This window comes from Nyctereutes procyonoides, unplaced genomic scaffold (assembly GCF_905146905.1).
Source record: "Nyctereutes procyonoides isolate TBG_1078 unplaced genomic scaffold, NYPRO_anot_genome, whole genome shotgun sequence".
Classification (NCBI taxonomy): domain Eukaryota; kingdom Metazoa; phylum Chordata; class Mammalia; order Carnivora; family Canidae; genus Nyctereutes; species Nyctereutes procyonoides.
The window spans coordinates 582808-726986 of NW_026575148.1; the positions used below are offsets into that span (position 1 = coordinate 582808).

Genomic DNA, 144179 nt, shown 5'->3' on the forward strand with positions numbered 1-144179 from the left:
TTGAAGAGAAAGTGATATGTACTCTAATATGGGCTATCAAAGGAGGAAACAAAACAAAGTGGCTACATTTATAGGTTTTGGGATCAGGCATCTCTGTCTGAAAATTTACTACGCAAGTGATATTGGACAAGTTACCTAAAGCCTCTGAATCGCATTCTCTTCATCAATAATAATAATTGCAGGACTTAAGCATTCAGTAGATCTTTATAAATATATTAGTGGAGTGATATATTAATTCTATCTATAGGATCACAAAAAGCTTCATCAAGAAATACATTTGAACTCCATCCCGCAGGATAAGTGCAATTCGCCAGATAAAAAGTGGGGGAACAGCATTCTAGGCAGAAAGGACAATATGGATTAAGTCATGAAGAAGCTTAGAACAAATCTCCCCAAATTCTGCCACTTTGGCATGTGAAATATTTTGAGCTGAAGGTAATCAAGACCAAGCGGGCAAAAGAGAAAATTTGCCCTCCCCTAATTGGGAGTCTTTTTCAGAATGAGAGTTTCTACCAGAGATAAATTTTATCTGAGTGACCCATCTGTATGGCAAGGCAAACATCTAATTACCAGTCACCAGCTCCTCTTACTGCCCTGTGAGCTGTCCTCCTCTCCTTTGAATGTATGTGGGCTTCCTGTATATACAAAATTAGATTTGATTTTCTCCTGTTAATCTGTCTCATGTCAATCGAATTCTTAGACCAGCCAAAGAACCTCTGAAAGGTAAAGAAAAATTCTCCCTTCCCAACAAGCCACAGGAGAATTAAAGTACATGGTCCATGCAGGGATTAAGAAGGGTTTAAATACAATCATAATAAAAGGGCTGGGAAAAGGAGGCTGAAATGATGTTGAAAATGTAAAACAGGGCTGTGATGTGGCTGGCCACATAACCTCTTAGCAATGAGAAATCAGTAAATGTTTTAATACAAAGAGCAGAATCAGATACATATTTTAGAAAGATAGGTGTGGTGCTTTGCAGAGATTAGAGGAGGAAAAGTCAGTAGTGTAGAGCATCTAGGATAGAAAATATCTGATGAAAATCAAATAGATAGGGGCACCTGGGTTCTTCGGTTAGTTGAGTGGTTGCTTCTTGGTTTCAGCTCAGATCTTGATCTCCAGTCGTGAGATCCAGCTCCGCACTCAGTGAAGAGTCTCCTTAAGATTCTCTCCTTCTGCCCTTCTCCCTACTTGCGTGTGCACGCTCTCTCTCTCTCTCTCTCTCTCTCTAAAAATAAATAAATAAAATCTTTAAAAAAAGAAAAAAGAAAGTCAAATGAGTATACCACGAAACCCTTGGGAATTGTTATGTGGGAGATAGGGAGATGGGCAACAATGTACATGACTTTCTCTCTCCTTCTACACAAGTACACACCCAGAAACATGTATATTTATATGTTGGTCATATAACCTCTGTGCCTCATTTTCCCCTTTTATTAAAGGAGGATATAATAAAATGTCATAAGGATCATTTAGGTTGATATGTAAAAAATGTCTGGCACATAGTAAGGATTATATAAACATGGTTATCGCACTTTTTCCTATCACATCAATTCTTTCCCTTTTTCCCTGGTTTAATCACTGCCCCTTTCCCACTGTCAACCACTTTCTTTTTTTTTTTTTTTTTAAGATTTTCTTTATTTGAGAGAGAGAGAACACAAGCAGGGGGGAGAAAGAGGCAAACTCTACACGGAGCAGAGAGCCCAATGTGGGACTCAATCCCAGGACTCTGGGATCACGCCCCCAGCTGCAGGCAGATGCTTAACTGACTGAGCCACCCAGGTGCCCCTGTCAACCATTTTTATGTCACCAAAGATCCAGCTGCAAATTCTCAGGCCTAAAATGTTCAAGGAGTTCCACAACTTCGATTCAATTCAATATATTTTAAGCGACTCCTTCTATCTTGGAACAATTTCCAGACATGGTAAAGGAGAGTCCATGTAGAAAAGGAATCATTCTCTCTTCTCTGCACTAAGGAAGCTCACATTCCATTAGGGGGAATATGCGATGTCCATAAGGTAGTAAAACGTGGGACACAATAAAGCAAAGACAATGAGAGAAGTTAGAACCAAATGCACAATGGAAAGGCACTTGACTGGGTATCAGAAAACCCATGTTGTAAGTTAATGATTCTACACTTAGTGGCCAGATTGCCTGGGCAAATTGCTGAACTCTGACTAGGTAGGGAGTGTACCGGTTAATCACTGGGGTCTGGAACCAGGTCGGTGGATTCTCAGGGGACTCCACTACCTACTCATTCTGTAGCTTGGGACAAGTTACTTTCTCTCTCTGTACCTCTGCAGTTCAGTCAATAGAAGGAAAAGGAGAATAAGAGTATGTGCTTCCTACAGCTGCTATCTAGACCTCATGAATTAAAACATGGAAAGTTCTTAGAACACTGCCTGGCACAAAGAAAAACCTCTACAAAAAAGCGAGCTGTTTTCAATATTTCTGAACCTCCATACCATTTACCATAAAATAAGAAGAACTAACTTATCCTTTCCACAGTCTCTCATAGAAGGTTATCCTGAGATAATTTACATGAAATGAGATAATCTATGTGAGAGTGTCTTGTCAGTAGTGGGTATATAATATACAAAAGCATAATGTTATTTATAACATGAAATGCATAAGTAATACATCAGATAATAAATTATATCTTCTCAGAGTGTCCTTGGGCCATCTTGTAGATAGGAATGCTATTTGAAGCCCTTCCTAAATGTATCAGAACTAGAATGAAGCCTTTAGATCTATCTTGCTAAAATTCTAATCAGTGAAAATTGGGGACAATGTGGAAAATAACAAAAAGTGCTGTCAGATGTTTCTAAATAATCATCTGAGTGGGTTGTTCTAACCAATGAACCTGTAGGCACTAATGACCATATTTTTGAAATGATATTAGAATACAAGAAATTCAATCTTTTAAAAATGTTATCCACTTGGGATGCCTGTTGACATTTTGCAAAGCAAACCATAAATGTACTTAAACCGATGATTAAAACATCAAAATTAAAATCAGCCTATCTTTTCTCTGAGTACCTTTTGCAAATGGCACAGGGAACCTTACACAAGCTCCAGGCACCTCTATATTTAATTCCTAGGAGCAAAGGTATTCATCACTGCATTAAGCATCCTGGTCAGGTACTGCTGAGTCAACCCTCTTCTGGGACTTTCCTTGATTGTGAATGCAGCATACAAGCCTTGAGATGTCATTATTCCTACATTATGATAAGGCACTCACTTATGCCTCAAAGGGGAGCAGATCTGCCACCCCAAAATATGTCTCTGTGGCATAAGGATTATTTTGAGCTAAAGGCAATCAAAACCCAGCAGATTCAGGAAAAGCTCTTTACCTCCTCCTCAGCTGCCTAAATTTACATTGGAAAGGGGCTATTATCAGAGATACCTTTTTACCCAAGAACGTTATCTGCATAACAGGCTAACCTTTGTTTTCCAAACAACTTCTCTGCCTTCCAGTAAATGGCCTTCTGTCCCTCTGTGTCGAACATCTCTATCCCTTTCCCTTGCTCAGGATGTTATGTAAGCCTCAATTACCTGGCTGCCTTTGGGTCTCATATTTTTACGGGGCTCCTGTAGGCATGAATTCTGTTTTTCTCCTGTTCATCTGTCTTAGATCAATTCAATTATTAGACCAGCCAAACCACCTGGAAGAGAAGAGGAGCTCATAAAGTGCTTCTTGCTGGGGGAATCTTAAAACAAAAAATAGCAACATGTTTGCTCCTTTGCCCTTTTGTAAGCAAGAAAATTGTGTACACATAAGATAGGGTTGTTCTCAAGGTCTCACAAGCCTTTTTTTTTTTTTTTTGGACTCACAAGCCTTAACAAAGCTCAAATGTGGCCTCTCTAGCTCTTGATGTGTCACCTCTATAACCTCTCCTTACATGTATCCAAAGTAAATTACAAGTGGCTATTTTACCAACTGGTCCTTTAGTTGACTAGTTAAATGAAACTTTTGTCTCTAGAGTCATTTACCAAAGGGTGGTGCTAATTATTAGAACTAAGACTAAGGATGACCTGCAAAGTCTCAGTGTAGCCACTGGATACAATTTAAACTGAAATTCCGGTCTGTTAGGATGCCTGGGTGGCTCAGCCATTGAGCTGCAGCCTTCAGCTCAGGGCGTGATCCTGGAGTCCCGGGATCCAGTCCCACATCAGGGTCCCTGCAGGGAGCCTCCTTCTCCGTCTGCCTGTGTCTGCCTCTCTCTGTGTGTCTCTCATGAATAAATAAATAAAATAAAATCTTTTAAAAAAAAAAGAAGAAAGAAATTCCGGGCTGTTTTAGCAATGGAACAAGGATGAGAAACAGTACCTTTGATCACAACACCATAATCACTCTTTACAGCTGGGAGTGTCCTCTTCTCTACTCAAACCCACATCCAGAAAGTAGTCAAATTACAATGTTTGGTTCTCTCATTCCCACCTTGAACCTTAAAACAGGACCAGTTGCCTTTGACCAAAACAGCTTTCAAATAACCATTACAGGGCTACAGGTTTTAAAAGTAAATAAATCCAATAAGGCATCTGATATTTGGCTTTGGGACTCTGAGGCATATGTGTTTATAACCCCACAGGTGTACTCCATTTCTGAATCAGCACCTACTCTATAGAGCCCAGGTGTCAGTCTCTCAGGGTCCCAGTGAGAAACAACCAGAAGACCAAACAAGAAGAAACCAAACCGTTGAGGACTGACACTATAGACTAGGATCTGGAACTACACAGAATCCTTATAAGTGTTTGGAACCCCTGGAATAGTGATATAAATCACCATCTTGAATCAGATACGTGGAAACTTCAGCCTGCCACTAAAGCTCAAGCTGGATCTCAAAAGGCAAAGGTCCATCTTTCGATAGGATTTAAGGAAATATTTAGAAACAAGCCATAGTTGCACACTTGGAAATACACAGATACTCAGAGTTAGAACTGTTAGGTCATCAGCCATACATGCAAATTCACACAAGCTGACCATCAGAGTCTCTAGTTAGTACGTCCTACTGCACTCACAACTAAATTAGTTATAGGGCAATTCCAAATGACTGTGGACATGTATGTTTTCCTATACATCTGGCTGAGTAGGCCATACCTAGCTCACAACACACGGTCCTTAAATCAGATTACAGATTTCACCTCTGGAGGAAATAAGTGAAGACATTTAACAATATAATACAATGACCAGTCATAAAAGACCCACATTATACATGACAACACCCTAGACAACAATGAGTCCACTCTCTGGAATCAACTAACCGCACACCAGGGGTGCCTGGCTGACTTAGTGGAGCGTGCAACTCTCAATCTCAGGGTCATGGGTTCAAGCCCCACGTTGGGCACAGAGCTTACTTAGAAAAGAAAAAAGACTGTACGCCAGAAACAACTCAAATGGCCTTCAACTGGTAAAAAAAAAAAAAGAGAGAGAAACTATCTGTGGTATGTCCATGCCATGAAATACTGCTCAGCAGTCAAAAGGGACAAATTATATGGGAACTAACTACATCTAACAACCCAGCACAGATGAAGACAAATTCATTATTCTAAGTGAAGGAAATTAGACGCAAAGAAAAAGCTACATACTGTATGATTCCATTTATATGACATTCTGAAAAAGGCAAAACTATAGGGATGGAGTGGTTTTCAGCATTTAAAGTTATAGGGGAGGTGACTACAAATGGTAAAGGTTGATTATAAAGGCTAGCACTAAGTAAATAATAAATAAATAAATAAATAAATAAATAAATAAATAAATAAATAAATAAATAAGGCTAGCACAAAGGCATTTGGGGAGCGAGTAATGGAACTCTTGTTTCCTGCTTGTGGGGATGGTTATGTGACTCCTTGCACTAGTAAAACTCATAGAATGCTATACCCCCCAAAAGTGAATTTTCCAGTATGGATATTAAAAATTAAATAAAAAGTGTAAAAGCTTCTAGTATTTCTTTCTCATGTTTTCAGAAAGAGAGAATTGTCTTTTGAATATTCCCATTTAGCTCTTGCTTGTCACTTCAAGTGGTTAACTTCAGTGTCTCCACTTCAACACAGTCTTCCCATACTTCTCCATGTTCTCTTATCTTTCTAATTCTCTCTTCCTCCCCTCACCCCACCTTTCTGCTTTAAGGAAATAAACCTTATTCATACAGCTCAAGCCCATATGGTGCAAGGATCCTTCTCTCCCAGGGATATCCTCCGTCCTGAAGGTGGCAGGACATGTCTGTATACTTCTATTTTGTATACATAATTACGTAACAACTTTTATATTTGGAAAGGTTTTAAAAATCTTTTTACAATAATCATTGTTAATATTAACATCAATATCCCACGTTTGTTTTTTTGTTTGTTTTGGGGGTTTTGTTTTTTGTTTTTTTTTTTGTTTTTGTTCTTTGCAATTTGCTTTTTTCATCCAGCACTGCTTTGAAGACAAACTATTCATTGTTAACTGCTGCGGAGTATTTCACTGCAGGAATATGCCAATATACAAATTCACCGTATTCCGGACAGAGATTTAAGACGTTTCCATGCTCCATGTTACACATTTATCTGTCCTTCCTGTCACCTCTTTCGGCAAGACAATGGGCAACTCTAGGGCCAAAACCATCCCCAAATCCCTGTTCCTCTCCCTAATTTCCATCACACCTGAGAATCCAGGCGCATACACTGGTGCTTCGCGTCGAAGGGGGATGCTGCGTGCCTGGCATGCGATGCGCACTCCGTGGTCATGTGCTGAATGAGTAAATGATGACGAAATATTTCAAATCTTGCACCCTCTACTCACTTCTCCATGGCATAAAATTTGAGGGGCAACGGACTCAATTCTCACCACAAAGTCCTTTAGACAGTCCTACGTCCAAGTGGGCATCTATGAAACAAGACCACTTGACCATTTTCCCACTTTCTCACTAGAAGATCTCAAAGCACTATGGAAAGCGCGATTTTCTCCAGCGACACCTGTCCCCTGCGTGCGCCTCAAGGTCAGCTCTGAGCAGTGTCCAAAGCTCGCATACCCTTTCCCGGTGGCTCTGAAAGGCCGGAAACCAGGGTCTGGATGGAAGTACAATAGCAACCTACTACTCCCAGGTCTTTTTTTCTTCCGGGATTTGGTTTTTCTTTCATGGGTCCGCGCTTGTGCCCCAGGTGGGCTCACCTGCGCGGCTTAAGCCCCCGGCACTGCGCGGGCGCTGCGGCAGGTCTGTAACCGCCCCGCCCCCCACTCTCTCCAGCACTAGGGAGCTCTAACGCCGTGTGATCTCATCTCCAATCCTTTGCAGTTTGGGAAGCTGTGTAGCCCGAGGTCCAGGACAAATACACGCTGTAGCTCTGGGCTCTCGAAACCGTCTACCAGCATCCTGCCTTTGGACGTGACCAAGCACACTGTGTTTCAGAGCAACGGACCCGGTGTGTGGGAGGAGAGAGACATTTCACAACCGTCCCGCGTGCAGAGCCTCCCTTGCAGACCCGCAGAGGCACGCTCGCCGCCTTTCGCCCGCTCCGCAAGCCTCCAACTTGACCTTCGAGGGGATTTCAAGGAGAGTACCTTCCTCCCTCTGCCTGTCGCGTTCCAGGAGCGCGCGCAGGCCTCCTTCGGGGAAACAGCTGCCCGGGACCGGAGCTCGGAGCAGCGCCCGGCGGGCCGCGCGGACGCGGCGGGGGCGCGGGGGGCGCGGGGGGCGCGGGGGGCGCGGGGCGGGGGCAGCTCGTCTGCATATGCATGAGGCAGGCGCCCGGCACGGCCCCCTCGGCCGGCAGCTGCTCGGGCGGGAGCGCGGGAGGGTGGGGAGGACGCGGATCGGCCGCGGGTCCCCCGGACGGAAGCGGCGATTTGCATGGCGCCCGCTGATTGGATGGCGGCCGGAGGCCGGGTCTGAGACGCGGCTGCTGATTGGCTTAACGGAGGAAATGATAGGATTCCTGTGGCTGAAGCCGGCCCGGGAGGCGCAACCCGAAGCCTGGCCGCGAGGGGGCGCGATGGCCCATCTTTGTTCCCGTTAGAGGCGCCTGCGCTCCCCTCCCCCGCTCCGGCCCTGCCCCCACCCCCCGCACCCAGACACACGCAGAAAGTGCGGAGAGACCCTGTGATCCAGGCAACTGGCTCTGCCCCGTCTATTAAGAAAGATGAACACTCCTTTCTCTTCCATCTCCTTCATGGGAGACCACTTTTCATTTCAGATGATCACATCAATAAATATTCTTCCGGGAATAAAAAAGGCACTTTGCCAAAAGATAAGAGAATATATGTGAAACGTGCGGATTACGGAGAAAGACAATGCGCGTAGGCAGGGGGATAGGCGCACGTATGTGGATGGGCGCAGGGTCACCCCGAGAACCCCAGGGCGGTGGGGGCGGGGCCCGGCCACGCGGGACACCCGGGGGGAGCGCGCATCGCTCGCAAGGTGCCCGCGGGCCCTACACGCTCGGCCACACGCTGGGGCACACGCCCACTGCCCGCACACCACCACCACCACCACCGCCACCACCCTGCACGCATGCACCCCCCCCCCCCCCGAAAAGCCATCGAAGTAAATGCACACGCTTGGGAAAGACTGCCGAGAAAAGATGGGAGAAGAATTTAAAAGGCTCATCCCCTCCCCCTCCAAAAAATATTCAAGCAGGATGATTCTATTTGCATAACACTAATACACGCAGGACGGCGACAGGGGCAAAAAAAAAAAGGCTCCATTTGAGGCACACACCAGATAATGCGTGTATACACACACACACGGACACGCACGCGCGACTGGGGGCGGGACACACCCGCAGCCTGTGTCCTCCGCCCACGGGCACAGGCAGAGGACAGATGCCATCAGCTGCCATCAGTACAGTTTTCCAGAAAACACTATCGTGAGAAAAACGTAAACTCCCCCCCCCCAGCTAAACCACAGAAGAACCGCTAGTGAACCCAGGTTCTCTACACACACACACATACACACACACACACACACACGTGCACGCGCGCGCGCACACGCCTGCCAGACAGGTTCAAAGAAATAATGGATGCACAATAGATAACTGAGAGCTAGAGTATGTCATCAGCTTAAACAATACTTGGAAATTACTTCAGCCTGGAGATGGCTTTCTGGGATGCTCCTGGGGGAAAAAAAATCGTACCTAAGAAAAAAATAAACATTTTCATTTATTCTGCTTTTCTTTTTTCTTTTTTCTTTTCCTTCGTATTTTTTTTTTTTTAAGACAGGAAGGAGGGCGAATTCCCCTTCCCCAAAGGAGGGTAGTAGCCCTGTTGTTGTTTGGGGAGTTCCAGAGCTTTCCAGTTGACTTCCCTGGGAGGAAGGTGCTGGGAGAGGTCTCTCCCCGCAGCCTCCCAGCCAGACGGCACCACAAAAGGCATTATTACACATTCCAAATAACAAGGGCTGTCTATATATTTACAAATCTGTTCAAATATTTAACCTCTTAACTTGCTAAATATCCCCCTCTTCTCCCTTCCTTTCTCCCCTGCGCTCTCCCCTGTCCCCTTCTCTGCCCTCTCTCCTCCTTTTCCCTTCTCCTCCTGGAAGGGGCGGGGGCGAGAAGCGCCCTTCTGGCCTCCAGAACCGGGCCAGGGGCGCTGGGCTTTCCCTGACCCTATTCGAACCTCAATTTCGTTTCAGCCAATTGCTTCCTTGGCAGCCAAAAAAATCGGTTTGGGACCCCCAGGGCTACCTTTTTGAAAGGAGAAACTTTGATGTTGCCTCTTAGTTTTCAAACTGCCGTCCCGAAAGGCACCTCCTGGGTGGGAGGGATTTTCCTGACCCTTTGGAGGGGCCCGTGCCCCCCACACCGTGATGTTTTCCCCTGCGTTGCACCTTCAGGACTAGGAGAGGGGCAGCTGCACAAGTGAGGCAGCCGGGGAGTGTCCGCAGCATTGGGGGGGACCCAGCCAAGGCCGGAGGTGAGGCGCACGCCTCCTGCAGCAACCAGTTTGGCCACCGTTGAATACTGCTCAGTGCCCAAACCTTTCTTCCTCGGGCTACTCCAGTCATCCTGAGGGCCAGCGGAAACCGTGCAGCTGGCTAGCAGTGGGCCTTTGATGCAGCAGAAGTGCCGCATTCGTCCAAAAGTGACGTGCACTCCCTTTGACGCCTAACGGGACAAGACAGGCGGTGGGTGGGTGCTGCGGGGCCCAGCAGGTGAGCCTCCGCGGGGACCGGCGCCGCCCACCCCGTACTCCCCGGCGGGGCCCCCGCCTGCACCTCACCTCCAAGGACCCACAAGCACCCTGACCCTGGGCCGGCCCGGCCTCACCCGGGACTGGGCTGAGACACAACCCAAGGTGCCCTGAAGGCGCTTCCCGAGCCATCCTGGGCTCTTCCTTTTTCGGGAAGAATTGCAAGGCGACTCCGAACAGGACCCTTCCCCTTGTCACGTCTCCTCCGGCCTTAAATAAGAACTTTAGTGGCGCCTGGGTGGCTCAGCGGTTTGGCGCCTGCCTCCGGCCCAGGGCGTGATCCTGGAGACCCGGGATCGAGTCCCATGTAGGCTTCCCTGCATGGAGCCTGCTTCTCTCTCTCTCTCTCTGCCTCTCTCTCTCTTTCATGAATAAATGAATAAAATCTTTTTTAAAAAAATGAGAACTTTAGTCCCCTATGTGTCTGTCTGGGGGTCGTGCCAACCCAACAGTGAGGCCGCAGGGTGGCACAATGATGCGCGGCGTGTCTGCGTGTCTCATTTGTTCAGTTGACCATAATCATCTCAACTTCCACCCCCTTCAGATGTCTGCTCTTCTCGGGGGCGATCTACCCACCGCCCCCCACCCTCAGAGCACTTTAGAGAAGCCCAGCCCTCACCTCCCACCGCGGCCCTCGACGCACCCCACTTGGGGCTCCACCTGTCAGCGTCGGGGGGCTCGTCGCCTCCGGGGGCCCGGCGGGCCCAACCCTCCCGGGGCGGCCTTGCTGCAGCTGTCGGGGCTGGCGCGGCGCGCGGGGGGCGCCCAGGGCCACCCAGGCCCCCGGCAGGCCGCGCACGGGGCGCAGCAGCTGGCTTACGTCGCCAAAGGGGCTTCCTAAAAACTTTTACATGCATCAAAGAAGGGAAGGAAGACTAAGTGAGTTAAAAAGAAAGAAAGAAAGAAAGAAAGAAAGAAAGAAAGAAAGAAAGAAAGAAAGAAAGAAAGAAAGAAAGAAAGAAAGAAAGAAAGAAGAAAGAAAGAAAAGAAGAAAGAAAGAAAGAAAAGAAAAAAGAAAAGAAAGAAAGAAAAGAAAAGAAAAGAAAAGAAAGAAAGGAAAGAAAGGGAAAAAAAGAAGAAAAAGTATGTTTACTCTCCGCGCCCCGCCAGCCCCGGAGGGCAGCGCTGGCCCTGGAGGGTGGCGCGCGCGCTCGGCAAAACGCCGTCTATTTATTTGCAGACCGTGCGGTGGTCAGGACCTTTCTCTTCTATTGCACAAAACCCCTCAGGAAAACTGCGGGGCAGTTTAAGAGTTTTCTAGCTCTTCCAGATCGGAAAAGATACTCATCCGGAGACATTATCTAAATTTGCGAAAGAATGAAGGCTGCTTGTCATGCGTCCTTCGTCTCCAGTAATATGTGCCACCCAATTAGAAGCAATTTAAGCAATCAAGGCCGTTATGAGAGAAGGGGGGTGTTAAAAATAGGTTTTCTATAGCCTCAGAACTCTAATTCGGAAGAAAATCTAAAATTACTTATGTATCATTTCTTTATATAAAATAAATATATGATCCAAGTGTCTCCTGTTCGCTCTTCTTCTTTTTTTTTTTTTTTTTCTTTTTTTCCCCTCCATGGTCCCTCCCCCATCGCCTGCTTTCCTTTTGGGAATTTAGAACAGAAGTGAGATGTAAAGCTCCGGCAAAGCAAAGACGTGAGAGGGTCCCTAAAAAGTCTTTGAGACCAACGCGAGGACCCGGGTGGGGCTTGGCCCAGCTCTTCCCGGGCTTCTCGGCTCGAGCGTGCAGCCCGCGCCCCTGGCGGGGGGCGCAGTTTGGTTCTATCCGTGGAGCGCGGGAAAATCTCAAAAGTGACGCCCAGGTGTGGAAGGACCCGGCTCCTGGAGTCGAGCTGGAGCTGTTGACCTCTCCGGCTCCCGGGAAGGGGGAGCGGTCAAGGAAGGCGGACTAAGGCGGGAGGCTGTGGTCAGTGCGGGGGAAGCTGGGGGGGGGGGCGGTGGCTGCCAACACAGACGTTCACCTTGGAGCTTAGGGACGCAGCAAAAGGGCGGAGAGTGTGCTTGGGGGGACAGAGGTCAACCAAAGCAGGTGCGTGCTTCCAACCAGAACGGGGGAAAGTAGAAACAAACAAACAAACAAAAAACCCTAAAGCAAAACAAAGAAATAGACCCCAAGCAATGTCCTCTGGCAGAAGCTAGAATGCAAAAATTGGAGGGTGTCACTTCTCCCCCATTTCTTGCGTCCCCGCTGGGCAAGCGCCAGCGGAGGGTGGGGGCTGGACTAGGCTCCCGAGCATCTTCTCCCCGCACCCCACCCCCCACCCACTAACGGAGCTTGCCCTTGCAGCACTGCAATTTGAGAAACAATTTTATCCTCTCCAGCTCCCCTCAGAGAGCCAAAGAGAGCCGGCCCGGAAATAGACACAAGTAAAGTTGGCAGAACTTTCAGGAAGCGAAAGGCCAGTGCCTCTGCTTCCTACAGACGCCGGGTCCAGAGCCTTTGATCCCTTTGGCCAGGAAGGCCACGGTTCTCTGGAAGGTGAGTTGGGCTCAAAGCCAGCTTGAACCCTGAAACCCCTGGCCGGCCCGGGAGAGCGGGGAGGGGTCTGCCCTGAAGCAGCTCTGGGCTCAGAGTGGCAGGGGCACACCAGGCCGCAGGAAGCCGCCTCTGCCTCCCCGGACAAACAGCAGCTGGCTCCGGGGGGCTGACAGCCTCCAGAGTGGGAATTAATCACCTGGCAGTAACCCCCTTCAGAACCCAGTCTTCTGGAAGGAGCTTACGGTCAAAACAATATCCCTTCTCCAAAGCCTCCAAGGCTGGAGGATGAGTACAGAAGTGGGGACAGTGCTTTCAGACCTCCGGTTGTTCACAGACAATAGCTGTTCCAGAGGAGGCAGCAATGCCTCAACAGGACAAGCTGAGGGTCAACGTCTGGGTGTCTCAGAATGTGAGCCCCAATCCAACTCATGCAAGGAAGGCGGATGCCAGGGCCCCTCTCCATCCTCCCACTGATTCTTTGCAGAAGGTTCTCACACACAGCCCGGATAAGATTGCAAGGTTAAAATCCTTCCTAATAGCACTTAATTTATTGCCTATTTGTTCTGCTTGTTTATATCTGATTCATGAACTGAAACCATTTGAGTTTTTAACAAATTGATCCATTTCACAATTCCAAAAGTATTTATTTTCAAATAATCTTCCCTGGAAAATAGTGTTGAAATTTCTTGAATTTAAAGCTTCATGAAAGCTTTCGTGAAAACTTCATGAAAATTAATTGCCTCCAAAATTCTTTGAAGAAAAAATACTGTATTTTTACACACCTGAGTTAGAAATAGGTGACATTTTAAAAATGGATAAATAATAAAAATATTTATCCTAATGAGGTTTTGATTTAATAAATACAGATGTAAGCATTTCTGAATTTAATTCCTCCTTTTGCTACATAATGCCCTAATATACTGGGGTAGAAATCAGAATAGGTATTATTCACAAACAACAGTGCCTTCTTAAAAGTTAAATTTGTCCTTTAAATCTACTCTTTTCATATAGGAGTTTGAAAGTTTAGCACACACATGTATACCCACAGAACATAAAATAGCCTTTTTCTCCGTCACAAGCTAGTGGGTGAACATGAAGTCTTTTCTCCTTATTGGGTCTCAGCTTTGTTCATTTTGGAGACTGAATAATCTACAGTTCAAAAATTATAGTTTAAAAAAATTATAGTTTTTAAAAATATTTTACTTCAATGTACTGTGCAATTACATAAAGACAATGTTAATAAACATTTTCCTGGCTATTTTATACAATCAGTTTGTATTTTAACTGTCTGTATAATACTCTGTTTTAACTGTCTGGTAGGACTGACTAACCTGATCCATTGCCCCATAACAGTCTAAGGGAATACAGGAGGGATTATAAAGAATTGTGTACCTTGATGCATATACCCACTTTTCTATAAATGAGGTCCTATCTCACTAGATTCCCGAAGAGACTCCTGATTCAGGAAAGTTTAAGAACCAGTGATCTATACTGGAAGCATTTGTAGGCAAAAACACAATAAATCCAGCAATCATTTCATTTGCATTCCTTTGCATGGATGAGAGGATTAATTCTTAAAGTAATTTACAGGAACCAAATGTTTTGTGACCCTCTACTGTAGCACTCCATCTAGTTGGAGAAAATGAAGATCTCAGGAATAGTGTTATCAGTAAGATTTTTATAGACCCTAAAAAAGAGCTTAAATTTTTCCCTCCACCTATAACTGAAGGTTGTGAATTAATACCTTTGACAATTTTATGACTTTCTCTGGAAGCCAGCTAGCTTATTTCAGTGATTATAAGAATCAAGAACTACGTGGAGGAGCACCTAGCTGGCTCAGTTGGAGGAGCATGAGATTCTTGATCTCAGGGTCATGAGTTTGAGCCTCACATTGGGTGTGGAGATAACTAAAAATAAATAAATAAACTTCAAGAAAAAGAAATATGTGGAGAATATGCTCTCTGACATGGTCCCTGAAGTTGTCTTTTTCTCCAGTAATAATCTTTTCTCAGTTCTCTTCCTCTTCTCCTCGCAGTCCCTGTTCTATTCCCAATACCCAGTCTTCCACCTTGGCCCATTCTTCCAGGCTGACCTGAGCTTATTTAGTCTGAACAACATTTTCAGGAATCAGCAGCAGCAGATTACAATGAACAATTTTTTTTCAATTTGGCCCAAGTCTATGAAATTAATTTCCATTTTGACAATCACGAGACTTCCCTTGGAAATATCAGTGACTGCACAAGCCATAGACAGATCAAGTGTAGGTGCTCAATCATCTGAATGGGGTTGGGTTATGTTTTCAATTGGAACAAGGTATTAAGTGATTAAACTGTGCCAGCAGACATAACACTTTTATCAAGCCCTTTTCTATCCAAGCAGGCACAAGGATAGTCAATCCCTGGTTCTGAAAGTCTCTAAGGAAAACTTGGAATGCTTTAAGAAACCATGTTTGCAATTAAAGCACTGGCATTTTTCTTTCCATCACAGAATAAAGGCTGAATACCATTTTAGAAACTTTACCTTTCTTTTTATTTCAATAAGCTGCTTAAGATCCTCTTGCATTCATTGACAGGATTTTTGGCCCCATTCTGCTGCACTAGTTCACAACCATTTAATTATTAAATGTTAACAGATTACAAGTGACTTAACAGAGGCACATTCAGAATTCCAGATACCATTATCTTAATTCCTACCACAGTTAGCATTCATACAATACAGAAGATCAAATACCAATTTGGGCACCATATTTTGCCTGCCTTTTTGTAGATAGAGTTAGAACACTGGTATGTCTTTACTTTATTTCTCTCAGCATACCTGGCGCATCTGTGGGAGAAGGAGTTAATTAATAAATGAATGAATGGATATGCAGAGTGCTCAGTGTCTATTTGACTATTTGAATCATGGGAAAAATGGCAGCTTTTTAGTAATTCCTAGAATACTTCCTATAAGTGCTCCTAAATGAAAAATCTGAAATGAACACAATAAAAAATACTAAATACATATCATAAATCGGAAAGAAAATTAAGCAGTCCGTTATCACAAACTTATTTTTTAAAAGTCTTCCAACTGATGAAAATGGAAGAAGTAAAAATGAAACTTCCTTGGGAAGGCCAAGAGATTATTGGGTCAGGCATTGTTCTTAGTGTTTTACGTGGATTATCCCATTCAGTATCCCAGGAAAACCCACTGAGACATGGACTATTATGACCAGCTTACAGGTGAAGAGATCAAGGCAAGAGATGACTCACTGCTCAGCATCATATGATATGGTTGACCCAAGTTTCAAATGGAGGCAGTCAAGTTCTAGACAGAGTTCTTAGCCATTTGGGTGATACTTCAAACAAAACAGTGTTAAATTGGTGGTCACATAATTTGTTGAGAGAAGATAAGAATGTGGGAATTAAAATAATATTCAGAAAATAGCAGGTTCTTCAAAGAATCCAAAGATTATATTCATATTGCTAATGATGAATAAATAAATAGGCAGCATAGTGTGAACTGTAGAGTCAGTTGAGTTGGGTTCAGATCTCTAAATCCTCACTTTTTGGCTGTGAGACCTTGGACCAATTACCTAACCTCTCCGAGCCTCAATTCTTCAACTGTAAATTAGCAATAAAAATACTAACCTTATGGAATTGTGATGATTAAATATAATGGAAACAAAGTACTTTCTATAAAGTAAGTATATAGTAAATATCAGTTATTGTGGGTGACATCGATTATAAGATTGAATTATAGCCTAATCGCAGCATTGACTCTATTTTGAAAATTGAAATGTCGATTTTCAGTTGTTAGGCTCCTCTAGCTACTTCCACAACATCCCCACTGTTTTTCCCAATATGTTATCTACAGAGAGTGTTTCTGTCACACTTAATATAAAACCAAAGTTATGTTCTTTATATTTCAGAGATAAACTCACAGTCTCCCTGCCCCCATCAGAAATACTGTCTTGGAAATGTTAAAAAGATCTAATTTGGAGAAGGCCTAGAATATGAGGAAGATGTGTGCAAGGGCATGAGGAAACTTAAAATGAAGGGACAGACTTTTTAATCTGGTCACTCATCTCCCTAAAAGAAGAGCTTTTCCTGCTCATAATATATATTTTTAAATTATATGTCAATTATATCTATTTAATTGTATACTCTTAAAAAAGATTTTATTTATTTATTTGAAAGAGACAGAGATAGCAACAGAGAGCACAACTGGGGAGGAGAGGGAGAAACAGGCATCCTAGTGAGCAGGGAGCCTGACATAGGGCTCAATCCCAGGACCCTGAGATCATGACATGAGCCTAAGGCAGATGCTTAGCTGACTGAGTCACCCTGGTGCCCCTATACACTTATTTTTTTTTAAAGATTTTATTTATTTATTCATGATAGTCACAGAGAGAGAGAGAGAGGCAGAGACACAGGCAGAGGGAGAAGCAGGCTCCATGCAGGGAGCCCGACGTGGGATTCGATCCCGGGTCTCCAGGATCGTGCCCCGGGCCAAAGGCAGGCACTAAACCGCTGCGCCACCCAGGGATCCCTATACACTTATTTTTAAAATTTTTTTATTGAGGTAAAAGATATATATGTTGTAAAAAAATAACAGGTTGACTTATGATGAAAAGGACACTGTCCTGCCCTTTCTTCATTTTCATTATAGTCCTTCATAATCATTTTAAATGTTTTCAATTGTTTCTGATTTTTTCTTTTTTTAAAAGATTTTATTTATTTATTCGTGAGAGGTACAGAGAGAGAGGCAGAGGCATAGGCAGAGGGAGAGAAGGGTCCCTGGGGGGAGCCTGATGCAGAACTCAATCCCAGGACCCCAGGATCACAACCTGAGACAAAGGCAGACACTCAAACACTGAGGCACCCCCAGGTGCCCCTGATTTCCTTTTTTTTCTGGTGATTACTATCATATTGCTAAATATTATGTTTATACATTTTTGTTGTTGTTGTTAATTTGGGACATTGTCGTAAACTTCCTGCCATGGGAAATGCAGATATGGGTTACCTGTACCACTTCCCATACATTTTCCCAATTATAGTTTCCTCACCACTTTCTACTTTACACTGTTTATCTTTTCAACTTTTTTTTTATTTCTTTATTTGACAAAGAGAGGGAGAGAACACAAGCAGGGGAAGAGGCAGTTGGAGGCAGAGGGAAAAGCAGTCTCTCTGCTGAGCAAGGAGCCTGATGCAGGACTGGATCCCAGGTCTCTGGGGTCATGACAGTAGCTGAAAGCAGCTTAACAGACTGGACCACCCAGGTGCCCCCTTTTTAATTTTAAATAATACATTTTACATGTATTTCTTTTTTCTTTTCTTTTTTTTTATTTATGATAGGCACACAGAGACAGAGAGAGAGAGAGGCAGAGACACAGGCAGAGGGAGAAGCAGGCTCCATGCACCGGGAGCCCGACGTGGGATTCAATCCCGGGTCTCCAGTATCGCGCCCTGGGCCAAAGGCAGGCGCCAAACCGCTGCGCCACCCAGGGATCCCTACATGTATTTCTTGATGCAACAATCTCAGGTAATATCCTTTGATGTCTTTAGCTCTCTTCCCAGCTCTCACCACCCAAATAGTATTTTTTGTATTTTAGCTCATCCTTTGATGTCTTTAGCTCTCTTCCCATCTCTCACCACCCAAATAGTATTTTTTGTATTTTATTATCTTAGCTAATTTGATGACATTACATTCTACTTTTTAAATTCATAAAATTAAGTTTATGTATGCTTTTATAAGTTAAATATAAAGTTGAAAATCAATTTTACAACTGTGACAGTGTAATTATTATTTATTGTCCAACTGTAATATTTTCTCTTGTACGCTCTTTTTGTTTTTCCTGGAGTTTCCTTTTGCCTTTTTTTCTTAGATATTCTTTGTTGCCTCCATAAGTTTTGATAGGATCAAACCTCTGAAATCTATCTCAAACCTCCCTGTATGAGGTTTCTTTTCTTCTCCTCCAATCTTGACATATTTCTCTCTAAGCTGTCTCTACAACTGTTAGGCTGAGACATCCCTTCATTACTTTCTTGGGTCATAGCCAATATTTTCTACATTGGATCTCTCTCTCTCTCTCTCTCTCTCTCTCTCTCTGTCTTTTACGATTTATTTATTTGAGAGAGAAAGAGAATGAGAGAAAGTGCAAGCCTACACAAGGTGTGGGGGGAGACAGAATGTTAAGCAGACACCCCACTGAGTAAGGATCACAATACAGGGCTCCATCTCACAACCCTGAGATCATGACCTGAGCCAAAATCAAGAGCTGGATGCTTGACTGACTGAGCCACCCAGGTGCCCCTCAAGTCTTTTTCTTGGGGGAGAGGGGGTAAAGAATTCTAGGTTTAAAATATTTTCCTTCAGAAAATTTAAGATACTGATCCATTCTCTTTTGCTATGGCTGATGTGAAGATCAACTGAATCAGATTCCTTTTCTGTTGTAAATGTTTAGGCACTCCTACTCCCAGGAAACTTCGTCTTCTCTTTATCCTTAGTGTTCTGTACAATTTAAATAATGTATTGAATATAGTCTGCATTTATTCACTGTTCTGAGCACTGAATGGATACCTTCAATCTAATTACTCACGGTCTTCAACTCTAGTTTCTTTCTTTAGTTGTCTTTTTCTGTTTTTAGAATTCCTATTAGCTTTTAAGACTAATTCTTTCTTGTATGTCCATTATATTTTCCATTTACTTTTCTACTTGTTTCACTGGTTTTGAAATTTAATTTTATTCATTCAATTATATTTTTTAGTTTGATAATCATTTTTATTATTTTTTAAAAAGATTTTATTTATTCATGAGAGACACACAGAGGGAGGTGGAGACATAGACAGAGGGAGAAGCAGGCTCCCTGTGGGGAGCCTGATGCAACACTCGATCCCTGGACCCTGGGATCATGCCCTGAGCCTAAGGCAGACACTCAACTGCTGAGCCACTCAGGTGTCCCTATAATCACATTTTTAGATTCAAGGAGCACTTACTTCATCTATAATCTTTTTTCATAGCATCTCATTGTTATTTTACAGATGTATCATGCTTTCTACTTTTTCCATGGTATACATTAGAATTTTTAAGGATTTTTTCTGTTGTTGTTGTTCCTGAACTACCTATTTTCTTCAGGGTACTGTCATCTCTGTGTCTGTTTCTTTTTATGACTTTTTCTGGACCTTCCTCATTCATATTGCTGGCTCTCCTCGAATGTTTAGAGATGCTTAGTATCTGTTTATAAATAGGAAATAGTAAAATGGCCGAGTGCTCTCTGAACATGGGTAGGGTCTTATTTATAGGCAGTTCTATTAATAAAATATAATTAGAAAGCTAGCCATTTTATTGAAGAACACGTAATTGCCATAACTTGTTCTGCAGTATCAATACCAGCACAAGTTCCCGGATCCACTTTGACAATTTCCATAGAGAAGGCCTTTTATTATATTGCAAAGTGATACAATTGCCTATACTCTACACATTGCAGTGGGGGGATTTATCATTTCAATATAATCTTTTTACAAATGTTTTTATTTTTTTGACAAAGAGAGAGCAGGCACAAGTTGGGGAGTGGCAGATAGAGGCAGAGGGAGAAGCAGACTTCCCACTGAGCAGAGATACTGATGTGGGACTTGATCCCTAGGATCATGACCTGAGCCAGAGGCAGACCCTTAACTGACTAAGCCATTCAGGTGGCCCTCAATATAAACAGTAAAATGCCTGTGGTCACACATTTCACTTCCATCCTCCCTCACACCTGAGTTCTGAGCCTTTCAGGGTTTCACAAGGAGTCTAGACCCTTATTTGCCTGTAGTCATCTCTGCATATATTCTAGGTAGTGGCTGCTCCTTCCCTGGTTCATTAGTTACCACTTCATCTTTTTTTTTTTTTTTTTTTTTTTTTTAGATTTTACTTATTTATTCATGAGAGGCACAGAGAAAGAGGCAGAAACACAGGCAGAGAGAGAAGCAAGCTCCCTGCAGGGAGCCTGATGTGGGACTTAATCCCAGGACCCTGGGATCATGACCTGAGCTGAAGGCAGACACTCAGCCACTGAGTCATCTGGTGCCCCACCACTTCTCCATCTATTTTTCAATTTCTAGAACTTTTACAAAATCTCTTTTTTGTAGTTAGATTCTTCTTATATTCTTTTATACTCTTAAAGATGGTTTTCTATAATTTATTGTTTTAAGGACGGTCAGACTGCCCTGTCAAGTCAGAAACTTATGTTTAAAAGTTTTTATATTGTTTACACTTTACTGATTTCATACATCTGATTTATTGCTTTTTATTGGCAGTTTGTAATCAATCATGAACCTGAGTTCAATATACATTATAAGTTGGTTCTAAGGCATAGTCTTTGATGATTTGAATGACCAAACATAACTCTTTCTTTTGCAAACTATGCTTCAAAATGTAAAATGGATATAAAATATTTCTAGGAAGTCCTATGTTAGTGTTAAGAGCCTAGAAAAGACAGTGCTTGCTTTGGCAGCCCGTATACTAAAATTGGAATGATACAGAGAGGATTAGCATGGAGAGTCTCTTAACTACAGAGAACAAATTGAGGGTTGACGGAGGGAGGTGAGTAGGGGATGGGCTAAATGGGTGATGGGTATTAAGGAGGGCATTTGTGTTGAGCACTGGGTGTTATGTGTAGGTGATGAATCACTAAATTCTTTTTTTTTATTTTTTTATTTTTTATTTTTATTTATTTATGATAGTCACAGAGAGAGAAAGAGAGAGAGGCAGAGACACAGGCAGAGGGAGAAGCAGGCTCCATGCACCGGGAGCCCGACGTGGGATTCGATCCTCGGTCTCCAGGACCGCGCCCTGGGCCAAAGGCAGGCGCCAAACCGCTGCGCCACCCAGGGATCCCCTGAATCACTAAATTCTATTCCTGAAACCAATGTTACACTATATGTTAACTAAATAGAATCTAAATAAAAATCTGAAACAAAAAAGAGCCTAGAAAAGACAATCTTGGATTTTTTTATATTTATTTATACCACATTTTTTTAAAGATTTCATTTATTTATTTATTCATGAGAGACACACACAGAGAGAGGCAGAGACACAGGCAGAGAGAAAAGCAGGCTCCACGCCGGGAGCCCGATGTGGGACTCGATCGCAGGACTCCAGGACCACGCCCTGGGTGGAAGGCAGGCACTAAACCGCTGAGTCATCCAGGGATCCCTATACCACATCTTTTCAAAAGCTACTTGAATAAACTAGAAAATCCTATCTGTAGCAAAAGTATACACACCAACAGTTGACATTCCACTAGTAGTTCTAAGTTTGCTTACCAACAAATACAGAATATTAGATCCTTTCTTAAAAGTACCTCAGTCCCAGGGCAGCCTGGGTGGCTCAGTCAGTTAAGCATCTGCCTTCGGATTAGGTCATGATTAGAGTCCTGGGATCCATCCCCACCTTGGGCTCCTCGCTCAGGAGGGAATCTGCTTCTTCATCTCCCTCTGCCCCCACCCCCCCTTGCTTACTCTCTCAAATACATACATAAAATCTTTTTTAAAAAGTACCCTTAAAAAAAAAAGTACCTTCAGTACCATCATTATGGTCACAGCATTGTATTTAATACTGCAAATGATACACATTATTTGGTGTTTTTTTAAAAAAGATTTATTTATTTATTTGTTTATTTATTTATTCATGAGAGACACATAGAGAGGCACAAACACAAGCAGAGGGAGAAGCAGGCTCCATGCAGGGAGCCCAATGCGGGACTCGATCCCAGGACCCGGGGATCACACCCTGACCCAAAGGCAGATGCTCAACTGCTGAGCCACAGAGGCATCCCAATACACATTATTTGACCCTCATTCATCTATTCACCTTATAGATCAGCTCCAAAATTGCTGTGGCCATAATTTTCTCCATTGTATCTCCAGTGCCTAGCACAGCTCTTGCACAATGTGGTTAATTGATAAACATGTGTTGAGTACATGCTGAAGGAACTGTATGTCCAAACAAGGTTCCGAAACTGACAATCAGGTTTGGGGAATTAGATGTAGTAAGATGTATCAGGAATAAGGGTCTGAAGTGTGTGATACATGTCACAGGGGTCACCTGCGCAAGTGCAATACTAGACATTTAGCAGAGGGATGCCCGGGTGGCTCAGCAGTTGAGCATCTGCCTTCTGCTCAGGGCATGATCCCGGGATCCAGGATCGAGTCTTGCATCAGGCTCCTTGAAGGAAGCCTGCTTTTCCTTCTGTCTGCATCTTTGCCTTTCTCTCTCTCTGTGAGTCTCATGAAAATATAAACGAAATCTTTAAAAAACAAAATAAAACAAAAAAACAATATCCAGCAGAGAACAAGGGATGGAATTTTGATAGGTAGAAATGAGAAGGGCCTTTACATGGCATAAAGGGCTTAAGTCAAAATAATATCCAGCTTATAAAGTGTTTGCACTCCTTCAATGTATTTAGCTTAAAAACAAGAGCCTGACTTACAGAATTCAAAAATAAGTTCCATAAGCCCTGAAGGCAAATCAGGTTTCCTTTCTTAGACCAACCCTATAAAGCCACTGAATGGACGTGAAGGCACTATGGCATTGGTATACGAAGCACACTGTTGAGGTGAGGTTAAAGGGTTTCACACCACATGTGCTTGGCTGGGGGCTGAGTTAGAATATAATATTAATGCAAACGTCCCTCACTTACAGCTGCTTGTCTGCTTGATAAAGACCAACATTGGGACACCCGGGTGGCGCAGCGGTTTAGCGCCGCCTTCAGCCCAGGGCCTGATCCTGGAGACCCTGGATCGAGTCCCATGTCGGGCTCCCTGCGTGGAGCCTGCTTCTCCCTCTGCCTGTGTCTCTGCCTCTCTCTGTGTGTCTCTCATGAATAAATAAATAACATCTTAAAAAAAAAAGACCAATATATTTCATTCTTGATTATGTTACCAAGTTCTAGCAATTTCCACTTGCAGTCCTTAGATTTTCTTGATGAGAACACAATGTCTGGATATTTAAATGTTCTGTTTACACGCATCCAGGTGCTCACACTTTAATCAAATAAACCACAAAGTACATCAGGCAAAACTAAATGCATCTGGTTGAAATTCTCCGACAGACACAACCAGGGGCAGAATGACACACACTCACCAGAGTTTTATCTGGGGCCCTTTGAAGCAGAATTGGGAGTCGCCGTCAATTCCAATTGTTCTAATAAGAAAAAGTAGTACCTCAAAAAAGATGAGGGACGCCTAGGTGGCTCAGCGCTTGAGCGTCTGCCTCTGGCTCAGCGTGTGATCCTGGGATCTGGGATCGAGTCTCACGTCAGGCTCCCTCCATGCAGCCTGCTTCTCCCTCTGCCTGTGTCTCTGCCTCTCTCTCTGTGTCTCTTATGAATAAATAAAATCTTAAAAAAAAATCGAGGAAAGGGTGCCTGGGTGGTTCAATCAGTTAAGCAGCTGCCTTCTGCTCAGGTCATGATCTCAAGGTCCTGGGATCAAGCACATCAGGCCCTCTGCTCAGTGGAGTCTGCTTCTCCCTCTGCCCTTCACCCTGCTTCCCCCGCCAAATAAATAAAATCTAAAAAAAAAAAAAAAAAAAAAAAAAAGACAAGGATACACAAGACTACTTGGAGAAAAAATGTAATCGAGTAAATAAAAGGAGGAAACATGATAACAAAACAAATGATAGGGACGCCTGGTTGAGTGTCTACCTTTGGCCCAGGGCGTGATCCTGGAGTCCCAGGATGGAGTCCCACATGGGGCTCCCCGCAGGAAGCCGGCTTCCCCCTCTGCCTATGTCTCTGGGTCTCTCATGAGTAAATAAAATCTTTAAAAAATGAAACAAATGATAAAACAGTAATAGGAGTCAAACAGACTTAAGTTCTTTACATGTATTAGTTCACTTAAAGAGAAAAAGACAAGGAAGCTGGAAGGATACTTTATTTTCCTACAAAGTTCTGATCTTAAAATGACATACAACTTTTCCACTGTTGTCTTTGGGAAGTATGATGAACGAGACTCTCTTCCTTACCAAACCATGGCTCCGAAGTCTTGAATCTCGTCAGAAATCAATTTTGCTTCATATTTTAGGTGACAAAACAGGCATTCACAGAATATTCACTGGAAACTCCACCAAGACAGCCAGATAGGGAGAAATGCTTAGTGCCTTTAAATTTGGGGGTGCTGGGCACTCAAATCATGCATAAAAACTGGAATATCGTGTTGGTTTTAGAGTTTATTTATATGCTATATTCTAACATGCTAAGTTCTCAGGATGCGGCATGTTTTTAAATAGAATCAATGATCAAAAGCACAGTGGTAAAAGCACATGGTGAGATGGGAGTCTTGGAAATGTGGATCTAACCTCATCTCTGGCAAGAATTACCTGGGTGAGGTAACAAAATAGATCAAGATTTTCCAGACACCTAATGTTGCCAGAAACTCACAAACCAGAGACTTGCTGAATGCTACCACCACCTACACCCCACCAATCCCAAACTGGTTACGTCTTTGAACTGATTTTTTGCATTTAGCTTTAAGATTACCTTCTCCTTTAATGAACTGGCTGGGCTCTACAACTCTAGTTCTAAAGAAATGAAATGTGCCACTGTCAGTCATCACATGGAGGAGCCGTGTACTTATTCAGGACACCTCGGGGGTGTAAATCAATTTTATTTATTTATTTATTTATTTATTTATTTATTTATTTTAAAAAAATTTTTTTTGAATTATTTATGATAGTCATACAGAGAGAGAGAGAGAGAGAGAGGCAGAGACAAGGCAGAGACATAGGCAGAGGGAGAAGCAGGCTCCATGCACCGGGAGCCCGACGTGGGATTCGATCCCGGGTCTCCAGGATCGCGCCCTGGGCCAAAGGCAGGCCCTAAACCGCTGCGCCACCCAGGGATCCCTGTAAATCAATTTTAAAAGGCAGAGTTATACACATGATTTGATGGAACCCCATATTACAAGTCAGTGTCTAAACCATGTGGTCATTTTAAATTTCAAAGATTATGTCTCATTTTTCCTATGTTACATAAGCAGGGCTTAACCGGTGCTCTAAAACATGCAAACCAGAGTCCAGCAAAATTATGCAAGCTAATGGCAAAGCAGACAGAAATCTTTAAAACCTGTTTTTACAAAGTTTTGACCTCTCTTAAAAGCACCAACTTTTTTAAACATTAGTCTCTGTCTCAAAGGGACTAAAAGGTCACTTTCTCGCTTGGCAGTGTCTAAGCCACCTTGCCCACACTTAATAAGTGTGGCACTTATTTTGCACTCCTCACATGCCTATGTCCATCCAGACACTAAGTTAAGTGACCAGTAGTCCAGCAGTTTTTTAGACGAATTTTTTAAATTCTGGTAAAGCCAAGTAACAACGACTGCTTTGGGGTTAGCAGCGTTGCCAAAATTACACCCTTGTGGGAGCACTACTTTTGTGGCATGCGGGTCTCCAGAACAGAAGCTCTGCTTCTGTTAGCAATGGAGTATCTCGAGGCAGGAACATTCAGAGACCCCACATGTAAAGCAGCAGCACCTGGAAAGATTATGAGAGCATTTGCAGGCTGTGCATAGTACTAAAAGCGCTGCCGAATCATTCCACTGCTGCTCTAGTCAGTAACAAATTGAAGCACTTTATAAAATTTGTAGCTCTTCAATAATTTTGAATCACTTTAAAGTGCTCATGCTCCAAACCATAAAGTCTTTCTTAACCACTGCAAACATATAAAAGGTACATCACCAAAATGACAGTAATCAACTCCTTCAATTTTAGGTGTGAAATTGTTCTGTTTTTTTTCTCCTTGTTTTTGTTGTTCACCAAGTGCCAAAAAAAAATGGTCATAAAGGATACAATGTGCAAAATCTCCATTTTTCAATGGCACCAAATAATCAAACTCCTAAAATTTTTTCAGATGAAGAAATATTTGATTTTAGATAAGATACCTAAAGGTAGGGGTGTAGGGGTATAGGGGTGTGTGTGTGTGTGTGTGTTACATCTATCCAGGATCCTAAATGAAGGTCATTCATAGGTACAAAACTGCTGATGCAAGTCTTTGGGAAGCCCTTGAAATAACATGTACCAGGATGCCAGGGAAAGTAAGGGAAGGGAAGGCAAAGTAAGTGAATTAAGGCACTCTATGGTATGTGTTTCTTTTTGAGTCAAATTTCTTATGGCCTAAATCACTAACTGAAGAGCACTAAAATACTGTCAGGTTGATACAATTTTCTGATTTGCCTTTTTCTTTAAGTTATTGATCCCATTCAGATTAGGTCCTTTCAGATAAAGAGTATCAACCCTGGTTCAGACTTGTTTAGAATGAAATAGAATAAAACTACACCATTAGTTTCTAAATGAAGGTGTTCAATAATGTAATGTCTTTCATTTCCTGGGATAGCTTGAAATTATCTTAGAAACATTCTATGTCCAGTTTTAGTATAACTCAAATTTAGTTCACTTGAAAGCATTCATAAAAAGTAACACATCCTTACCAATTTGAGGCTAGGTGACACACATCTCTTCTCATAGTTCTAGCTCACCCTAGTTGGTAGAACTAGTCACATGGCCCTGCCTAACTGCAAAAGAGCTGGGAAATACGAGGGAACATTCACATAACTTGGTAAGCAGTAAACGTCTCTGTCATGGGTTCTACCCAAAACAGAGCAGTGAGCCCCACTAATTTTTAAAATCATATCATGTATTCATACAAAGCTTACTCTCAAGTTTAATTTTTCTCAAAGCATGGATTCAACCTTTTTTCCTCTCCCTATACTTGTATAGTTGGTGGAACTAAGGGCAGATTTTTTTTTCTCCTTTAAACAAGAACTCAAATTCCTTTTTTAAATTTAATTATTATTTTTTAAAGATTTTGTTTTTTTTCGAGAGAGAGAGATAGGCAGAGACACAGGCAGAGGCAGAAGCAGGTTCCATGCAGGGAGCCTGCCGTGGGACTCGATCCCAGGTCTCCAGGATCAGGCCCTGGGCTGAAGGCGGCGCTAAGCCACTGAGCCACCCAGGCTGCCCTCTTTTTTTTTTTTTTTAAATAAAGATTTTATTTATTTATTTGAAAGAGAGAATGCACACACACATACAAGCCTGGAGAGGGGTTGGGAGAAAAGGAGAGAATCCCAAGCAGACTCCCCATGCTGAGCGCAGAGCCCAGGGCAGGGCTTGATCTCACAACCCTGAGAACATGATCTGGGCTGAAATCAAGAGTCAGACGCTTAACTGACTGAACTATTCAGGCACCCCAAGAACTCAAATTAAGGGCAGAACACAAGCGAGCTATTATTGAGTCCAAGGGTGCAATGGACTGAACCAAATTCATGTGTTGAAATCCCAGCCCCCAACATGATAGTTATTAAGAGGTGGGACCTTTAGGAGATTAGGTCATGAAATGGAGCCCACCTGGATCAATTTTTTTAAAAGAGATCCCAGAGACCTCTCTATCCAACCCTCTTCCATCACAGGAGGACACAGTGAGAAGTCAGCCATCTATAACCCAGAAGAGGGCCCTCATCAAAATGTAACTATGCTGACATTCTGATCTTGAACTTCTAGCCTCCAGAACCATGAGAAATCACTTTCTATTGTTTTATAGAAGCCACCTACTCTATGGTACTCTCTAGCTGAAGACTGTGCTATCTTCCCATCGCAAGTAGGCTATACTATACACACCAACAGTGAAGGAGGAGGACGAACTTGTTCCAATAGCCTGTTGCCCAGGAGAAACGATGGTCCCTCCTTGTCTAATCAGGGAAAAATAGTCTTCAGCACATAGCAGGAAGGACATCCAGTCACTCTCTATTTACGAGCCTGGTGTGTACAGCCTTGATTGTTAACTAGAACCTGACTTGACTAAACTGAATCTACCATTCCTATGAAAATATACAGCTCTAAAGCTAATAACATGCATTTTATATATATTTTGGGGGCTTAATTTAAAGATTTATTTATTTTATGATAGAGAGAAAGAGAGAGGCAGAGACACAGGCAGAGGGAGAAGCAGGCTCCATGCAGGGAGCCCGACAAGGGACTCAATCCAGGGACTCCAGGATCACGCCCTGGGCCAAAGGCAGGCGCTACACCGCTGAGCCGTCTAGGGATCCCCTGGGGCCTTAATTTAAAGGACATTTCAACGACAGAAGAAAGTCTCCCTACAAAGTAGTATTTGGTTTTGGAACTAGGTCCAAAATAGGATCAACAGGGGACAGTTACCAAGCCAAAAAGCACATAATTTTTTTTTTTTGGATCGAAAAAGAAAGCATTGATTTTTACAAGGCTAACCCACCTACCTGATGGAGAATAGACTGAGGTAAACTATTCTGTGAGTTTCCATGTCAATTAGTATGAACCTAAGAATGTATTAGGAAACAGCTATTATACAAATTGCAAAGAGCTCTGGGGGTTCTCAACTAGGGGAAGGTTGCCTTCCTACAAGTCAGCTGGAAACGTGTAAAAGTGCTGTTTTCACTTTTTAGGTTATCCCATTTTTAAGTGGGGGGCCTCAGGTGGCAATAGTGAATGTAGAGTCAGGGATACAAAATATCTTGCAGTGTATGCGACACTCCTACAATAACGCATTTCTTTCTATAAATACCAAGCAAGAAATACTGAGCTAAACACAAAAAAGCCTAAAGGTAGAAAAACAATGACTCTTTGTATTCCTCTTTTGATGAGGCAAGAACTCTATCATGTACCCAGAGAAACACAGATTAGTTTGGAAAAGGAGATAAAATACATCAAGAGGATGGAGGAACTTGTCAGTAACAACTCAAGTTAGTTTTGTTTTTATTTTTAAGATTTTATTTATTCATGAGAGACACACAGAGAGAGACAGAGACATAGGCAGAGGGAGAAGCAGGCTCCCTGTGAAGAGCCTGACATGGGGCTCGACCCTAAGACCCCAGGATCACACCCTGAGCCAAAGGCAGATGCTCAACCACTGAGCCACCCAGGCATCCCCTTAAGTTGTTTTATTCAGACATTTAAAAAATCATAATGAGCATCTGCATGTCTGCACAAGCATGTGTGCACTTAAGATTCCTCTATTTCATACTCTGTCCACTGAGAAAGTCTGTGAACAAGGATGATCCAAAAGCAATCAACACACCTGAATGGTCATTTCTTGGTTTCTTATTATCATCCTCCACTAAAAGAAACCCAGGTTTCTTACAAAAATGATTGATTCCAGAGTAGAGAAAAAGCCAGATGAGTCTGGAATACCTTGCTGTGCCAGAAAATAAGGATTATCTCAAGAAAACAATGGAGACATGTCCAAAGGTCATGGAAGCCAGGTTGAAGGAACTTCCACTGGCATATCTAGGACAGTGAGAGCATGAAAATAAATAACAATAGTAACAGATAGTGACTCATTTAATAAACACGAGCCCATATGATTTATTAATTGTATGTTTGGTGAGGACCACAATATTTTCAAAGTATCTCTCCACAAAACACTTATTAAAAAGATTAAAAAAAAAACATCTTCAGAGTGGCAGACACCACCTTAATTAGGGATTAAAGTGAATATTAATAATTGTGTGCCGGCTGATAGGATACAACGAAAAGTGCAAGATGTCACTTCTGTGATAATCCTCCCAAAGTTGAATAACCTGAATTTACCCATAAACATTAGAGAAATCCAAACTGAGGGTCATCCTATAAAATAACCAGCCTAAAATCTTCAAAATGGTTAAGGCTATGAAAGCCAAGAAAAGATTAAAAAGCTATTTTAGACTCAAGGGCATGACAACTAAATTCAGTGAGTGAAATGCTATAATGGATTACATAAAGGATATTATCAACAAAATTGGCGAATCCTGACTGTGGCTTAAGATTTAAATGGAAGTCATGTATCAATATCAAATTTCTGATTTTGATGGTTGTACTCTGATTATACAGGAGAATGTCTTTGGCAAGAAAACACTATAGGATTAGGAAGTGAAAGGGCGATTCTGTGAGCAATTTACTATCCAATAGTTCATCAAATTAAAAACAAAGTCCTTTGTACTGTACTTGAAACTTAGATGTAAATTTAAGATAGTTTTAGGGTGCCTGGGTGGCTCACCATCAATATGATAGGCCTGTAAAGTGCAGATACCAATAGTTTAAGCTCCTCAATAAATGATTAAAATGAATCAGGGTATCATTATTAAAATTTGTAAAGATTGAATTTTGAAAGAAAAAGATGCTATAACACCTTGATTTTAAGTACCTCCTTCCTCAAAGAAATTCAACATATGCTCACTAGCCAATTTTGAAACATAATTGTTAAAAAGGAAGTAGTTTACCACTACTGCTTTACACCTGAGGAAACTGAGGCAAATGACGTGCACAAAATTACCTAATTTTTAAGGTGGTAGGGCCAGGACCACAACATCAATTTTTAATCTCCCACACCAATGCTTTTTAAAATTACTTGCACTGAAAAAAGAAAAAAATTACCTGCATTGAAAATATATCAACCGTGTTCTTGTGGATGAAAAAGAGAAAAATATTGTATATTCTTTTCATTATATAAACAGAAATATACCTTACAAAGATTAGTACTGAGTACAAATACAGAACTGCTTTATTTAATCAGTGTCACTTGATCATTTCCCCACTATAACCTATTTCTCCTGTCCCAGATTTTACTTTTTGGTGACTATTCTACTTTCAAAGATTTCAGAACTTTCCTTTAGCAATTCATCTTCGAACATAAATGAGCTCTACTTCAATGACTCTTCACCTTTTTAGTCACAAACCTCTGAGAATGTGATGAAAATTATGAACCACTTTCTCTTCAAAATATTCACACACATGTATTTGAATGAAAATTCGAGTCTGCTGAGTTATTTTAAGGATGTTTACTTTCCTTTTTCCAGGTCATTTGTGTACCCCAGATTATGAACCCCTGATCTGTCAGTCACTGGTTTATTTTTATTTTCACAACAAACCTGAATACCCTGGAAGGTACTGGTATTCTCATAATACTGCAGAGGAAGCCATAAGCTAGGATCTGAATCCATGTGTCTTCCTTCCCAAGATCCTTCCACTTATTCTTACCTACAAAATAGCCCTCAAAAGTCACCCAACTACATCTAGAGTCCTATATTCAGCTTTCATCTGTCCAATCAGCCTCCTCTGCGTGCCAAATCTTTTGACCATTTTCCTACTCATCTGAGAAATATCAAGCCTATCAAAGCTGCCAAACTTCTCAGGAGGTTTCAAACATATTGTAACAGTTATCTTCTTGCTAAGTGGTCTCTGGAGGCACCTTCAGGGTCACTGCAAGCAATTTTTAAAAGTTCCCCAGTGAGGCATGGTTCCCTTGTCCAAAGCTTCTGTTTGTAACTACCAGATAATGATAAACAGGGATGTGGCAGGTCTTGGCTTTCTACATTCCCAGCCTCCTTCTTCCAGCCAGTTTGCCTCTTTGGTGACCATGTATCTTCAACTCTAGAACCAATCCTGTGCCTTTCATCTTCTCACAGTATTAAACAGAAAAGAACTATTTGGGTGTCAGAGTTTTGGGGTAACTGATTATGCATAACTGAAACTCGGGCAGGTGAAAACACTACCTCAACTAGACAGGTTCCTTTTTAAAGATTTGTATGTCTAAATGTGAAGGAGAATTTTACCTTCTCGTACTTATATGCATCAGTAGGCAGGCGGACAAATTATTGTTGTCACTTCTTTGTTTGATTGATTGGTTATTAGAGCAGAAGGGAGAAATGAGTTGAAGTCCCATTAGATGAATTAAACACGGGCAGATTCAGGTTTTGTGGGTTCTGAAGCATAAATAATTTGGGGGACTCTCTTAAAAAATATGTAATTATGTATACAGAATTAGGTTAAAAAGTGAATAGCTACTTACAGTGAAACAAAACCACATCACAATAAGAACATTAAAAATAACCACTATGTCACAAAATCCAGGAAAACAATGTATTTTTATTAAATGACATACCTCTGACCCAGCATCTCATGGCATGATGCTGGATGAGTCAGTACAGTGGGAGTTAGAAATATTCTAGAAGCCAACCAACCCTCTAGTTGGATGGGCAACAATAACTACACATGGACTTCACATGGACAGACGACCACATAAATGTACCCCTACTAAACTTGAATGACATATATCCCTTTAGCTGGATGCCCCACATACTTCAACACCATCCAATGTCAGGCGCCCCTCAACCAGGGGTTCAGGTGAGTCTGAGTCAGCCATCTTAAGCTGTACATTTTGCAGAGAATGCTAAAGTTGAGGAGATCCAGGAAAACAGCTGCTACAACTCTCGTTTTGCCTACTAGCAAATAATTATCTTCATCTGAGACTATCACATGGTCTTTGCCTTGGCACTGAATGTGCAAAGATATTCTGCTATAGGACCACCTCTCCCCTCTCTGCAGCACCCAACTCATCCATTCTTCACCATCCCTAATCTAAACTCCACCTCAAGGCTGCTCTAGCTTTGTCTTTGTCTCTGGATACATGTATGCTTTATACATGTCTGTACACTTTATACATAGTGTTTTCTGCTTTGCCTTCCATTAGCAGTTACAAAGAAATTATGGAAAGGGATTCTGAGGTAGACTTTTTTTCCCCTCTCATCTTAAATAAGGGATTCTATTAAAATCAAGTTTATTATTCAGATTTGCAGACCTCTGAAATAGTAGTTTTAGTAATGTTCATACTGTTGTCCCTGTATCTGTGATCGGTGAATATATCTTTTCTTTCAATATTATTCTAATTACTAAGTTTGAAATTTCTGCCTCGATAACTCTTACCATCTTGATTTTCTTAACATTCAGCCAATTCAACTGCACAAACTTCCAACTTTCAAGGAAGCTTTTGTCCTTCATAAAGTTTTCCCTAAAAATCAAATACACATTAATCTTTAACAGAGTACTTACATACTGTATGGCAATCATGTCTCTCAACTAGATGAGAAGCCACTTCAAGGCGAAGACGATCTTGTTCACGTTTATGTGCACAGCACACATTATAGCAGCAAAGAGTAGCCACTAGACGTTTGCTGGGCAAACTAATGCACATTTGAATGATAGATACACATCACTTAAACTTACACTTCATGTACAGAGGTATAGCTATCTATGAGAACACTTGAGACTTCACCTTGCTTTTTAAATATACTACTACACTGTGATAGCAGTTGCAGAAGCTGACAAAGGCTTAAATTATTTCCAGATAACTTGAAAAGGTCAGTGCAACTTACAAGTCCTGTAAATCTAGGAACAAAACACCCCAGCTCACCCCACCCTAAAACATTAAAACCCATGATTAACCTTCTTGGTTTCCATTATGGACAGATTCCTACTGCTTTTGGAATCTATTGCCCTGAGATGCCAAATGAAGGTGCCTTTGTTTTCCACCTTATTGGTAAGAAAGGTAAGAAAGAGTTCTTTTCTTGGATTCGGAACTTTGGAAGATCCTGGCACTTCTTTTCACCACTGGATGGATGTGAGATGAGACTGTGAGAACTCTCATTTTATCTGGTTCTTCTACTTTTATTTCCTTTGCTCAAGGGTGTTGGAAAGGATCAGACACCTATCTGGACTCTTAAAAGGTAGACATAAGAAAAGTACCATAGACAAATAGCATTTTAGCACTACCCAGAGGATGATAAATTTTCTTAAAGTTTTCAGGTAATGAACTGATAAAGGCTATGGCTCTCAGATTTTTTTTTACTTCAGGGACTAATAACCAACTTTTTATTTTATTTTATTTTTTAACTAACTTTTTAAATGATTGTAAAGTAGTAGACCAAATCTACTGATTAGTGTCATTTCAAAGCAAAAGTTATTTTAACATCACAAACTCTAAAACAATCTTAGAATAAAGAACCTTAAAATTGTATCAACTTAGCTTCATGAAGAACATATTACAATAAACACTCCACTGTATTCAGAAAATTATAAGCTCTGTTCTTAGCATTCTTGGAGTCTAATATTTATCTAACTTTAATAAACTGTAGATAAACTTCATTTATATTTTAAGATTTTATTTATTCATGAGAGACACAGAGAGGCAGACGCATAGGCAGAGGGAGAAGCAGGCTCCCCGCAGAGAGTCCAATGTGGGATTCGATCCCAGGACTCCAGGATCACAACCTGAGCCAAAGGCAGACGCTCAACCACTGAGCCACCCAGGTGCCCCCAATTTCATATATATTTTAAAATAAACTTTTAGAAGTTTCAGATTTACAGAAAAATTGGAAATATAGTATAAAAGATCTATATACCCCATATCCAGTTGCTCCTTTTATTAACATCCTATATTATGGTACATTTGTCACAACTAATGAACCAATACAGAAACATCATTATTATCTAAAGTCCATACTTTGTTCAGATTTCTTTAGTTTTTACCTAAAGCCCTTTTTTCTCCCAGGATCCCATCTAGGATACAACATTATATTTAGTCATTATGTCTCCTTAGTCTCATCTTGGCTCTAACAGTTTCTCAGAATTTCCTTCTTTTTGATATTCTTGAAAGTTCTGAGAACTATTGGTCAGATATTTTATAAAATGTCCTTCAATTGGGACCTCTTTTGATGTTTTCCTCATGATTATACATACTGGTGTTATGGGTTCTGGGGAAGAGGACCACAGCAGAAAAGTGCTATTCTCATTACATCATATTAAGGGTATATACTATTAACATAATTCACTGATGTTAACCATGAGCACTTTGTCGGGATACAGGCTACTAGGTTTCTCCACTGTCAAATTAGCATTTTCCCCCCATTCTCATCCTGTACCCTTTATGATGAAGTCACTGTGTGTATATTGCTATGCACCACTATGCTGAGTATTCCACTGAACCCATATTGTGTCTATTCTACTACTGATGTGTCTGTTCTACTGATGTGTCTATTCTACTACTGATGGACACCTGTGCTGTTTTCAGTCTGGGGCTATTATGAATAAAGCTGCTATGAATATTCTTAAGTCTTTTTGGTGAATATATTTTTTATTTCTCTTGAGTAAACACTTAAGGGTTGTTGGGCAGGTATATTCTTAGTTTCATAAAACAAAACTACTAACTTTTAACAAAGAGACTGTACCATTTCTAGTGTAGCTGTAGCACAAAGTCTGAGTATTCCAGTTGCTTCATATCCTTGTCACCATTTAGTGGTATCAGAGGTTTGTTTTTAAGTAGCCTCACAGGGCTTAAACTCTTGACCCTGAGATCAAGACCTGAGCAGAGATCAAGACCTGAGCAGAGATCAAGAGTTGGATGTTTAACCAACTGAGCCACCCAGATGCCCTCAGAGTTTTTTTTTTTTTTTAATTTTTTATTTGTTTATGATAGTTACAGAGAGAGAGAGAGAGAGAGAGGCAGAGACATAGGCAGAGGGAGAAGCAGGCTCCATGCACCGGGAGCCCGACGTGGGATTCGATCCCGGGTCTCCAGGATCGCGCCCCGGGCCAAAGGCAGGCGCCAAACCGCTGCGCCACCCAGGGATCCCTACCCTCAGAGTTTTTAATTTATCTTTATTTTTTCTAGTTTTAAAAAGATTTTATTATTTATTCATGAGAGGCAGAGACATAGGCAGAGGGAGAAGCAGGCTCTCCCTGGAGAGCCTGATGCAGGACTCAATCCCAGGACCCCAGGATCACAACCTGAGCCAAAGGCAGATGCTCAATCACTGAGCCATTTTAACCATTCCAGTGGATATACAGCAATACCTCATGTGGTTCAAATTTGCATTCCCCTGATGACAATGTTGAGTGATACATATTTTAAAATAGTATGTGAATAGAAGGCTGTCTCTGAACAGACTCTTCATGGAGAATAGAAATTCTCTAATAAAAAAATTAAAACTCAGAAGTTGGGGCCTTCTACTTCCAGCCACAATGAAATTAGTAGGGATCAGATGTATTCTATCCTATAGAACTACTGAAAGGACAGCACAGGACTGTAATCCCTGAAAGAAGGAAATTATGAAGTGAACTCTGTTCTAGTTTACTGACTGAAGCACTCTAGCCACAGCACAGAGAAAAAGAAACTAACCTGAACCCAGTGGTCTCCCTGAGTTGAGAATCTGGTGGAGGAAATGGCAACTAAAAATCAGAGAAGAGTGATCAGAAAGGAGAGTTGCAGAGGGGGAGCTCTAGAGATTGGCAGAGAGTTCTTTAATGTATGTCTTCAGCTGAGTTCTGATCAATGGATGCATTTGAGGAAATTACTCAATGTTGGGGAAAGAACCACCAGAAAGGAACAGGTAGACAATCCTTAGGACTCAAATGATTGGGGATAGTTCCTGTTCCCAGGACTCAAAATGGGGATTGGTAGAGTATTCAGAAGGGTATTTCCTTACTGGTAGGTAAAAATTAGCACCAACTTAAAAGCTGCTCTTTGCCCCTGTCTTAACAGCAAATCAAAAGAATCAAAAGTTTCTTCGAGGTTTCCTAGTAACTTAGCTGCATCCCAGAAAAAAGCTCAGGAATATTTAAAGAAATACAAAAATATTCAGTACCCACCAAGGCTTAAATTCAGTGTTTGCCATCCAAAGAGTTTCAAGAAGGCAAATAAAGTAGAAAATATGAACCACAATGAGAAGAAAAATTAATCAATACACACAAGGTCCGGGGATCCCTGTGTGGCTCAGCATTTTAGCGCCCGTCTTAGGCCCAGGGTGTGATTCTGGAGTCCTGGGATCGAGTCCCACGTCGGGCTCCCTGCATGGGGCCCGCTTCTCCCTCTGCCTGTGTCTCTGCCTCTCTCTCTATCATGAATAAATAAATAAAATTTAAAAACATACACACACACAAAGTTCCAAAGTGAGACAGAAAATGAAAGAAATTGGGGCACCTGGTGGCTCAGTTGGTTAAGCATCCAACTTTTGATCTCATCAGGGTCATGAGTTCAAGCCCCTTGTTGGGATTCATGCTAGGTGTGGAACCTACTTAAAAAAAAATTACCAGACCAATACATTGAATCAATTATTATAAATTATAATCTCTATTTTCAAGAAAGTATAAACCTGTTAAAGAGAGACATGTAAGAAATAACCAAATTGAACTTCTAGAGATTAAAAAAAGGATCCAAGATGAAAAATACAGTGGATGACTTAAGCACCAGATTAGAAACTATAAAAAAAAATTAGCTTCAAGACATAGCCATAAAAACTATCCAAAATAAACACAGGAAAAAATCACCTAAACAAAACAGTGCCAATGAGTTGTGAAATGAATTCACCTTTTAAAATATAACAAAAAGTTTTTTGGTGCTTTACAATCAGCAAATTAGATTAATAATTACAAACATGGTACTTCTAAAGTGGTACTCTAAGTGACAAAACCAGAAAGTGCTCTTCCACTTAAAATGTGAAAACTAAAATCCCCTCCATCTGCCAAGAACTCTCAAGCAGAATCAATACTTAAAAGAGGCAAAGAAAACTATTATCAAATTTATTGCATATGTCTGATCACATAATTGAAAAATCTTTATGCATGATCTAGATAGTGCTAGTACTTAACATTTTATTGAACCATCCTAACTTTTAAGAATTGAACACTCTTTTCAACACTTTTTTCTGCAAAAGAGCTGTCAAAAAAATTGTAAAATCCAACAATGCATTGCAACCGCATTTTGATTTCTTTTCTCAAAATGGAAAAACTAGTCAAGTCTTTAACTTGACCTGAGATGAAAACCTAGTGATCTAAGAACCTCAACAAATTCAGTACAAGAAATTTAAGAAAATTGTAACAACAAGGATCATCACATTAAAACTGCCAGAGATGAGTACTTTTTCATCTGCTTTATGGTCAACTGTGAAGTCTCTATTTAAATTTCTTGCTCAGTCCTTAATCTTTTCTTTTCGGTAACTGTTTATATATCATCCTGAACACCAGTCTCTGTCTCGTTTCACAAGTATTCTAATCTCAAGCTATGACGTGTCTATTTTCTTAACAGTTTTTTGATGAGAAATTTTTAATCTGTATGAAATCTATTTTATCACTAAAACAAATTTTATGATTATTGTTTACATACTAAGAAAACTTTGCCCATCCCTAAAATGACCAAACTATTCTTATGACTTCCTCTAAAAACTATATGGTTTTAGCTTTTAAAATGAGGTATGTGGTCTCTCTTGAATTCAATTTTGTGTGTAGTCTGAGGTACTATAGACTACAAATGAAAGATTGAGGTTCACTTTTTTAAATGTGGATATCTCATTATTCTAGTACCAAGAGTTGAAAAGACTGCTTTTTCCATTGTTGCAATGGTACTCCTTTAATATTTCACTAAATTAAAAAAGCTTTAAATGATTAAAGTTTGAAAAATAGGGATGCCTGGGCAGCTTGCTGGTTAAGCATCTGCCTTTGGCTCAGGGCGTGATCCTGGGGTCCTCGGATTGAGTCCCATATTGGTTCCCTGCATGGGCTCCCTGCTTCTACCTCTGCCTATGCTCTGCCTCTCCCTCTCTCTTTCTCTCTCTCTCATGAATAAATAAATGAAATCTTAAAAAAATAAATAAAATTTGAAAAATAAAAGTTTGGGTTTTTCCTACAATTCAGTTTTTTTCTCTGATGTTGATATTCAATTTCAACAGACCATTCAGTTGCCAGAGTATCAACTTTAGACATAAGCCACTTATCAAAACTGGTACATCGACCATTTACTATAATGATAGAAATTTAAATATGTGGAAAAAAGTTACATTTCATGCTCTGAGGAAATGTTAAAAATATAACAAGTAAATATACACATAAACACACAGTAATTCCTGTAACTTATCATTGCTCCTTATTTAAAGTAATTCTACTAATGAAACTAGTTTCATTTGTTTAGTCTTTTAGAATTTTCTATTCATAAATATAAATTGTTTCACTAGAAATACAGAAAGAAAAATGCATTCCAAATAAAATAGATGTTAAAGCTAATTTTTGTAAAGAACTATTTTAAAAAATACATCTCTTTCATTTTTAATACTTCAGCAGTGGGTACATTTGACTTACTCAAATTGTGTTATAACATTTAAAATTTTGCTAAGATGCTATTAATCAAATTCGTCCTCAGCCATGTTACCCTTTGTTAATTACCTCTGTGTTAACAGATTATCTGACAGATAAAAGAACTGGTGGGCAAAATTTGTCTGCCAAGTGGACATATCATATTGCTCCAGGGTCCTGTAACTCATTTAAAATCCTTGGAGTCTTTAAAAGTTCTACTAAAATAAAATGTAAACATGTCTGAATTAAGTTAAAAAGCACTTGACAGAAAAACTATAACAAGCGGACTCAGATTATATTTCTTACATGCTTTACTGTTCATTGGCAAACAAGCAGCATATAATGCCTATAATCCTTTCTGTACAGTACACCAAATCAGAAATATAATACTATCTTTTCAAGTATTTCGTTAGTGAGCACACAAATAGCAAAGTCCAAGCAATCGAGGTGTTTTGTCAACAAATAAACTACAGGGCTCATAAGAAAAAAAAAAAACAACACTATGAAGGGTCTTACTTCCTACAAGTCATTCATTACTCCAATTACTTTCTCAGTGAGGCTTTCTCTCAATGCTCTGCTTAAAATTTTACTTTATCCCTATCCTCCATCTTCATATTCTTTCTCCCTTCCCTGATTCCTCCCCAATCTCCACTTATTAGGTCACTATCTAACATATCCTACATTTGACTCATATTCATTTTGTTGCATTCCTGAACCAGACTCTAAGCTCCTTGAGGAAGAATTTTGATGTTTTGTTCACTGTTGTATGTAGGGCAGTTTCTGGAATATTATAGATACCAAATAAATTTTACTGAGTGAATAATTAAAAGAGTACAAAACAAAATGTTCCTGAAAAAAAACACTTGAAGTTATTTCCAAGGAAAAGTGAATGAATGCCCTCTAACCTGATCTGTGACTGCTCCTGAAGCCAAAAATTGCTATTCATTTTTCTCATGCTAACACACACAAAAAATTGATACCAGCTGTAAAAATATATAGCCATACATTTAATGTAAATTTTTTTATTTTATGATAATACTGAGGTCAAAAGTGATGATAATTCAATTCTATTTAATTACTAGAGGTTGAACACTTAGTGCAAAAAATAGCTAACTGAAGGCAGCAATGGGATGTTTCTTGATTATTAAACTAACATTCTTTCCATAAAATTATATTGTTTCTTCATTTAAGATGATGAATAGGTCTTCTGCCAAGTGGGAGAAAGGAGGGGAGTAACCATATACAGGGAATTATAAGGGGAAAAGAAACATTTCAACAATGAAATAGAAAATACACACTCTGAATCACTAAAGAGAGGCCCACCCAACATAATAGTTTGTAGCTAAAAAGAAAGGAGTTCAATTTTAACATAAAATAAGCATATGGACAAGCTATATCTGGTTTTTCTTTTTTCTTAGGAAGAAAAAAAAAAAGACTAAGTAAAAATTTTACCACTTTAAAGAAGAGAAAGGTTAACATTAGTTTTGTGATCATCCTTAGTGTCCATGTCAGAGTTATCATGGCACATAACCAGCTCAGTTATGAAGCCAGGGTACAGACATAATGAGACAAGTAGGAGTTAAAAGACAATATTGTAGAAATATCTGAGAACTGGGCTCATGGTCTCAGATCATAATTGTGTTTAAATCTGATTCTTTAGGCCACCTAAAGGTCTGTGAAGATGTGGGATGATCTACATTCAAAAATCACTTAGTTTTATTTTGCTGAATAGAGCCATATACCATGATAGACCATTTTCAATTATGAGATGGCTCAGAAAGTGTGTTTGAATTCAGAGAATGTTGAGACCCTATGCTTTTCAGTACTGAGAATTTAATCTTTCATTTGAAAGAATAAAATCTATCCAGTGAAGTTCCAATTATAGATTTCATAATGAATTCTACTTATTGCTTCCTGGACCTATCAATTCCATTAATGGATGAATATCTGTTCTGAATCATAACTCAAGAAGAAATGTCACTATTTTACCAATGATATTTATATCAGAAACAATAAGACAATGAACCCATTCTGCTTGGATGCGTTGGTCATTTAAGCATAGCAATTGGAATTCTGGGGAAAATGCCAAAGATAATCAAAATGCATACGGATATTAAGATAAAATTATATGCTTTTCATTTCAGACACATCAATGGGGGTAGGAGGGAGAATACAGCTTGGATTTTTATCATGTAATGGGCAGGGAATTGGGGGGGGGGCAGGAATCAACATATTGTCAAAAGCAATTCCACAAATCATATGAAACAAGATTATAAGGATTCCTAGTTAATTTAACAAAAATATAAAAAAACTGATCTATGAAGCACTTAGTTATATTGACTAGAGCCCAACATAAATAATAAAAGAATTCTACTGGCCTAAGAATATTAAAATATTATTTGGAATCATTTTGCTATATATATATATATATATATATATAAAATTATGTTGTACATCTAAAGCAAATACAATGTTATATGTCAATTATATCTCAATTAAAAAAATATTATTTGATTTACAGAAAGTATAAACCCTTTACACTCAGAAACAGAATTTGTATACATAGACAAGATGCTTAAATAAACCAGTTAGTAGTTACAACCATCATATTCTTCAAATTTGTTTGGAAAGGCTAAAAAAAACCTAAACCAAACCCATTACTTAAATTAATGTGCAGTTTGAACAAGTTCACAGTACACTTAGGGAGAATTCAAGTCTAAAAAGAGTGAATCAATAGTATTTTAGAAATGCAGGTTATTTCATCCAATAATAAATTCTATGCCTCCCCTGCCCCACCCTATATAATACCATGGTACAATCTTTGAAACTCAAAATAATAACTTAAATTATAGTTTTAAAAACGTAGCTCTTCAATAAAAATGGTTTTATAAATATCAGGTGAGGTTCTTTTCAAGTCCAACATGTGAGAACTTTCACATACAAAATAAATATCATGCTTTGCTATAATCTTATTAAAAGACACTTATTTTAGTGGATGCTGTTATCTCAAGATGTATTTGGAATGTTCCTTTTGGAAATACACATGAACTACCATTTGGCTATATTAACAATTCTTATCAATCAGAGTTTTAGCCAAATTAAGCACTTATTACTCACTCATATTTAGAAATGTCAGCTAATTCCACAATATTTAATCTATACCAAAAGACAGGAACTTGCTGCACTGTGATTATTCAAATGAATGTGAACCACAAACCTTGAAATTCCAAAAGAGATTCAAAATTTCTTTCAATAGTGACAATAGCACTGAAACCATAGCACTAACATATAGCCTCTGAAGAACATTCAATGGAAGAATGTTTATCTATAAATTCTGCTATTTGTTGAAAAAGGAAACAGACTTTATCTCTTATATTCATTCCCTTTATAACTGAAGCTCTTAATTTGGGGTTTTAGATAAACAAAGAAAGCATCAAAAACATTTTTAGATCTTTTTTCACTTCCTATGAATTTTTCATTCAAGTTACTTCAATTTCATTCTGTAAAGAAAATTATTAACATTTCTTATTCTAAACACCATAAACCTAAACGAATTCCTATTTACCATGGGTTTAAATGATTCCTGTAGATTTGGTTAGCGGGAAAAGTTCTGATTTTTGAAAATGACAGAAAAATAATTTTAATTTGGGAGAAATCATCCCAAGTACTTATAAAATTCTAAGCAGTCTCACACATAGGTAACACAAATAAATTGCTTGATCTAATGAACTTTCAAAACATATTTTAATCTCATTCCAAAAAGAAAGAAAATTTCTAGATACAAACACATCTCATTCAACCACATTTAATATACATTCAGCAACTTAAAATATAAGGATCCAATATTTTCACCTTTTATAATCTCAATATATTATATATTTAATATATAATATATACAATACATACAGGTAGTCAGCAGGATTAAAGTAAATTTTTAAAAGTCTGATCAATGTTGATAAATATCTTTAGACTAATAAAAGAACTATATTTAGGATCACAGAATAAAATATGGGAGTTCCAAGCCTATTAGCAAGATTGCAAATGTTCATATAGCCAATCATATTAAAAGATCCCTCAAACTGGATAGAATACATTTTAAAACAATATTCTTGCTACTCTCAGGCAGCAGTACTTGTAGATATTAAGCATGTACATCTCCATAAAATTTAAAATTACTATGCAGCTTTCTTTACTGTAATATACAGTAGCTATTTCGTCCTTTCTGTTGGATTTTGCTATTGTTGTTTGAAGACTGACTAACATACTACCAACAGAAGTGATTTTAGCTCCTTTCCCTCCCCCAAAGCATGGCTCAGTTTGAAGATTGTTCTATAGGCAGCCAATATGAATATTAACAGTACCTTTGTACCATTAAGAGCAATCAATCAATAAGTGGAGTCAAATGAGAAGTTTCAAAGACTGCTGGAGGTTTCTGTAAACCAAGGTAATCAAAAGTATTACCCCTGTAGATAGCCCTCTCACATTAGTTAATACAAGGAGTTAAAATTCCAATGCCACAGTATAGCAGTTAATAATCTACTCTGTAATTTTAAATATTATACCATTGATTCACCCTGAGAATACAGAGGAAGCATTTAAAACAAAATATTCTGATATGTTTTTTTTCCTTTGTATTTGCTTTCTTCTGGTTTCCGACAGCACAAATATTTCAATTTCGAGTGTGACTTGGATATCCGTTTTTGTTAATTAAGATTCATGCCACAGTCAGATACTGGTGATAGAAAAGCCCAAAAAGGCTTGTAGAAAAGAGACAAGCAGCAATCCACCAGGTCAGAAAAGACAGAAGTCCTCGAAAAAGCAGAGGAGTGAAAATATTTTTTAAGCTGCTCAGTGCCACTGTTATTTGTGTAACAGTTACCTTCACCTTCCCATCAGCAGATGGTAATTCAGAGGAAACAGAATTGGAGGGTAGAGTATTATCCACTGGCAAGGTAGAGCTAGATTCTGGATAAATCCCCCAGGAATGATTACCTAGAAAATTCAAGACACAAGTAAAACTTGAAGAGTAACAATTCCAAGGCTTCTAATTGAAACAAGAAAATCTTTAACATACACTTGAAATTAAAAACAAGAAATTTAGTGGCATAACAAACTATTTCCTATTGAAAATGAAGTAAAATAGCGTTTCTACATACCTGGTAAAAAAAAAAAGAAGTCATTTAATTTGATTAGACTACAAGCTGGTCTTATATCTGTAAAAGTAGAGATAAAAGTCTAATTTACCTTTAATTAGCTGCACTAAAACCTGGTAAAATAATAACAATTTTCTCCCTTGTAGAATACATTAATCAACTACCTCTACTGGAGTGACAGGGAAAGACTCAGTAACTTCTTAGAAATCTTTTCTACCTTTAGAATATCAGAATAAATTTCTTTCTCAGAAACTATCTATGATTTCAATGTGAGAGACTATTAATAGCTTCCAAAAGTTTTTCATCATATATTTTCCTATGTTGGATAGGATATGAGTCACATAATTTATAACTGAGCTACCTCTTTATGTTCCACAGATTCCTAAAGGCCATTTACATCTATCATCATCTCTATGGTATCTACAAAGCCCACCCAAATAATACATTTAGTTCCTTTGGTCTTCTTAAACCCCCACACTGGCTGACTGCCTGATCTCAGCAAAGGGAAATGATCAATACAGTAATAGATAGTTCTCGAATAACACAACACAGGAACTTGATAGTTTAGTGAACAGATTCATACGAGAACTTTGTTCTTCTGCTGAAAAATCTTTATCCTGTCAATATCTAAAGTAGAACTCACCAAAGGACCCTGCAATTCATATAAGTATACAATTACCTTATAATAACTGAAATGTTAGGCATTAGTAAAATCTTTTATAATCCTTTTTACAACACAAAATAAATAAGACTAAGAGTGCTCACTCAAGTTACTCAGTAAATTTGGGGATTAATCTTTAGCAGACAACTCCTATATGTAAAGCATAATATTATTAGAACTATATGGACCTGAGTTTTCAAAATCAATATTATGAATCAACTTTTAAAAGTTTGCCATATTTCTTCTTAAAACTTTTAAAGAAAACAATTTTAAGAAGCATACTGCTTTGTAGGTAACAAAAAGCATTATTCATTATAGGTAGAAAGTAAAACAACGTATTTCCCAGTTACCAGGCCTACCTAGTGTTTTCAAAAGCAGAGTTGTGTGAAGCAGCATTACCAGAGGTGCCACATACTGCAGGGCAATGACACAAAGGTAATAAAAGACTCGAGCCACCTGCAACCAAAAGCATTCTTAAGTGACATGTTAAGAGTGAATTAAACTTTCATATAATTGTCAAAATGAATTGCTTAAGAGATAGGTAATCCCATCATGTGAAGGAAGCTAAATGCTATTAAGTTTGCACTTCATTATAAATGACTCCAAACTGACTTCAGGAAGGCTTAGTTTGAAGACAAGTTTTTAAATGTGAAAATATTAAAATAAATTCTTTGAAAATAGTTAAGTGGTTAATATAAATTGGAGAAAATAACCACTTAAATTCAATTAGTATATTCACTTACATTTCAAATATAAAACAAAATGCTTGTATCTCTAGACAGACACCACAAACATCAAACTAAATAAAAATGACAGGCTGAGCCATAAACCCCTAGTAAATAAAAACATTAAATCTCTATTCTATATGAACATATTCAACTAAAATCTGAGGTAAAATTATACAGAATGAAAATACATAAGATAAAACAAAAAGTGTCTGAATCTTTTTTTTTAAGTGTCTGAATCTTAATGAACACCCCTGACTATGAAAGACAGTAAAGAACAAAGTACCCAAAACCAAATTTCAAAAAAAGACATGATCAGATTATACAGATCCAGTTAACTATAATGGTGGATGGATTCCTAGCCCTTTCCTTCTCTGAAATTCCCATTAAGTTAAATATTTACATTTTATGTTCAAATACTTCGAATAATGTCACATGGAATCAACTTAGTCACTAAAACTAATATTAAGTCTTGTAAATCTTAAAGGCTAGACAATATATTGTACTGTCTTCCAAATCAATGTGGGGGAGGAGGGGTGGTGTCTCATTTAGCAACAGTAGATATACCACAGCACTGCAACCCAAACTATATGATACTTTAAGTACTAAGGCAGGAAGAGGACCTGAGACTGTCTGTTCACTTAGCACCAAAATCAGATCAAGATCTCTTCAGTATCTTTCAATTTAGGATTATGCCATTTATTTAACATCAAGAGTACTATGGGATAAAATTACTATTAAGGGAAGTTAAGGAATGCCCGGGTGACTCAGTGGTTGAGAGTCGGCCTTCAGCTCAGGATATGATCCTGGAGTCCCGGGATCGGGTCCTGCATCGGGCTCCCTGCATGGAGCCTGCTTCTCCCTCTGCCTGTGTCTCTCATGAATAAATAAATAAATTCTTTTAAAAAAACAGTAAGGGAAGTTAAATGCTTTGTTTTCTTACAATACAGTGTTTGCTATTTTTCAGTGACTACAGTATGAAACTTACCATTTTCTGTAGCTCAACTGTACTTATTCGCCCTGCTTCTTTCTTCATTTGATCCACACATTTCTGGGCTAAGTTTAAGTAAGCTTGTAGGTGACTGCGCATCATGGCCAACCGCAAAGCACACAGCAGGATTATTAACCAGAGTCGCAGAGTATCGAATGTCGCTTCTGTCATTCTACAGATCAAAAAGTTGATATGGTGCTCTCAAAGACCAAAATACATTAACATCTAGTTATATGTGTCAGTGTTCACCATATAAAATATAAGATACCTATACTTAGTTACAGTTGGAGATATAAAACAAAAGTATCCCACACTATACTACACTTTCTATATAATACCTTTGACTTGTATAATAGAACTAGAAAGATAAACGTACCTACCACGAAAGAATACTAGTAACAGATATCTAGAAGAAACGTGTAGAAGATACATGGGGTCCTTTTCTCTACCCTCCTTCATGAAAAAAAAAAAACTGGTTGTAAAATGAAGAGAAGCTGAGAGCTCTTACACTGGAGAGCAGGAGAAAGAAGGAAACTATAGAAGACTGTCTTTGGAACTATCAAGTGAACAACACATGCCTAGTGTTTTGTCTGATTACAAAGATATTTGAATAAATCTCACTCTGCTGAGTTCCTGACTGGGATCCTAGGAAAGCCAGTAATTCTGATATATCAATGAAGAAATTGGTCTCAGATTTCTCTCCAACGAGTCACTTAACCTATGAGCTCAAGCTGCCTCAGTTATGAGCAATTCCTCAAGACTAAAATGAGGATTCCAGGTAGAAGATGTACCCTTATGACTTTTTTCCCAGTTGACTGGAGAGGGATCCTTAAAGGAATTTAGAAAGCAGAGGTAATTTCTGATGTCCTTTCGTGGCTTAATGTTTTTAAAAGACCATGGTTTCTCCTTTGATAAAAGCTAACACTACGAGTAATTTGAAAGCAACAGTTAGACCATGCTCCCCGTACCTATTCTAATCTCTAGCATACATCAGGCGCTTAATATGACGGTTGAAATGTGTGAAATTACTTTTAAAAACACTGGGAATCTGTCAAGTTAAAATTATCATTAAGACTTACTTGTGTGGGGGAAAAACATTACAGCTTCAATGAATACTTCCCTAGTTCAATAAGATTAACTTAAAAAAAAAAAGTCATGGTCATCACTGATTATATACTCCAAGACAAATCTGTACCAGGATCTAAAAGAAATACATAATATAAAATGTATACTGTGGAGTCAATGACTAGTCAAGGTTTTCTACTTTAATTTTGACGAGGCAAAGCAGTGAAAGAAACATTGATTAAGCATTTACTTCCAGCTGGTTGCATTACATGCATTCTTTCATTTAATTCCAATGGTAACTTTGTGAGGTAGATACTATTATCTTCATTTTCCAGATGGGGAAACAGAGGCTCAGTGAAGTTAAATCATCTCCCTCACGTGACAGTTTCAGTGAGATCAGAACTAGGGTTTGAACCAGCTTTGTCTGAATCTTTCTATTACTTTCTATTACTTATGGAACATAGTTTCATAAGGCTAATGAGTTAATATATCAAGTATAGTTATTAGCACCTTTTAATAAATTGTTTCTGTGTTTCCTTACTATCTTCTTCTGTTAAAAAGGAAAATATGACCTAATATTAGATAATAATGGTAAGGCATTATTTTTAATTTGATAGGGATGATGATAATACTATGCCAGAAAATGTCCTTATTTCTTAGAGGTGAATACTCATGTACTTAGGGGTGAATATGTTAGATCCCTAGTTCACTTGAAAAACTACTACATCAAACAAAAGTGAAGTAAATATGGAAAATACTAGCAACTCTTATAAGGACTGAATATGAGTATCCATTTATACTACTCATTTTATCTTCCGTAATTTTCACAATTAAGGAAGAAAAAAAAAAAAAGAACGGCAAAAAGAATATTAAAAATAGGCCCCCAAACACAATAATGTCAGATAGCAACTGGACGTTAAGAGAGAAGACAGAAAATCTTACAAGTATACAAGATAACATCAGTGTGGATTAATGATCATTCACATTCATTAAGGAAGATCATAAAAAGGTCAAATGATGATTTGTAGCTTCAGTTTTCGAACACATCTTTTAGCATTTCTATTAATGCTTAAAAACACAGTATCAAAAAAAAAACCCCAGTATCCTAATATTATCGTTAAAAAACTTAAATATAGTATATACCATTTTGGAAAGCAGTTTTGACTCTCTAAGGAAACAAAAATTAACCCTCAAATACCCATACTTACAAAGGGACACTTTCTTTACCCAATGGTGGGTTCATAATGTAGTCTTTGGTTATTGGTTTTACCCACAGCAGAACCATAAATAAAGGAGCCAAGAAGTTGATATGAAGTAATGTTCTGAAAGTATGTAAGAAATAAATATAAAAACCAAGGAACAAAATATATTAATACATTAAACTTGGAACTTACAAAATGAAGACAGAAACTTATTTTCAGTATTCTGTATTAAGGTACTACTGTCATCATTATTTTCTATTTATCATTATTACTCAACACTGATTTGAGCCCCTGCAAAACTACCTCATTATCTGAATTTTTCAAATGAGAACATTTAGATTCAGGAAAGTTAAATGACTTGCTCATGGCAGTATTACAGGTTAAAGGCAGATATAGCACTAAAATCTAACAGTGTTCAGTTCCATTCTAGTGTTAACAATCCCCTACTACATCCCTGATTTGGTAACACAGGTACCTAAATGACTAACTTAACACAGTCAATGAATCCAATGGATTGTCAGTACACAGGCATCATCTTTTGACACTTTTTCAGTGCAAGCTAAAACAAAGTGCCTCCTCATTAAATATAAGTAAGAGTCAGTGATTATTAGCAAGGTCCACTAGAAGGCATATGGCACATGGAACCTACTATAACAGCTTTTAACTGAGGAAACTTTCAATATGCAATGATCATGTATACTGTTTTAATAACACTGTTAAAATTATAAATGATTCATATATTTTTATTCCTTCATGAAGTATTATGAAGTTCATTTCCCTATCCTATACATACCAAGAAAATGTACATAATCCAGAAAGGCAATATACTGAATACACCAAAAGGTTTTAGGTTTGAGTTATAATTTCACTGTTAGTTATTGTGCCAAGTTTGTACCCTACAAAGATAGAAAACTGGTAAAGACTGTTCTTATTTTAGAAAAAAGAATCCTTCTATTTTACCATGTTCTGTTTTCATGATCAATCACAGTGAAGGGCTAAAGTGGAGGATTTTAAATACACACCCATACACATGCGCACACACATTTCAAAATCTTCACTACAGTGCAAATGACTGTGATCCATGTGAGGCAAACAGGGCTGCATCAGAAAACCATGAACACCTGACAGGGAATGGTGGAACTTTGGTTCTAAGCTCTGGCATTAAACAGGACTAATGCCTGGGCACGGGGCTGAGGGAAACATTGTTCTTTGTGCCAATCATGCTAGTTTCACAACAGAACAAGCTTGCCCACACTCCTGTATCACGGCAGAGTGCTACAACACAGTCAGGAGTTGCAACAAACTGAAAATAAAGCTCCAAACCCCAAAAGGAAAAAATCTTAAAAAGAAGCTATGTTTTACTGAAAAGAAAACTAAGATGTGCCCCCTCCCAATCCCAAACCACTACTAAATGCTTTAAATGTTTTTATAAAGTGATTCTTTCATCCCCCAGCCTGGGTAAACCACCGGGTGCGGGGGAAGAAAGCAGCAGTATTAGGTATGCAGTGTTGCTAGGGAACACTCTAGTATCAAGGAGCAGCCCACAGCGGTTTCAGTAGCTGGTGAAGGGCTCCCCTCCACCCACCCTTTCAGCTTATTTAAATCCTAACACTGGGGTTAGTGGACTGAAGTGTGTGTGTAGAGAGGAGGGGAAGAAACAGGTTTTGTTTTAAAAGAAGCCATTAGAGAGATGGATGGATGTTGGGAGAAAGACAGGATGCAGCCAAGAGCATGCTGAGTAAAAGGAGGGGAAAAAAAAGAGGGATGAAGAAGTGGGTACTGGGAGGTGAGAATAAGTAGGCACACATGCAAACACGTGTGCATGCACACACAAACACAACATGTAGAAAAATGGAGGGAAGGAAAAACAAAAAAGATTCAAAATTAAAGGAAAATGACATAGGTAAGAGATAAGTAAGAATATAAAGACCAGAGAATCAGCATCATTAAATACAGGGCTTTAAGGGCAGAAATGTTAAAAATGATCACTCAGAGAAACTCAAAGATAATATATACATAAATCAAAATGGAATATTCTCAACTTGAGCTTCTACTGCAAAACATAAAGACAAGATGGAAATTTGGGTCTGGATATGAATTGAAAGATATAAACCTGTCGTTCTGCTAAGGTGTCTAACCAACAAAAAATATCTATTGCAACCACAAAGAATGTAGTAAATGAGCTTTGAACTATATGCAAGGATTCAAATAGGAGTTCTCCATTTGATAATTAAAATAGAATTTGGCAGTTAAAAGTAATCTATGATATTCAATACTGTACAGTAGCAGCAATTCCCAAATAATGTATGAATTTAACAAAATCTCATAAACAGATCAATTTAGAAAAACATACATTTCTTATGCATAGAGTGAACTTTCAAACCATTTTTAAATAAAAAATTAAGATTTACATACAATTTAAATATTTTTTAAAAAACTGTTGATTTAAGAGAATTTCCATAGATCCTTTGTTCAGTTGTAGAGATTACAGTGTCATAAACCCTGACTTCTGAGTTAAAAAGAACATAAATACTGGTATTTCCATTTCTTAACAAGTAAAAAAAGAAATTTAGTAATTAATGTATGTTTTTAATCACAGGACTTAAAATTTAGAAGTGAATAAAAGACACCTGCTTATAGAAGAGGAAGTAGTGTGACATCAAATGGTTATTAATTTTCAATACAATAATTTATTATTTCATTACAATAATATACCTTCATTAAGATGGAAAACATATATTTATCTGCATGTGCTTATGTACATTTTCCGCTTACTGTGTAATTTTTTCTGTTGCCAAATTCAGGGCATCCAGATGCATTTGAGCCAGTCGTAATCCAGGAAATGTCAAAAAAGCCCCAATGAGTGAACAGAAAATAGCCAGGAAAAATTTGAAAGTAAGTTTTGAAACAGGACCCCTATAAATAAAAATTAAAAAAAAAAAAAAAAGACAGTAAGTTCTGTATGTCAACTTTTTGGGAATTTCCTTTCCTCTAATCAATTACTTTATAAACCACAATAATAATAATAACAAAAACTAAGTGAACTTTTACAAAAAGACTGCTTTTACTCAATTATTGATAACGGATATTGGTGAAGTGTAAACTAAATCAGGCATCTCTAGCCATACAGGTAACAACCCAACCTGCATATTCAACACAGAATTTGATATATGACTCAGGTATAAATTTATTTAATCTCTGGAATTAAATCAAATAAAAGCAAATCCAAATAGGAATTCTATGAAACATACTGTCTTTATATGTATGTAAAAATTACAAGTGAGGATACTTCTAAAAGTCCTACTTTAAAAAGGAGTTCTTTTCAAGGATTATAAACACAAAGCCACTTATAATAAATGCTGTTTTACGAAAAAAAAAATTTAAACTTAAGTGATAATATTTTTAAAAACTTACTGAGATTCTAAACCTTGCTTTTCAAGAAACTGCATCGCACTATCTGAAAAATTTGTAAAACCTGCAGGGAAAAAAAAATTCTTAATACAGAATCTTTCTTTGGAAATAAAATGTTAGGAAACAGAACATCTTAAATCTTGAAGTGACTAGCTTAGCTCTTTCATGTGCTAATTAGTATGCCATAATGCAATAAAATTTGGTTATTAGCAGGAACAGTCTTTGAAAACATCCCTTTGATATTTGTACATTCCATAAGTGTGCATAAAATTTGCATCAAAATTTGCATCTTTATGTGAGTAAACTTCAGCATTGCAGAAACTTATTTAACTGTAAGGAAAAAATGAGGGGGCAGCATTTTTGGAAAAAAGTAACAAAAAATTTAGCTGAAACAAAAAAGGGAAGATCTTAAGAATAATAAAAGTTCATTATTTACATTACAGAATATACATCTCAAACCTAATTTTAAAAACATATCAGATATAAAACTTAATGAAGTAAAAAATATTAACACTTGATAAAGCAAAACTGATTTTTAAACTTCTATGAAATGATTACCTGTTTCAAGTCCAAATTCCAGATAGTTTTCTGTCACAATCAAGACTGCCATTGCTTTCACAAAGAAAAAAAATCCAAAGGTAACACAGACTGATCTTTCACCACCATCTTCAACTTTAAAATAGTGTGTAGTTAATGAAAACAGAACTTTGCTGCAAAAGAAAAAGTTCAGGAAAAACCACACGTAACTTCATGAGAGTTAAATAGAACCATCTTTACGGGATTTGAACTTCAATAAAATCTGACTACCACATTTATTTTGATTCTACAGCATGCTTATCTACAAGGTGCCCTTTGGATAGAAGTGAAAAACTACTGAAAATCTGATTAGTCTTCCAGGAAATAAGACATAAAAACAAAGCAAATTTTAGCGAAGTTTATAACATTTTTAAATTATTGCAAAGTGCACATATACACGTGAAACTGTAACTAGGAAGAGAACGTATTTGTTTTATCGGACTCCAATTTTACTAGGAGGTTATTTTAGTAATTTTATGAAATAGATTCTCAGTGACATGAAAAACCAAGGTAGAGTTATTTTAGGGAAATACCTTTCCTTGGGCATGTTTTTCAAGTAACTTATATTTAGAATTAAACACACCCACACACAGAACAGAAATCATCTGTACATCATCCAATAATTCAAAATTTGAGAATTACTTATAGCCACTGGCAAGCTGTGGTACCTGGTATTAACATTTCACGGATCACCATTAAACAAAAAACTACAAAAATAAGTTCCAGTTGAGTACTCAAAACAGCCAAAGGTTCAACATGTTCACCTATTAAAAAAATTAAAATGCTTTTATCTTACATAAAAATTTTAGATTATTTTATCTGAACTCCTCCACTCCTCCAACTAAGTGATCAAATCAAGATCAAACCTGTGGATGATGCAAGGCTAGAACCCAGACTTCCATTATATGAAATTGTTCTTGAAAGCATAAACCTGCCAAACAAAATAATAAGGTGCTTGGCCAAAAACAAGTGAAAATCTAGAAAAGTTGACTTCTATATCAACTGTATGTCAAGCATGGAAAATAGTAACAGCTGTCACTTAGTACTTGCAAGTGCCAAGCATTACCAATTAACCAATTTCATACTCACACAGCCAACTATTATCATTACTTCACAGATTTTAAAACTGTGGCACAGAAAATTCAAGTAACTTGCCCAAGATCACACAGTTTAATTAGAGGAAGTAGGGTTTAAATCTAGGTGGTATGGATCCAGAGTGTTCACTTAACAACTTATTATACTGCCTCTTCTACTGTATACAGTACTTAAGTTATGTGGTAGTTCAGCAGTAACACATGAAACCTTCTAAAAATAGAGCTGCCATGACAGAGTGAATAGTTCAAACACTCTCATGATCAGAAGAATCCTTCTTCACGGAAAGCTGGGAAAGTATACGAACTCTCATCCTTACTTCTTAAAAAGAAGCTTTTTTTGCCCTATTTAAAAATGGTTAATAAACTTACTACCCCTTCTCTACTTTTTTTTTTTCCTCTGGATACTATCTAGGATACTGAATATCCTAAAGTAAGCCAACTTAAAGGTAATAAGGATAGATGACTTTTTGCCATTTTTCAAGCGAAACTTGAAATAAATCTCTCCTATAACGTGAAGTCCATTAAATCAAAGATTGTCTCTTGTTCAATGCTGTAGCTGGAGTGCCAAGAAAAATGCCTGGCACACAGGAGGTACTCAATCAGTGAAGGAATTTTGCCATAGAAATAATGTTTTTATGGCAGTTTAGGTAAGCTAAAATAGTATTAATTTCTATGCTTTAAGGGTAAATCGATCTTTTGAAGAATGGTATCAAATTCGACACTATTCCTCAGGGATAATATACTCAAAGAAAAAAAAAACCCACTCAATGTAGAAAATGTTTTAAAGATCTGGTTTTATTATTGGTAATAACAAAAATATAAATTATTTACCACCCATGGTCATAAATTTAAAGGACTGCCTGGGTTTTATAAAGGCAGTGACTTCCTTTTCTTAAGGGCTTTGTGGTGGATAGTTCCCCCCCTTAAAACATAAATAAATAAATGAAGGAAGGAAGGAAGTATAGGAATAGCTCATCTTACCCACCTATTCTAGAGTAACCAGGCCCCCAGAACAATGTGTGATGGAAAGTATTTTATTAACACCCTATACTATATTCAGCTCATTTTTCAGTATCATCCTTTTCCTGCCATTTACTGTTCTCATCTGTTATTTCCACTCCAGCTATTCTCTTTTCACATAAATCTCTCTTCTTTATCTTAAATACCATAATGCAAGATAAATACTTTTTGTTTCCCTTATTATTAGTAATGGTGCTATTTTCTTTTGAAAACCATGGTCCTACTTGACGGGATGAGCACTGGGTGTTATTCTGTATGTTGGTAAATTGAACACCAATAAAAATTAATTTATAAAAAAAAAAAAAAAAAAAAAGAAACCTGAAAAAAAAAAAAAAAAAAAAGAAAACCATGGTCCTGTAAGCCAAATTGTAGACAAAATGAACTCTCCAGGGCTAATATTGCCAGGGAAGAGGCCATTTATAGCATTACTTCTCTAAAAAAATATTTATTTCTAAGCATATTAGAATACAATCTACACGTTAGTTTGTGGAGATACTACCTACAAATCGCTATACTAGAAATTGATTTCAACTTTTTAATATACTTCTTCATAGGTTATAATATTTATGCTACATTCTATAAATAAAACACCTGATTTGCTTCAAAGCTACATCCGGATAATGAAAACCCAGATAATAACCCCTGAACTTTTTTATTAAAAAGACTTCTGCATGTTTTCACATTTACTATAGTGAATACCTGCTTTAGGATATATATATATACACACATATATAACCAGAATACACAGACAGAACTTCAGCAAACACCTTCTGAAGCCATTTGCGAGGTAGTCTAAGCATCTTCTTTATATCCTCCATAACTCAGGTTAAATACATGCTGGTTAAGTATTTGAATAAATTACTTTTTTTTATACAGATTTTATGTATTTATTTGAGAGAAAGTGAGAGAGCACAAACAGGAGGAGCTGCAGACAGAAGGAGAGGGAGAAGCAGGCTCCCTGCTCAGCAGGAAGCCTTGATTTAGGGCTCAATCCCAGGACCCTGAGATCATGACCTGAGCCAAAGGCAGACACTTAACCAATGGAGGTACTCTGGTGCCCCTGACCAAATTACTTCTTTAATGTTAAAAAAAAACAAACAAACTCATAAGCATATGCCATTAGTTTACAATTATGAACCTCCAGCAAATATTCAGCACCCTATCACAAAGTTACCTTGCTCAATTTATCTCTGCAGTACTCTGGTTTCAGAATAAGAAAGAAATCTGAAACTCTACTCAAATAAAAAACAACCTACACAATAATAGATGTCAGTTTCCATGATATTGAGCACTAAGGGGTGAGGGGTAACTAAATTATTTTTATAAATCTTCAAGTCTTATAAATCTGTAAAACCAACAACCTCTGCAATTTACAGTAAGAATTCCAGGAGTGATACTTACATTGCAGTTACTTTCCAATGTAATATTTTGTGATATTCCATCTGTTATTCATTCACAATTCTCCCTAAAATCAGCTAATATTATTGTACAAGTTTTCCCTAAACATATTTGTCAATCTTTTTCCTACTTTGGCTAATGGCTACTAACTTATTTACATGCAGTAGGAGTAGATCACTTCATTGCAGAAGTTGGCATGATTTTGTAATATTCAGCTTAAGGAGGACTGTCAAATTGATAGGATGTCAATTTCAATTAAAATGACTAATGAGGGTTTAACAAAGCACAGCTAGGTTCCACATCATTTTAAAACGTAATATGAATTGTTTTTAACTTTTCTACAACTAAATCATTACATATATCTTACCACTACTTTTTTCTTCACTTCTGTAATAATATATTCATTTCAGAGTTTTGCATTTATACTAGTATCAAAGACAAACACTGGTAATCTATAGTTGCTTAAAGTATAGAGACTTTCGCGGGGGGGTGGGGGGGGGACGGGACTATATACCCAAGATAGGGCCCTGACAGTAATCAAAAGTCTCCAGTGAGGGGAAATAAAGGCAAGAACTGCCCCGTCATCAGTGCAAACCTATTCCATTAACTTGGGTGAAATATATATTGTTTGTAATGAAAGATGCTTCTGAGAGGAAGCACACCTGTGTGTGCATGCAGGAAAAAAGCATTACAAGGCATTAACCTAAACTACTTTGCATAATCTAAGCTTGTGAGACAGTTTGCTAATTAACAAAAGTAACGAACACATTGTGTTTTAAATTTACATTATAATTTAGTAGTTCAAATTACTAAATACCACAGACTTCTCTGCTTAAAACATCCTTCAGAGAAAAAAACAAAGATTGCTTACTTAACTTACATTACACATGTAAGATTCTACTACACAATTTTTTAAATAGTGCAGTTATAAAAGCATAACCTCATTATATCTATGATTAAGTGACATTAATCACTTTACTAAGAGCTGAAACCAGGTTAAGTGTAAGCATTATGAAAGCAAATAATAATAAAAAAAAGACTTTTTCAATAAATAGGACTACTGAAGCTTTTCACCATGCAAATCATTGTTTTTCTTATAATGTAGTAGAGAATCTATCTCTGAGCACATATTCTAAGAAAGCAAATTAGGAACAATTTTACAAGTCTTTTAAACTTCATCCTAACTTTTAGCATTCAAGGAATGAAACACAAAACACTGTTTAAGACTGATGATGAAATTCTAGAATATAGATGCTCCAATTTTTCTCTAGTCTAGGATATTCTGATTCCTGTTCATTGAACTCTTCTCCAAAACTTAAGAAAAAAAAAAAGAAACGATGCTGGTGACTCACTTTATGAGTATCAAACACTATAGGTCTATCTCTTGACATTATAACGAAGAGCTTACACACTGGAAAAGAATAAGGAAAACCAGAGTAAGATTAAAAACCAAAATACAACCCACCTCCCTCACCACCAAATCACAATTGAACTGCTTTTGAGATCTAGCTATGATCTCTCTCATTGCCTGAGGGCCCTAAGCCCAGGCTGGAAAAACATGGCTTCATTTTTACTAAAAATGGATACAAGAATCTAGAGACAATTTCCAACTCCTTCACTTACAATAAAAAGCAAAACAACATCTTAGCCAAAAGTGGTATCAAATGACCAAAATGAAATTTCTCAAATATTACACCCACTGCAATACTTTGTTACCAAAAAATAATTGCAAAATATGTCAACCCTCAATGGAAAAAAAATAAAAAAACAAAATTAGATGCAATCTAATCCAGGCAGGAAGCCTAATATTCCTTATATCACTACTACTTTAATATATTAACCACAAACCACCTAAAGTGTTATATCTCTGAATCTACAATTCATATTGAATACAAGATGATTCTTACTATTCAGTCCCTATTAGAATAAAACCTTCCCATAACCCACAGTGTAAAAAACACATACGTTATTCTGAAATGTAATATTATGATCTGACTAGACAAACATTATGGTCAAGTTTTCATTCAACAATCCCCAAGCCTCCACTTAAATCAGAATGGTATATTTACCACCTCCTAAATGTAACAGCTATAGTGTCTTAGATCACAACCTATTACCTGAACTACCTTATTCCCTTCCTCCTACCTACTCAAGGACTCAAGCTCCACATCCTTTATGAAGCTTACCACTAACTCTCCAGCCCAGACATCCTGTCTTCTGAACTCCTAGCAATCACAACTATAATTCACCTATGTATGTCATATGCTTTTTTCCTTTTTTTAAAAGTAGGCTCCACATCCAGCGTGGAGCCCAACGTAGGGCTTGAACTCACAGTCCTCAGGATCAAGACCTGAGCTGAGATCAGGAATTGGATGCTAACATGACTGAGTCAGCCAGGCTCCCCCCTCTATCATATGCTATCATGAACTATAGTGTAACATAGATGGGAAGAAAGTATTCTCTAGATCTAGGCTGCCTGCCTGAATCTTGGTTCTACTCCTACAATGTGATCCTCCACATAAACTTAATTAACCTCTCTGTGTCTCCAATTTCTTCAGTTGTAAAATGCAATTAATACATCTACAACCTCAGAGGGCTCTTTTGAATATTAAAGATTTCTTTGTAATTTTTAGCAAAAACCATGTTTTCTATGTAACTGAATAAAATCCTGAACTTCCAATACCAAAAAAATAGTATGGGAATGTATATAAGGTCAAACAGATTATATAATGATAAAAGAACTTAGTTAATTTTACTTCATATACAATTCCCAGTTATGTTTAAACTTTTTAATCTTTTTCCATGAAAATCTAAGTTAGGAGGTACAGTAATCTACAAAACACAGCAGTGTTAGGTCAGGCTGGAAACAGGCATGAGTTGACTTCTACTTAAATAGAAATTGGATGCCCAACTCTCCACTCCCTGTGCAGCCAGGTAACAAACTTCACTGTGACTCCAGCAGAAGATGAAGATTTGGCCTCTGAAGGAACTGAATGTGAAGTAGAGAATTTAGATGAAGGTAACTGTATTGAAATCAGAATAAATGAAAGCCTGGATAATCAGAAGTGTTCTCGCCTTCCAAACATGTGCAGCAGATTCACACACTCAGGCAAGGAGATTAGATTCTCTTCTAGAGAAACCAAAAAGCCCCAAATAAAAAACCAATAAATAACAACATTATGGTGTACTCGTAACAAAACTAGCTTCAACATTACCAAGTTTTACTTTCCAGGAAAGCTAAGCAAGCCCTACTTACATACAGTTTCCAATTCACTTGTAGTGTCTCTGACTCTTAAACATGGAAGAAAAGCCTGGAATCCACAGACATTAAAGCAAAGATCAGAACACTTTGTTAAAAGATAGTAAATATTCTAGGCTTTGTGGACCATCAACTTCTCTGTAGCATATTCTTCTGTCTTTTTAATTTCTTTAAATAACCCTTTAAAACGTTAAAAACCATCCTCCGCTCGAGAGCTAAGACAGGATTCAACTCCGATGCAGCAGGCCAGTTTATCAATCCCTGTATTAGAGTGTAGCATCTTAAGCAAAAGAGAAAAAAAAAGCACTGGAGAAAAAGTAACTTGGAAGAAAGAAAGATGATACAAGCAGCAGAATAAAAAAATTTTACATGTAGGTTTTTATACACAGAATCTACATATAAGATATATCTGTATTTCATAAGGCTAACCAAAAACCAATAGAACACACAAAACAAATTTTAAAAGATTTGAAAGATAAAGTTGAGGAAAGTTCTATCAAGCTGAAAGCGTGACAAAAAGAGAGACCAATCTAAGAGGTACAGTATCTGACTAACAAAAGTAGAAGACAGAAAGAGAACAGGTGGTGGAGAGATTACAAAAGAGAGTAAGTTATCAAAGACATCATAAAAGATATTTCCAAATGCAAAGTTTCCAAATTAAAATAGCCTACCAAAAGCCCAGCACAAAAGAATGAAAAAAAGATTTCCAACAGAGTCCGTGATCATGAATCTTCAGAACTAAAGATTGTAAAAACTTCCTAAGAAAAATAAAATCATATGCAAAAGATTCCATATCATGACACTGTACTTCTGAAAAGTCAAGTTTGAGGTTGAGAACAATGAAGTACTGTCTTCAGAATTATGAAGAAAAATATCGACGACCTGGAATTCTGTATTCAGGTTAATGAGAGTACAGAATTAAGACACTTTCAAGACTGCAGTCTAAAACTAGTTACCGGGCATGCTCACTTTGGCAGAAAGCTCCACCAAAATATCTGAGCAAACCAAGAAAGTGAAAAATACTGAGTTCTGGAAATGGGAGATTAAACTTGGGAGAAAGGCAAAGAGAATTCCAAGATGATAACAAATATAAGTCCCAGGAAGATGGGTATCTTGAAGGCCTGAGGGCAATCCCTCCAGGTAAAAGCTAGAGAATGGAGGTTTCCGGGAAGGATATCCTTACATGGAAGGAAGAGGGCGGGAGAATGTATACAAGTTATAAGCAACCTTGTGGAAAACAATATGGAAAAGTGGAATTAATACAAAAATAATAATAATAAATGCAAAGAATAAGTGAATTTTTAAAAATTAATGAAAAAATTACAAAAGAAGCTATAGCACCTTATAATGTACACATATGAATAATATTTACATAGGTATAATAATCACTGAATATTGACACTTTTCAGTAAAACTGTAAAGTAATTAAATTAAGAACATAAAGAAGAGGAAGCACAGAGGATGCCATAATTTAAGAACGGAAAAATCCTCACCTATCAGAATTGTCGAAGTAACAGTAGTATAAGTATTATATTCAGAAATACAAAACATATTTTTAAAGGAAGATTTTTTTTTAAGATTTTATTTATTTATTCATGGGGGAGGGGGGCAGGCAGAGACACAGGCAGAGAAGCAGGGTCCATGCAGGGAGCCCAACATGGGACTTGATCCCGGGTCTCCAGGATCAGGCCTTGGGCCGAAGGCAGCGCTAAACCACTGAGCCACCCGGGCTGCCCCAGAAATACAAAAATTTTTAAAAGCCAAAATAACCAGCTAAAACAGAAGCAGAAGTGGCAAGGAGGTTCGGGAAGCAGACTCCGTTTTTAATACGTTAAGTACTTTTGTCTATATAACCTATGTGTATATATTATTTGACAGAAGTTAACATTTTAAGAAATTCAATCTAGGTTTTAATAAAGTCTTGATCTACTACATACCCTCAACTCCAGAAAAAAGTACATCACGTCCTGGAGTTTAACAGAACCTAATCAACTATGAACCCACAGCCTAAAGCACATATGTATATTTTACTACCTTTTCAATCTCATGCACTGAGATTATTTCCATATCCTATTAAAATATAGTGAAATGTTAACAGTAATTAATATTAATCAACTGTTAGAAATGTTTCGATGCTATGAAACACTAGCATCATAAAACTGTATGATTTCAATACACTCTAATCATCCACTGGCACAGACCTGCTGTATACACAACCCAGAAGAGAACAGAACAAATATTTAACCTATTTTTATAAAAAAGTAAACAGGCAGCTTTTCCAAGAGTTCTACTCTCCCTCCAAAAGAAAAAGACCTGAGTATTTTCCAGCAATACCAGGACTTAAAAGTTTGTTCCTGGCCAGAAGAATTTTGTAAAGATTTGCTGAACCAACTCAAGTCTAACCTGGGGTTTCATTTTGTAGAATCTTCATGTTTCTTTCTTTTTTTTTTTTTTTATAAAGACTTCATTTGGGGATCCCTGGGTGGCGCAGCGGTTTGGCGCCTGCCTTTGGCCCAGGGCGCGATCCTGGAGACCCGGGATCGAATCCCACATCGGGCTTCCGGTGCATGGAGCCTGCTTCTCCCTCTGCCTGTGTCTCTGCCTCTCTCTCTCTGTGACTATCATAAATAAATAAAAATTAAAAAAAAAATAATTAAAAAAAAAAAATAAAGACTTCATTTGTTTATTCATGAGAGACACAAAAGGAGAGAGACAGAGACACAGGCAGAGGGAGAAGCAGGCTTCATGCAGGGAGCCCGATGCGGGACTCGATCCCGGGTCTCCAGGATCATGCTACTGGCTGAAGGCGGTGTTAAACCGCTAAGCCACCGGGGCTGCCCAAATCTTCATGCTTCAACTCAAAACTTAACTGCTTGTTTTACCAAACTTTTAGAGCAATGTACATTTTATTCAACAAATATATAATGAGTCCAAACTTATTAAGTAGTATAGTAGTAGACTAAAGAAAAACTTCCTAAGAAGACAAAGACTTTTGTTAGCATTTGACATAACAGAATATAAAACCAGCTTATTTTTTTAAGACAGGAGAAACCTACATTGTGATAACCCATTTAGAGTTCCTCACTGACAAATGTGGTAACTTTATTTTGAGATCATTTACAGAGACTGTCTATACTAGCTAACACAGTAACAAAGTTTTTTGTTGAGCTACTTATCAAATTTCTCTAATACCTACATAAATTATTTTGAAATAAGAAAAATCCTTTTATGCTCTAATTCCATGAATATGCTTATTAACCATAAGTCATTTATATAGAAAAATAATAGACTATACCTGAAATACTACAGGAATGGCTTTCAAAATGCAATTTCTTTTAGTTTCTTTAAATCTGTTCTTGCTTCATAAATTGTCCACAATTTACAAGTAAGATATACTTACTTTTGTCCTTTCATCAATAAATATAACCTGATAATGTATACCAAAAAAATTAGGCTTCTATTTACTGACAAGTATAGCAAAAAACAGTAGGTAAAGACATAGCATTTCCTGATTTAGGATTTAATGGAAATAATAGTCAAGTACTTTATGAGTAAACTCTTCTGCTACCTTTATCTCGCTATTATTTTCACAGATCATTCTATAAGTTAGGCTTTCATAAAGACTATTGTATTAGTAAATATTCTAAACTGCATATGCAAAACTACCAATGCAAGTAGTCATTTTTTTTTCTCTTCCTTTTTATAATTCCTCAGTCCCAGATGAATGAGCCACATACTTTAAGGGCTTCTTTTATTTTAGATTACAAAACCTTAAGCCCTGAAATGAAAAGAACATTAGGGATGGAATAAATTTTTTTCTGTCACATGGCTGACATTTTTAAAGTTCTAATATCAACATTTTTCACAACTAGAATTAGACAACTGTAACATGCAAATACCAAAATTTCAACCAAAACTTCAACAGGTAAGAAAAGTCAAAGACAAGTGGTAAGATTTAACAAGTAGGAAATTTTAAATATATTTATCTTTGAGCTGGCGAAAAGAGCTTTTAAATGATGAATAGGCTTAATTTTTAGATCTAAAATGGCAAATTTCTCTCACATCTAGGATAACAACTTAAAGAATATCTACTTACCAAGACACTGTTTCAATTTAGTTTGTACTTATATTGTTTTAAAGACTCAATTCCCATATTAAGAAAAGGTTTTCTATATCCTAACATCTTGAAATTACCTGAAGATATTTATAATGCTTTTTTTGAGAAGGAAAATAGAGATCACATTATAAGTATTTTGTTCACAACACACAAATCTAATGGATACTAACCTAAGAATAAACACAGATTTTCAAAGAGGTTTCTCAAAACTTTTTCATAAAATTCACGATTACCTTAAAAAAAAAGATTTATTTACTTATTTATTTTATTTATTTATTTGAGAGAGAGAGAGAGAGAGAGAAACCACAAGCAGCAGGAGCTGCAGGCAGAGGAAGAGGGAAAAGCATGCTCCCCACAAAGCATGAAGCCCAATGTGGGGCTCAATCCCAGAACCCTGGAATCATGACCTGAGCCAAAGGAGACGCTTAACCAACTGAGCCACCTGGGCGCCCCTGATTATCCTTTTTAAAATAGATTGTGTTTCCACTCAACTAAGTTATTTTCATGTAAACTCAAAGTTTTCTACTCTGTGAAAGATTATAGTCTTGTTTTTGTGACCACTAACAATAAAACATTTTTTCCTATTCAAATAGCTAACCCTCCTACATCTATTTTTATATAAAAAGCAACCAAAATACTCAAAACACACTGTACTTTGCATTCTCACTGCAAAGAAACCTATAAACCATACCAAGAATCTGCTACAGTACATATACTATAATGAAAAGTACATTAATCCTTATGACCTCTCAAGTAAAATCTTTCTAAAAAGAATTGATCCTGTCTTCCAACTTAAAAAATACAATTAACTTGGACAACTTAAACTTAATTTTTTTTTTATTTTTTAGAGAAGGTTCAATTACTTTAAAGAGAAAAGAAACTGAACTTAAATTTCTCTCAGATTTTTTTCTCTTTTTTTTTTCTCTCAGATTTAAACAAAAACTATTATGTATGTTTAAAATTTGTCCCACAAAAGCTTACAGCCACCATCAACCTAACCAGATGGTGGAAGGGAACAACAGTCATAGATTTTTCAAAACACAAAACATAGGTTTTATTTAAAAATAAAAGCAAACAAACAAAAACTATTAACTAATCTTCTGGATTAAAATAAAGCAAAACAAGATTATCCTTAAATTTTTAGATGTTGGAAGAAAATTATCACTTCCTAGCTAAAAGGGAAAAAAAAGTCTTAATTATAAATTAATGAGCCATAAATACTGGTTTTATCTCCCAAAGTAAATTCTCTTCATAACTCTATAGGTTTCCGATCTGAAAGGCAAAAAATTTGGCAATATTGGTATCACAGAAGATCTCCAAAAGAAATAATCTTTGAAACATCATGCTATGTACAAATTTTTAACTGAGTACTTTGGCTTAGATTCAATAGCTTTTACTCTGTTCCTTTCTCACCAGGAGACTTGATAGCTTACGCAGTTCACCTCAGGGTTTTAGTGTTTCATTTTTCTTACTGATATGAAGCAGAACATTTTGTAAAGTAAGAATACAGTCATTTAGAATCCTTTAAGGTACAGAAAAGGTGACCATGTTGTGCTAAGTTTGCTATAGTTGTCTATTTCCTACAGCAAACAAATGCAGCATTTAAGGTGCACACTTTAATTTACAAATCTACATATAGAATTGAATATTTAATACAGAAAACCTTAGAATTTATTTCCATTTAAACCATTCCCAACTTTTCACATTGTATGAAATTTGCATGTCTGGCAACCAAGGCAAATTAAAAATTTAAAACATAGCCTTAAAAACATACATAATAGGGTTTTGTACCTTAAACTATCCACATTGTAAAATACAAGCAGTGTGGAAATGTGACTAATGATCCAGTCCTTTAACCAAATATAATAGGACTACTGAGAAGCTTTATCATTCTTTGTAGAATAGCTTTCTTCTCACTCAAATTCACGTAATTGACTCAATATTACTCTGTGATACAGCTTATTTGTAAGAAAAGGTTCTTTGAAAAAAAAATCCATAAATTGGTAGAAGTAAAACTTTTAAAAATTAAAATATAAAGGATTACTGAATTTTTTGTAAGCATCATTTTTACCTTTTGCTTTTCTTTTATTCATAAATGAAAATGATACGCTTTACATTATAAAATCAGTAAACATTTCTCCACTGACTCTAAGACTTCATAGGCCATCATGCAGGAGAGACAATTTACAACTGTTCCATCCTCACTTTAAGGCTTTCTTTACCCTTTATCTTCTCCATACCATGTAATTTGGCATAAATGGACCTGGAACACACACACTTGGTCAAATAAGGTGGTTAGAATTATAAATGGGCAAGGGAGTAAAGCTGAGAATTAATTAGGGTTTAGGAGTGAGACCAGAAGGTATGATAGCTGAGATGCATGTACAACTTTGTTGAAACAATACACAGCTACGACAAGAGGCAGGCCAGTTTTACATATAAGAGTTGAAGATTTCAGTGTCACACATTAAAAAAAAAAAAGAAAAAAAAACACCTCATTCCTGTGCTTTTTAGAACTTTCAAGATTCTGTAGAAGTTATAACTGTGGTTCTATGTAAGTATGTCAAATAAAACGGATGGGGAGGAAAAAAAAATGACCATGAAATAAAACAGTTTTCCTCCTTACTTTTAAGTGAACCAATTATTTAAGTTTATACATGTCTAAATTTGGGACCATTTTAACAAAGGACAATTTATCAGTAACAACTGCAGAGAATTTCTGAATCAACTGATGTATGTGTGACTCTGGAATTAAGTGGAGCTATTGTCCTATGTAATCAATGGAGACATGTGTTTGACTAATAAGTAGGCACATACAATAAGAAAATAAAGAGAAGCCAGGCAGAGGTCATTGCAGTTATACACTGTTCATATGGCGTGAAAAGCAAACCAGATATGTTATAACTAAGATAAAAGGCTATAAACAGACTCCTCCCTGGTGTTAAATCTGGATAGCTGGCATTGAATTCTGGTTTCCTGCATACCACAGAAGGCAGTAGGTCATTTTCTCACATGCCACAAGTTTGAAGGGGAATCACGTACCTAAACATACACACAATTCTACTTTCCTTCTTCTTCTCTATCCCTTTTGTGGAGGGTTAAAGTTGGCAGAAAATAGCTTTGATTCTAAAGCCCTTCAGCACTTTCTGTCTTCTCTAGGATGGCGAGACAGCCAGCTACCAGATTCCCGCAGAGATGCTATTGTTTGGTGCATTTCACGAGTGCACTACTTAAAACTAAGGAGAGGCAGTTCAGTAGTGAAGACTGTATGGGACCTTTGCTCTCACATTATTAGGCATTACTGAGTGAAATGAAAGATGAAATTTATTCACATAAACAATAATCTGAGTAGCTGGGAAGAGGTACATTTTTCTAATTCCTCTGGTAAATAGGAATTAAGAATTATATAACATTAAATAAAATTGGATATCAAATATGCATTTCTACATAAATACCACAAACACCATTTCAATATCAGACCATCAACCATGATGAAAATTAAGACAGGAACATTGCAAAATAAGCAATATTTCAGAAAACATGAGAACTCAAAGTATGAAATAAACAAGGCATGTAGTCAGCCAGTGCTAATTATCAAGTTAAGATATTTTTAGTGTGTTTATATAACTTGACATCTATGGTTGGGTCTTTATTCTGACTGCACAGTATTTTTACATATTTAATACTATAGAATTAAAAAGTAATATTCTAACTGCTTCAACTAAATCTCCTCTTAAAATCAGTATAGCATGAGATACCCAGGGATGTTCCTCAATTGACGCATATGATCAGTATTTCTATCCAGCAGAATACATACTTGGTGAAGATGTCAACTCTTAAAGACTTTGTTCTGGTTCTTCTGGTCTACATTATACCTCAATCAATCCAAAAGCATCAATAAGGAACACACTAGTGTTGAATGTCAAATCATATCATATTTAAAATAGTATCTACTTGTAGTTTTAAAAGTTCAGTAGTCTATAGTTAAATATAAAAGATACAGGATATACATTTATTCTGCTTAATCCCAAAATCTGACTAAACCATATAGCAAAGAAACGAAAGGCCATCAAAAACAAAGAATAGGAAAAGATGACAGTTTCTAGAAAAGCAATGTCAACAAAAGTTTGGAAGACAGTCTGAATAGATGGACAACCACTAACTGATTTAAGCTTCTGTTTACTCTGCTCTGCTGGGTGTACAAGGGAGAAACCCAGTAAAAAGAAAGCCAACTCATTCATTCATCAGCTCTGGAAAAGTAAGGAAATGAGAGATAGAGGGGACCTTTGAAGGAAAGGTTGCAGAACAAATGAAAATCGGATGACAGATTGAACGTCTATAATAGCAGTAATCAGACTTGGCAGATCTTGTCTCGCCTAATCATACAGATTAGGTCAGGGCCTTTCCCCAACTCTGGCAGAACCTAGAAGAAATACTATCTAAAGATGTTATATCAGAAAAGATTGGGCTTGGGGAGCACCATGCAAACCCCAGGGTGACAAAGACCTGAAAACAAGGGGCAGAGAGGGACCACAGACATGCATTTAATTAATGCCTGTACATGAAATGCTAAGTCTCTGAACCTTCTCCAATCAGTATCCGTAACACTGGCTGTCAGACTTATACCCCAAAAATGAAAAAATGGACAATTCTTGTTGGAGAAAATGAAAGACCCAAAAACCTGCACACAATGATATCCAAAAGTCCCCTCAAGGATAATGTAAGGTCCCTACTCAGTCACCTACAAAAAAGCCACCAATCAACAAGTTCCAGCTACTTGCACAAAACTTCTATTTTTTAAATGCCTCTTCCTTGAATATAATAAACAGATAATCAAAGGTCATGAGACATTTAAGAACAATCTCTAACAGGACAACGATTCAAGTAAAAAATGGAGGGGGATACTCAGAAAATAACACAAGGTACAAATTAAAAGATACTAATATACTTGAACTAAAACGTTATTAGACATCCATGACACAAGAATGCTGGGAAAACAGAACATCCAAAAGTCTTAAAAATTTTTTTAATTGATATAAAAAATTCAACAGAAGGGTTAAGAGAGTAAATTAAGAGAAAAATCAAGAAAACACAGTAAGATAAATGGAAAAAGGGAGAAATATTAAAAAACCATTCAAAGAACATGTCATTACTAAGAGCCCCTGAAAAAGATGACAGAAAACAGAATTTTATAAGAGAATCAATATAAAACTTCTGGATAAAAATAGCAGATTGAGGACATCCAGTGACTTCTGGTCTCTCCCTAATCCCCACCAAAATGACAGTATAAAGGAATTTAAGTACATAAATACAATGAACGAGAAGAAAAAAGCAGTAAAATTCCTCTAAAAAAATGACATTACTGTATTTATAAGACAAGGTGAATTGGAAATGATCAGTGATAGATGACAAGCCAGGAAGATGTGCCAAGTCCTCACTGACAGAGTGAAACGGCAACAGTTAAAGCCTAAAACTAACATCAAGCACGAGCTTTGTACCCACAAAGAAATAACAGCTGTAAACATCAAACAAAAAGGAGCTGTCTCTGGAAAGGCAGAAATGGAAGAGGAAATGTTTAATTTTAATAGAAGTAAGGGGGGAAACTGCCCAGTAATAAAGGATGAGTTCCCCAGATTTAAAAGCTAAACCTAGAATTTAACATAATTAATAATGAAAACTTCAGAACACCAAAAGAGAAAAGCATCTGGAGGGTGTATGGGAGGGGAAAGGGAGGCAAACGCCAAGAGCAAGAAGGCATCGACTTTCTCAAGAGCCTTCAAAAGTCCCAGGAAAAACGCTTTTTTCTTTCTTTTTTTTAAAGACTTTATTTATTCATGAGATACCGACGGGGGGGGGGAGAGAGAGAGAGAGAGAGAGAGAGAGAGAGAATGAGGCAGAAACACAGGCAGAGGAAGAAGCAGGCTCCATGCAGGGTGCCTGATACGGGACTCGATCCTGGGACTCCAGGATCACGTCCTGGGCCGAAGGTAGATGCTCAACCACTGAGACACCCAGGGATCCCCACCATTTCTTTCTGAGAATTTGTATTGAGCCAAACTATCAACTGAGTATTAGGGAAAAAAAAATAATTTCAGGCATGTAAGATTTCAAAAGTAAAAACCGTGGCATCCCTTTCCAGGACACTATAGGAGAATGCATTCTGACAAAGGGCTGTAAAGCAAGGAAGAACACATGATGTGATCCAAAAAAAGGCATAGAGAATTCTTAGGAAGACAGTGAAGAAAACCCCAGGTTAACAGCTATGCAGTAAGTTTACACAATTGAGAGCTCCAGAGGATACTCCCAAGGCAAAACAAACAGAAATGATGTACTTTAACTACTGAGGTTTAGATTTCTTCAAAAAAGTTTAGCATATTTAACAAGATTAAAAAATTGTTCCAGTAAGGTGATAAATAGCTATAATATTTTCATTGGTATCACTAAAACTGACTGATGATTTGGTAAAACATTTGTTTCCTTACTATTTTGGGAGAAAAGAAGGAAGAAAAAGGAAGGGGGAGAAAGGTGTAATAATCTAAAATTAAAGAAACATCATTATTACATAATATTTATACATAAAGAAGAAAATCTCGGAATACATAAAACAAGGTAAAGTGGTTCCTCTGTGACATGAAATTCACAAAAGAAAGCAAAGGCAAGGAACTGGCATCTTTTCTTGAATTTCATTTTTTAAACTATCTACCTCTACTTCGAAAGTCTTTTCTATTAAGTAAAGAGGATTTCAATAACAAAAAAAATATTCTCCAATGATCTAAAGTTTTTTCGAATCAGAGACAAGATCTAATTGTGTTAGCTATAAAAGGAGTACAAACTTATAAATTAATATCAATGATGTTTTGAAGGATACACTGCAAAAGATAAAACAAGCAGGCACCAGACTAAGCTGATATTCATTTCCTGTGTGGGCTTCATAAAATTGTAGTAGACTTCAGTTACTAGATACACAACTGTAGCAGCCACTGTGAAATCCACCAGCCACTGGTATTCTGGAAAATAATGCAACGCTGAAAAATAAAGGTTAAAAATAATAGTTTACTTAAACTTTCATAAATAAATAGCTAAGAAGGATTATCTGTAATTAACTTTAAACATGCTAGACTTTATCTACTTGTTGATATGCAATGTAAGGTTTACAAATATAAGAATCTAAAAATGCAGGAAACAGATTAAGAATGTTGATGCTTAAAATTTAATTTTAATACTTCCTAAATTTTTTTAAACCTGGAGTAATTACCAAAAATTATTTAAACTATTGTTAAAAATATATGATTGCAAAATGATCTGGTATCTTCTCAGCTGATTAGCTGTTTTTTACAGAAATTAAAAATCAAGTTATGGGATGCTTGGATGGCTCAGTAGATGAGCATCTGCCTTCAGCTCAGGGCGTGATCCTGGAGTCCTGGGATTTATAGATTTATAAATCTTTATAAATAAATAAATATCAAGTTTTGTTGTTTTTTTTTTAAGATTTTATTTATTTATTCATGAGAGAGAGAGAGAGAGGGAGGGAGGCAGAGACACAGGCAGAGGGAGAAGCAGGCTCCACGCAGGGAGCCCAACATGGGACTTGATCCTGGGTCTCCAGGATCATGCCATGGGCTGAAGGCAGCGCTAAACCACTGAGCCACCCAGGCTGCTCAAGTTTTTGTTGTTGTTTTTTTAAAGATTGTTTTTACTTATTTTACAGAGAGAGAAAGCATGAGCTGTGAGAGGAGCAGGAGAGGGAGACAACCTCCAGTAGACTCTGCATTGACTGCAGAGCCTGACTCAGGGTTCATTCAGTCCTACGACCCAGAGAGCATGATCTGCGCCAAAACTGAGAGTCAGATATTCAAATAATGGAGCCTCAAGATTTTTTTAAGAATCTAAAGTATGATACTTTAACTTGAGGACATAACTTGGTGTACAAAGAGAAGTTTACTTATACTTTTCATTTCTGTGAAGTAGGAGAGTTGAACTTTGCCAGTTATTAACTGCATGCACTAAAGGAGGATTAATAATTCTGTGATTTAATCAGATTAAAATAACAATAAATACACTTTTTATTCCCTCGTATGTTCCTGCAAGAAAAACTGATGAAATGCCTGTCAATTTTCCATAAAACCATACCCCTTCCAACAAAGGGTTTGCATTAAAATTAGCATTCTCTAATAGTAAGTATGATTCCATCTCCCTTTTCATCTCAGATATTCTGGTTTACTTTTACTTGAGTACAGTCCAAAGTAACAGCATCATTTTGTAGATGTTTTGAAATGTGGAAATAAATCACACACATAAACAGTAATTTCTATGTTCCCACTGGTACATAATAAAATGATCTACATTGTTATAAAAAAATTTATTTGTAAAATATAATATCTGAGAATATTTTAAAATCATGCATTCATAGAAAAACTATTTTGAAAATAAAATACCACTCAAAGTATAACTTATTTAAAATATCAAAACAAACCAATTAAACTTACATTTCTATAAGACAGCAAAAATTCCACATCCTTTTATGATTGGGTAAGTTTTTAATATGCTTCAAGTTATTTTAACTGTTAGGGTTTTTTTTTGTTTGTTTTTGGTGATAAATATAATAGCTTATGAACATCAAGTCTGAAGATTTACCCTCAAGTAGTTGAAAGATTCTCATGCTTTAGTCACCTCACTTCTCCTCTAATAATCACCCTTTTCAATGACTTTCCAGACAGGGAAATGGGTAGAATAGGTAAAAAAATATCCATTTGGGTATACAAATATCCATTTATATAAATGAGTAGACAATACCAATAATTTTAGGTTTTCAATTTTTATTAATAACTGAATTAAGTGTTCCAATTCTTCATGCCCACATTCACAGAGGCTTCCTCCAGGGAATTCACTCAGAGCAAACAGCCAAGTGACATATCAAATATTTTTGTGTTTTAAAAGGTTCTTATAATCAATAGCTAATACAAATTAAGACACACTTTAAAGATACTTAGTGGGATAACAATAATATATACACATTCAACAAAAGTACAAATTATACATATTCTTGGCTATATATTTAACACGAGTATTATATTCTTTTTCTATTCAATAATATAATTAACTATGTGCCTTTTATTAGGCTACTGGAATCAAAAGAAAACTCAGTTCATCAAGCCTCGTGGTTTGCCTTAAGCTCATGAGTGTACCTTAAATTTAGGGAGAAAACCCACTACTTTTACCTAAACACACATACTTAGCATCCATTCACAAATGATTACATAAACATAAATAAAACATCTCCCCATTATTCTATTCTTGAAATTAAATGGCCAGTTGTTAAACTAGTGCCATTTGCAATTAGTTTTAAAACTATACAAATGAAACAATATATTAAGTTGTGTGCTAAGGCCTTAATTTAAATCTTTTTTTTTAATTTTATTTATTTATTCATGAGAGATACAGAGAGAGAGAGAGAGAGAGAGAGAGAGAGAGAGGCAGAGACAAAGGCAGAGGGAGAAGCAGGCTCCATGCAGGGAGCCTGATGCAGGACTGGATCCTGGGACTCCAGGATCATGCCCTGGGCTGAAGACAGCTCTAAACCGCTGAGCCACCCAGGGATCTCCAATTTAAATCTTCTTAGGTTCATTACAATTGCCTAGTTCTCACTAACTGGCTCTACCACATTTGGTGTGTAACCCATACCAAATTAAATATTTAACCCTAGGAGTTCAAAGAGTTAAAAAAAAAAAAAAGTCCATTACAGTTACGTATCTCACAGAACTGGAAGGTTACTAAAAGTAAAGCATTTAAAACAATGCCTGGACTTGACGTGATGAGCACTGGGTGTTATTCTGTATGTTGGTAAATTGAACACCAATAAAAATTAATTTATAAAAAAAAAAATAAAACAATGCCTGGTAAATACTCACATTTAAGCCATTAATAAAGCTAATAAGCTGGTAATTAACTATTTAACATTAGTTATTAGAAAAGACAAAAATTTGCATTAGAAATTAGGGAGAATGTGTATATATTCTTGTATTTACACATCTGTGAACATTTTATACAAGTAAGTCCACATAAAAGATTAGTAAACTAATGTGACAGTCAAAAAGTCAAAGTGCTTTCAAGTATTTTAAATTTTGCATGAAAAATAATTAAAAAGAAAAAAGAGGATGATATAACCAGTCCCAACACAGTTGTAATGATACTGATTTATACTGTTCCTCATTGACATTTTTGGGTTCCAGGACACTCTTTACACACACACACACACACACACACACACACACACACACACAAATCTTTGTAAATATAGAATCAACTTTCAAATATCTTGAAGCCATTTTGTATCACTAAATAATTCTACATGAGATGCTACATGAATCTACTAAGGTTTTTCAAGGGTGGTTATGACTTAGCCCATGAAGGACCAATTACATAATGATATTTATACATTACCAAAATTATTTTTTAATGTTATTTTTATTCTTCACTTACCATGTAAACCATTATTTCTCAAACCTGATCAAAAGTCAGAACCACTAAGAGCATTTTAAAAAACACAAATTCAAATGAGGAGATGAGTACTAGGTGTTACACTATATGTTAGCAAATTGAATTTAAATAAATTTTAAAAAACAACAATAACACACAAGAACAAAAACACAAATTCCCAGAACCCACTCTATATTTACTGGATCTCCAGGGATAGATATAAAGAATCATTCTTTTCAAAGAGCTGCTCAAGTGATTCTGATGGTCAGGTTTGAGAATCAGTGTTTAATATAGTATCACCTTAGATGCCACTCTCTTAGAGAATTCAAATAATTTCACATAAATTTTAAATATAAAATTATAGTTATTATACCATTAAAACATTGGGATTTGGCGGAAAAAACTACATAACCTAACAGAGATATCCTGTAAGTAAGAGTAAAACCTGAATAAGTTTTCTGATTCCTATCTATTTCATTTCTCTAAAGTCATTTTCCTTTCTACTAAACATGAGCATAAAGTTCAGTCTTGTAAGTACAGGTAATTAAACACAAACACGCAAATGCATTTCTGCAAGCCACATCATAGAAGGAGCAGAATGGTATATATGGCAAGAAGTCTAGAATTCGAAATAATGAAAAGTGACTGTGATCTCAACATAAAATAGAAACTGTGCAACAAACATGTGAGTCAGCCTCTTCTGAAAAATGGGAAAAATAATCCTTAGTACAGGTTAGGTGAATAGAAAAAGAAATTCAATTCAGTGAAGTCATTTTGAGCTTCTAAGTTCTGAAAAAGATTTCATATTCTATAAAATGGACTTAAAGATTAAAAACCAAACAATAAATCTAACCACAATAGATAAAATGAAACTTTCACTTAGCATAGTATAAAACTGAGATTTACAGAACATTTTATCAAGATTTCCCTTACCTAAAGTATCCACTTCTGTAACTGACTTTGTTTCTAGATGGAGGTCAATATCCTTTGGAATAGTTAGTGGCTTACTTTCAATGTGACCATTATATTTCCTATAAAAAATGAGACAAAAGACACAAAAAACAAGTTACCTATACTGTTATCTAAGTGCTTCTATCAACTAATCACAAATGGGGTTTTAAATTTCACAGTAAAAAAAAGAATTTCTAATATTTCAGCAAAAAGGAGGTAAAATATAGTCACATGTAATTTTTACAGGGGAGACTACAAAATATGGATGTAAATTATTATGTGAATATGCAGATTACCAGGGAGTTACCTAAATTAGTGACATAATCTTGACTACTAGCTTAATATTTCACCCTATTTCTCCTACTCTATTCTGTAGATTTAAAGACAACTAACCTCTTTTTCTTTAGGTACAAGAAAAAAAACAAATCAAAAATTAAAGAAATGCCATTATCACATAATATTTAAACATATGGAAGAAAACCTCAGAATACCTAAAAGGGTAAAGTGGCTCCTCTGTGACATGAAATTAACCTAAGAAAGCAAAGGCAAGGAACTGGTATCTTTCCTTGTATTTCACTTTGAAACTATTACTTTAGGTACAAGAATAAAAGCAAATTGAAGACAAAATGTCTTTCTCTTGGAAATTATACATATCCACACATACATATAAAAAGACCTATAGCTATAAACAAGTCAGAGTTGAAGAAATATAGTAAGATTTATATGTGTAAGAAATCAGTCATGTGAAAGGAATCTGGAGTTGCTTTTACTGAATCACAAATGGGGAAAATAAAAGAATGCTTCAGGTGCACGTGTATCATTCCGAAATTTAAGTTTTAAAGACAATCACGCATACATAGAAATAAATTTAAGTTTCAATAGCAGTAATTACAATACCAAGAAACAATTTTCATTTATTCTGGGAAAACCTCAGTAAAAATATTAATTCATGTCAGTAAATAAAAAAATAATTATTGCTACCAGGAATAAAACAGTGTCATTTTTGTATCTTTTTTGTACATGTACAGCCTTTTTAAAATAATATAGAGGAGGGCTAACACTTAATATTCCAATGATCTTCAAGGTATATTTGCACCAATAAGTGTAAAAGAGGATGGTAGCAAGATCAGAAAAGTCTTTTTAGAATTTCCTATTTCATGACAAATAATCATTAATGTTTAAAAAAAAACTTTAGCACCTACAAATACATTAGCCCAGGTTAATATAATTTTTATGATACACATGAGAAATTTGGTGATAAATTTGTTATCACTGACATTTTGTAATATATTAGAATCATAGTTTCAGGTTCTAAGAAGTCCTCCCCAACTGAGGACACTAAGGTCCATATAGAGAGGCTAATTATCATGTACTTTCCTTGAGAATTCAATTTAAGAAGAGATATAAAATTTTAAAGCTGGAAAGATCCTTCAGAATTACTATGTTTGGTCCTTCCATTTCACAGATAACGCTGCTGTGGTCCACTCAAGGAGTTTATTAGCAGGCAGTTTTCTTCATAACTTAAAATGCCAATATAATATTCAGCAACTGAATGGGACCTAGGAAATTATACTGCCTACATTTTTTATTTGAAAAATGAAAAGAGGTCAAAAGCAGGCAAATTTGCCCAAAATCATAATACTGACTAACAGCAAAACCTGGAAAAGAACCCAAATCAACAGGTAAAAGAGTTATAGGGTCAAAACACAGGCTCTGGTTTTCTCCCCAGTCAACCTCCACCAAGTTTTAGTATGATGGCTAAACTGTTTTCATAATTTAAACACAAGAATATAATTAACCATTCTTAAGTAAAACAATCACTTCTATGCTCATATACTAAATTATTACATACTGGATTTTCTTAAAGCATAATTCAAAATTATCTTAGATCATGAGTTTTAATCTTGAATTTTTCGATGCTCATAGTATTAGCAATAAATGTTCCTTTAACCAAAGTACAAAATATCTTTACATAAATTGTATCAAACACTTAACACTTTATAAGCTCAGCAATGTAACTTACCTGTCTTTTCTGCTTTTCCCTTTCTGCTGCTTCCCTGCAAGAATTCTTAATTCTTCTTCTGTAGGATGTTGATACCATCTCAAACTAAGAAAAAAAGAATCCTTTTAAATAAAGGAATTAAAATCACCAAAATTATTCATTTACTGTACAAATATTTATTGATTTTCCTATTTGTGAAGACACTGAAGGGAAATCCCAGGTGAAAAACTCTAATCTGAATTAGATACTACTGCTTACGCCTTAAAAGGGTTTCAATTCAAATCCAGCACTTACCAAGCACTTACTAGATGCCAGACCCTGCAATGCTCTTTATAGGTATATTTCTTATAACTGACAATTATTATTATATATTAAGGCTAATAGGTGTACTATTAAAAGTAAATGGACTCTGCAGGCAAGCTGGAAGGAGCACATTAGAATTCTCCACCTATCCTTCATTTACACAGAAAGAATGGATAGTTGTTTTAAAAAGCATCCTTTCAATGTCCACAAAGCTACAAGTAGTCTTTGCTTACCTTTCCTATCTTCCCCTCCTTTAATTTACTTGGAGAATTCTCAAACTTTATGTAAGTTAGGGCTCCAACAACCGTGTGTACGTATTCACCTTTACCACACCATCAAAATATCCTGAATGAATCACTTATTCTCTCCCAAGCACCACTCCCTTGCTCATTCTCAATTTCCTGTCTCACCTGAATTTCCTATCTACCAACTACCTAAATTTGATATTCAGGTTTTATCTTCAATATGTCCTCTCCACATATTTATCATTAATTCCTGTTGTTTAACTCTTAAAATTCTAAACTTCTCTGTCCCCTGTAAGAACCCGAGTTCAGCACATGTGCCTCTCTAGCTCTGACTACTAGCAACACTCTCTAACTGGTCTCCTTGTCTTTCCTGGACACTCTCCTAAATGCATTCTGATCCCAACTCTAGTTAGCTTTCCGTAATGTAAATGCTATCAAGGTAAATGCCTGTTTAATTCCTTTCCAAGAGTCTTCACAAGGTAAAGCAGTGAGTAGGCAGCTAGGCAAAGACTTTGATCAAGGCTCTGTTCTTATAAAGGAGAAACATACACCTAAAATTGCTAAACCTACCAATTTTTCAATCACAAAAATTTAAATTTTTAAAGTAAAATATCTCAATTAAAAAATGTTAGCAACTGATTTGCTGTTTTTAAAAAACACTGCAGAACTGGCAATTTGAATAATGACTGAGCATCTGATGATGTTAGGAAATTACTGTTAAAAACTCTTAAACTCTTAGCTGTAAAAACAGGATTATAGTTATTTTTAAAAGCTCACATATTTTAAAGATATACACAGAAATATCTAAGAATGAAATAATATTTGCTACAAAATAGTATGTTGGGGGTAGGAGAGATGAAGGGGAACACAGATGAAACAAGCTGACCACCAGGTGTTAACTGTGATATGTACATAGGAGATCATTATAATCATCATATATTCACTATATTGTTATGTTTACTCTTTGTTTGAAATTTTCCATTATAATCCGAACTGTAAGGCCCAAATGTGCATAGGATTTGTGACCTATTTCCAAAGATTTTCATGATCTGACTACTATCTACTTTACCAGACTCACCTTCAACAATTCCCCTGTTGAACATGACATTCTAGCTAACTAAACATTTTATTCCATAAATTCATTCATCCCTTGATGTTTCTGCATATATTCTTCTATCTGCTTATAAACATCTATGACCCTATCTGGCAAACTTCTAAATTACCTTTTACTATTTATAAGGCAATTTGCCCTGTGGTATAAAAAAGAAATGTATCTGGTAATGTCCCCAGTTCTGGACAAAGAGCTTTAAAAGCCTTTGGAATTTCCTGAGTGATAGGGGGGGTATCTTTGTTATGTTAACTAGGGGACTCCTGGTGGACCTTCAGGTAACTTTAGGATGGTGGCTAATCACCAGAAATATCAACTATGTGATTAGAATTGGATTCTTAGCCATACAATCTGAGGAGGGAGATGGAAGCTAGAAATTAAGTTCAATCATGTGTCCATGTATTTAAAATCACACCTATGTAATGAAACTCGATAAACTCTCTGAACAATGAAACTCAGAGGAGCATCTTGCTTGGCCAAAACACTAATGTACTTAGAGGATGACAGGTCCCAACTCCACAGAGAGGCCACAGAAACTGTTCTTCCCAAACCACTTCCTGTATCATCTTTATAATAAAACTATAATCATAACTGTAGCACTTTCCTGAGTCCTAGTTGTTCTAGCAAACTATTGAACAGGAGGGGTGTCATAGAAACACCCCAATTTGTAGCCAGTAATCAGTTTTCAGAAGTATGGGTGGCCTAGGGATTCCAAGAACTTGCAGCTGGCATCTGGAAGCGTAGGCATTCTTAGAACTTTTGTCTTTAACCCACGGAGTCTACGTTAACTGCAGGGAGTGTCAAAATTAAATTGCAGCTGGTATCAGACCAGTTTGATTAAAATCAAATACTCCCCTAACTGAAAGATTCTTGGAGTGAAGATTTTATGACTTGTTTTTGTATACTTCAAAACTAGTACAGTTACTGGCATATAGTAAGTGCTCAAAAAGGATCACTGAACCAAAATGAATTCAGTTCTCTTAGTTGAAAGGTTTTAAAATATATACCCCAACCAAAAAGTCTCTAAACTATAATTAACATGGGTGAGGAGGGACTTCCTGAAATTTCGATTTAAGTCCAGAATTTTAACTTACAGTCGATTCTTGTTATTCGCGGTAGTTATGTTCTATAAAGTCGCCGCGAACACTGAACATTGCTCCTAGGGGAAATACAGGGTTAGGTTCCTGCGAGCCTCTGGTCACAACATTTTCATCAACCAATCAATACAAAACTTTGTTTTATGTGTGTTTATGTTTAAAGACACCTTATTTAATATATACTGTTGATTCATTTACATTTAATTCCCAGCCAACAGCACCATAACTCATGCCTAAACAAAGTTTACTTAATAACTGTAGTATTAAGGATAGTATTTTCCTAAGTTGTGAATACTTCTAGCAAATTTTCTCCATAAGGCACATCATAGCCTTCTTGTGCTTAGGTACACTAGATAGCCAGCCCTTCAGCACTATGTTTGGAGGCCATTTTAAATAGTGAAATCAACAAAAAGCTAAAACGTGAACAACATGATACTAAATAGACCATGAAAAGCACACTCATTTACAACATGAAAGGTGAAACAAGGCATCAGCTGGGAATGTGGGCAATGGGCCACTAAAATTTTTTGCCACTCTGGATACATCTATGAATGACCTTGGAAGCACCACAAGTATGAATTTGGGGGTTACAAATGAACTTCAGCAAGTACGCAAATCACAAATACAGAATCCATGAATGATGCGGACTGAGTGCATAACATTTAGAAGAACACTTAAGTAATATCTCACTTATAAAGACTAAAATCAATCATTTAGCTATGAGAAATAATCATTATTATCAGTGAAAGAACTCTTAGTACAGGAAAACTTAAGTTACTTTTAGAACACTATAATAAACGATCCTTACATTTTCCAGGACCCATTTTCTTTTTAAATAAACTCAAACGTATTTAATCTCATTTTGTGAACCCATTTTTCTAAAATGGATTGCACTTACTATACTTTTTACTGGGCAACTCAGGTCATCTACATCAGTAATAATTATTGTTCAAAGCTGGAACATAAGGATGCTGGGTGCTCTTAGGGCCACTTCTAGTCTGTTACTCCTGTACTATCCTATCCATCCACTTGTTCATTCATCAGAACTTACAGAGCTCCCTATAGCCAAGTACTCTGATGGACAATGGAGATATATCACATACAATAAAGTCAAAGTTCCTGCTTTCTTGATGCTTATATTCTAGCTGGGGCAGAATTTAACCAATTAAAAAATGACCAAAAAACAAAAAAATCACAATTTGGATACTACACAAAAGAACCAAACAAATGATGAAAATGAGAGAGACAAGCCTTAGGTTGTAGGCTAGGAAAACTCCTCTGATAAGGAATTTACCCAGAAACCTAAAGGATGAGAAGAATGGAAGGGAACAGCATTTCAGGCAGAGAAGAGCATGTCCAAAAGCACAGAGGCATGAAAGAACACAGACCACGGCAGTAACCAAAAGGCCAAAAAGGCAGTCGCACCATAGGCAAAAAAAAAAAAAAAAAAGTATGAGGGAGGCTAAAGAGAACAGATCATGCAAAGCCTCTTGGATCATGGTATGGGGTTTAGATTTTATGCTAAAATAACGGTCTCAAAGCAGGAGACAGAAATAACTCGATTTGCCTTTTAACATCTTTTTTTTTGCTGCTCTGTGAATTAGAAGCAGGCAAGGAAAGAAGATATATTTTGGACACTGAGTCAATAAGTCATTTTCTGAGATGTAGCAGAAGAGGAAGAATCAAAAATTTAAACATGCTAAGTTTTTAAGTGCCTATGAGACATCAAGTGAAAACATCAAGTGGATACCATACATAAGAATCTAAAGCTCAGAAGTAACCTGGAGTCATTACATAATTGTGGTATTTATGGAATCAATAAGAGCACCTAAGGGGAAAATAAAACATGGTAGAAGGCTAAGTAGTTAATAAAGAAATAAAAAGTAGAGTTCATGAAGACAATGCATGTGAGAGATGCAGCTGTAATGGAAAACAGGGAAATAGACCAAAACTAAAAAATGGTCATGGGAGGGGCCATGTTTTTTTAAGGCAGAAGGGAGACAGGGCTGTGACTCTATTTATTGTTGCTGTTACTTTTAATAAAAGATTTTATTTTATTTTATTTATTTTTTATTTGAGAGAGTGAGAGAGCATAAGCAGGGGGGAGTGGCAGAGGAAGAAGCAGGCTCCTCCTTGAATAGAGAGCCCTAAAACAATGTGGGGCTTGATCCCAGCACTCTGGAATCATGACCTGAGCCAAAAGCAGACACTTAACTGACTAAGCCACCCAGGCGCCCCAATAGGAGACCTTTAAAACATTAAAACAAAACAAAACAGTATGCGTATGTGTGTATGTGCTAACAGGAATAATCCAATGGAAGTGAAGCAATTAATGACAAGCAAGAAATGAAAGAGCCAAAGGAGCAGTCTACGTGAAAGAGAGAAAGGGGTGTAGAACACAAATGCAGGAATTGGGCCCCAACAGAACGCCTCCATCTCAGGCCAAAATTAAAATTTATAAACATTTTTTTAAAAATAAAGAGGAATTGATCATGTAACTAGGGTTGTGGGTTTGGTGGGGAAAAAATAAGGGCTGGGCTCCGGTTTCAAGAATTTAGCCTGAGGCTGAGGCTGATGCAGGCAAGCTTACTTAGTATTTGAGGAAAAAGGATTTAGGTTGAAAGCTGCCTGAGAAGTAGAGCACACAAAGACCGCCAGGCAGCATGGAGTAGCTAAGGTCTGAAAGTTCAAAAGAAAACCTAGAAGCAGAGTTGCATAGTTTTCCTTAACAAACAGTGCTTCATACCCAGTTAGATTCCATACATGTGGTTCCCACATACTATACACTTTAAGCTCATGTCTCAGTTTTTAGCTTTTTCTTTTGCTGTTAGTTGGTATGTCTATCTTACCAAAATAACTTGCAATCTGCTTGTAATTGCTGCACCATGCCTTTCTAATATGGGCTTGGAAGACAGACATAAAAGCTAATTACCTTTAGATTCTATGTAGCAGTTAATAAGGATGGTTACAAAAATACAATTAGAGAAAAAATGTTTTGAATTAATGTTATAAAATTGCACATACAATATCATCACAACCATGACAGGAAAATATGAATAGATTAGAAGGAAATACAACAAATGTACACAGTGATTATCTTTAGCTGATGAGAATACAGTTCATTACCTCTAATTTTTCCTTCTCATCAATTTATTATTTTTCCATATCACAGGCATGTATAGTGTTTGAAACAAGGAAAAAACTTTAAAAAATAAAAAGTATTAATAAGATCTCACTAAAAAACTGAACTTCTTGCATTTAAGTTAAAGGCATTAATCTCAGGGTATTTTATTACCTTTACCTTGGCTATTCAGTGGCATTTTTTCACCTATATTCAAATTGTCAGCAGTGTCTCAGAGAATAAAGTTAACCTACTGTTCCACTTCACTAAGTCACTGAAATAATTTTTTATTAATTTTCTTATGTAAACCTCTTACATAAATACTATCAGACTATTAACTTTTCTTACTAAAGTTCAATAGCACTGAAACAACATGTAATATAAAATATAGAATGTATTGATCTAGACTTTTCAAATAAAATTAAATGGCAATGTCATTTAAAGCAAACCATTTTTAAAAAATAAAATAAAGCAAACCTTTTTAAAAGTTTTCAGAAGTAAAAATTTCAGAAATTTAAAATGGAAATCTAAACATGAACAAATAGTGAAAAGCTTGGTACTGAGAGCAAAAAGGTTTTAATATATAATCATACAAAACTATTTCAATACATAGATCACTAAAGATACTTTCAGTCTTCATTCTAAATCTCAATAATTTTGACAAGTGAAAAGAAAAATAAAAAACAAACACCACTTAAAACCTAGAAAACCAAAAAAAAAAAAAAACCTAGAAAACCTTTTAGCACAAATAGCTAAAATATCACTATACGTATACAATTCTCTTGTTATTTACTGGAAATTTTAATAGAGCAGCATCGCATTCTGGAACTGGAAGTTCAGACCACTAAGGCAAGGAGAGCAAGGACTCAGGCATTCCATAAGGGTGGTAGCTGACAATTTAAATCTTTCCCTTAGGTCTTAGGTCCCACCTACTGTGCATTTGAATAGTAGGTTTCTCTTACCAAAGGGAACTTGCTGATACTTGGATCAGGCAACATGCAAAAAAAAATTAAAGCAACTGAATATGAAGGTGTTGTTATACTCCCTTTACCCAATATAGGATGAGACAAAATCAGAATAAATCCAACCGTAACATGTTTTCAATGAGGGACATATGATATGAAGTAGCAGACCAAAGTGAAAGCCTTAGGAGATAAAGGGGTAGAAAAAAATGTGTTAGGTTTGAGCTAAACAATAAAGGAAATGGGAAGCGGATCAGCAAGGAAGCTATTACAAAAATAAAGCAAAAGCCTACTTCCTCATGCAAAACCCACTATTCAAATGTACAAAGAATGTAACCTATCACTTACCTCCATGTAAAGAGAGGCCAAGCAAACTTCAAAACAAAAAGGAACTTTAATTACAATAAAAAGTAGAGAATACTTTGGCTACAATACAGTAGTATATTGGACATGATAAAGAACACCTCTGGATGATCTAAGTAACTGTTAAAAATGTTCTTTATGTTACGGAAAGCAGTTCATATTAAAGGCACAGAGAAACCAACTTCCCATGATTTTTCCTCCTTTTGGGGAGAGAGGGAAGAACTGAGCAGTCTGAGAGCACTAGACTCTTCATAGTTGAGTTTTCAAGGTTAATAATACATGCTCACAGGTTACAGGCAGAAGAGATTTTGTTACTTAAGTTCTTGTTAAAGCAGAATCCTTTCCAAAAAATCTGATAGTTACATAAAAAGTCATGTAAAAAAAGTGAACATTAGAGAAGAAAAAAATCTTTTCTAGTAAAGAAAACTGCAAGAACGGAATACAAAATATTTATAATTTAATAATGTGGAATAAATTTAATTTCAAATAGTGACATGCGAGGTATAATTTGAACAATAGATGATACTTCTTAAACTCTACTTCACACTTAGCATGTTTGTGGTAATCAAAATCAATGCTGAGGTTGTCTTTTAATTCAGAATAAAAGATGGCCATGTAGTCATAGAAAAGCCAGAAGAATACAGTAAGTGAAAAGAAATCACACACTAACAATATATAACCTGAAAGATAGTTTATATGAGGCTAAGTACCACTAGCATAAAATAAGTAGAAAAAAATCTAAAATAGATTATTCTGTATACTGCCAACAGAAGCCATAGTAATCATAGAAAAGCTCACCACCATCAAATTCCAAACTCTGTTCAAGTGTGTCAATTCCAGGACAACGTCTGTAGTTGATAAGCAGCCATACATAAAATAAATACTATGCTCTGAACTAAACTCTAGGATAAAAAGCCTAGATCGGTTTCATTTTTCAGCCTGTGAATATGAGTAAAGTTAAAACCTGTTTTCTCACGTGTAAACACATCACCTACAGCAGAAAAGGACCTGATACTCAATCAATCTTGCTTTTACTTCCTTGGTACAATGAAACACAACACATTCCCAGGTTCCCATGCACTTTGGTCTGAACTCACAGGGCCCCAACCTAAGGAATGTGGACAGAGCTGATACAACTATTTCTAAGCCTGGCAACCTTGAATCACCTAAAAGATACATAGCCTACTTCCTTCAGTTGCCAAATGGCTCAGCATCTGTAACAGAAGATTCCAAGGTAGGAGGAGGAACAAGACACCCAACAAATCAGAAGAAGCATAGACTCCCTAAGTTACCACTTGAAAGTCAGCTTAATCCTTAAAATATCATTTTGTGAAGAATCTACCTGGAGACCTGCCCAATCCCTTCCTGATTCTCCCATCAGACCCTGATTCCTTCCTGAGGTAATGGATTAAGAAACTAAGTTTAGACACTGAGATTTCTGGGGCCATGACATACCCCAAACACACCTTTTCTCTACCTAGTTCATAATGTATACACATCCAAATGGGATAACAGAAATAAAATTTTTTATCAGGATTAAGTTTTATAACATTGTAAAGGCGATATTAATGGAATTAAACCAGGCTAACTGGGGATCCCTGGGTGGCTCAGCGGTTTGGTGCCTGCCTTTGGTCCAGGGCACGGTTGTGGAGTCTGGGGATCGAGTCCCGCATCGGGCTCCCGGCATGGAGCCTGCTTCTCTCTCTGCCTGTGTCTCTGCCTCTCTCTCTCTCTCTCTCTCTCTCTCTCTGTGTGTGTGTATCATAAAATAAATAAATAAATAAATAAATAAATAAATAAATAAATAAATAAATAAATAAATCTTTAAAAAAAAAAAAAAAACGACCAGGCTAACGACTTTAGTGGGTTTTTCTGTTAAACTAGAGATCTACAACACTAACAGCAATACATGTTGTTTAACAAGATCTAGAAAACTAGTTAATTTTTTTTATATTAAAAAGGCTGCTGGGACGCCTGGGTGGCTCAGCGGTTAAGTGCCTGCCTTCGACCCAGGACGTGATCCTTGGGTCCTGGGATCGAGTCTCACATCAGGCTCCCTGTATGCATCCTGCTTCTCCCTCTGCCTACCTCTCTGCGTCTCTGGGTGTCTCATGAATAAATAAATAAAATCTTTTTTTAAAAATAAAAAGTAAAAAAATAAAACGGCTGCTAATTTAAAAGCAAAACTGTTTATTCCTTCAAGGTATGACTTAAGTAAATGGCAGGCTTACTTATTATAATAAACATAATAAAATCTGATGGCACTTTAAACCTTCCATTCCAAAAGACACAGACTGATGAGAAATATGGACATAAATTAATTTATATGATACAAAAAGACAAGCCATAACTTTTAAGAAAAGTATGGATATTTATTTACAATATGAAGATATGATATTAGGGGAACAAATATTAGAACGATAGATGCAGAACCTAAAAACAAGTCTCTCTTCTAATCTATCATGGTATCTACACATATATTCACTTGAATTGTTCTATTCAGTAGTCACTCCCAAACCATGAGCCTCTCCTCTTAAATTCCTTTAAACATTTTACAGATGATAAAGAATGCCCCTCAGATCTTTCTCTTTTTTAAACTAAAAAGCATCATATGGTTTAAAATATAAACGTCATTTCTGATCAATATTTTTACGTGAGCAATTTAGAAGACATCTTACATTTTATCAATATCAGAATAGTTAACTTCATATCATAATTTCATATCATAAAAGGATGATAAAATAATAATTATCCCAAGAGAATAAAATCAACGATCCTATTCAACTGTTGGGCAACAAAATTAAGCACTGACTTCATGACCTAAAAACTTCAGGATTAACATTAAAGAAAGACACAAAACAAAATATAACAGAAAGGAAATTGATGAATTTAAAAACACAAAACAAAATATAACAGAGGAAATTAAATGATTTATAGCAGAAAAGTAACTATTACTAGAAAATTCAGATTGCTATCCTTGGAATCTGATTTGGAATTAGAGGCAGCATTAATTAACACTAAAGTTTATCTGTTTACAAAAGCAATCAGGATCACAAAATATTATCAACTTCATGTTTACTTTTAAAGGCTGAACTCCCCCCTCAAATTAGTAGTATATTTATGAAACAGTCTTGTCAAAAAAGTAAAGATTAATTATAATACATAATTCCAATATTAACAAAGAGGAAAGAATTAGGCTTTCAATCCCTGAAGTTTTAGTTTTTACTGGTGAATGTAAGTTTGATAGAAACAATAGAAAGCATATTATGTAAGAACATGGAAATTGCTTGTAACCTAAAATGAAACAAGACTGCCAAGATCTTTAGAGCCTAAAAGAGATCTGAAAGTCTCACTGGAGACTCACCATTAAGAGTCTATAAATATGGAATTCTCGGTAGAAAACAAGCTACCTCAACATATTTTTTAATCTAGTTCATTAATTTCAGATTCCATTTTTTTAGAATGTATGATAATTTGCCCAGCTGGTTTTTATCCTTTCATGATCTATGGAAAAGGGTTTTGATAAGCAAAAAAGTAAACAAGACTATATAGGGCATAAGACTATACAGTTAAACACTAGTTGCAAATGACTGATTTTTCTTAAAAATAACTGATAGAGGTTTTCAACTTCACTAAAACTTTATAGTCATTATTTACTTTGCTAATAAAACATGTTTTTAAATAGCTGTTCTCTCACATATTCCATATATGTGTCTATGTGTTGTATATCAGTGATCAAATTTTAAGCAGTCATAATATTTTTCTATATTTAAATGATATGAAAAAAGCATGAAGCATAGAGAAGAATATTTAACTAGAAAATAAATTCTAAAGGAAATTTAAGCTTTATGGATAGAATAGCCTTCAACTAATAATAAAGACTTATTATTTGTCTTTCAGTGTATGAAATCATTAGGAGGATAAGAGCTATCCATTGTTTTCTGACTCCAAAAGTTTTAAACAAAAGAAAATGGACCTACAAATCAGTAAACAGAATTTGGTTATTCACTGGAGATGAACAATTAGAGTAAAACTTTAGTCATGATACCAAATCTATAACTTACCTTTCATAATTGCACAGGATTTTGGCATTTATTTTTTATGCAATCTTCCTGCATTTGTCTCATATACCCTATATTCAACTTCTTTACCTTCAATTTTATTATTTTATTGTACAAATATCAACAAGAAAACCTAGCTCCTTTGTGGAAGGACTGGGAATAGTTGTAAGCTTACAGTGCAGTAGACAAAATTAAAATCTTACAAAATAACTTTGCCCCCTCCTTCTCAAGTTGAAGTTTAAAATTCTTTGCAGGAAAACAAAGAACCCCTAATTCTCATAATAAACTCTCAACTGAGTCACCAATAATGAGACATATACTCTCAGTCATTTTTTCCAACAATAGAAAAAATCTCATCCCCTTGTTAAACAATCTTTTAAGAAGGTAACTATAGTAAAGTTATTTGGTATTTTCATTGGCCATGGATAAAAGGTGACAGGAAAGGGGGAGGACCGAATTCTTGACCATGATCCAATTACCTTTATACTAAAAAAATAAACTACTAATATCTCAAGTAAGAAAAATAAGGAAACTAGATTTTTCTTATAACCTTCTTTTGTTATGTTTTTAGAAAACAGAAATTCATGCTTAACTTCTGGGAAGTCAATTAACTAGAGATTTGAACTAAATAGAGGTTTGTAAGTGCCAGACACAATTAGCCTATCTTTGCCTTACCTGCCATTACAGAGTAGCCATCGAGCAAGAGAATAGTGAGGTATAATCTTCTGCATGACACTGGCCATCACCATGGTAACAACCAGCTGTATACCTATCACACCCTGTATAAAACAAACAAACAAGTTTAACAATGAATGAATATAGATTTGAGGACACTGTGGAAAATTTTCTATGCATTCTGAAAATTATACCTTAAAAAAGATGAGTTTACTATTAAAATACATATTATTCTGGCATTTAAGCATTCAAGACCACATGTTTAAGCTTAAAACATTTAATCTCATCTCATAATCCTCTACAAATTACCCAAGGGTAACAGCCATGTTAATAAAAGTTAAATGAGTTAGCATGCACATTTAAAATCAATTCCCAAGAAACTTTCTCCATTATTTAAGGATATCAAAATGAAGTGAAAAGTAGCAATTTCTTCATCCTTCTCCAAACTTACTACTCTATTCAATACACTTAAAATACTAGTTTGGCAAGCTTTAAAGGAGTATGCCCTAGCTTTTACTTCTAAGGTGGTACTGATAATTAAATGATTAAGTGAATGATTAAAGAGCATTAACTATATTAAAACTGTGATAACAGAACTGGCCTGAAAGTCACTAGAAAAAAAAATTAATTCATGATGTCATCACCAACTTCCAGTGGACAGGCCTTCAATAATGACCAAAAACGTTATTTTACTCTCATTAATCCTTCCCTGTTCTCTATGATAACTAATTCAAAACCTTCTTCCATCTCCTCACACCTCCAACCTCCCTCAAACTTCTAACTTTCCACTCAGTAGAGGACATCTTCTACTTCATAAAGAAAATAAACACCATTAGGGCGCCCAGGTGACTCAGTTGGTTAAGTGCCTGACTCTTGATTTCAGTCCAGGTCATGATTTCAGGGTTGTGAGACAGAGCCCCACATCAGGCTCCCTGCTCTGCAGGGAGTTGGCCTGAAATTCTCTCTCCCTCTGCCCCTCCCCCCCAAAATAAATAAATCAATCTTTAAAAAAAATAAAAGGGCACGCCTGGGTGGCTCAGTCAGTTAAGCATCTATCTTTGGCTCAGGTCATGATTCCACAGTCCTGGGATCAAGCCCCATATCAAGCCCCATGTCAGGCTCCCTGCTTAGCCAGGAGCCTGCTTCTCCCTCGCCCTCTGTCCCTCCCCTTGCTTGTGCTTTTTCTGGCTCTCTCACTCTCTCAAATAAATAAAAATAAAATCTTCAAAAAAAGAAAAGAACCACCATCAAATGGGAACTCTCACTTGCTACCAACAAGCTTGCAATCATGTCTATCTGCACCCATCTTTTCCTAATATCATCTAGAAATAACGAAGCATCTTCTATACAAATCACCGCATCTGTGCTTCAGAGCCCAACCTCTTCTTTGTTTTTTAAAAGCCTCAACTACTACCTTATTTACTATATCTTCTTTAATGTCTTCTGTATCTGAATCCTTCCTACCAGCATTGTAGCATCTGTAAAGGTCTCTCATCCTTCTGAAATATAACAATTTTCCCTCATTCTACAGCCCTCCTCCTTCATATTCATAGCAACTTTTTCACTATTTCTATGTTCTTATACTCTCACACTGTACCCATCTGACTTCTGCTTCAGCCCATTCCACGGAAACATCTACCACCAAGATCATTTCATCTTGCCAAATTATCTTTCCTTATCTTAAATCACAGCAGTATCCCACAAGCTCTACCACATGCCTTACTTTACTCACACCATGATGATCAATTCTTCATACTTCTCTTTGCTAGCTCCTCCCTCTATCCAAGCAGTCCAAAAATAAGTTGAATTCCTACCTCAAACCTAATATACCAAAAACAAAACAAAACAAAACAGAAAAAATGTAAAGTGTGATTAAAAAGAAGCAGTATAGCGTACAGGCTTACAAGCATGGATTCTAGACCCAAACTGCCTAGGACAGAATCAGCCATCAACTAGTTCCATGACTTTGCACAAGTTATTTAAACATTTTGTATTTCTATTATATCTCCTATAAAATAAAGCTACTAATTCAACCTAATAACATAGTTAGGAATTACACCTGATACAGAGTAAGCTCAATATGTATTAGTAGTATTTGTTGTTATTATCACTGTTATTCTATTAAGTTAGCCTTTTAAAAATATTACTTCTATAAACTTTCTAAATTTTAAAAACAGAGAAGCTTTACAAAAAATACCAAGTCTACTTGATAAAAGACCAAAAAATAAGTTGAAAAAATTAAATTTCTTTGTAACAAACTGTTCAACTGATTGTTCATCTCTGCAACAAATGTACTACTGTAGAGTGAACTGGTGATAATAGGGGGAGGACGGGGGATTGAACATGTACAAGAAAAGGGTATACAGGAATGCTCTGTACTTCCTATTAATTTTGCTGTGAATCTAAAACTACCCTAAAAAATAAACTTAATTTAAAAAAAATCAAATTTCTGTAATAGAGGACAATATAAATAATGTCAAATGACTAATTGGGAAAGGGTATTTGTAACTCACATCACAAAGGGATAATTTCCTTATATTACAAATAGAGTTCTTATAAATCAACTACAGTAGTCCCCCTTCGCCCTCCCACCCATCCCCTATGCTGTGGGAGCTACGTTCCAAGACCCCCTGTGAAGGTCTGAAACCTTGGACAGTATCAAATCTTATATATACAATGTTTTTCCTGTACATACATACCTACAATAAAATTTAATTTATAACTCTGGTTCAGTTAGAGATGAACAGTTGTCAACAACAAAATAGAATTAGAAATGTTACATGAATGTAGTGTCTCTCTCCCACAAGATATCTTACTATATTACAAACATCGTTGTGATGATGTGGAATGACAAAATGCCTATGCGATTGGATGAAGTGAGGTGAATGTCAAAGGCATTGTGACATACTATGGGGTTACTACTGACCTTCTGATAATATATCAGAAGGAGAATCATCTGCTCCCAGACCATGGTTGACCATGGGTAACTGAAACCATGGAAAGTGAAACCACAGATGCCAGGGAAGGGGAGGGCGGTGAGGGGGTAACTACTGTACTAAAAGACCAAATGCCTAATTAAAAAAAGAGGAAAAAATATGACAGATCTCCAAAAAAAGGAAGTAAAAATGGCTCTTAAACAGGACTGCTTTTAAAATGCTTTTGAAACCTGCCTCAACTCTGGTTTTACTGTGGATATTTTAGTGCCTTAAATTCTACCAATTGGGTTAAGGTTCAGACCACTTTTATATTCACCTAACATCAAAGAGGTTACATTTTTACCTTTCTACTTTCACATTTCCTATCACTTGAATTTACTATCCTATTTTCTGTGTGGTTTGTGATAGAAGTTCTGCAATCTCCATACAATGAATGCCATTACAAAGAACTCTTTCAGGCAGAACAAGGCCAAGAAATATATTAGCAAGTATGTCAGAAGGTTGGTCTATTTGAGATTATAGACTTAAAAGCAGAAGATAAGTTTTTAGGCAGGGAAAGTTTTGTGGACAAAGTGAATCTCAAACTAGTCTTTAAAGCAGTAAGTGATAGTGTCACAGAATCTTCAAGGTCATCTAGTACAATCTTTCACAAACATATATACCAATTTATTAGAGTGTAAGCTCCTAAATAGCAGAAGTCGTATCTTAGTCATATCTAATAAATGTGATGAAGTGGGGAAGATATTTTGCTTAACTCTCTCCTCTTATTCCAAATCACTAAGCAGGATATCACTGATAGACAATACTAAAGATGTAAACCACGTGAAGGCAAAAAACAAAAATCAGCAAACTGGATTGATTAAAATTAGGAATATCAATTAGGTGTCTGCAATGACTCAGACCAGAAATAAGGAAGCTTTAAATTACAGTGATATCCTTGGTACTCAGGAGAGAAAAGCATTCTGAAGATCTTATTGCAAAATTCAGAGGCTTATCGAGTATGGAGGCAAAGGAGGAATGAATGAGAACAACCCCAAGAAAGGCAAACACCAATCTCAATGTAGTGGTTAATGTCTGACTAAACAATGGTCAAAGCAAAACTGTAATCTCACACTATTCCTTTATTATGCCACTTCCACCTTTTTAAACAAAGTTGGAAATATTTTCTCAAAACCTCACCTACACACTGTGCTAAACACATTATTATGCAACTCTTCTGACAGAACTCTAATAGAAGTCAATAAGTCTTTCCAAGAATGTATCTAATCTTTTGGAGAGGTAGAATAATGTGGCAACCATTTCACCAAAGTTTTCCCTTTTTATACATATTGAGAAAAGAGTCCATGGAACAGACTTTCAAAATGGCAATCATTTTACAGAATTATATATTACCTATTTAATAAACTACAAACACTAAATTTAGATCGACTTTTGAGATATTACTAGTATGCAATTACAACATACATTGCAGGGTTTAACATATTAAAATATAAAAAGTATTCAATTTGTTGAGACACAACAATTTGAAACTTTAAAACAAACCATTCTAATAACCTATCTTCACTGCCCAACTTAGCATCTATATATGTCTACTTTTATACAAAAGCAGAATTTTTGAACTGTTTAACTTAAAAATAAAATTTCCTGGACATTTCTCATTTTTAATTAAAGAGAATGATTAAATAAATTTAACCATGAACAACCATATATTTCACAATAGAAAGCTTTTTAACTGGGCAGAGGTGTAGTGAGGCTACAAAGCCCATTATGGTTGAAGACTCAAACACAACCATATGGATCACTGACCCAAGTAGCTTTAATGCTTTTATTAATATATCAAAACAATAACTTGACCAAAGAGATCATTTCTGTCTAGATTCATTGCCCCTAGGCCCTGATTCTCTTGATAACTAGAACTGGGAAAAGTCATTTATGAAATAGCTCATAAGCACCCAAGAAGGGTGAAACACTAGGGCAACTTAGGTTTCAACCTTTACATATCTATTAACCTGAGGCCATGAAGAGCAAGACAAAGTTATTTGCCTTTAAGTCTCTAGAAGAATAATCCTTTCGATCTTTGTCAGTAATTATTTCTGGGTAGGTTAAAAAAAGTTCTTGCCAAGGAAGATTAAACAATCCTCCAAGAAATAAAATATATCAGATACTAACATTTTATCTTGTCAATATTGAAAATAAAACTCCTAAAATTTAAATATAAATGCTACAATTTTTTAAAAGATTTTATTCATGAGAGATAGAGAGGCAGAGACACAGGCAGAGGGAGAAGCAGGCTCCACCCAAGGAATCTGATGTGGGACTTGATCCCAGGACCCCAGGATCATGCCCTGGGCCGAAGGCAAGCGCTCAACCACTGAACCACCCAAGAGTCCCAAAGTGCTACAATTTTAAATTCGAACTTGGAATTCTGTGTCAGACTCAGTGGAGTTGATATTTTGTTGTTTCATTAAACTAGCCCTCTAGCTGACACACAGCACAGGCTGATCACCATTAGAAGCCATATTTGCATATATACTTGGGACTCAGACCACCCCAAAGCATTTCAAGTATAATCTCCCTGAAGAAGTTAGAAGGGAGAAAAAGGAAAAAGGATATTATTACCTGTAGAGGATGCTTTTAGGCAACAGGCTTGAGCAATGGAAACCACAGTAAGGCAAAAGGGCCCATAGTGACCATGAGCTGAATGCAAAAAGGCTCATCAAGCAACCCACCTCAAAATAACCACAAGCCTTAACTGACCAATTACAGCCAAGTACAGTTCCTAAGATTACCAAAAATGGGGAAAATTCCCTTTGTCTCCTACTTCCTTACTCCACCCTATAAATGTGGCCCCTCACCACAGCAGACAGTCTCTGCTCTGCTGTCCCACCCATTGCTCTTGTGCTGCCAGCCACCATCCACTGTGGACAGTCCACATTTGGTGGCCCCTCATCCAATCGAATTCCCACATTACCCAATGACCTTCCTGGTTTTTGTCTCTTGAATGTTTACATGTTTTAGTGATAACTAGACATGTTGAGATAGACTTCTTAACGATGTTCAAATAATTTAAAAGTATACATTTTATTTCAATCTAAATTTATATAAAACTTAGAATTCACACTTTGAGCACTTAAACCATCTCTGAATAATTTATAAACGAGGAAATCAGGGTTCAAACAACAAAGATCAAAGTTATAGACTTATCCAAAACCCAAACCCGTAATTTCCAACCTAATACTTTTTCCACTAAATCAATTCAGTGCATTTGATTAATATTTAATGAGCAACCAACAAAATACATGTGCTGATGATCATTAGATCGCTCACATGCAATAGGGAGAAATAACACAGTCCCTGTCACCAATGAGCAGTCAGGGAGCTAGGAAAGTAAATGGACCATCACAATACAAAGTGATGAGAAGACAGGCAGAAGATTTTGAAAACACAGCAAAATGAGAGAGAAAAAAAAAGATTAAGGATGAAAAGCTGTGAAAGGACACTTTGGAAGATAAAGCCTAAGTCAAGACCCAATGGCTCAGTCTGGTGACCATCAGTGATACCTGCTTCAAAATGAAACGGGTTTAGAATTTAACCCGAAAGCTATGGGAAAACTATGAAAAGTAGTACCATTCGAGCAGTATTTAAGAAAAATCACTCTGAATAACATGCAAAGAATAGATGACGGATCACCCAGCAGCACCAAGACAGCTAAGCTCAGGTTTGAGAGGAAGAACTGTACGAAAGATAGTAGCAGTACTATACATATAGTGTCCCTTACTTTGGTGATAAGAACTATATTATCACTATATGTCATGTGACAAATGAGTTAGGATCTCACTCAAACAATGCTAAAAATCATGTTAAGTCCAAATCATTTCACTATAGAATTATTTACATCTACATATAAGAAAAGCAAACAAAAACTTAATTTACAAGTACAAGCTGTCTAAAAAAAAAAAAAAAAAACAAAACAAAAACAAGCTAACATACACCCAATATCTTGCTGGCTGTTATCAGGAACTTGGCAAAGGAATTTTGCATTTCAATGACTGTTATATCCCAAATGACACAATGACATTTAGAATAGTTCAAGGCACATAATATGGGTCTTGATATTTGTTGAACGACTGAATGAAGGGCATTACTACCAATGAATCAGTCTTATCAGAACTTAAAATCCAAGATTATCATTAGGTAACAACAAATATACTACGGCAATATTGCAGCATAAAGTTGCATGGCATGATGAACAAACATTATAGAAATGTAGAAACAGAAATAGAAAAAAACCGGATATGAAAGTTTCACGGAGTAGACAAAACCTAACATGGAAACTGAAATCAGAGATGAAGGGCATTCCAGGCTACATGACAAATGAGAACATAGAGTAACCATGAGACAGTGAAAATCCTAGCTCAATCAAAGCAAACTTTAGTATCATATGTCAAAGACTTGTGAGAAATAAGATGAAGACAAAATTTTACACTGTTGAATCATTATAACCAAGAGGACACATTTAGCTGAGGTGTTGAAAAACTTTTCAGTAGACAGTGGTACAAGGATGAAATAATCCAAGTAACATAAGAAAAATGAGATATAGCAATATATTAATCAACTAAAGAGAACACCTAAGACTAAGGTAGAAGCAGTTGAGACTAAGCGGGGAAAAAAGATAAGAGTATGTCAGAAGGAAACCAGTCAGATTAACTGAGTGTGACTGAACATGAAAGAAAACAAATGTAGAATAAAAATGAGGAATATCTCAAAATCTGTAGACTGAAGGAAACTGAAGTGGACTAACAAATCTTAGGCAGGTTTCCTAAGGACAGCAACTCAGCTACATTCTCAGTTTTTCAGAACACAAAGAAAACATGCTTTGGTGGTACTATCTACATGAAAAACAATAATGAAGTTGTAAAAGTTTTATCAACTAATTTACAGTGAAACATAAAACTATCAAGTGGATCAGACATTCAAGTTCACTAAGGGTATATTCAATTACTGTCTTAATGATCCTTTGGAGGTCAACTTTTAAGTAGGCTGCCCGGTGAGTAGTAATTTATTTTTATTTTTTAAGATTTTATTTATTTACTTAGAGCACAAGCAGGTAAAGGGGCAGAGGGGATGGAGAAAGAATTCCAAGCAGACTCTGAGCTGAGCTTGAAACCCCAATTCCATTACCCTGAGATCATGACCTGAGCCAAAAATCAAGAGTCAGACACTCAACCCAACTGAGCTACCCAGGTACCCCAAGGTGAGTAGTGATTTAGAGCAAAAGGTAGCACTGAGGGATGGCTTATGCAGGCAGTGCTAAAGTTTGAAGAAATACAGAGAATACCTGGAGTATAAAATAAAACACTCTCAATGGTATATAGTTCTGGATAAATATGTTCAATTTTGGCTATTTGAACTTCTAGAATTTCAACTGATAAAACTGCATTCCAATTGGCACATTATTTCCTTAGACAAAAATCTATCTAAAAATTATTCTATCTTTTGATATGTAAATATCACTGCTTTGGCTATAATCTAATCTACCTTATGTCTTAGAACCAATCCGTATCTAAGTTCAAGGTGAGGGAACAACTCATATCTTGCATCATGTAATTTAATCAAACTCTTAAAGTGTTAACCACTCCTAACTTCCATCTACAAATTATATGTGATAAGGTATGGTAGAGGTCAATGCGAGTGCTTTGGGAACACTCCAAAAGAGGCAGTGATTAAATCTAAATGGGAGAACTAGGAAACATTGGTTCAGAGGTGACATCTGACCTAATCTTACAAGGTTAAAGAAGTATGCCATTCTTACAGAAAAAAGGGAAAAAAAAGTTTAGATACTAAGAAGTAAATGGCATGATCCAAAATTATGAGCAATTTCACAAGCTGTAGACTTTGATATGGATTGCACACAGGTACTCAGAGTCCAAGATCTTAAGACTAGAATGAACCAAATCAAATATATTTTAGAAAGGTAACTGCCACTGTGGGGAAAAATTAAAAAGTTAAAAGTAATTGGAAGCAAAGAGGTAAATTAGAAGTCCTCTGAAATAGTCCAACCAACACCATAAGAACCTAAACTAAAACTGCTTCAAAAAACAAGAGCAAAAACCAGGAGTCTGGCTGGCTCAGTCAGTGGAGTGTGCAACTCCTGCACACACTCACTTGTGAGTTCAGGTCCCATGTTGTGCAGAGCTTACTTAAAAAGAAAAAAAAAGCAAAACCAAAATCAAAAAGATTTTTAGAGGAAAAAAAAGGGAATTAGGCAAAAGATTAAGAATTATCTCTGCAAAAAAAAAGTATCTCTGCAAGGACAGTAGCATCAGCTGATAGGGATAAAACTGAAGTGATTATGTAAAGATGGAAATAATGGACACAATTATTCTTTATAGAAAATGAGCAATAAGAGGAAAATCTGATGGACACTAGAATGACCGACATATAAAAATATATTTTAAAATGTATTACTCAGGCATTAGAAACGACAAATACCCACCATTTGCTTCAACGTGGATGGAACTGGAGGGTATTATGCTGAGTGAAGTAAGTCAATCGGAGAAGGACAAACAGTGTATGTTCTCATTCATTTGGGGAATATGAATAATAGTGAAAGGGAATATAAGGGAAGGGAGAAGAAATGTGTGGGAAATATCAGAAAGGGACACAGAACATAATGACTCCTAACTCTGGGAAACGAACTAGGGGTGGTGGAAAGGGAGGAGGGCGGGGGGTGGGGGTGAATGGGTGACGGGCACTGAGGGGGACACTTGACGGGATGAGCACTGGTGTTATTCTGTATGTTGGTAAATTGAACACCAATAAAAATTAATTTATTAAAAAAAAAAGTAAAATATACAGAAAAGAACATCCTAGAAGAGCATCATGATGACATGGTGAAAGCTGTTTTTTAGAGAATTTGAAGGAGCAGGCTGACAAATCATATGAAATGATTTGATTGGAAAGAGCAATTCCTTATTAAATTTCCAAATCCATATTTTTTAATAAATAGAAAAAAAATGTATCTTCATAACCATGCCAAGGCCAGGATCTTGGCAATATGACTGAGAAGAGGTCTAGAAACTCAGAAGAAGGTCTGATAAACTTATACATGTGAATGACTGATGGATCCCAGATAGATTTTTTTAAAAATGATTACTTCTAGTAGGGTCTTTAATAGGATTGTGGGCTATCTAGATTTAATGGAGATTTAATATGAGAAGTTCTTCCATATAATGCCAAAGCAGGTAAAAGCAGCATAAAACAATCATGAACAGGTAAGGAGAATCTTAGGGTTATGTGGTCTACTACCCTGGCCTTTTTCTGGTTTTGCAACAAAGCTCCAACCCTTACAGACAATAAACAGGTCTGGAAATAAGAATAGGAAAACTTTGCTAAATAAATAAAATGAAAATAACAAAAGGTTTTGATAGAAAACCAGCTAAATAAGATCACCCATTGATTTAATATAAATTCATTAACTGAATTATATGAAATCACAGATATTTAACTGGTTTGACCCAGAAAACAGCAATTTCATATACTTCAAAATAATACTACCAAAAGAATTATATAAATGAGAAGGTAAAATGAGAGAAAGAAAACAGTAAAATACAATTATCAACAGCCCTAATTTGAATTCAAGCACATAGGTTTTCAAGTTTAACTGCTTACAGAATGTGTTTGGTTCGCAGCATCACATTTCAGAGCACAGAATATGTTTTTAATTCCTTAAAGTAAAAAGTACAAACAGAAATTTTTGCTATTTTCCAACTCAAAATAAAAAAGTTAATGAAGTTTAAGGTCAAAAATCAAAAACCCTCAATAAAATGTCTTGGTACATCCTAAATATCTTTTTTTTTTATTTTTATTTATTTATGATAGTCACAGAGAGAGAGAGAGAGAGAGAGAGGCAGAGACATAGGCAGAGGGAGAAGCAGGCTCCATGCACCAGGAGCCCGATGTGGGATTCGATCCCAGGTCTCCAGGATCCGCTCCGTCACCCAGGGATCCCCATCCTAAATATCTTAATTAGACCTACAACATTGGAAAAATGAATGAATTTAACCTAACTATATTCAAAAATAAAAGCTCCAGACTTCCTGCTTAAGATGATGATATAAAACCATTCCTTGGAATTTGACTGAATTTAAAAATAAACTTAAGACATTTTCCTTGCTATAAGTTGATAAGGCAAAGTGGAAGACAAACAACAAACAGGATAAGAACATTTTTTAACAAGAATAGAGGGCACTTTAATTAAATATAATTAATTACCGTTTCAATATATTAGTGTTGAAATTAACGTTTTTTTATTTTAAAAGATGATTTTCTGGTTACAGTAGGTTGAGTAAATTATGCAGTATCTCATATAAAAGTAATACCAGCCAGTAATTAAAATATTGATGAAGAATGAAATATTTTTAAAGATGTTAATAAGTCACTTCACCTCTAAGACATGCATAAATGTTTCATTATAGTATTGATAAGTAACAAAAGGTTCAATGGAAGAAGGCATCACTATTCTGGTACTCTTCCTTAGCTGCGTTTTTGACATTACAGGAAATAATATGTAGGGATATATTTGTAGTCAAAACTAATAAATTTATATTTGACATTTATAAATCATCTACTTCAGACCAACTCCTATCCATTCCTCAACATTTTCCCTTATAAAACTTTCCTTGTTAAAAAACTTAGCATGCTCAACCATGACCAACAATTTAAGGGTCTCTGCCCCACTGATACTGTATTCTTCTCACTTCTACAGCCCTAAACCCACTTCCCAGAAAGTACCTAACATGGCAGGCTTTCAATATATGATGAATATTACCCTTTAGATGAAATAAAAGGATAAAGCATTAATTTGCCCAGGGTCTTTCTCTATCTTCAAGTTCCTACTATATGCCAAGCACTGAACTTTAGCATAAAGAAAATTATTCACTTTAAGATCAACAGACAATATACTGTATCTCAGAGAAAGAGGTTTATCTATTTGTACAAGATAATCCTCTCAATTTAATACAATAGATACGTGTTAGAAATACTTTCTTTTAAACAAACTAGAAGTAACAACTTTGGTAAGTACAAGATTCATCAAATAAATTTAAAATAAAAACTTCAGCTTAACTCTAAATTTTAAGCCATATACAAAAGTCAAGAAAATTTAACTAGTAGAAAGATGCACTTATTGTAAATATTTTAATATAATGAATAATTAAACATAAAAAAAAAGAAAATCAAAGTCATTTTGTCATTAGTAGCAGTCAGACAAGCCCTCTGGGACTTATTCCTTATCTACAAAATGACAAGAATAGGCAAAGGATCGCCAAAATCTTCCAAGATCTTATTGTTGATGACTGCAATATTTTAATTAATATACAATGGATTGTTGGCATTCATATATTTAGTAAATATACATTTCTAAATCACCTTTAAAGCCTGTGAGGTGCATTTACTGCTGATAGGAATGATTATTCTTTCTTCATACGGATTAAATGAGCTAAAATTTATAGAAGACCTACAAGTAAACCAGAGCTACAAATTGATGTGGAGTACACCTAGCCCACTGCCCAGCATTCTCCCCCTCAATACTGGTGTGTAGGAATTTCTCTAAAGAGATCTGTGAATATCAATAGTTCTACAGCTTTATTTTGTTTTGTTTTTTAACTTTATCTGGATATTTGGCCAATTCTTTTATTAAATGATTTGTTTTTTTGTGGCCTGCAATTTTCTTTCAGTGACTATCAGGAGAACTATGATGACCTTAAATACTTCTGAGTGAGAAGCTTTCTATCAAAACCAAGGATAAGCACTCAATAAATAACAGTTAAAATCAAGTTGGGAAAGACTGTTACTCTTAAAGAGCTAATGTTTCGATTATAATTATGACTTAACATTATAATGAATGTTACCCAAGTTGTCTTGTCTGTCCCTCCTGATTAGAAAACACATTTAGTTTGCAACTAATTCTAATTCTACTTAGCATCTGCCCTACCCAACCAACTAAGCTGTCTAGTAACAAATGATAGTGAGGCCTCCCTGTTCTAATGTTAATTAATCTAATAGGGAAAAGGTGGAGAGAGATAGTAAGCATGAATTTAAATATAATTTAACTATTAATAAAAGCAAAATCTTTCAGGAAAAAGTCATGGCTTTTCTTTTGAGAATGACTGTATTCAGAAACAAATGATTCTAGTCATAAGCACTCATACTTGAATACATAGGTTCATAAACCATAAAGAAACATATTTACTCAATCATTTATACTTTAAAAGTGGAATAATAAAAATATTTAATAAACATTTAACTTAATGGAGTTATGATGGAGCAAAGTCCTCCAATGTGACTTTTTCTTTCAGGAAAAAAAGGCAGTAAAGTGTGGCACTGCTTTTCTAAGTAGATCATTATATTTGGGCAAACATTGGCAAACAAAAGGTAAAAGATAATGAAAATTAGCTAAGCAGTATGTAAAGGGCACACATAGATGACTACATTAAAAAAATAAGCAATCAGATTAGTATTTCAAAAGGCTTCTACTTATCACAAAGATAAAAGTATTGTTTATTGTAAAAAAAAAAAAAAAAAAAAGCAGCCCTAGCCTTGCATAGCCTTAGAGTGCCTTATTTGTAACATCAACTGATGGTAGTCTATAATCATGTATTTATAATACACAGCAGAACAGCTTGTTGCCGTTCCTTCTTCATAATTTCCGGTGGAGAAAAGTCTCCCTTTCGCTCTCCAATGTCCCTTAGAATTTTCCATCTCACATTTTCTTCACAATCCAAACCTCTCTACTTCAAAGAATTTATTGCAAAGTCTTATCATATCATCTAGAGCTTCTACTTTTTTCCCTAAAAGATCTTTATGATAAAGAGTTTATGGTCAGCTGGAAGTAACACAGGAAAGTGATTTTTAAAACTCTCCTATGGGACACCTGAGCGGCTCAGCAGTTCAATGTCTGCCTTTCGGCCCAGGGCGTGATACTGGAGTCCCAGGATGGAGTTCCACACCGGGCTCCCTGCATGGAGCCTGCTTCTCCCTCTGCCTGTCTCTCTCTCTCTCTCTCTCTCTCTCTCTCTCTCGAATAAATAAATAAAATCTTTAAAAATAAAACTCTCCTAGCAGCAAAAACCTTTATGATGTGTGAACATATGGGAGGGTAGCCTACAATATATTCTTTTTCGCAACGGGGAAAATTCTAAGTTCTAGTTGGAAACAACAGGTAGTTCAAGTGAAAGGAAAAGGAGCAAGTCAATCCTTAGAGCCCTCAGAAAAAGAAATGGGCTAACAATGAGACAGGCTTGCAACAAGTGTGACACTCTCCTTACAATGATGATAAATTCAAATTCATCACCAGTTCTCTAATTACTCCTCACCTGATCCAGAAGCCCATTCCCAGGCACGACGGAAATAAATTCTGTTTGAGGAATGCCTTTACTGAATGCAGTTAAGGTGAAGGGAATATGAAGGACTGAACCCTTATGACTGACTGCAGTAGTGTCCAATGTGTTTAGCACCTAAATTAGGCTAAACATTGGTGCTATGTAGGTCTGTAACAATTTCTCTAATACTACATGAGAGGTAATATTAGTTATTAACTAGGTTGGGAAAGGTTTTCTAGAAATATAACAGCATATTATTTCTATAGGGAAACATTTTAGAAATTAATACTCTCATAAGTTAAAACCTATCAAATATAAATGGTAAGACTGGCACAACAGTACGATGGCCAAACCACCTGGGTTAAAGTCAAATTCCACTGCCACTAGCTGTACGATTTTGGAAGAGTTACTCCAATTTTGCAGTGCCTCCATTTCTACACCTGTAGGACAGAGGTTTTTAAAAGAAGTAGGTAAAAAAGTAGAGATAAAAAAAAATTCAAGATTAAACTCTTCCCGAAGATTTAAATGAATTAATATGAGTAGGTAAATATTAACACCTAAATAATTGTCACTAATTAGTGTTATTGATGAAAAGTAAAATTCAATTTATCTACCTAACATTCTTCCACTTACCCTTAAAAGACTTAATCCAATCAATCCTTTGTGAAACTCTTCTTGAACTCCAAATTGACTATACCCTCCTTATCCCGTCAATGTGCATTCAAGTAAACAAATGATATTCAGTTTCACATATTCAGAATCACAGAACCTTGAACCAAACTATAGAGGTCATCTAGTTCTAGTTCAAGCACATTTTCCATGCCATATATGTACTGGACTTTCTCCAGTCATTTTTAAAAATACGTGTAGATGAGCAGATTGTTTTTTCATACTACCTAGAGATTTTTAAAAAATAAAGCCTTATAATCAGACATTAAGATCCTGAGTCTCAATATCAAAGTATCAAAAGCTGAAATGATTTCAGGTTTTTCTAAATCTTTTCTTTATGGGCAAAACACAAGATATTTAAATCTACTTTAACGATGGCATTACTAAGTCTTTTAAGTAACTGAAAGACATGAATGTAAAATAAGGATATTTTGAGTAAATGAATTGTGTCTTTCAAGAACTATAGTAACTTAAAAGACTAAAAATAGGTGGCAGAGCAGCACCTGGGTGGCTCAGCTGGTTAAGCATCAGACTTTGATTTTGGCTCAGGTCAATCTCAGGGTCCTGAGACTGAGCCCTCTGTCGAACTCCACACTCAGTGTGGAGTCTGCTTGAGATTCTCTCTCTCTCCTTCTCTCGAATGAATAAACCTTTTTAAAAGTAAAGGTAGCATAAATCAATCTATTAAATAAAATATTATCTACTATTATAGAGGTTTATTTAAAAAAAACTTTCCTGTTTACTATTTGGAAAAAAGGTTAATATTATCTTTATTGAAAGAATAATATAACTACAGACAATATGAACTTTGTGCCTATTACAGTATATTTTTAGGGTATTGTTCATAAATACGTACTCATAGGTACCAGGCATATATGCTAAATACATAGTCAAATTTGTTCCAATGTCACCTCTTCTTGAGGCTTTCCCTGAATGCCCTATCTAAAATAACTACACTAATAATTTTCTATCCCTTACCCTACTTTATCTTTGTTACATTTGTCATGTAACATTAACATATATTATGTCTCATTTGATTATCACCAGAATCTCCCAGTAAAACATAAACTGCACAAAGGCAAGACTATCTCTGTTTAATAAACAGTTATGGGATGCCTGGGTGGCTCAGAGGCTTGTTAAGCGCCTGCCTTAAGCCCAGGGCGTGATCCTAGAGTCCGGGGATCAAGCCCCACGTCAGGCTCCCTGCATGGAGTCCGTTTCTCTCTCTGCCTATGTCTCTGCCCCTCTCTCTCTGTCTCTCTCATGAATAAATAAATAAAATCTTAAAAAAAAAAGTTATATCCCTGTTGCCAAGAATACAGATACAGCTGATACAGTGCTTAACAAATAATGATTGACTGAATAATACTTTTGAGATAAGAGCATGATTTTTAAATGCTGAGTAAAACAAAATGTATAATCATATCAATCAAAACCAAGAGAATGTATATTTTACCAGAACTTCAACAATTTTTTCCCTGTAACTCAAGGGCAGGTGGTACATAAGGAGTAGAAAGACAAGTTTATTTCTTCAAAGTGTCTTTGCAGCAAGTTGTGTTCATGCTTGATTTAGTAACATGGGCACAATATTAAGAAAATAAAAAAATTCTCTCTTAGAAATAAACACTTTCAACTATCTTCTGATTTTCTAAAATCAACTAAATTTGCTTTACGTTTTTACTCTAGAACAAATGAAAGAACTAAACTATTTAAAAAGTGGACCAGGGATCCCTGGGTGGCGCAGCGGTTTGGCGCCTGCCTTTGGCCCAGGGAGGGATCCTGGAGACCCGGGATCGAATCCCACATCGGGCTGCCGGTGCATGGAGCCTGCTTCTCCCTCTGCCTGTGTCTCTGCCTCTCTCTCTTTCTCTCTCTGTGACTATCATAAATAAATAAATAAATAAAAATTAAAAAAAATAAAATAAAAAAATAAAAAATGGACCAAAGTCCAGAGAATAAGCTAGTTTTAAGAATCTTTAAAATCTTTAAAATAAGTAAATAATATAGAAGTCTCAAGACCTTGTTTTCCATTCTGAAGTAGTACTTCAGACAGTAGTGAAATACTTCCCCAAACATATGGACAAAGATCCCAAAGATTTCTACATGATGTATTTAAAAAAAAAAAAAAAAAAAAAGATAAAACAAATGAAACTTGAAAAATCAAAAAGATAAAGAAAAAAGGTGGAGACTAAATTTTATTTCATCAGAAACATATACCTATTCTGAAAAAGGTCCTAAAGTCATAGAATCAGAAATGTGAGAGTTAGATGGTGTTTTCATCTTCATCAAGCCGTACTTTTCTTATCTAGGAGGAAACTGGAACCCTTTCCTAAGGTAAGTGATTTTGCCAAATCCTATCACTAATAATGGACAGAATGTGGGTCTTCTGAGTTCAAGTACTATGTGCTTTGCACATCATTAGGTCCAAGCAATGCAAAAGTCCTTAATTTAACCAACCTGTAATCAAAATAAATTCAACCCCTCACTTCATTTAATGGCTAAACCCCATCTTTTGATATATTCCAAACACTTTGACCAAACTTGCCTTTACAGACATCAATTTCATGATCGGAAACACTAAAGTAAAGTAAATTAACACAGAAATGTAAGCAATACCAGAACAGATTCAACTACCTGGCTGGTAGTTGGTGACATTCTCCTAAGTGACATTTTGAGAAATCGCATGAGTTTACCTTAACCTAAAACAAAATTACAAGTTTTGAGTCTTCCTCTTACAGAATACTGGGAATAAATTCACATTCAGCTTCTTTGTGGCTATTTTAAATTTAAGGATTGTTATTGTATTTTTTATTTAACTTTTCAGAGCAAGAAGTCCAAAATTGAGCTTAAATTTAAGTGGAGATCTGAGTTTTAGTCCAGGCTATGCCAAACTATTATTACCTTGGGTAAACTGATGCTTATTTCTAGTCCTCAGATTCTTCCTTTATGTAAAATTAGGGTGGTGGGGAAGTAGAGGTAGAGAGGCTACCTCTTTGGCTCCTTCTCATTCTCCTATTCCCTATCTTTGTCTCCACTGATACAAAAGGGGGGGGGGAACCTCTTAATGAATACAGAGTGTTATTATTCACTGAGGTTAAACACCCACCCAGTGCCCAAAAGTGTCATAGGTTACATTAGCTGGTAGACTGCACCAGAAACCACATTTTTAAGCTCTTTCCTTTCACAGTTAAGTTTCTCAAAGTCATTGAGAAGTCCAACATCAAACACAACAGCTGAACAATGTCAACATTTGGTCCTGGAAAAGCATGGTGCACTGAGACTAAATTCCAAGACAGACTGCCCTCCGGATGAGAACCTGAAATCTCTTATATAGTCAAATAATTGACCATGTTGAACTTTACCAGACCCCTGTGATCTTGGAAAACAGCAAAGGTTTTAAGAAATGCCTCCCACCCCCTTTTGTGTTCTGGAAAGGGGCTTACTGCAATGAACCACCAGCCCCCATAGGACTTAGGGAAAAACTCAAAGACGTCCCACTTGTTTACCTATGACAAGGTCAAGGACAAAGCCCGCAACTTCCCATTCTCTGTTTCATCAGTGACCGGCTGAATGGCATGTCCCCGTAAATTAACTGGAACAAAATATCTGTTACTCAAATTCTGGTTGAGATCATCCTTCCCCAGGTTCCTGAACTTTGGCCGCCCTGGGTTTGAAGCTGTCAGTTTAACACAGCCCCTCCTCAGAACCGGCTGGACAGAGGGTAACACAATCTCTGACCTACTAGTCAACCGGTACTTCCCTTTCATCGCACCTCCCCACACACCTGGGCTCTTTCTAGGATTGTTTAACTCCTCCCTAAAGAGAGAGGAAAAAAAACACACACACACACACACACATTTTCTTGCTTAACTTTCGAGACCCTTGCGAATCTTACGGTTAGCGCATTCTTTCTATCTGCCCCAGCATTTGCGATATTCCTTACCAAATAAAAATCTCTCCTTATGAATGAAGCCTGAATTTTTCATTGGACAGACGGACACCCTTCCCGATTTCCAATGGGCTGAGCGTGCAAGGCAAGCCGACTTGGCCCTCTCTTTGAGTGACAGGTGCTGACCCTCTACGAAGGGATACGTTGTGACCACCTGGAGAAGCTAAAGGGATTTATTTCTAAGATCTTAAGTGCCCGGCTACTGCCGAGCAGCCGAAGGAAGAGGGAGGGGCGGCGACCGGGGAGCCCGGCAAGGTCAACTCCGGGACCACCTGGCGCCGCGCGCCGCACGCAGTGAATGGGCCACGGACCCTCGGCCGCCTACTCCGTAGCGCAGGCGGGCCCCAAGGCTGGGCGGGGCGGCTGCCGCTGCCTCGGGCGCCCAGGAGCCCCGGGGCGGGGGAGGGGGGCGGCCCCCGCGGCTCAGCCCACCGCCCCAGCCCGCTCCATCCTCAGCTGGGCACCCGACGGGCCACCTTCCCAGGACTGACCTCCTGGCCCCTTGCTCCCCACTGCTGTTCCTCCAGCCTTCACAGGAAGACTCACCATGGCGCCGCGGACAGGTCCTGGAGTCCCCGGGACCGTCCTGGACCTTCCCTCCCCACCCCGCCGCCCGGAGCCTCTTAAAACAACGCGAGGGACAGAGTTTTCCGGCTGTGACGGAAGTTCGGCCCGCGCGGGACAGGAAGTCCCGCCCCTCTCTCCTGAACGCCGGCGACCCCACGCCACGCAGAGGTGAGGAGACGCAGGACGTCCTCTCCTGCCACTTCCGTGGGTGCTGAGGGTAGAGGCTGGGGGCGGCGCCGACCTTGAGAGCGCGCGAGGGAGGCGCAGGCGCAGCACAGGTAGATGGGCGGGCGGCGCCCGGTGCAGCGCCAGTGAGGAGCCGGAGGTAGGCTGCGTGGCTGGGTCCCGAGTGCATCCTCGCCGTGGGGGGGGATGGGGGCGCAGGTTGATGACGGGGGCGGGGGGCGACCCCGCAGTGACGGAGGAAACCACGGGCCGTGCCCGGGCAGCTGGGACTACAGTCATCAATTGCTCCAGCTGAGCCACGCCCTTTCTTGTTACCTTTTCCTTTTGCAGGCTGCCCCTTCTTGGAGCCTTGCCGGATCTCCGCAGACCTGGCTGTCCCTGTGTCGTCCTTTCACCTGCCTTAGTGTGCCCTGCAGCTCTCCCCTTCCGCAGGGCAGTGGAATTTGATCGTGAGACGTCTCTTCACTGTTCCCGCAGACCAGTGGAAACCAGAAGAACACGGAGCAAGAGCAGAGAAACCAGGACAGTTCTGCCTACTTAAGACATTCCAGTATGGACGGTTTCCTTTTATTTAAAAAAAAAAAAAAAACTATATAGATCATCGGCTGGGAAAAAAGTGAAACTCCTTTGCACCCCTTAAATTTGTGTTGTCGGGTTTCCCCTCCCCCCCCAAAAAAAAATCTGTGCGCTTCAACTCTGTGCCTTTTTATGTGGTCATAAGGCACAGTCCTGGAGGCGTGCTTGAAGTGGATATACAGAAAACCTTGAACCCAGAATCTAGTCTCGCAACTTGGGGATCCGTGCTTAAGACGTGGCTGTATCTACAATTTCATTTATAGGATCTCCTTTTGCCGCTGTCTAGTTTTGCCCCAAAGGTGGAATTGGGAAGGTAAAGTAGGAGACTTCCCAAGAAGTCAAAAGTTTGGGCAGGCAGCGGGGGCTAGAGGTGTTGTTGCACCCTGCTTGTCAGGGTACCTGGAGAGCATGGCAGCCAATCCACGAGTGGTCGCAGGGCCCTTGGAACCACTTCTGAGCCATCCGCAAAGAAGCATCCATAAGGCAAATTGTTTTATAATAGAAAAGGGGCTAGAGACTGAGTGTATGAGTTGTTTTTGACTCTTAAATTTTCTCTTGGGGAGAGATGAATAATGTGACAGACTAGAGAAAGGACCTTGGAAGCAGCAGGCGGTGGGGTGGGGCTGGGAGATAGTTTGTGAGACAGACCTGCTGAGAATCCATCCAGAACTTCCCCGAGGGTCCTACCTCTGCTGGATAGGGACGACGCTGTAAATAGCCCCAGGGCATCTGCAGATGCTAAGCGTGGTAGAGAAGGACTGGAGTCGTTCTGCTTGTGTATCTGCGGGAAGCAGCTGCTATCCTTGAGGAAGAAAAGGTGGAGAAGGAACCTGGCTATCAGTCTGTCAGTGACAACACACTGTGTGAAGTCTTACTCTTTCATTTCTGACACTTTGGTTCTTACATCCGTCCTAAACCTGGCAGCCTCCTTGAGGTTCACAAAGCCTCTCCTCCATGTGACAGTAAGACAGGAATTATCAGGGTGGAATCCATTCCTGCCAGAGTAAAACCACGAAAGGAAATCACAGCCCGTATTTGTTACCTGCTTATGATTTTTAAAAGATCATGGGGTTCCTTATTTGGCATTTGACAAGTTGAAAATAACCCTCCGTTAATATCCTTTAATATTCCAGTTTCTGTTACAGTATGAAAAATCTGTTACAAGTGACGTTTTTTTAAAAAGATTAAAATGTATACCATGTATGTTTAAAGGCAGCATCTCCCGGTCTTTTTTTTTTTTTAAATCCCATAGGATATTTTATAATATTTTTACTTTCTACATGTGTTGTAGTTGAGGGATTTACCTATTTGTGTTCCCTAAAGTAGATGAGAGTCTTTGACAGAGATTCAAAGAAATGGGAAAATTATGAAAGGGAATAAAAAATGTGCATGATAGAAATTAGGAAGAAATTCAGTAGTCTTGCAAGGGAATCAGGAGTCCAATCATTGGTAAAGGTTTTGGCTGCTTATTATTAGGGCTTTGTTTTGAGTTGCAATGTCCTGAGTGAGAACTGTTCTCAAATACATAAGAACACCAGCAAAAAGTTACATCCTCCTTCAACACCCACACTGACCTGGAACACTTTCAGTCTTTAACACCTATCACTGTTTCAAAGGCCAGCTCCATATTCTTTGCAAAATGTTTACCTGATTAACTCCCCTTCTGAGAAATTTCCATTACTCTTGCTTTTCTTTAGTAAATACGATTATTATGTCCTTATATGATGTCTTTATACTTTCCTCCTAATATATATGGTTTTCCTTATAGTTTAGACATAAGTGCCTGGAAAGCTGGGACCTTCTTTTTGTGTTGACTACCTCCCCCTTAAGAAATACCATTTAAATGAATGTTATGGACAAAGTCACTTCAGTTACGTTGCTCTTAAAATGCTTTATGGACCAACCAAAGGAAAAAAAAAATGCTTTCTGAACAAAAATGTTAGTTGCAGCAATATTTAATAATGGTTAAAAAAATAGGAACTATCATTAGGAATAAGAGATTGGTCAAATTCTATCATGTATACTTAGTGGGATATTATTTACCTTTTTTTTTTAAAGTTATTAGTCTTTCTAATGGAAAAAGTTTGTCTTCCAAGTGAAAAGAGTAGGCTACAAAGTTGTGACCAGTATGATTGCTTTGATTTGGAAAAAAAAAAAAAATCCTAAACATAGAACAAAGTTAAAAAAGGAAGTTACCAAAATACATCAATCACCATTCCTAGAACTACCTTCTAAACCTTTCTGTAAGGGAGTAATTTCAAAATTTTTCTTTTATTTAAGAATGGATAAAAGGAGCTTCTTTCTTTCCTAAAACTATGCCTCTCTATAATTCTCATCTTACTAATTTGGGAAAAACAAAAGAAAAATGCTCTTCAGAAGTACATTGCAACCCTTTAATAATTCAGTAGCTTTCCTCTGAAACTTTATTTATATATTACCAAAGTTGCATCTAGGATCACACCACATACCTAATTAATTACAGGAACTACTGCAAATTTTACACAAAGTATACTCTGCACATTTTCAAAGATCGTTAACATATATAAACGGGATCTTAGTTTCATGTGATACCTTTTGCTACTCGGAGAGTCTTTAAACAGCCAACAAGAGCAATAAACAAAATCATAATACCTAACTGCTTAAAAACTAAGTTAACTTTTTCATTCATTAAATACTAAGTATCTATTGTGTTTCAGTCACTGTTCTAGACTTGGAGAAATAATGGTAAATAGTCCCTAGACACTTAGTCCCTACTATGAGGGAATTTACATTTCAGTGGTAATAGACCATAAATAAAAACATAAGGTAGTAATAGTGCTAGGCAAGCAATTAAAATAGATGGCTTTTAGATGAGGTGACTGAGGAAAGCTTCTAAGAAAGCACCATTTAAGCTCCTATTTGACAGGAAAATCCAGCTTTTCAAAAATTGAGGAAACCATGCTTGCAGAGGGGACAGTAGTACAAAACCTTGAGGCATGAACTAATATGGAATATTTTAGGAACCAAAGAAGCCTAACTGTTGGGAGCATGGTGACTAAGAAAAGAGTAAGTTTAGGGAGTATGAAGGGGCTAAGTCATATTGGCATTGAAAGCCAGGAAAAGATTTGGATTTTATTCTGAGTGTGATGAGAAAGGCATTTTAACCTGAGAAGTGGGATGAGATCATATATTTTTTAAATCTACTCTGATAGTATTTTTTTAATTGAAGTGTTTAATCCACTTACATGTAACACAGTTACTAATATGCTTAGATTTGAATCTATTAAGATAGCATTTGGTCTTTATTTGTCCTATGTCTCTTATGTCAATTTTGTCCTTTTTTTGCATTCTTTTAGGTTGATTAATTTTTTACTTCTATTTCCTTCACCCCATCAGCTTGAGAGTTAAATATTCTTTTAGTAATTTGTATTGTGCCTCTCCCATCTGTTGGATGGTACAACAACCTGAGAACACATCAACTATATTTACCAACCCCCCTCATGTTACATACATAGTGTATACTTAAGGTCTCCAATTCCTAAATACATCATTTTTACACAATTACTCTGCATTTATATTTATTCAACCATTTACCTGTCTCTTGCACTTTATGACCCTGAGTTTCTGAGCCTCTATCTAGGATCATTATTTCTTCTTCCTAAAGAACATGCTTTAGTATTTCTTTTTATAAATATCTGCTGCTAATAAAGTCAATTTTTGTATCCTGAAACTTTATTTCACTCTCATTTTCAAAAAACATGTTTACTGAATTAGCTATTTTATCATTTTGAAGATACAGTCCATTGCTTCCAGCTTCCGTAATTTTTTTGAGAAATAATGTCAGTTTTATTTTTGCCCCTTTAAAAGTTATCTCTTTTTTCTCTGGCTGCTTTTAAGCCAGAAGCAGTTTTATTATGATCTAACTAATGTTTTGGATTTTGTTTGTTTTCTTTCTGAGGTTTGTAATGCTTCTTGAATCTGGGATATAATGTTCTCATGCTATTTTGAAAAATTCCCAGTTCTTCTACTGCTTCTCCACCATTCTTTCCTCTTCTCCTCTTCTGGTACTCAAATGTATGTTAGATCATTTCACATTATCCCTTATGTATCCATTCATTTGCCTCTCATGGTTCATTCTGGATAATTCTTACCTTTCTTTGAGTTCACTGCTTCCTTTTGAATAGTCTCTCACCTGTTAAACCTATCTGTTGAACCATTTATTTCAGTTATTACTTTTTTGGTTGTTGTCAGTGTGGGCATTTATGTTTGTTTCTGTTTTATGGTTTCTAGTTGTCTACCAGTTATCTATTTCAATCTGATCTTTTATTTTTCTCAAACACATTAAGCATGATTATTTAAAACCTGTGTCTAACTATGGGGTCTGCTATTATCTGAAGATCCTTTGTTTCTTCTTGTGGTTGTTTATCATATTGTCTCATTTACTTATGTATGTCTCATATATATTTTTTAAGTTTAATTATTTATTTATTTATTTGAGTAACCTCTACACGCAATGTGGGACTTGAACTCACAACCCCAGAACAAGAATCACATGTTCCTCTGATTGAGCCAGCTAGATGCCCCTATTACTTGTATTTTTTATATTACTTATGTTATTTTTATTTATAACATTTTGTTAAGTTATGTTGTTATTTTTAATTGAATGCCAACTATTATGGGAAGAAATTATACTCTGAGGTCTACAATGATATTTTCTGCAGAAAGAATTTATGTTTCCTGGCTGGGGTTTTAGGTACTAGTAAGCTAAAATTACTGTAATCAAGTCAGAGATTGAGATGATTAGACTCTGAGCAGGTCTTCTAGTTCATACGGGGTATAGATTTTTGGGGTCTCAACTTGAAGTCTGTAGAGTTTACCAGAGCAGGCTCTGAACTCCAGTTTTTGCCTTTCTAACTCCAGTCGGAAGTGCTATTCAAGCTCTGTTCAGGCTATCTTCTCAGGAATCAGCAAATACCTCAAAAGAAAATCTGTCATGAATGCTAGATTCATCTTTTTTTTCCCCAGATTTTCCACTGCCTCATTAGCTCTCTAATGCTGTCAGATGTTTGTTTTATATTTTGTTCAGCTTTTCTAGTTGTTTCCAGAAGGAGGACTATTCTAAATTATCAAGTCCCTCATTACAAAAAGTAGAAATAAAAAATATTTTAAGTACACATGAATCACAAAATTTAATCATTAAAAACTTAAATTTTCAAAGAATTGATATTAGATATTTTCTAATCACAATATGATTAGTTTTATAGAAATCAGTAGCAAAAATCTAGGAAACCATATATCTGAAAAACTCATTCTCATGTAAGCTGGACCAAATTCATAGGATTCTCAACAAAAAATAGAAAATATGTATTCAGAACTGAACAATAACAGAACTACTACATATTAACACCTATAGAATGTAACTAAAACAGTACTTACAAGGAAATTGGGAACTTCAAATATTAAATTAAGGAAGACTGAAAATTAGAGATTAATAATCTGCCCTATGCCTGAGGGATTAATTAGGAAAAGAGTGTTGGAAATAAAAATGAATAAAACAAAAAGCAAATATTCAATACAGAGAGGCAACAAAGTCAGAGGTTTTACCTTTTAATGATAATATTGACAAATTTTCGACAAGATTACCCAAGAAGAAGCAGACACAATATTAGGAACGAAAATGGGGGGTGGGGGTGGAGAATCCCTGAGTGGCTCAGTGGTTTAGCACCTGCCTTTGGCCCCGGGCATGGTCCTAGAGTCCCGGGATCAAGTCCCACATCAGGCTCCCTGTGTGGAGCTTGCTTCTCCCTCTGCCTGTGTCTCTGCCTCTCTCTTTCTCTGTGTCTCTCATGAATAAATAAATAAAAATCTTTAAAAAAAAAAGAAAATGGGGACATTATTACAAATGCTATAGAGATTCAGAAGATATCATGAACAATTTTATCATAATAAATGGTAACATATAATTGCAGTAGATGCTTCCCAGAAAAATGTAACTTTTCAAAAGTTATTCAAGAATAGAAAATATGAATGATCTGATTACTATGTAAGAGATTGAATTAGTAGAAATTTTTCAAAAAAGAAAACATTGCCCAGAAAAAGACTTTAAAAAAAATTAACATAGACACAGATAAAACCTTTGACAAATTAGAATAAAACCTATAACAAATATATTTAACAATGAACTTTTTGAAACAGTCCTTTAGAATCAGGAAAAAGTACCATATTGGAGATCCCAGCCAGCATTGTATGACAGTAAAAACAAAAGATAAAAAGATTGAAAATGAAGAAGAAACAATTTACAGATAAATTTTAAAATAAGACTTTATAATGATTCTGGATATAATATTAATATATAAAAGTAAAGTGTGTTTCTCTCCAGCAGAAATGAACTGTTATAAAATGATTTTTAAAAAGATATCATTTATCATATCATTTTGAAAATATGAATTACATAGGAATAAATTTAAAAATTTAAATGTTTTCCTTTAAGGGAAAAAAATCACAAAACATTATTAAAAGACATCAAAGAATGTCTAATAAGAAAAAAATACTTTACTCAAGTATTTAGAGACTCTAGTGTTAAGATGGCAAATCTCCCCTACAATGAAAGCAATTGCATTAATAATACCAGCTGAGTTTTTCCAGAAACTTGACAAGCTAATTCTGAAGTTTCTATGAAAAAGCAAAGGATCAAGAATTTCAATATACTCCAGAAGCAGAAGATTTAATATGGAGAGAGTTAACTTGTCAGCAAAAATTATTATAAAATGATACTAGTTAGGTTTCATAATAGCCAAAAGGTGGAAACAACACAAATGTCTATCAGCTTACCAAAGGATAAACAAAATGTGGTATATCCATACAGTGGAATATAATTTGACTATAGAAAAGAAATGAAATACTGATACCTGCTATAACATGGATGAACCTTGCAAATATTATGCTAAGTGAAAGAAGCCAGTCATAAAAGACCACATTTATGATTCCATTCATATGACATTTCTGTAATAGGAAATCTATAGGAATCTATAGAAGGAAATCTATAGAAGACATTAGTACTTGCTTAGGGATGGTGAGGTTTAGGGAGATGGGAACACAGGGTTGTAATAGATAAAGGAAATGGGGTTTCTTTTTGAGGTGATGAAAATGTTCTGAAATTAACTATGGTGATTGTGAATATCATATCTGTGAATATCCTAAAAAGCATCCCATCTTAACACTTTAAATGGGTGAACTGTATGGCATATGGATTATATCTCAATAAATCTGTTAAAAGTACAGTAATTAGGATAGTGTGATTTTATATTAGGAATGGAAAAATTATTTATACTGGAATATAAGTCTAGAAAGAGATGTACTTTTATAAGGAATCTTAATTTAAGACAGATGGCATTGTAGGCCAGCAGGAAAAGCAAGAGCACTTCAATAAATGGTGCCAGATATCTGTACAGAAGAAAATGAAATTGGAACTCCCTATTTAACACCATACAGAAAAATCAGTTCAAGGTAAATTAAAGTTTAAATGTGAAGGGAAATTTTTTTAAACCTTCAGAAGATAAGATAGCAAGATTATGATCTTGTGGTAGGGAAATGCAAACTCAATAAAGAAAGAAGAATTATATTCAAATGCATTAAAAACCTCTGTTTAAAAGACACTATAAGCTTTTGGAGTGGCAGTTGATTTCAGTTAGGCACAGGAATGTAGATGAGCCTGGAACATTTATTTTTTTCAAGGCACCAGGTAAGCCATTCTAGAATCATGTCAAATGGATTCAGGAGATAACTGAAAAGTATTCCACTGGCCAAAGATAGGACAATTTGCCTGTCAACAAGGACTCACTGACTTACAGAAATCTTGATATCCCCCTGAACACAGATTGGAACACATCAAAAACAGTGGATTGGAACATCTAAAATTATGAAATGTCTTTAAGTCGAGTTCATAAATCCATGAATTCAGTTTTGTTAGTAAAACTACAAGAAGCATCTGCTTGGTCAACATTGGAGGATGCTCTGAAATGAATTCATTGTTTTGAAAACCAATTTTAAAAAGTATCATAAAATTAAGCATTTGTCCTGCCTTTTTTAAGTGCACTGTACCACAGGTAACCAAATAGTAAATGAAGTGAAGCTTCTCTATATACATGTATTAAATTAGGAAATTGTCATTTTGAGATTCCTAATGAATAAATAAATTTGTTGTGCAGCATGATGTACATGGAAGCTTCTACATGATGAACAAGGAAGCTTTATGTGCCTCTTAATGGAAAAATATGTCATCGCCAACTAAAAAATCTTGACAAAATTGAACCTGATTCTGGGAAATATAGAGAACATGTTAAACACCATGGTTATATGATTAGGAATATCCAGTCTATAGAAAATCATAGGACAAAATAGTTTTAACAAATATGTTGCAGGAGAAAGAGAGGAGAGAGGAAATTGTAGATTAAAAGAGACTTATTTAAAAGACATATATAGAAGTGCCTGGGTGGTACAGTTGGTTGAACCACTGACTCTTGTTTTCACCTCAGATCGTGGTCTCAGGATCATGAGAACAAGTCCCACATCGAGCTCTATGCTCAGTAAGGAGTCTGCTTGAGACTCTCTCTCTCTTTTCTGTGCCTCCACTTTGCCTACACACATGCTCTCTTTCTCTCTAAATAAATAAATAAACAAACAAACAAATAAATAAATAACTCTTTTTTAAAAGATAGATAAATAGAAGACATATAAACTGCTACCTGGCTGACTCAATCAGGAAAGCAAATGACTTAAATCTCAAGGTCATGAGTCAAGCCCCATGGTGGGCATGGAGCATGGTTAAAAATAAGATAAAACAACAACAAAAAAAGGACATACAAAGTAGGACAGTTGGCTGGGTCAGTTGGTAAAGCATATAACTTTTGATCTTAGCGTCATGAGTTTAAGCATTTTGAGCACAGAGCTTACTTAAATAAAATAAGACATATAAAGCAGTATGTGAATTTCTATTAGTTATCTACTGCTTCACAACAAAGACTTAACAGCTTAAAACTGAAAATACTTATAATTTCTAAGGGTCAGGAATCCACGAATGGCTTGGGTAGGCATTCTGGCCCAGAGTTTCTCATGAGTTTGCAGTCAAGGTATTGACTAAGCTGCAGTCTTCTGAAGGCTTGACTGGTGATAGAAGATCCACTTCCAAGATGGTTCACTCACAGGGCTGCCTAAGGGTCCTCACAGCATGGCACTTGGCATTTCCCAGAGCAAGTGATCCAAGAAAGAGACAGAAGCCAAAGCCACTTAAAATGATATACCATTACCTCTCCTATATTCTATTAATCCTACAAATGATCCCTGATGCAGTGTGGGAGGGAACTATCACAATCTGGGCTCCAGAGATTCATTCTTCCAATATTCAAAATACACTCATCCTCTCCCAAAGCTCCCTAAAACTCTCATCCCAGGGATGCCTGGGTGGCTCAGCAGTTGGGCATCTGCCTTTAGCTCAGGGCATGATCCCATGATCCCAGGATCAAGTCCCACATTGGGCTCTCTGCATGGACCCTGATTCTCCCTCTGCCTCTTTTTCTGTGTCTCTCATGAGTAAATAAAATCTAGAAAGAAAGAAAGAAAGAAAGAAAGAAAGAAAGAAAGAAAGAAAGAAAGAAAGAAAGAAAAGAAAAGAAAAGAAAACCTCTCATCCCATTACAGCATTAGCTCAAATCCTAGAAATATGAATCAAGCTCAGGTGTGAATGAGGTTTTTCGGGTATACTTCCTTAAGCACAGCTCCTTAACTGGAGTTCCTCTTGATATAAAGACCTATAAAGACACACAGTATCTGCTTCCACACACCTAATGTAACATGGGTAGGATAACTACTATCCTATACTATAGATGTGTATTCAAAGGGAGGAAAATTAGGATACAGTGGACAGAAATTAAGAAATCCACCTGGGAACAGGTTAGCAGTTCCTCAATCAAGGCCTGAGAATAATTTTCCATAACTCTTCACTCTGCCTTCTGGTCTCTCGCTGAGTTATCCTTCTTTGTCCATATTTGTAGCTCTATGTTGTTTGCTTGCTTTCTGCCTGTAGAAAGTTGGATATCCAAAACTCTCGTTTCATTTAGTATTATGTTCCTTCAGTATCGGCTGGCAAACAGCATGGTAATATAATTCTCTTTAAAAAGTCTTTTTTTAAAGAGTATATTCTGCTAATATAATTCTCTTATAAGCTTTATGGGTCTCCTGTGAATTTTAGTTGAGTTCATGTCATTAGACAAAGCAACACCCGTAACTCTTCCGTATAAACCCTCTCTACTTTGGAAAGATGCACCACATCCTTGAACTTAGAAGCCCTGTAATTTGAGAGGTTCTGTGAGGCACACCCTTTCTGTCTGTTGGAAATTATCTGAGGGTGACACATTAGAATTTTCTGAGGTCTCTACAGGGCTTTACTAACTACATCCTCAACTTCGTATTTTCCTGTTCATCCTGAGATTTGTTTTTTGTTCAGAGCCATTTTCTAATTTTAACATCATTCATCACCTGGAGAAGTTGGGAATCCTCAACTCTGCAAGTTCTGGCTCCTTATTGTTTACCATTCCTTCCATAATTTATCTCCCCCCGCCCTCATTTGACTGTAGGCAACAAGAAGAAAACCAGGTGACATCTTTAACATCCTGGCTGGAAATCCTCATTTTTTTTAAGGCGCAGTCTCTATTTTGCATATTAACTTCAGCTGACAACTTTGCTGTTAACTTTGCCAAACTTTCAGCCACTTTCCACCAGTTTTCTTTCTTTTTTAAAAAAAAATATTTTATTTCTTAGAGAGAGTGTGTGTGCATAAGCAAGAGGAGCGGGAGAGGGAGAAGCAGACTCCCCACGGAGCACAGAGCCTGACATGGGGCTCAATCCCAGGACCTTGGGATCATGACCCCGAGCAGAAGGCAGATGCTTAACCTACTGGTGCTGAAGGCAGGTGCCCCTCCTCCAGTTTTCAATAAGACTTTTCTAATCTGTAAAGACCTCATCTGCCACCTCTTCAAAGTTATCAAGCATCTATAAACAAACCTTTCAAACTTTGGCTAACACTCTCCTCCAAGTCCCTCCACCTTCTGCCCACTGCCACTTTCAAGGGCACTCTTCCATTTTAGGTATTTGTTATGGCAGTACCCTATTTCCAGGTACCAAAATCTTTATTAATTTTTATTGCTTTATAACAAACTACCAAAACATAATATTTAAAGCAACAAACATTTCTAATTTCATGCAGTACCTGAGGATCAGAAATCCAGAAGCAGCTTAGTTGAATGGTTCTGGCTCAGGGTGTTTTGTGAGGAAGCAATCAAGCTGTCAGCTGGGGCTACCATCATCTGATGGTTTAATTGGTGCTAGAGGATTCACTTCCAAGATGGCTTACTCTTATTGGCTGCTTGGCATCACACTTTAGTTCATCACACCAAAGAGCTGTCTGACTTGCTCTAAGGCAAGTGATTCAAGACAGAGGGGCGGAGGCTACTATGGCTTTTATGTCTCTTTTGATTTAGCCTCAAAAGTGACATACCATCACACAGATATGTGACCAACAGGTTGATCACACATTCAAACCTAGATACAGTGTGAGAGGGTATTGTGCAAGGGTGAGAACAACAGGGAGTAGGAATCATTGGGTACCACTTTGAAACCTAGCTACCACAGAACCTTGTCTGGATCAGGATTCAAACAAACTTAAAAAAAAAATTGTGATGGGGATCCCTGGGTGGCTCAGCGGTTTAGCGCCTGCCTTTGGCCCAGGGCTTCATCCTGGAGACCCAGGGTCAAGTCCCACGTCGGGCTCCCTGCATGGAGCCTGCTTCTCCCTCTGCCTGTGTCTCTTCCTCTCTCTCTCTCTCTCTCTCTCATGAATAAATAAATAAAATGTTTTTTAAAAAATTGTGGTAATTATAAATTTGAATGCTTACTGAATCTTTGATAATATTATGGAATTATAATTTATTATATTAAAATAGTCATTTTTAAAGGCCCTTTATCTTTTAAAGATACATATTGAAATATTTAGATATAAAATGATACAAGGTGGAGGATATACTTTAAGATAATAAGAAATAGGGAAACTGGGTGGTTGTATAAATGAAGCAAGATTGGTTATGAGTTGATAATAGTTGAAGCTGGGTAATAGGTAAATGGGAGCTCATTATTCTATTCTGCATACTTTTATATATGTTTTAGCATTTTCTGTAATAAAAAGCAAAAAAAAATAAATAAATAAATAAATAAAAAGGACACCATAATGAGAGTAGAAGACAAGCCCTAAACTTAGAGAAAATCTTTACAACCTGTACTACTAACAAAAGGATTAGCAATCAGATTGTGTAAATAGCTACTACAGTTTAGTTTAAAAACAAACAAAACAAAATGATGTTCTACACCATACCCCACTCCCCCAAACAGGCAATTAACAGAGGAGGAAACCCGAAGAAATGTGCAAACACAGGGAAATGCAATTTCACACCTACCACATAAGCAAAAATTTTAAAGTCTGACAATATCCCGGAACACATACATTACTATTTCTGGTTAGAGTATAAATTGATATAATCAATTTGGAAAATCATTTACCATTATTTAGTAACCTTGAAGAGGTATATTCTTCATGGTCCAGGAGAAGTGTTCCAGGATAAATAAGTAAGAAAATTCTTAATGGTATTATTTATAATAAAAACTAGAAACAGTCCAACTGTTCAACAGTAGAATGGTTAAATACATTGTGTATACTCACACAGTAGAATATAACAGTGGAAAAAATAAGTTACAAATCCATGGACATAAATCTCTAACAGTGTTGAGCAGAAAAGCAATTCACAAAAGAATATTATAGTAGGATTCCACTTCTATCAATTAAAGAACCAATAAAAGTAAACAATATGTCGCTTAAGAGTACAAACATAAGATATAAGTCTATAAATTAAAGTGAATGAATGATAATCACAAAATCAAAATAGTGATTTTCTCTAGCTGTAGAAGGAAGGGTATAGAATAAGGAAGGGCACAGAAGAACATAAAAGTAGTGTGATTTTACATTTTGGTTTAACCAGAATAGTCCTGGTTTATCTATTTTCCTGGTGTTATAACTAATAGCACTTTCACTCTCAAATTGGCTCTGGTTTAGATAATAAAAAATATGTTCAACCTTTCTAAAGCAACTTTTTTCCTTTTAATCTGGATGAAGGGCATATGAATATTCATTGTATCATTCTTCCTTCTATCACATGTATGTTTTATAAATATTCATTTGAAACTAGCCAATATCTACTAACATAATTTTAAATTTTAGAGAGTGACAACATAGTAAAAAAAAACCTTTTTTGTGCAATAGATCCCTTTGGCAGTCTGGTAGAGCCTATCAAACCCTTTTTAGAATCATGTTTCTAGTTGTACAATATATACATAGAATCATTAATGAAAAAAAATTATTTTAAAAAACAGTAATCAAGATATTCAACAAAAGTATGCTATATATGTGCTTCTTTACTAATGCACCAAATAACAAAATCTAGCAGAGGATCTAATAATGTCCATAATTTAAAAGTATTGAACACCAAAAAAAAAAAAAAGGAAATACCAATTGTACCTTGAGATTTCTACAACTATAGTAATGTGATGGGGAAAAATATCTAAATATCTGTGATTTTTATTGATGAAAAAGTCACCAGGACTTCTAATAACACTGTGGTTTATTGTACATGTTACAATTGAAAGAAATGTTAACTTTTACTTAGAGGTTAGCACAAACTAAGGTCTAATATTTTCCCATTGAAATTCATAGCCCTCTTTGTTATGACTAGTTCATATACTTTCTGACATCTATTTTACTATAGAAAGGTCATTTTTCCTCACCCCACCTTCCACTTTCTGGTTTTGGATTATATTAAAAATAAGATGCACAAAAAGTTAGTTTATTAGAATGAAAAAAAATAAATAATATATATATATATTATACATATATATGTATATTCATGTGGTTAACTTGAGCAGGAGGTGAGAAACAGGAATGTGTTAGAATAATCAGATGTATATGGGAAGCTTGAAACTGCTTTAGAATGTTTTGAGACATTTAAAACTGGCTCCAAATATATCCTGCCACATGTAATTATTTATAAAAGAATTCATTATTGATACCACAGTGCTCTATATTATACCCTTTGTCAATATCTGTAGCAATGCACCAATCAAAAAAGAAAATTCAAATACCTGGTCACCTTTTAAAAGTTTCATTGAGCTAAAAGCAAAACATTTGACAAGTTTTTGATTTGCCTTTCTCATGATTTGATGTCCCAGCAGAGCAACTGGGGAACCTAATTCTGACCAACAAGGAGGAATTGCCTGGCTAATTGGAAGTGACAGAAACCTTGGGAGAAAGCAACCACATACCAAGGATAATTATAAGAAGGTAACACGGGCCCAAAAGAATAGTGTCAAGGAAACTGAAACCCCCAAATGAGGTGAGACTTGCAAAAAAATGTTAAGAAAGGACAAAGAACAGGCTTTTTAAAATTCTATTCAGAGCCAGAAGATGATCAAGGAAGGGAAAAGCCCACTTGCAGCCTCTGGTCTAAGGTTAGAGCTGACAGAGAAAGCAGACCTCCCTAAATATTATTTTGCTTCATTCTCTGCAAAGGAAACATGAAAAGTAGGTTGACGTTGTAGAAAGAGCTGTGTATGTTTGTGGCGTCAAGCTAATCTGAGTTTAATTCTCTGCTTCAGCACTTGGGTAGTTATATAATCCTGCATCTCCTTTTCCCCTTTTCCCATCCACCTTCTGTAACTTGGAGACAACTATATCTTTTTCATAGCATTGTTCTGAGTAATGGAAGTAACACATTCAAAATGCTAAGCTAGGCTCACAGTAGTGATGGTAAATAGCAACACACCAATTTATATTATGTCATCTGATATGAACAGCCCTTATTGTAGGCTTTGGAGTGGAACACTAGTCGGAGAGCACAGAAGAGGCCTGAGAACAACTATCCCCATCATTGAGGAATTATGGGAAACAATAGATCCTAGAACATAAAACATGGACAAATGTCTGCCTTCAGGGTTAGAAGTGGAAATTTAAAATGTGGAATTATTTGCTTTTTGACTCAATGATATTCCCTCCCATTGGTGTACTATTCATTTGCCCAGGGAAGAGGGAATTCCCAAAGAAAGCAACTGAAACAAAGGAATGGACTGAATTTTCCAAAGAAGTGCTTAAAGTGAAGTCACAAGTCTTGAAAGCTGAGATGATGATGAACTAACAGTTCTCTTGGATTTCTTCAAAGCTTCAAGAAGTACAACTTGAAAAAGAAGGGAAAAATTGTATCCTTAAGCAAGATGGAATGAGTTGAATGGGGGCATGACATCAAAGATGTCCATGTTTCAAATCTGAGGAAACTGTGAATGTTACCTTTTTTTGGGAAAACGGTCTTTTGCAGATGTAATTGAGTTAAAGATCTTGAGATGTGGAGATCAATTGCCCTGGATTATCCACCAGAATGTAAATTCAGGGGCAAGTATCCTTAAGGGACAGAGGAGAAGACACAGAAAATAGGAGGCAGTAGGACCCCAGAGATGGGAGTAATGTGGCCACATGTGAAGGAATGATGACAGCTAGCAAACGCTGGAAGAGGCAAAAATGAGGTTTTATCCTAGATCCTTCAGAAGAAGTGCTGCCCTGCTAACATCTTGACTTCAGACTTCTGGCCTCAGAACTCTAAAATAATAAATTTCTGCTGTGTTAAGTCACCAGTCTGCAGTAATTTGTTATGGCAGCTCTATAAAGTTAACACACAGAGTTTAAAAAGTATCCAGTAACATCTCTAAGTAGACTAGGTTTTCGTTGGAAGGAATGGGCAGAGGGTGGGGTCGTGGTAGTGACATGGATGGTGGAGTGTGGAGAAAGTCTGAGGGACTCCATGGAGGGAATATGTGAACCAGACTGGCATTAGCAAAATACAGACCATACAGTCTCTGCTTGGACAGAGATTGTCAGTTTGAAAGAGACCTGACAGGGTTACCCCATGCATTGCCAAAACCAGGAAGTCAAGCCAATATTCAGTTTCCCCAAAGAGTATTTAATATTATGAGAGAGAGAGAGAGCTTCTGTTTGATTGACAAATGTTTTCCATTCCCTGCCCTCTTGATCTGTAGCAGCACTAATAGCTGTCTCTATGCCAATACTTCACTCAATTCTGTCCAAACTACTCTTGGAAAAAGTACTTTTTCAATATTACCCGGCAGTCACAAACCTTTAGAAATAGAAAGGATTAGGGACAACTAAAGAGGTTCCAGTAATAAAATATGGAGATCTATATCACTTGGAAGGATTCCCTTCAATCTTTTCTTGACTGGGACTTTATTCCTTCAATGGAGAATTCCTAACATCTCTAATTCCCTGACAGGATCACATTGATCTGGGGAGAATCTAAAAGGAATTATTAAAAGAATGCTCTGAGAACATCTATAAAAGAAAACAGTAATCAACCAAATATAGTAAAGGTTTGTAAACAGAATTTGTCTAATTTTATTTTTTCCTGAGGGTTACTAGACTAGTACACCAATAAGACGCAATTAACAATATTTATCTGTGCCCAATGGGCATTATTGACATTTTTCATCACATTCTTATGAGTAACTGGGGCTAGGGTTGGGAGCTGGGAGGGGCTAGGTGATAGTAGTTTCAGGGAATCACTTAACACCCAAAGGGTATTGAATCCTAGATGGCAGTCAACCTCTCCAGAGGCTTTTAGTGTAGAAACAAAGTTTCTATTTGGGTCGAGACTGCATTTCATTGACTTGAGAGAGGACACAGAACCCATAGTTATCAAGTTTTTATCCAATTTCAAGTTGGAAAGGGTAAAATATTTTACAAATCTTTTAACAGCTTAATGTTGACTCTGGGCTAAATTCTAGATAGTCATAATTAAAATTCATAAAATTTGGGGAGTCTGTAACCATATTTGCAGATTCCAACAAACTGATAGGGATTTTTAAGTTTACTCACTAATTTAGATGTCACAAATTTATAGACCATCATCTACTCTGTATAAATGTCTATGTTAGGCTTTAGAAAGATGATTAAAGTATTACCCTTGGATTGTAATAGTTTAAAATCTTGTAAGTGAAACAGACTTGTAAGGACATAAACTATATTACAACATAAGTGTTCATTTTAAAGCCTCATATTTAGTAAAAAAATTTTTTTTAAATTAACTACATATAACTACTTGGAATAGACTGACCCTACCATGTGTGAAACACCTTCAGGAGTTTAATAAACTGAGAAAATATATATTTTTCAAGAATATGACAGTGGGCTGATATTCTTATTATAGCTTATACAAACTGATTTTCTAAAATTTAACAAGGTCTTAAACACCCAAAGGAGGAAATACAAATAGCCAATAAAGATATAAAAATATATTTTAAAAATGCATTCTCAATTACAAACAAGTCAAGACAACAAATTTAAAGAAAAACAATAAATAATAATATTCCATGTTTGCAAATATGTGGTGAAATGGATACTTAAAAATCATTGGATAAATATAAAATGGTAATTTTTTGTAAAGTTGTTATATACAAGTCATACTATGCAACACAGCTTTTTTTTAAGGAAATTGCTTTAAGAAATAATCTAAAACATATACATAAAGTATACATAAGTAAATCTATAACAGATTATTTATATTATAAAAAATGTAAAATGAATGACTTAAAATATATGTACAACCTATTTGATAGGATATCATAGTCATAATCACTGTTATATGTCTATATATATTATATATCCTCTCTCTGTGTGTGTCTCTCATGAATAAATAAATAAAACTTAAAAAAAATGAAATCTAGAACCAGTTTACCTACAAGCAAGAAGAATGATAAAGGAGCTCGTGTAAGACATGGTTAGAGGAAAATGTAAATATTTGACCTAGAGAGCACGGTGGCCGTCTTCAAGTATCTGAAGTATGTGGAAAAGGGACCATTTCCACAGGAAAGTCTCAGAGGCTGAAACTAGACCCAGTGGCAGAAGCTATAGTAAGCCATTTCAGTTCAATGTCAAAACACTTACAGACTTGTTCACTTGTTTATAGGCCATTTCAGCCCAATGTCAAGAAACTTTGTAACAGAACTGGCAAAAAAAAAAAGGGGGCGGGGGAGAGAGACAGAGACAGAGAGAGAGTGAATTCACAGTCCTTGAAGGATTCAAGCATACACCATCATCTACTTGATTGGACATTATAGAAGAGATTCGAGCATCAAAAGTGTGGTTTTTGTATGATTCCTGCTCTGTGAGAAATCATTTAACCTCTCTGATACTCCATTCTCTCTCTCTCTCTCTTTTTTAAAGATTTTATTTATTCATGAGAGGCAGAGAGAGAGAGAGAGAGAGAGAGAGAGAGAGAGAGGCAGAGACATAGGCAGAGGGAGAAGCAGGCTCCATGCAGGGAGCCTGATGAGGGACTCCATCCCAGGACCCCAGGATCACACCTTGAGCCAAAGGCAGATGCCCAACCACTGAGCCACTCAGGCGTCCCTCTGATATTCCATTCTCTGTAAAATGGGGAAGTTTAACTAAATTACCTTCAGTTCCTTTTGAGTTTTAAATTGTTTTGATTCTGCATTTGTGTAATTACATTTGTCTGTCTTTTCCAGATTTACATAACATTGGCCTTTTATCACTTGAAATATGTCAAACTACACTTGTAAGAATTAATTGAATATTTGTTTTTTTTACTTTTTATTTATTTATGATAGTCACAGAGAGAGAGAGAGAGAGAGAGAGAGAGAGAGAGAGAGAGGCAGAGACATAGGCAGAGGGAGAAGCAGGCTCCATGCACCGGGAGCCCGACGTGGGATTCGATCCCGGGTCTCCAGGATCGCGCCCTGGGCCAAAGGCAGGTGCTAAACCGCTGCGCCACCCAGGGATCCCTTAATTGAATATTTGTAAAAATGCAAAACACTATGTAAAAATGTAAAACACAATAAGTGTAAGACATCATTACAGTCCAGTATCATTGGCCATTAGGAAAATTCAAATTAACACCACAATAAGATATCACCACACACCTGTTAGAATGGCTAGCTAAAATTTAAAATATTTATAATATCAAGTATTGATAAGATGTGGAGCAACTGTATCTTTTTGCTAGTGGAGTATCTTTTTGCTAGTGGGAATGTAAAATAATACAACTATTCTAGAAGATAGGCTGGCGGTTTCTCACAACATAACCATGTTTACTGTAAGATCCAGTAATCCAACTATTGGATATTTGTTCTAGAGAAATATAAACTTAAGTCTGCACAAAAATCTCTGTATAGATTTTCATATCAACTCTATGTGAGGGCAATCCAGGTGGCTCAGCAGTTTAGCATTGCCTTTGGCCCAGGGTATGATCCTGGAGACCTGGGATTGGGCTCCCTGCACGGAGCCTGCTTCTCCCTCTGCCTGTGTCTCTGCCTCTCTCTCTGTGTGTCTCTCATGAGTAAATAAATAAAATCTTTGAAAAAACAAACAAACAAACAAACTCTACGTGACACTCCAAACCTGGAAACCACTCAGGTGTCTCCAGTGGGTAAATGAATAAATTGTGGTACATCTGTATCATGGAATACTACTCAGCAATAAAAAGGAACAAACTATTAACATACATACAACAACTTACATGGATCTCAAGGTCATTACACCGTCTGAAAGAAAGCCAATCTCAAAAGGATACATATGATAGAATTCCATTTATACAACATCCTCAAAACAGCAAAATTATAGTGATGGAGAACACATCAGTAGTGGCAGGGGTTAGATTTGGAGGGAGGGTGTGACCATAAAGGGAAAGCATGAAGGAGTTACTTTGGAGTAATGGGATAGTTTTACATCCTGATTGTGGTGATCACTACATTAATCTATTATATAAGGTAAATTTTATAAAACTAAACATACAGAAATTTATCTTCAAGTTTCTGGAAAACAAGTAAATTTGTATCTACATTCACTTTTTGCTTTCATTGACTTTTTTATGTTTAGCTATCTTGTAATTCAATAATGTGAAATGTTTTTCATGTGAAACATTTTTCTCCTTGAAGAATGTCATAGAAAGAAGAGTGTGAGATGTATTTACTTCGTGGTAATTTTACTCCTTTTCTTTAGAGGAGTAAATGGTCAAATGTGAAAGTAAATTCAGGCAAAGCCCATTTTTATTTATATTTTATTCTTGTTTTAAAATTTTACAATCACATTTTCAAGGAAGCCTCTGGAAAAGATTTTACATAAATTTTCATAGCTCATGAAATTGGATCTATTTCTTTTTCTTTTTTTTTACTATTTATCTTATGACTGCCCATGCCTTGCCAGGTTCTACCTTAACTGCTGATTCTCTGTATATACTTAACTAAATTTACTTCCATTCAAATTTCAGGATAAACGCAGGAGCTTAAAATTAATTCCTGTGCTAGGATAAGACTTATACAGAGAATTTGTCTCAAGAGTGAAATTGTCTTATGAGATGACCCTTATGGATACTAAAATATTAGCCTCTTAGTGTCTAAGACTGTCCTTGTGACTAACATTGCCAATGTTCACCAATATTTTCCATTCTCTTCCCTTTTCTGGATATGTAAAAGGTTATATTTTTTTAGTTCTACAAGTTAGGCAAGGTCATGTTGCTAAGTCTACTCATAGACAATGGTCAGAGCTACTATGTCACTTCTAATGCATAACTCACCAAGCTGTCTATCCCAGCACAAAGAATGAAGCATCAAAATGAGATGGAGATACCAGAGGAAGAGTATTGAGCCATTACCTGAAGGGCTGCCCTGGAGAAATTCTTAAACTCTTAACAGATTTGCCTGAGCAAGAACTTTTGTGTGATAAGCCTCTGAGATTTTGTTATAGTTTATATCTGCTGTATTATCTAGCATGTTCTGTCATATAGAATCTGTATACTAACACTGCCTGTGTTAAAAGTTTTCAAAAAACAAAACAAAATAAAAAGTTTTCGTGGCATTTTGTGTTTTGTATACATCAGACAGTTATATAAAAGTTGCCAGATTTTCTAACAAGAACATATTTAATATGATAAACATTTCAGTTAATAAACTTATTCTACTAGACTATCACCAGCTTTAGATCTCAAATGTCTAATCAAAATGAATACTTTTAATTATCTATCTATATCTATCTATATCTATATCTATATATACATCTCAAACATATACCTTCTGTTAATCATTACCAACCAATAAAAAAGGATACATTTGTTTTTTTGTTTTAAGATTTTGTTTTTAAGCAGTCTCTGTACCCAACCTGGGGCTCAAACCTAAAACCCTGAGATCAAGAGTCACATTCTACCAACTGAGCCAGCCAGGCACCACTGAGGATATGTTTATTATTGCAGTCTTTTAATTCACTAAGTAACAAGTGATGTTTCTAATCATATTCCCTGGGAAGTAGAACCTGAGATAGAGATTTGCATGCAGGCAAATTTATTAGGGAATTTTCTTGACATTAACACTTGTGGTGAAATGCAGGATTGGGTACAGGGAGAACTTGAGTTGTGATAGAGTTATAATAAAGCCTAAGCCAACCCTCTGGATGACTCTGAAGCTAGGGTGGCCCTTCAGAGGCCAAGCTGAGGTAGAGGGCCTGGGACTTTTCATACCCATCAATGACCAGTCAGTGGATAAAGACTGCCCCAGGCAGGAGGCAAGACCTTGGGTAAGGCAATTCATGGACAGAGCTGACATCTTGAGAGCTGTGAGCCAAGAGCACCCCCAGCAGTTGGATAAACAAGTCCTAGTCCTGAAGAGGGATCTGGTATCAATGGAATCAGTAGAATCTGCCTCAGGATCCAGTACACCTGATAATCATAGTGGTATGTATCTATCTGAAATTTTTAGATAATCACCACCACCACCATCATCATCATCATCTACTGACAACTTTACTATGTGCCAGGCACTTGTCCTAAGTGGTTGAAATTATTAACTCACATAATTCTCAAGATAATTCTATAATACAGTTTTAATCTTCAAAAATAAAAATCAGTATAAGTGCTTTCGACAACATACTATAGTGCCAGAGATGCTTTGCTAATGATCATTTAGTAATTTCCACTGTAAGTTACTTTATCCAGAATGAGCAGCCCATTCAGTAACTCATTGGCCATATAGATGCTTTTTCATTCTCTATAGAATGTATTCTATACATTCTATAGATGATGTCTAATTTACTTTAATATAATTGAACATAGACAATGTGATATTATTTGTAAATATATATGTGTTAACTTAAGCTACGTCATCAGTGCTGTTGCTTGCCATAAATGGGAATTCATATTCCCAGGTACAATCAGCTAATATTTAGTCAAAAAGGCCACACTCCAGAGCAAGCTATGATATACACTTTAGTCATACTTATCTTGAATACCAGAATTTTGCTAATTACCATAATGAATATTAGCAGTGGATATTCACTGATGAAATTGAGGTTGGTCAAGGTATTTTGATTATTAATATAGTTTAGACATTCCACTTTTTCAGAATAGGCAATAAAAATCTAACAATTTTTAGGGAATTTTCTTGGCATTAATGCCTGTGGTGAAATGCAGGATTGGGTACAGGGAGAACTTGAGTTGTGATTGAGTTATAACAAAGCCTAAGCCTAAGGCTTAGGATACTGTCCTACTCTGTATCCTTAGGAAAGGTAACAAGATTTGACCCCCGAAACATCCTGTATCCAGCTAATGATTCAGTGGATTCTGGCTATTTGAATCCTGCCTCTAAATATTGCTGCACCTACCTTATGTGAACCTTTCATGTGTGTTGTAGTCACATGGGGTAGCTAGTCTTCAAATTGGCCCTCATTGACCCTAGTATAAATAATCCTTACTATTCAACCATTTGTGCACTTCCCTCCTACACTGAATAGAGATGCCCTGTGTAACCAATAAGATATTCTGGAAATGAAGATACATGACTTCCAAAGCCAAGTCTTAAAAGACATTGCAGACTCTGCCTTGGCGTCTTGGATTATCTATTCTGGGGGAAGACCACCATGCTGTAAAGCTATTCAAGCAACCGAATAGAGATGCACGGGGCGGGGGGCGGGGAGGGGAGCGGCGGGGGCGGGTGTGGAGATCCACAGGTCTCCTTCCAATAGTCCACACTAACTTGCCAGCCAGGTGAGTCAGCCCTCTTATAAACAGATCTTCCAGCCCCAGTTAAGCCTTCAGATAGCAACAGCACCAGTCAACTTTTTGACTCATAAGAGACCTTGAACCAAAATAACCCAGCCATGGATGGGATGCCTTGGTGACTCAGTGGTTGAGCGTCTGCCTTTGGCTCACGGCGTGATCCCAGGGTCCTGGGATAGAGTCCCACATGGGGCTCCCTGCGTGGAGCCTACTTCTCCCTCTGCCTGTGTCTCTACCTCTCTCTCTGTGTGTCTCTCATGAATAAATAAAATAAAATAAAATAAAATAAAATATTAAAAAAAAAACAACACCCCAGCCAATTTGACTTAGCCTTAATATAAAAACTATGAGGTAGGGATCCCTGGGTGGCGCAGCGGTTTAGCGCCTGCCTTTGGCCCAGGGCGCGATCCTGGAGACCCGGGATCGAATCCCACGTCAGGCTCCCGGTGCATGGAGCCTGCTTCTCCCTCTGCCTATGTCTCTGCCTCTCTCTCTCTCTGTGACTATCATAAATAAATAAAAATTTAAAAAAAACTATGAGGTAGTAAATATTTATTGTTATGTTAAGTCACTAAATTTGGGGGTACTTTATTATGCAGCAATAGATAACTACAACATTACAGTATATAAAAAGATGGGAGAGCTGAAACTTAATTGAGTTTCTAGAAGAGATTGTATGCACTATTGTATGTCAGCCTCCTTACTAATAACTGTTTTTTAAAATGCCTATTTATGTGACAGAATTTGGTCTGAGACTTGTTTTTATTTTAATTTAGTATCATGGTTATGTCAAAGTACCCCACATACTTATCTCAAAAATTAGTAGCTACTTTTATCTGTCAAAAAAAAAAACAAAATAGGGGCATCTGGGTGGCTCAGTTGGTGGGGAGCACATGACCCTTGATCTTAGGATTGTGAGTTCGGGTCCTATGTTGGATGTGGAGCCTACTTAAAACAAAAACAAAAACAAAAACAAAAACAAAATAATTGTGTGTGACCAAATTGGCTTAGAACATTTGCAAGAGAGTTCTATTGATTCTTCTTTCTACCAAAGCCAACCATAGCTTGATTCTATCCACTTCTCTTAATCATCACCATCGATCCAGTACAGGCTACATTCGCCCCTCACCTGGACCACTACAATAATCTTACTCATTTATTCATGTCCATTACCCATTGGTCCTCTTCTACTCCACTGTCAATATTAAAGTCAGAATGATCCTTTTAAAACACAAATCTACTTACGTAATTTTACCAGCACCCCTGCCTCAGTTTAACATTTGCAATGCCAGGTCTGGACTTACTAACCTTTTAAGCCTTGTCTTGCACTCTTCTCCCTCTTACCTGCTGTGATCCCACTTTATTGGTCTTTCTTCAATTATTAGAACTCTTCTGTTCCCACTCACCATAGATGATTTGTATGTGGTCTTTCCTCTGCCTTAAAATCTCTTCCTTTTCTTCTTTGTCTAGTTTAAGTCTACTCATCCTTCATATCTAGTGCATATGTCAGTTCTGCAGCAAAACTTTTCCCAGTCTCCCTGACTAACCATTATGGCATTATACGTATCTCCTTTGTATGCCAGTTTTACTGCAATTTTACATTTGTTTGTATAATTATTTGATTAATGCTTGTGTTCATTGCTAGCATTGACATCTTATAGAACATCTTATGTTCTATAAGAACAGGTACCATATCTGGTTAAATTCATTCATGTATGCCCTGGAGCCCACCACAGTGTTGAGAACATAAGACAAATTTGATGGGGCACCTGAGTGGCTAGGTCAGTTAAGCATCTGCCTTTGGCTCAGGTCATGATCCCAGGGTCCTGGGATTGAGCCCTGTGTCAGGCTCCCTGCACTGGGACTTTGATTCTCCTTCTCCCTCTGTGGCTCCCCTGCTTGGGCTCTCTCTCCCTCCCTCTGTCAAATAAATAAATAAAATCTTTTTAAAAAATAAAAATAACAAATAAATAATAAATTTGATAAGTATTTGATTAAAGACTGGAAAACTAATTAGATAATTGAATGAATTTAGGTACTTATGAATGTTACTTCAAAGCCAGACCACTTAGGTTCAAATCTAGATTCAAATCTGTTCCTAATTATGCTTATGTTAGGAACAATTTTGCCTTAGATTTTTGTCCTCTATAAATTGAGAATGATAATTACTTTGCAAGGGTTTTGCGTGGATTAAATGAGTTCGTATACATTAAGGGCTCAAAGCCAATCCTTTCGTCCTAAGTACCACATATGATAGCTGTAATTATTATTATCATTAATACACCTAATCATTTTGTCCTACTAGTCTCTTAGGTCATGGCCACCAGTTCCTTGTATAACTTCATTCTTTTCTTATAGATACCTAGTTTCAAATGTCTATGTAAAAAAAAGAAGCTAAGTCAAAGACACAAACCGAAGGCAGAGTTTATAAGTTTTTTAGCCTATCAAGTTTTAGCTAAGCCTATCAAGTTTCATATAAGTTAAGCCTATCAAGTTCTAGCTTAGCTAAGTTTTAGCTAAGGTGTAAGGAAGCTAATGTCAACTCCCATATCACAGGTGTTTACTTATTAATTTATGGTTTATAAAAAAAAGACCAAGGAAGCAGAGAGTTTAAAGTAAATGGAAACCTCAAAAGGTTCTATACCCTTTACTAGGGCACAGTTTATACATGAAGAAGAATTGAGCCCACAACCTCTTTCTGTGTTTTTGCATTCTTTACTTACTTATACTTTGAATAATGGAATCTTATTAACATTATATATACACACACACATACCATTGATCTCTCTGGATTGTGGACTTTCCATACTCTGAGGCACTGACTTTAAAATGTTAAAGCTTCATAAACACCATATGTTTATAAACTTTTGAAATGATATCACTTGTTGACAGTGGAAGCATTTTGCATGCTCAGTACAAAAGCAGCAATGGTTGGACCTTGTTTAACTGCTAATGAAGTTGTTTTTAATAGAAGTTGTGAATGCTGGTCTCTTATTATATTTAGGGCCCTACCTACAAACAGGTGCATCGTAAGCTGCTAAAGGTTGCTTTAGGTAAGTGTTGCCAATGACGCATTTTGTTCTTTGTTTACTACCAACCATGAAAAACAACACTGCACTTTCCAGAAAAACTGAGATCACCAAGTCTTTGCAACTTAGGTCATTTTAGTCTGGGAAGAAAAAAACAAACACTTATTTTCAACTTCAACTCATTGACAGTTCCTCCTAGTTTTTGAGGAAATACGTCTGAAAGAAAAAAGATCAAATTTTACATGGGACTAAAGGCAGATCAGATAGCTATATTTTATAGTCTGTTGAAAACAAAATTAGCCTTCCTGGAAAAGAGATCATTTAATAGTTATAAGGAGCAGAAGAAAGGTTAGAGGGAAGATTTCTAACCTCCAACCTTTTACTAGTTTATTAGACCTTAAAATTCTATCATTAGAAATTCATTTGTTTGCATTTTAAAAGATAATTCCTTGAAGCAGTTACCTGTGAAAAAAAGTGAATTTTCTATCAATTCCTTTTCCTGAAAATGAATTTTGAAAGCATTAAGATCAAGAGGTAACATTAGTTCCTAAAATCTCTGATTTGACTATAGGAATGCTGTGGAGAGAAAAGCTTGGAAGAACACAGTCTACATTTCAAGAGAGGCTAGAAGGAAATCTCTGGCCACAGAAAACAGTGATTTCAATGTGTGATGACTATGAGGAGAAAGAGAAAAAGAAGTGGACTTTTTTGTTTGTTTTCATTTGGTCTCTGAGCATCTACAATAGAAAAAAATATATGTTACTGTATATAATGAGATAGAATGAAAGTAACACTCAGACAAAATAAGAAAATCATTCATTCCCCTGTCATGCCATGAGTATGAGAGTAACTTCACTTCCATAATATCCTGGTCATTTTTTTTTCTAACCATAATCATAGTAAATTTATTACTTCTTTATAGAGTGATTAATATATACAGAGGCCCTTGAGGGTAATACAAAATTTTAAGTTTTTTGTCTTTAAGGAGCTATCCACATGCCCTGTCTCCTAATAATATCAATGCAAAAATCATTTACCTGTTAAGTTGAATATGATAGACTGAGTATCCCTTCATTAATAAGTGAGGAAACACAGGTTCCTTTGTCTTATAATAAGGAACCAAGGAAAGTAAGGTAGGATGAATGAATAAGAAAGGGAGGTGTACAGATTTATATACTTAGACTATTATTATGTGCTTGATATTTGCTAGTTGAACTGTAAAGGAAAAGCTATCACCTTGTGATGAGCAAAGGAATTTTGTGGCATGATGAGAATTTGCTAGTGGCTATAGGGGAGATAGAAATGGTAGGAGCAGAGGGGTTCTACCAATTTCCAACTCAACAGCAATGCACAAGAGTCATAGTATCTGATTTTGAACACTTTCATGAATAGTGGTATCTGATTATGGTTTTGACTTATATTTCCCTCATCAATAATGATATTAAATCATTTTCCATATGCTTATTGACCATTTACATATCTACATTTTTGAAGTGGCTATTCAAGTCTTGCACATTTTACAAAACATTGAGTTGTCTTTCTTTTGCTGATTATATTAGTGATTTATATATTTTAGATATAAGTCCTTTGTCAATAGTTTTTTTACATTTTTCTTCTACTCTGTGGATTACTATTTCATTTTACGTCCTTTGATTTAAAAAGGGTCTTAATTTTAATGAAGTCTATTTAATAACTGCCTTTTCTTGTATGGTTAGTGCTTTTTGTATTTTTTTAAAGATATTTATTTATTTATTTATCTGAGAGAGAGAGAGAGCCAGCAGAGGGGAAGAGCAGAGGGAGAGGGAGAAGCAGACTCCCTGCTTACCAGGGATCCTGACATGGGGCTTGATCCCAGGACCCTGCCCCAAATGGTAGCTATTTTAAAAACAGTGCAATAATTTTAAACGGAGAAAATATTAAACATTTGAGTCTATAACAAAGTAAAAAAATCTTAGTTCATTTGGGCTGCTATAACAAAGTACCATAGACTGAGTAGCTTATAAATAACAGAAATTTTTTACAGTTCTGGGTGCTGGGGAGTCTAAATCAAGACACCAGGATGGTTGTATTCTGGTGAAGAGCCTCTTCCTGATTCAGAGCCACTACTTTGTCACTGTGCCCTCACAAGGTAAAAGGGGCAAGGGATCACTTTGAGATCTTTTATAGGAACACTTATTTCATTCATGAGGATTCCACCCTCATGACCTAAGCACCCTTCAAAGCCCCATTTCCTAATCTCTGGGGGTTAGAATTTCATATACAAATTTGTAAGGGAAATAAACATTCAGACCATAGCAGCATAATTTCTAGTTCATAGGTAAGCATCAGGAACAGGTATAAGGAGAGTTCACTACATGGTTTAATAGTTTATGTTTTCCTTTTGGATTTTAAAGGACAGTTTTATTATTTTTTGTTTCATAAGATGACTAAATAATAAATGTACATAGAAAAGAAAAATAAGCAGCTCAGTTGGTTATGTGCCTGACTCTTGATTTTAGCTCAGGTCATGATGTCAGAATTATGAGATTGAGCCCTACCTCAGGCTTCATGCTCAGCATACAGTCTGCTTAATAATCTCTCTCTCCTGCCTCTGCCCCTCTCCTTCTCAAACACATTCTCTTTCTTTCAAAATAAATACATAAAATCTTAAAAAAAGTTTTTTGTGGGGTGCCTGGCTGGCTCAGGTTGGTAGAGCATGTTGATCTACTGGGGTCATGAGTTCGAGCTCTATGATAGGTGTAGAGATAAGAAAGAAAAGAAAGAAAAGAAAAGAAAGAAAAGAAAAGATAATATAAGAAAAGAAAAGATAATATAAGAAAAGAGAAAAAAAAGAAAAGAAAAAAGAAAAGAAAAGAAAGAAAAGAAAAGAAAGAAAAAAGAATAAATATTTGGGATGCCTGGGTGTTTAGTGGTTGAGTGTCTACCTATAGTTCAGGTTATGATCCTGGACTTCTAGGATGGAGTCCAGCAGCAGGCTCCCTGCAGATGTCTCTGCCTCTCTCTCTGTGTCTCTCATGAATAAATAAAATCTTTTTTTAAAAAATTAAAAATTAAAAAAAATTTAAAGGTTAAGATTAATGAATTTATAAAATTTAAAATTTTATAATTTATTCTGATTTCCTTTCTCTTTCTAAACATTGACTTTCTAATCCAGCTTTTAATTTTTAGAATTTTAAATTATTTCAAAGAGGGGTCTCAAAATTTATAAGCTTCAGGCTGTGCAAAAACTGGATCTACCCAATTTTAGTTGTAGGAGAAACTTAAGGAGAAAGATGTGAAACTGATCAAGGGCAGGATATAGATGATCCTTAATTCTAGACTTTGGGAGGAAAAAAAAGATATATATATATATATTATGGGGGTTAAAATTTAAATATCTAGGAGCAGAATAAAATAAGATATATAATTTCTAAACTGCTAAAATGCTAACAAGCTTGACTTATTCCATAGAAGGCAAAAAGAAAAAAATAGGAAATAATATAAAATGGCCAGAAGAAATATAATCACAATAAATATAAATAAGTTAAATTCCCCTAATAAAATAAAGCCCTTGTCTAACTGGGCTTTCAAAAATCCAGCTACATGCTTTTTAAAAGAGTGAAGGAAAATGGACTTTTACATTATGTTGGAATATACTTGTATCAGAACCACCCAGAAACTTGATATCAGAATCACACAGAGAAGTCATTACATTAGAATTAGGGTGTAGACTTTGGGATTAGGGGCTTTCTTTTTTCAGTACTCTAGGAATTAAGTAGACATGGTTGGTATATCTGGGTACCTGACACAGTGGCTGCTTATAGAGAAAGAAATGGGCTACTAATGAACAGGATAGAAAGTACATTTCCTTCTACTCTTTACCATGTGCTTTTTGGGGCTCTTTTAAACTTAGTTTCGTCATTTATTTTTTAAAAAATTGTTTTTACTACTTAAAAAATTGTTCACCAATCGCACGATTGTATCGTTTACTTGAATAATTAACAGGTTTATTTTTTTATTATTTTTTTTAATTAACAGGTTTAATAGAATATTTGGGGGAGGTCATTACCCATATGCAATTATGTGATTTATGACAAAAGTACAAGTCAGTAGTGGAAAAGATGATCTTTTGAATAAAGGATTCTGGATCAACTGGTGACCTGTATGGAAAATATGAACCCTGACCCCTTCCTCACATTATATATAAAATTAACTCAAATTTAAAAATTTGAGTTAAATCTAAAATTTGGGTAAAAATCTAATGTGGAACAAATAAACTTCTAAAAGAAAATATAGGAGAATAGCTTCATGACCTTAAGGCAGACAATGTTTTCTTAAATACAAAAAACAGAGGGGCACCTGGGTGGCTCAGTTGGTTAAGTGTCTGCCTCTGGCTCAGGCATGATCCCAGCAGCATCCTAGAATTGAGCCCCCTTCCCGCTCTCAGCTCAGTGGGGAGTCTGCTTCTCCCCCCCCCCCTGCTATTTTTGCTCTTGCACTTTCTCTCTCCCACTCAAATAAATAAATAAAATATTTTTTAAAAAAGATAAAATAGGTATCATTTATTTATTTGCGAAGTTCTCCCTCCTGCTACCTTTTCTAAAAGAGTTTAGATATGACAGGTGTTATTTCTTCTTTAGATGTCTGATAGGATTTACCAATGAAATCATCTAAGCCTAGAGCCTTCTCTAGGGGAAGATTTTTGATAAAAAAAATTCAATTTCTCTAAATGAAGACTATTCAGATTTTCTTTTACTTTCCTTTTTTCTTTTTTGGTCATTAGAGTAAGTTATATTTTAAAGAATTTGCCTATGTTATCTAAATTGTTATATTTGTTGGCATAAAGATATTCATATATTTCCTTACTATCCATTACTGTCTTTAAAATCTGTAGTGTGCACCTTTTATTCTTGACACTGATAATTTGTGTTTTCTCTTTATTCTCTCTTGATCAGTTTAGCTAGATGCTTATAATTTTTGTTAATCCTTTCAAAGAGCTCTTTGGGTTTTTTGTTTGCTGCTTTTCTAGCTGGAGTTTTTAACCAATTTATATTTAATGTAACTATTATTCTGGTGGTATTTAATTTTACGACTTTATTACTTGCTTTCTATTTATCCCATCAGCTTTTTTTGTTGTTGTTGTTCCTCTCTACTTATTCACAAATGTTAAGTTAATTGAATATTAGTTCTTTAAGGCAGTAAGATAGCAGGTTAATATCTAGATTTTAGTCACCCAGCATGACATCAGCTGGCCAAAAAAACCCATAGAAATAGGAAACTCACTTAGTGTTACTAACTCTATCAATTAAGGTTTTCACTCCCTTCCAATTTTTTATTGCTTTTGGTCATATTCCCATGCCTTCAGATAATTGTTTTTGATATTTTCTCCATCTGTATTGTTGTCATCTGTGAAACAGTTGGCTTAATAGGAGATACTCTCCCTTTGCCAGGGGTGGAAACTAATTTTTAAAGTTTCAAATCAACTCTGTTATAATATCCTTCACTCATACAGTATCTGATGAATCTAGGTGTTGAAATAATTCACTAGTAGATCTGTATTTCTTTAATGGGTCACTGTTAACCTTGAAATCTAACTATTGGGGAAATCATAAAAAAAAGTTTGCTCGATGATATCTGTGTATATGAAGTATTTAAAATATTGGCAAGAAAATGAATTATCAATATCTTACATATTTACCTTTGAAGAGCTGAATTATAAGGTGATATTTTTTCTCTTTCATGCTTTTTAGAATTGTCCAAATTTCTATAATTGAACTACTCTGTAACTGGAATGAAGGATATTAATTCTTTTTGGATAAGGGAATAAGAGGATACTAACCTCTGCTGATCACCTACCATGAGCTGAGTAGTGAACTAGGTGCTGTTCCATTTTAAACTTCTATGATTTTTTTTAAAACCATAAGAAAGTATCTTAAAAATTAACTGTTAAGATACAGTTTAGAGGATTATTTGGTATTCATTATAATGACGTCCTTTGGTGTTTTTCTCATTAGGAGTCTTTCTGTGTCTTCCTCAGGCTAAGATTAGTAGGTGAGTTCTAGAAACACATCACTATCTGGGATATAGTAGTAGTTGAGAAAAACCAATGCTTCTTCATTATACCCAGGCATAATTTTGACCTCTGGCACAATTGGAAGGAAACAATTTCCCCTTTGATCTCCTAGTATTCTTAAGGTACCTAAACTGTGTAGGATCTTGTCCTTTCTTCTAAGGACCAATACCATTTTTAATTCAGTCTCATTTAATTTACCAGTTTTAATTTTTAATTCTCACTCTTTCAGAATGCTTAAGTAGGAAGAGTATATGCTATAGTAGAGCAAGACTGAGCAAAGTATAGTCAAGCACAGAATTGGAGGCCAAGCAAACTCTTCAACCCTCATTTCCTAAGGACCAAAAGCAGCTTCTGTGTTCTTGCCCTAGGCCTTTACCCTCAGTGCTTTCTAGGTAAAACTGCCTTGGCTTCCTTCTCCTAATCAGGGAAAAGGTGATTGGATTGAGTCATGTTTCACCTGAAGTATTTTGGCCCCTTATCTGAACCAGTCATTACATCTTGAGGCAATTGTAACTAGGACTGCTGTAATGATCTGACAAAAGACCTATTCCTTCAACATTACCAGTCATTAACTCTCCAAGACAAGATGTGACATGCCACAGCCCTCAGACAGTTCATCCAGTAGGAGTTCCTTCTTGACAAATATAATCCCTTTTCACCTTTGTTCATGACAATTTTATTTCTTTCACAGTGTCAAACTACCAATTTTTCCAAGTCAGCACTCCCTAGTTGGACCAGAGATCTTTTTTCACTTAAAAGGGAGGGACTACTATCTTTTCATTTTTTATTGTATCTTACTTTAATTGGTCTTTCTTAGAATAGTAATTTTGAGCAGATATATATATAGTAGCAAAGCTTGACTCTAACACCTATAAATGTTTTCTTTCCTACTATTTTTGCTGCAAATTTTACAGTTTGAGGTTTAAAAAAAGCCTATTTTAATCATAGGCACTACTTTATGTTCAGTATGTGCAATAAATACTTATTCCACAGATGCGATATCACAATGAATCCAGTGTTCGGGATATTTGCCTGGAAACAAAAGAAAAGCAGGACGCTTGGTATCTAGTCTTCAATTCTTAACTTTATTTAAGTAGCTCTGCCTACCCAGAAAATTCTAAAATAAGGTCTCTTGTAAAAATGGGATCTTTGGTCCAAAATATCTCTATCCATATTCCCTTCAGTGGTTAAACTTACCCAAAACTATTAAACTGATACTGCAATGGAGAAGAAGCATTTTTCTCTAAAAACTGTAATTTCCCCCCTGGAGAGTCTCATTAGCTAGAAGCAGATACAAGTATCTGCAACACAGTGCAAAACTCTGAACATAAGTGACTTAAAAGGTAACGAGACAAACAATACAGGGGTACACAGGAAAACTACGCTGATAGACTCAAGAAAAATAGATGTCAAAGAACATAACGGCCTCCTAGCAGCAGTCTGAGGTGACAACCTGAAGAATGGTAAAGGAAAGGCATCCCACGTTCAGGAATTGGCTGAATGGAATTAGGGAAAGTGGAATGCACCAGATCTGGAATAGGGTGTGGATTCTTGCATTGGGCTCACATTTTCTCATTTAAGCCTTCTCTGTGGTATAAAAAAGCAAAGTTCAATGAGACAGTATTTATCAAGTGTTAGTTTAAGGTGAAAAAGAAAGAAGAAATACAGGAAAGAGTAGTAACTTCAATATCTGATTTAAGAAATAACTCTCGTTCCCTCTTGAAGACAGATAGTCACACTGAATCAAACACAGTGCGATCATCTGCACAGTAAGAGTGCTGAAGGGATGAGCTATTTGCAGAACTGAAAGAGATCAAGTGCTGAGGTCTGAGTGTTGGGGCTCCTACAGGGGAAGGCTAGGACGAAAAGACAAACTCCTGTAGGAGATAAAGAATAAAGATCATTGGACAAAGGGGAGTAAACTCATGAATAACATCTAAAAATGATCTTTAGGTATCTTTCAGCTTTTCTGTTATAGAGCAAACCCACATTTTGAGGCTACAATTACTTTTCTTC

At 36.6% G+C, this 144179-nt stretch overlaps 1 protein-coding gene and 2 long non-coding RNA genes across 7 annotated transcripts; 2 read left to right on the top strand and 1 right to left on the bottom strand.

Annotated features, from left to right (window-relative positions):
* Window positions 1-12582: 12582 nt before the first annotated feature.
* On the top strand, window positions 12583-21537 carry LOC129501608 (uncharacterized). Its single transcript, XR_008662771.1, has 3 exons — window positions 12583-12662; window positions 17996-18182; window positions 21365-21537. It is a non-coding gene; the product is annotated as an uncharacterized LOC129501608 (long non-coding RNA).
* An 18015-nt stretch (window positions 21538-39552) lies between these two features.
* TMEM161B (transmembrane protein 161B) lies at window positions 39553-109199 on the bottom strand. Of its 5 annotated transcripts, none has more exons than XM_055312826.1 (13): window positions 109102-109199; window positions 91353-91441; window positions 89621-89724; window positions 77707-77790; window positions 75666-75763; window positions 71125-71281; window positions 53351-53502; window positions 52796-52856; window positions 52157-52297; window positions 49388-49501; window positions 47112-47286; window positions 45758-45854; window positions 39553-44576 (listed from the first exon to the last, which is right to left on the bottom strand). In XM_055312826.1, the coding sequence occupies exons 3-13, from the start codon at window positions 89692-89694 to the stop codon at window positions 44299-44301; spliced, it is 1431 nt and encodes a 476-aa protein (XP_055168801.1). In that variant the 5' UTR covers window positions 89695-89724; window positions 91353-91441; window positions 109102-109199; the 3' UTR covers window positions 39553-44298. The 5 variants fall into 5 exon arrangements, with proteins under 5 accessions (XP_055168801.1, XP_055168800.1, XP_055168798.1 ...); XM_055312825.1 differs by having other exon boundaries at window positions 91344-91441; XM_055312823.1 differs by lacking the exon at window positions 91353-91441.
* A 108-nt stretch (window positions 109200-109307) lies between these two features.
* LOC129501651 (uncharacterized) lies at window positions 109308-111099 on the top strand. Its single transcript, XR_008662775.1, has 2 exons — window positions 109308-109447; window positions 109639-111099. It is a non-coding gene; the product is annotated as an uncharacterized LOC129501651 (long non-coding RNA).
* Window positions 111100-144179: the final 33080 nt, after the last annotated feature.

Excerpts from the sequence above, each read along its gene's own strand:
- TMEM161B (XM_055312823.1), bottom strand. Across the intron at positions 75,764-77,706 it reads GGGAAAAGCAGAAAAGACAG|GAAATATAATGGTCACATTG; the intron begins GTAAGTTACATT and ends CATTTTTTATAG. Across the intron at positions 52,298-52,795 it reads AAGCAAGGTTTAGAATCTCA|GGGTCCTGTTTCAAAACTTA; the intron begins GTAAGTTTTTAA and ends TTTTATTTATAG.